Source organism: Haliotis rufescens, unplaced genomic scaffold (genome assembly GCF_023055435.1).
Source record: "Haliotis rufescens isolate VD_foot unplaced genomic scaffold, xgHalRufe1.0.p SCAF_20, whole genome shotgun sequence".
NCBI lineage: Eukaryota > Metazoa > Mollusca > Gastropoda > Lepetellida > Haliotidae > Haliotis > Haliotis rufescens.
Window position 1 is genome coordinate 12,225,164 of NW_025963891.1, and position 129,930 is coordinate 12,355,093.

The 129,930-nt window shown below is 42.1% G+C and overlaps 1 protein-coding gene across 1 annotated transcript; it reads right to left on the reverse strand.

Moving 5' to 3' along the window:
• Window positions 1-39,818: 39,818 nt before the first annotated feature.
• Window positions 39,819-67,335, reverse strand: LOC124131627 (heparan sulfate glucosamine 3-O-sulfotransferase 6-like). The gene is made up of 2 exons (XM_046495024.2): window positions 66,494-67,335; window positions 39,819-43,460 (listed from the first exon to the last, which is right to left on the reverse strand). Exons 1-2 carry the CDS (start codon window positions 67,075-67,077, stop codon window positions 42,839-42,841), a joined length of 1,206 nt encoding a protein of 401 aa, XP_046350980.1. The 5' UTR covers window positions 67,078-67,335; the 3' UTR covers window positions 39,819-42,838.
• Between the last annotated feature and the right edge of the window lie 62,595 nt (window positions 67,336-129,930).

The following is a 129,930-nucleotide window of genomic DNA, read 5'->3' on the forward strand; positions in this document are numbered from 1 at the left end:
AGAATATCAATATTCATAAACTAATCTACTTCCTCTTAGCTGACAGCTATAAGACGTATTCAGTGCAGCTGCAGCTCGGTTCTGGAAGCTGAGAATCGGATGAGGACAGATACTAAACCTGACGTTAAACAGCGTTTCTCTCCGATACAGATACACATCTAGTCATGTTTAATGCAAGCGAATAAATCACTTTGATCTGTCCTTTGTATTTGTAATACAAGATGGTGGACATAAAAGTTCTCTTATCGGTTTAAAAAAAATCGATGTGTAATGGATACGTGTCATCCTCGTCCGGTTATCCCGCAACCTTCACTTCCAATATCACCACGTCGTGACAGTCGTGATGTCGTGTTAGACTTGCTCAAATCTCTGAGGCAATAATTTATAAATAATGATTTAAACTAACAATTACTGCCTCAGAGACTTGTGCAAGTCTTAGGACACCAGTCTCCTACAGGGACAATTTGTTCTTATTATGTACATAATCTAGAAATTATGATTTAAACTAATAATTACGTAAATAATAAGAACAGATTGTCCCTATACGAGATTGGAGTCCTTAGACTACTGTTAACATATCTAGATTTGCCTATTAGGAGGATAGAATAACCACACATCCATGGACTTATCTTTCAGTACAGCCTTGGAGCAAGGCTATTTCTTGTATTAAGACAGGCACAGGTTTCATATATCACGTCACACTGACACGTGCATGTGTAGAGACAGATGGACAATGTATACATCACACAGACACGTGCATGTGTAGAAACACGCACATTTCCTACAGCACGTCACACAGACACGTGCATATGTAGAGACAGATGGACAATGTTTACATCACATTGACACGTGCATATGTAGAGACAGATGGACAATGTATACATCACAGAGACACGTGCATATATAGAGACAGATGGACAATGAATACATCACACTGACACGTGCATATATAGAGACAGATGGACAATGTATACATCACACTGACACGTGCATGAGTAGAGACAGATGGACAATGTATACATCACACAGACACGTGCATGTGTAGAAACACGCACATTTTCTACAGCACGTCAAACAGACACGTGCATATATAGAGACAGATGGACAATGTATACATCACACTGACACGTGCATTTATAGAGACAGATGGACAATGTATACATCACACAGACACGTGCATATATAGAGACAGATGGACAATGTATACATCACACTGACACGTGCATATATAGAGACAGATGGACAATGTATACATCACACTGGCACGTGCATGTGTAGAGACAGATGGACAATGTATACATCACACTGACACGTGCATGTGTAGAGACAGATGGACAATGTATACATCACACAGACACGTGCATATATAGAGACAGATGGACAATGTATACATCACACTGATACGTGCATGTGTAGAGACAGATGGACAATGTATGCATCACACTGACACGTGCATATATAGAGACAGATGGACAATGTATACATCACACAGACACGTGCATATATAGAGACAGATGGACAATGTATACATCACACTGACACGTGCATGTGTAGAAACACGCACATTTCCTACAGCACGTCACGCAGACACGTGCATATATAGAGACAGATGGACAATGTATACATCACATTGACACGTGCATATATAGAGACAGATGGACAATGTATACATCACACTGACACGTGCATATGTAGAGACAGATGGACAATGTATACATCACACAGACACGTGCATATATAGAGACAGATGGACAATGTATACATCACATTGACACGTGCATGTGTAGAAACACGCACATTTCCTACAGCACGTCACGCAGACACGTGCATATATAGGGACAGATGGACAATGTATACATCACATTGACACGTGCATGTGTAGAAACACGCACATTTCCTAGAGCACGTCAAACAGACACGTGCATATATAGAGACAGATGGACAATGTATACATCACATTGACACGTGCATGTGTAGAAACACGCACATTTCCTACAGCACGTCACGTGCATATATAGAGACAGATGGACAATGTATACATCACACTGACACGTGCATGTGTAGAAACACGCACATTTCCTACAGCACGTCAAACAGACACGTTCATATATAGAGACAGATGGACAATGTATACATCACAGAGACACGTGCATGTGTAGAAACACGCACATTTCCTACAGCACGTCAAACAGACACGTACATATCTAGAGACAGATGAACAATGTATACATCACAGAGACACGTGCATGTGTAGAAACACGCACATTTCCTTTAGCACGTCACACAGACACGTGCATTTATAGAGACAGATGAACAATGTATACATCACACAGACACGTGCATATATAGAGACAGAAGGACGATGTATACATCACACTGACACGTGCATGTGTAGAAACACGCACATTTCCTACAGCACGTCACACAGACACGTGCATGTATAGAGACAGATGGACAATTTATACATCACACAGACACGTCGACACATGGGTCAGAATACAATCAGAAAACTTCAAAGCATTTATCTATAGTCACATTTTACCGTTAATTCGTAAAACGGGAATCACTAAATACCTACAATTTTAGCACTTATATATGAAGCTTCTGGTCCCTGTACATTCACATACAGCCATAAATTCTATCCGTTTTAATAAGAAATAAATAACCTGTGATTAAGATAAGCCATATACATTACACGTGTTGGAGGTACATCGTAGTCCGTGCGATAGCGACACTGTGTGTCAGTGGTATGCGATTGGCCGACTGGTATCTACATGCAATAGACAACATACGACAGCAGTCGGGCAAGCTTTACGAGGGGGATTAGAAGGTGTTTAGCTGTTAAAGACAACACAATACACCGTGTGATATCGACACCTACATGTCTGCTAGCTCAGTCACACCAGCTAATTCAAGCGAGCAGAAATTACGAAATGTCAAACACTCGTAAGTAAGATCGTGAAGGCCGAATGGTCGTCGCTGCGTGAATAGTCGGGATTAAAGATGGCGTCGTTTCTGCACGTGCTTATAATTAAGTGTAATCGATTCTCAATGCGGTTGATAATGCACGATCTTATGTTTTCAGGTATCCTCGAATACGAGATTTGACGATTTCTATCCGAAGAAAGTGTTTGGGCTTCAGCTTTGGAGCAGGGATCGACAGCCTTGCTTGACAAGGGTTATAAAGAAGTTGCTATCCATAAATTGTGTCTACTTTAGCTTCAGCTTTATGTATTTATTCGAGAACACCTGGTGTCATTACTGATTTTCAGTGATCCATTCATAGAATGTTTACCTCTAGTTTACCTTCAATGTCTAATGGCAACAATTTCGGCAGATAATTGACACTAATTATTCTCTGGCGGTGACGTTTTATAATTATTCCTGAAATTCGTATCTATTGCAGTAGGTTTCACAGACGAATTATCTAAAAATTATAACATTTATATAATTTGAAATTATTACAACCGTCAGATAATGGATTCCATGATTTCAATGCTGAAGCAGCAGAGAGCGACGGAATACACACCACCTGAAGACGAAGCTACGATACATGATCATATATTAGTCAACGATGGAAGGTTCTCTGTGTCGAAGTACATTGACAGGTGATACTCTCCACCGAATAGTTGACAGCTGACGACTCTATACCTGACGTGTTGACGTCGTGACGGGGGTTCATGTAACATATTGACGTCGTGACGGGGTTTCATGTAACATATTGACGTCGTAATGGGGGTTCATGTAACATATTATTGACGTTGTGATGGGGGTTCATGTAACATGCTGACGTCGTGATGGGGGTTCATGTAACATGTTGACGTCGTGATGGGGGTTCATGTAACATGCTGACGTCGTGATAGGGGTTCATGTAACATGTTGCCGTCGTGACGGGGTTTCATGTAACATATTGACGTCGTGACGGAGTTTCATGTAACATATTGACGTCGTAATGGGGGTTCATGTAACATATTGACGTCATGATGGGGGTTCATGTAACATGCTGACGTCGTGATGGGGGCTCATGTAACATATTGACGTCGTGACGGGGTTTCATGTAACATATTGACGTCGTAATGGGGGTTCATGTAACATATTGACGTCATGATTGGGGTTCATGTAACATGCTGACGTCGTGATGGGGGTTCATGTAACATGCTGACGTCGTGATGGGGGTTCATGTAACATATTGACGTTGTGATAGGGGTTCATGTAACATGCTGACGTCGTAATGGGGGTTCATGTAACATATTGACGTCGTGATGGGGGTTCATGTAACATGCTGACGTCGTAATGGGGGTTCATGTAACATGCTGACGCCGTGATGGGGGTTCATGTAACATATTGACGTCGTGATGGGGGTTCATGTAACATGCTGTCGTCGTGATGGGGGTTCATGTATCATGTTGACGTCGTGATGGGGGTTCATGTAACATACTGACGTTGTGATAGGGGTTCATGTAACATATTGACGTCGTGATGGGGGTTCATGAACATATTGACGTTGCGATGAGGGCTCATGTAACATGCTGACGCCGTGATGGGGGTTCACGTTACACGTTGACGTCGTGATGAGGATTCTCCAAATGTAACACGTGATGGGGGTTCTTCTAATCGTTCAATCGTCTCTGCTTTATGCAGAGATTTCTATTGGATATGGAATGGGTTTTGCCGCTTTATCCAAGTAACATCGTCGTGGTGTTTTTTCCAAAGTGTAACCTGTTTACGTTGTTGAGGGAGGTCTTCTAAATGTAACATGCGCGTGTCGTGGTGTTGCCATGCCTTCTGACAAGTTCACGTCCGTTAATCGTGATATAGTACATAACATTTCCATCTTGGCGGTGATGACAGAAGAAGTCCATGACCTGTGTTAACTACATTTTCTGCGTTCCAGGCAACACATATTATGTTCACGCAAATCTCTGTTCCTTTGTTCTGTGCGTCTGAGCCTTGCAACAGCCCCAAACACGCTGAAACACGACCCCCCATGCGTCACGTTCTGACGAAACACATTAACAACGTCAGGCAACAACAAAAGCATAATCCAGTTTCATAAAGTCATTTATCAAAAGTGTACCACTCATATTACATATACTAATACACCGCCATCGAGTAGGCTTTCATCCACACCCGGAGTAAAGAAAGGTCGCGCCTACAAGTAGTGCCCCAAAATCCCCCATACTTACTTCTAGCTCCCCTCCCCTCCTTGCCCTCCCAAAATCTCCAAACGATCCTCAACCATCTTCATCTTAGCGTCCCCTACTCCTGATCGACTGCTCCCCCCTTCCCCAACCCACCCCACCCCTCCACCAGTGTGGATAGCATTGTTCAACTTAATCAATGTATTCAGTATTCCAGATGATCCGCTGATCCAATCATATGTTGAACCCACAATTTCTACTCGACGCGCTCTGCTTCTCTAGGGGTGAGGCCCTGATCGTGGCCCCTGTCGTTGTTGGCCTAGAACACAGAAACATCGAAAGAAGACCTTCCCCGACGTGACATATTACATTTGTCACTATATCAAGATAACTTGTGTAATCCATTCATCTGTTGCATGTCCGCAGTTTGCAGAGTTGTGTAAATGTTATACAATCTGCCTGCCCTCTGTGTTACGATAATCTTCCTGTTGTTTGCACCAGGTAGGTGTGACAGTGTCAATGGCGAGTGGACGTTAATGCGCCCTCTGGAATCCCGCAGTCTCCACAATCTGGTTCACCTTCATAAAGGAGGATAGTTTTTACTCATTCACGTTTAAATTTACAATCATTCCGTGTTTAAGAACTTGAAACATTCATTTGTCATCAAAAATAAAATTCAATCGACGATTTGCAACGTATAGCATTAAAATTTAATACGTGACGGTTTGACGCAATCCGCCATCGACATAATTACATGTTTAAATTTTATTTTATTTTATTTCTAAGAAATGTCGTTTTAACATTTTATTTTTTTTAAATATTTCAACATATTCATTATTTTCTCATTTAATTCAATCTTCTAACATATGATTCAGTATTCTAGCATATCAATCCTTTTTATGTGCATATTTTCAGTATTTATATTTATCATATCAACCACAGGTACGTGAATTGTAACTGGTATTACTAGAACAGCCATATGGAAATATTCACTTGGACAATGCATGTCATATTTGAATTAATTTTTAATATTTTTGGCCAGACTGGACGTGACATCCAATCTTAATTTTGACCGGAGGTGGACAGCCAATCAGAGCCGTCACGTGTCACGCGTGACATCGGAAACCACCACGTGCATCTTGTGTCCAGATGTCCGCGTGATGTCCACGACTGTCACTCACACGGACCACTGGCCGCTAGGGGTCAGTCTCATCTTGCAGCTTTAATCAACATACACGTGCACACCCTAGGTGTCTCATTCTACAACTGACAAGGGTAAATGAGATTAAAATGGACTAGTAATAATTAGTTTAACCGAGGGAAACTCAATATCCAGAAATTATCTTCTTCAGCAAATATATTGAGAATACTTGCAGTTTTCAGTTTGAAACTATGACATTACTGTAAAATGTAACACAATAATATTTCATGTACATATATTGTCGTCAAGGATATAACAATGGATCATGACTTCTATTATTATTGACTTGAGGGGCGGTCGGGTAGCCTGGTGGTTTAAGCGTTCGCTCGTCACGCCGAAGACCCGGGTTCGATTCCCGACATACAATGTGTGAAGCTCATTTCTGGTGTCCCCTGCCGTGATATTGCTGGAATATTGTTAAAAGCGGCGTAAAATCAAAACTCACTCACTCACTATTGACTTGATGTTGAATTTTCTTCAGATCAAATATTATTCTTCGACTTGTGTATAGTAAACGTACAATCATTATCACTGACCAGACAAAACTATCGACAAACTAGCCTAACATTTAGTTCCAGAAATATAGTTATGTTATTAAAAAATATGTATCTATAAACTTTAAAATAACTCTTATAGGAGCCAGAACAATGCTTCCTTGCGCTGAGGCCAAATCATTGCCAAATCATCCTAGACTTGAGATGGATTCATTTTTTAACTTGATCCGTGAAGACCCGGGGTTGAATAGGTCTTTGGCAACCCATGCTTGCCGTAAAAGGCGACTAGCGGGATCGGGTGGTCAGGGTCGCTGACTTGGTTGATGCAAACCATATATCCCAATTGCGTTGATCGATGCTCATGATGTCAATCACTGGATTGTCTGGTCCAGACTCGATTATTTACAGACCGCCGTCATATAGCTGGAATATTGCTGAGTGCGGCGTTAAACAACCAAAAAAGCAAACAAACACTTTTTAATTTATTCTCTAGGGACTGGAAGACAGAGTACACACAAACCAGAGATTAATGTTACGAGCAACGTCCTATGCGACCCGTCACGCGCAGTCAAACAAATTCCCGTCTGACCACCCGTCACTTGACCATTTAGTCGCCTCTTACGACAAGCATCGGTACTGGTAACATTTTATTCTGACACGGAATCCCAATAGTGTCTCCAACAGATCCAGATCCACCAATGCCAGGCACATGAAACATTGTGTCAGATTTCTCCACCAATGTCCTCTGGTCACTGGCAGGTAATAAAGGTTGGGGAAACATGTTTGACAAACTTAATTGAACTATATACAGCATAGATGAAATTTGAGCTGGTGTAATCAGTTATTGATATGTGGTTTCATAAGCTAACCTTGAGAACATACACCATCTTTAGACCACTGTAGGTATTTCAAAGATCGTGTTTCCGTTTAATAAGGCAACGTTGAGTGTCATGAACAGGTAGATTGTCATGCTTCCAACGCATGACATTTGATGTGGTGATATTCAATATATGTCACATCACCATGGTAATCTTTATTGCTGACGTACTGGCGTCTCGGGTGTACAATGGCTGCTAATTACGATGACTAAAATCAAATCCGTCTTTCATTTCTAGGAGCTTGCACCTGATGTCGCACTGAAACCAGATTCCTGTGGAACAAGTCTTAACAAATCCTGCATACTGCCGCGTCTAATTGGACACCCTATTGCGATCTGTCAGACAGCCATGTAGAGGTGTAGGGCCACCAGCTCTCACTTCCGGTACCAATGGACTCCTGGGAAGGAACGTTTTAGCCTCTTCCTGGATCAGTCTCTCCCGGATTGCAGAACTTCCGGTGAAAGTGGCGGCCACTGCAATGCGTCTGTCACGCGATGGTTTAGAAGGTGCAGCCCGGTGCACGCTAATATAAGCAGATTGGACCAAATGAAGTCACTTTGATCAGGAAGACGTTCTTTTTCTAATGACAAATTAAGAAAATTACTCTTTTGACTTTCAGGTTAATATGCTTTGATGAGATTGGGTGTGGAAGCTAAGACCATTAGGCACGCATTGCGTTTCTTTAATAAACGACGGCCAGCCAGCTCACGATATAGGTAACAGGTTTTAACTGTTTTACCAACATCGCCACCTCTCGATTGGTTAAGAAAAAGCTGTCTTTACGTATAATTGGCTTTTCTGGACATCAAAGCTTATTGTAACATCTTTATGGAACATAAGCCTATTACACCGAATTCCGACACGTATATCGCTGTGGCCAACGTTAAGAAGCGGTACAAAGGACCCTGCGTTTGAATGAAAAATAAATCATTTACATTTTAACATGGTTTCTCTATTTCATCCTGAAACGCCGTGTAGAAGTTTTATTTATCAGGTGGAAAACGAAGCGGTGTTTACGGTTTCACACCTTGTTCCACTACAATCAATAGCACCAGAACCTGTGTGATCAGTTATGTATTTTGTAAAGGCGGTTGTGTTCGCGCGCGCACGTGTGTGTGTGATGGAGCGGGTTGCTTTTCGTTATAAAAATAAAACGGTTTATTCCGTTTGTTCGTGTTACACTATTTGTCTTGGATGGATCCACGATGGCATTGAGCGTCAACTCCATCTTGTTACCGTGTCCGCCGGCAAGTCTAGCTGCTGTACATGATTGATCTAAATAGAAGTGCGATCGTCAAACGCATCATACCTTTTGGAAGATATAAATCAAATTACTGACAACTGAAAATAACCACTATTGCTAATGCCACCTTCAAACCCTATTGTTAACACGTCCCAGAGTAAACATTAGTAGAAGTATCATGTTTTGATAAAGATATTTGGAGTAATGGCTGACTAAGACTTTCTTTAGCCTGAAAGCGAGACCAGTAGTAATTGCTGCCTTTTATCACTTTCAGGTGAAACCTGGGGATCACTCTCGGCTTTATCTTGTCTCACCTTAATCTATCTCGCATTTTCTCTCAATTATCCGCCCCTGAAATAGCAGCGATCCGCTCAGATTGATGAAAATAGCAGGCTTAGTTCGTCTTTACGTCACTGGTGGGCCCGACAAATCTACCAGCCGCCATTTTGGATACCGGTGATGTATCGTCCACGATTTTTAGTTCTTGATTATGTCTTGTTAGATATCACGTGATGGATATATCATGATGGCGACGGACGCGGGTGGTATGTGGTATATCTTACACGAAACGTACCACCAGTGTATGTGCACCTATGGTGTCGCTTGTCCAACAATCACCTAGATCTTGAAGATGATAAGCGCAGTGATGATAGCAATTACAGTATAGACAGATCTTGTTGGAATCTCATCAACTTGGAAAGAAGAAAGCTAATCTCGACAAGTCTAAAACCCTTGAACGTAAATTCTTGCGGGGAGGAGGGGGCACAGAGGTTTAACGCGCGAAATTAACTGTGTGGAGTTGCGCCCCTTAGCTGCTGCGGGATCGGTTGTCATTGGTTCGAATCCTCGATTCGTCTGATTATCATCCTGTATCAGTACTGCTTGCGTCTATCTCAGCGCATTATAAAGGTATTTAGTTTTTTTGTACAAGTAATGTTGTTTCTTATAGTGCTAGTCAAGTTGGCATATCCGACTTCTATTAATAAAAGGAAATTTACGTTAATAAAGTGAGTGAGCTGGGTTTAACGCCGCCTCTTGGTTTCGAAACCTTAATTAACAGATCGTGCACGAATGGTGTCAAAAAAAAGTATTACACTTGTAATGGGATTTGACCAGATAATTACAAACGTTACTGGCCAGAAACAGTCGCCGAAACACTGCAAACTTAAGATTAAAACACGACAATGGTACCCCTATAAAGTAATTAGCCTTCCAGTAACTATTTCATGTTTGTTTCATTATTAGCCAACATCAAACATGCATGGGTTTATACTTTCTTTTAATCGGCAGTTAAGAAGGCAGTCCATCAGCACATACTTTAATACCTATTTTAAAAGAACGAATGTTCCCTTACTCTGCCAATAGATCGGTCGTTGTAAGTATATTTACAATGCTCATGTGTTGCAGCGGAAACTAAAAAAGCAAGGAAACTGGAGTTTTTAACGAACCAGAATACAAATATGCATCCATATGTACCTCAAAGGTTTTTTGGGGTAAAGTGTCTTGCACCAGTATATACGGGGCAGACCAACAGCCGAATACGTCAGCCTGCACACCCCTCCCAGCACACACACACACCCCCCCCCCTTTACATTCCAGGAATACAACTACTTCAACTTTTCCAAGGCAGTTTCACACAGTTGTTCAACACTCAGTCACAGACCCTCTAAATCCCAGTTCAGCGCGGCTGATTCTACTTGACTGAACGAGGCTTCTTCAACCATCCCTTTTATAAGAAAAACAGTCGAATCCATTTATCACAATCTAGGAAAAGGAAAATATTTTGTTAAGAACGGGAACTGGTGCTTGAGCATGGTCCAGTGGCCTTGGACCACGGTCAGCCCCGGGGTGGTACAATTGTGTAGACATCTCATGGTGTTAATATATTGTCATTGTCCGCAAATGCTGGACACATGTGAGCGCGATCGTTTGTTTGTGCATGCTAAGTACCTTCATTAACGCTACGTGTAGATGAGGTTAGCGCTCAGGGGTGTCGGTCTTTCCTGAATGGATCCCAGATCGCGACCCATGTTGCACAACAATACCAGATTCAGGAGCGAGACGTGATGATACTTTGTTACATAATTGACGCAGAACCCAATGATTGCGGCTGATTTGCACATGGCAGCGTGAAGTTCATCTCGAGCGTCAAACGTGACGTATAGGTGGCGCTGATTACGACAAAGATGACGTGAAGGGCCGTTGTAGCGACAGCTTAATTGCATGCAATTTTCATATTGTTTTAATGACTGTGCGGGGACACGGAGTCAGTAAACATCTCGAGAACTGTTTTGACAGGGGCATGCTATCACCCTATTTTCTTGCACTTGAAACGTTACTGTTCAGCGCCATGTTATACGAGTGAATAATGATTTGGCTAACACTCACAGACGCAGGGTAGAAACGTGGCTTTTATATATTCCCTGATCCACATTTGTTTCGATATTTTAAACATTCTGTATGCTTTGCAAATGTTCTTCCTGGTCCAGTGTAGTTTAAGAAGTAAACCTAAAGGGTTGAGAATCAAGAGAGGCATTTCAATGGCGTAATGGATATATCACTCATCATTCAGCCCCACAGTTCTTGGGGGGCACGGGTGGCCCCGTTGTCTAAGGCGCCGCGATTAGCTGTGCAGAGTTGCGTCCCTTGGGCACGCCAGAAACCTATGATTGTGGGTTCGAATCCCTGTTCGCCCCGATTATGTTTCTAGGTTTGTCAGCACCATACCCGTGCTCGTGGGTTTCACCGAAGTGGTAAACGTCTGAGACCTGCATCACTTCGGGCTTTCCTCCCACATTAAGCTGACACGCCGCGATATAACTGGAATACTGTTAAAAGCGGCGTTAAACCCAACTCACTCACTCACCACAGTTTTTGCGTTTAACCAGAGACTATAAATTTATGGCCTCTGAATTACTTCAACGGCTGCTGAGCACAACCGCTTCGTGAATTTCTTCATCCTCTTGAAAGCTTGAAACCTGCGCCTTTACAAGTCATCAGATAAATAATGTTCAGAACCAACAAAAACAACTTTGATAAAAACGCTTCAAATGCGGTTTTGTAAACGTGGATATGAAAGAATTTCATTCTTTAACCCAACACAATACTACCCCTTGAAGCGCTAACGCTGCACAATGGTCAGCACGGCAACCAGACCAGCATCCATGGCGGGATTCGTTCCCCAAACACCCCATCTGCTGTGTTTCGCAATGAGGCAGAACGCTCCCCCTCTGTGTTTCCCACTGACCCCAAGCAGACTACCCTCACTCCCCCCTGCCGACGTTGTTTCTCTGTTCCCAGTCGGACGATCAAAGCTGTTAACCGACATTGAGGCCAATTATGGGTTGAGCGCCATCATCATAAATGTCAGAATACACTATTTGTTTGCCAACCGTGTCGGATAAATACATTGTAGATTTTACTCCATTGAATTTGGATGTTTGGCTGTTTGTCTGATTAATGATTTGATGGTATAACACACGTAGTTTACTGACTATTTATGGCTTATCTAGGTTTGTACAGTAAATGGACAATGAATACATTAAAAAATAATAGTATAATTATGTCTAAGGATGGCCGACCCGGGCTATCATCATTGACGAACAAACCAGTAATCACGCAACGGATCACTGCATGAACGCTCGGTGCATTCTTAGATATTTACACAGAAAACCCCGAGAAAGAGATTTGTGAACAGACAATTGATGACTGCATGCGGGAACATACATGTTCTGTTACTTCTGAAATATATACACATTATCATATATAATTATAAGTAAAAAAATGAAATAACCCTAAAATAAAAAGTGATCACAAATTTGTTGAATATAGTGATTATGACCATGATCATACAATAATTGGACCAGATAACGTCGGTCCTTTAAAACGCGTGGTTGGTTGAAGGGTTTGGGGGGGGGGGGGGGGGGGGGGGGCGGTGCCATTACAACGTTATGGGGTTAACGTTTCTGCTATTCTTTTATAGTGATTCGAATTTGCCATTGCTAGACTCAACTTCAGTTTATTAGGCAGCCTTTGCCATTCAGTCAGTCGTAAATAACTCGAAGTTCTCTGTTAAGTCAAACGAATGCAAACAGACTCACAATAACATTAATTCATGTGGCATTTATGAACAGGGCACCTGAGATGAAACATAAATGTCTGGGATATTAGACGAAGACTCTGGCGCGGCGGAGATGTGCAGCTGCATTCCGTCGTGGAACCACGGAAAACGAAAACATTTGTATAGTAGTGGAACCACCGAAAACAACTTTACAGTAGTGGTGACAGCGAGAACAACTGTATAGTAGTGGAGACACCGAGAACAACTGTACAGTAGTTGAACCACCGAGAACAACTGTGTAGTAGTGGAACCACCGAGAACAACTGTACATTAGTGGAACCACCGAGAACAACTGTATAGTAGTTGAACCACCGAGAACAACTGTACATTAGTGGAACCACCGATAACAACTGTATAGTAGTGGAACCACCGAGAACAACTGTACAGTAGTGTAACCACCGAGAACAACTGTATAGTAGTGGAACCACCGAGAACAACTGTATAGTAGTTGAACCACCAAGAACAACTGTACATTAGTTGAACCACCGAGAACAACTGTATAGTAGTTGAACCACCGAGAACAACTGTACAATAGTGGAACCACCGAGAACAACTGTATAGTAGTGGAACCACCGAGAACAACTGTACATTAGTGGAACCACCGAGAACAACTGTATAGTAGTTGAACCACCGAGAACAACTGTACATTAGTGGAACCACCGGAACAACTGTATAGTAGTGGAACCACCGATAACAACTGTACAGTAGTGGAACCACCGAGAACAACTGTATAGTAGTGGAACCACCGAGAACAACTGAGTGTATAGTAGTGGAACCACCGAGAACAACTGTATAGTAGTGGAGACACCGAGAACAACTGTACAGTAGTGGAACCACCGAGAACAACTGTATAGTAGTGGAGACACCGAGAACAACTGTACAGTAGTGGAACCACCGAGAACAACTGTGTAGTAGTGGAACCACCGAGAACAACTGTATAGTAGTGGAGACACCGAGAACAACTGTACAGTAGTGGAACCACCGAGAACATCTGTACAGTAGTGGAACCACCGAGAACAACTGTATAGTAGTGGAACCACCGAGAACAACTGTATAGTAGTGGAACCACCGAGAACAACTGTATAGTAGGGGAACCACCGAGAACAACTGTATAGTAGTGGAGACACCGAGAACAACTGTACAGTAGTGGAGACACCGAGAACAACTTACAGTAGTGGAACCACCGAGAACAACTGTACAGTAGTGGAACCACCGAGAACAACTGTATAGTAGTGGAGACACCGAGAACAACTGTACAGTAGTGGAACCACCGAGAACAACTGTATAGTAGTGGAGACACCGAGAACAACTGTACAGTAGTGGAACCACCGAGAACAACTGTACAGTAGTGGAACCACCGAGAACAACTGTACAGTAGTGGAACCACCGAGAACAACTGTACAGTAGTGGAACCACCGAGAACAACTGTACATTAGTGGAACCACCGAGAACAACTGTACAGTAGTGGAACCACCGAGAACAACTGTACAGTAGTGGAACCACCGAGAACAACTGTATAGTAGTGGAACCACCGAGAACAACTGTATAGTAGTGGAACCACCGAGAACAACTGTATAGTAGTGGAGACACCGAGAACAACTGTATAGTAGTGAGACCACCGAGAACAACTGTACAGTAGTGGAACCACCGAGAACAACTGTATAGTAGTGGAACCACCGAGAACAACTGTACATTAGTGGAACCACCGAGAACAACTGTATAGTAGTGGAACCACCGAGAACAACTGTACAGTAGTGGAACCACCGAGAACAACTGTATAGTAGTGGAACCACCGAGAACAACTGTACAGTAGTGGAACCACCGAGAACAACTGTACAGTAGTGGAACCACCGAGAACAACTGTATAGTAGTGGAACCACCGAGAACAACTGTACAGTAGTGGAACCACCGAGAACAACTGTACAGTAGTGGAACCACCGAGAACAACTGTATAGTAGTGGAACCACCGAGAACAACTGTACATTACCTGTGTCATGAGGTGCAAAGCAACAATGGCAATAGTGTTGAAATGGCAAAGACTGGAAATGTGGGCTTGTCTACCGTTTTTTTCAAGACCTTTCCAAGTTGATTCATCTATTTCGTTTTTTACGTTTATGAATTCAAATACAAATTTCTATCATTTCTTAATTTTGGAAAAAACTGAAATCATATTGATAATATCAACCTTAACCATTTTGTGTAGACGTCATCACATATTGACTCATATTAAAACAACAAATACCTTTCTATAACATCCAAGTCTTGTTATTGCACGTAAGTAATTCTACTCGTTCAGACTTAGTGCGTTGCGCCGATGAACTCTTTTGTATAAAATTACCTTTTCGCGAGCACCTTGTAGCATCAGAACTTGATAGTGTTTCACAAACACATGCGTATGATATATTCAGAATTTAGGTTCCATGGCATAATGAACTCTGCCTATAGCAGAGATTTCTTATGATTTCTTTTCTGATTCTAATGATACCATAGCTTATATACATATCATCGTGTTAGATACTTTCTTGTCCCTTTTAGCATTCGTATTATAGCAGAACGTATATATATCAGTTCAGATGCCCGGGGAGTAATTACAAATACTGACACCGCTTCCTCTCTCTCCTCGTCACCTGCGGAGATAATTGCAGCTTTGTTTTATGTCAATTTCACCCTACTCAAGATGGCGCCCGGCCGCCAAACCGGAAGTCAGGTAACGACATGATGTTCTCCACAAAGATAAATAATAAAAGCTAATTATTGTGTATTGTTCTTGCCGGGGTCTTAATTCGCATGGGCCCATCCACGGCCGGGAAATTCTCTCATTAGAGACACCATCCCAGTGAATAATTAATAACACAATAACACACACATGATGGACTGTTCGATCCCTGATCGACTAGAGGTCACAGTGGAGGCAGTGGTCGATTGGAGGTCAGTCCCGTGTCATCAACAGCATTGTTATGTATATGAGTGTACAGGTGTAGGTGTCGTGTGAATGGCGGTGCTTCATGTACATGGCAGAACATGTTTGTCCTTTTCGCAACACCTGGAGTCATGACTAATTTTCATGGCTATTTTGTTCTTTACACCAAATGGAATCTGTTAAGGTGGATAATCTAGACTGGATGTTTTCTTGCATTGACAATATATAATATTTTACCTTATGAAAACGTTTAACACCTACGTGCCCATCTGAACTGGAATTAATGTCGTTTCATGACACAATCAGAATTTGTTCATGTAATATCAGACCGCCTCCGTGGTCTAGTGGTAGATACCCGGCCTACCAAAAGACGTTAAAAGATGGTACTTGTTGTTACCCTGTCTGGCGCTCGCCATTAAGGGCTATAACAAGGACTGGTCGGCTTGGAGTCAGTATGTTGTGTCGGAGTGGGGTATTCATGTTAAACTGCGGCATGGTTTCTCAGTGGGCTCGCTCTATAAATCGGCATCAGTCCGGACTAGTACAAGCAGCCACACACACACACACACGCACGCACGCACGCACCCGCGCGCGTGCATGCACGTCGCTATATAGGTGCAACGATCTTGGACGCGACATTAAACCTAATTTCACCTCACCTCATGTAATATAATATAAATAATACATTCTGAATCAGATAAACATGTGATTGCAAGTGAAGTATCCACTCTGATTCAAGCTGGTCCACCCTGGTCCACCCTCATCCACCCTGTCGGGACACAAGCATAATTATCTACAAATGGTCTGAAGAAACACGCTCAGCCAGTTCACACATTTTAACCACCCGATTCTCACTATATTCACATCTTACAGTAATTATTGTTTGGAACCCATTTTGACCGACAATCCCCACGGGGTTTCAACTGAGGGGGTGAGTACATTGTAAGCCATTAAGCCTACTCAGGGTAAAAACGTCACCCCTATAAACCTCTGCTCTTATGTATATCCCTAAATCCCCCTGGGGACTCCAGTTATTGTCCTGACAGGAGTAATGTCATGGGTTAATGTTGAAATCGGACTTAATATGACTAAAGACCCGGCTTTAATGGAGAAATTACTCCAAGCGATCAATTACTGTTTTACCACTTTTCACACAAACCTTACACTTGCACGTAGCATAAGTAATTCAAAGTTAACATATCGCTTATAGTTTTTTAAACAAATTGGTAAACGTGCTACCGTGTCACTGGATTGTCTGGCCCAGACTCTCTATCACTCGATTGCCGGGTCAAGACTCCCATCTTTGCAGTCCGTTGTGAGTGAGTGAGTGAGTTTGATTTTACGCCGCTTTTAGCCATATTCCAGCAAAATCACGGCGGGGGACACCAGAAATGGGCTTCACACATTGTACCCATGTCGGGAATCGAACCCGGGTCTTCGGCGTGACGAGCGAACGCTTTAACCACTAGGCTACCCGACCGCCCCGCAGACCGTTGTCATATGGCAGGAGTATTGCTGTGCTGGGCAAGGAATCACCTTGAACAACCACCTACCTCAATACATATCGTGTGAGTGGCGGGTGCTACCGTTAGAGCAGGATGTGCTTATTCTTTTCGGACGCACCTGATGCCATTACTGATTCTCAGTGAGCTTTTGGTTTTGGGCGATGTGTAGACAAGCGGTCAAAAAGGGATGACATGTTTGTCTATGCATCAGCACTGACTGTGGTTGAGTGAGTATAGCCTGTCTCCATGGCGGTACAAAGACAACCAGATGTTAAAGTGGACACGACTTTATTCCTAGTCTGTGTTACAGACCCTGATACAAACATATATCAAATACAGCCAATGCAAGTCTATAATGTTTGGCAAGTCTAGATTCTGAAAATGAAGAGAGTCACTGGGCTCCTTATATTTTTATTAAGATAACTGAACAACTGTTTTTTTCTGTACGATATGTTCATTTCAGAGACTAGACGTTAGTCTACTTTATTCCTAGAACTAGTTAATATAGTTGAATAGATAGTTGTTAACAAGATATATTAATATGACGGTAATACACAATGTAGGCAGATAAATAAATTGTACAGATAAATCTTAAAGGTGTAGCAGTTCTGACAGTTATGACCACCACGTACTTCTCTGAAAATAATTCGGATTTGTGCAGCTGAGGTTAATGAACAGTAAACGTACGCGTTAACTGATGCAATGTTTTATACACTGAGCCATGATTGCGTAAATTTACAACAACAAAAACAGCACAATAGATAATTTAGAGAAACAAAACGCTAAGAATTGACTACTGGCTATTAATTCAGTTTAGTTAGTATAAGCTATGAAGTAAAATTAAAAGACTTCAAAAAACAGATTTGAAAAATTTAGAAACGATGTCTGTATAGTGTAAGGGAAAGTTTAGGATTATCTAGTAAAATTAAAGTAAAGTAGTAAAGTAAAATTAAAAGACTTCAAAAAAACAGAATTGAAAAATTTAGAAACGATGTCTGTATAGTGTAAGGGAAAGTTTAGGATTATCTAGTAAAATTAAAGTAAAGAAGTAAAGTAAAATTAAAAGACTTCAAAAAACAGATTTGAAAAATTTAGAAACGATGTCTGTATAGTGTAAGGGAAGGTTAAGGATTATCTAGTAAAATTAAAGTAAAGTAGTAAAGTAGTAAAGTAAAATTAAAAGACTTCAAAAAACAGAATTCAAAAATTTAGAAACGAAGTCTGTATAGTGTAAGGGAAGGTTAAGGATTATCTACTGACATGGTTTAGTTAACTGACACAACGAAGGGATTAGAGACATCATGAGCTTCAAAATACACACACGCCTTAGGAACATCAGATGAGATGCCCGCCTTACCGTAGTGCACTGAGAAGAGCTGTGATGAACACAGTTAAGCATGGGTGATTCTGATCCGTCTACACTCCGGTCCCCCATGTGTTTCTTGTGGTTGTCTACGGTTCGGCGCAACTTAAAATCGGTTTGTCTACGTATCGGCCCGGCACCAATCCGTTCATACAATGTCACTTTGCCTTTTAAGCCAAATGGAATCTGTTTTCGCAAACTCTCTGGCATTGACGTTTCGTTTCCTACTGTCTGCATATGTAACTAAAAAACGTTAAGTGCACATTTAAAGGTGTTTTTTTCACAAACTACACGTACAACACTGTAGTTTACCATTTCTGCATTTCAGATTGAGAAGTATTAACGTCAACGTCAGTGACGACACATGTATTATATTTACTGTGTTAACGACGATATAATAATACAGAACACACGTTCCTTTTGATTTGGAAAAGTTTGTTTTACTTTTTGGATGTCTACATAATTATGAGAGTGTTAAATTACACGGGGAAATGCACAGCGGATTTGTCGGCAGATCACGGTATATCCGGCTGTCTGTGTGTACTTCCTGGCAATGTAACGGACGTGAAAATATGCGCTGCTACCGTAAACCGAAACTGTTAGCAGTTCAGCGATGTCGTAACATCAAACACGTTAAGGGATATGAAATATAATGAATGCAATACCATCCTTGATATGTTCCGACTCGGTGAGAATTATTACGTGTAAACTGCCGGTATAACTGTAAAATAAAACCAATTCCATCACTCGCTATATTTTTTATTCACTCCGTGATAATTACGGATAAATAACGCACGAAATAAACTCACCATTTACATGATTTATGACGTGTCAAGTGCTGCTAATTACATAAAAAATGTTAATTAGCAAAAAATATTGGCTGCGCGTGAAAATGAAGCGATAAACATCCGGTAGAAATTTCGGCTTTCTTTGCCCGAACGGAACAGGGTTGGACATTCACTCTAGCCATCACAGGAAATCATGGATTCCCACTGTACGCTATGGAGGGCTAGGTTCTCAGGCATGTATATTTCAAATGCGTTCTGTCAATCAACTATGAAATTGATGCCAACCGGCAAAGCTAAGACGAGCGAATTCAGCTTTGAAGTGAAACGCCCCATTACACGAGTGGTTGCTGGTGCCAGCTGATTGTACACATACGTCCCTGTAATGAAATAGACTTAATTACCGCTCTCTTGGTATCTAGACTGTGAGTGAAAATAGACGACTAAATATCGCTGTTTTCATTTCGTTACCGTGTGGTACACTGATGTTGGGATTATTAGTCTCGTAAGTGTTGGAGAACCACATCACTGTTGTGTTGTGCGGTAAGATGAGAATCATTTGCACCTGGTTTAATACTTTAGTGTCACACAAATGTTCTGTGAAAGCATTATCTGTGTAGTGATACTATTCTGTTCTTGAAATCGGACAAGTTCCTCATTTGCTTATCTAAAACAACTAACAGTTGACTCAGACGCCTAAAGCGGACCTCACAGGTATCCTGCCCGATAACCACACATACCGCTTACAGTCTATCTTCAGCAACCCATGCTTGTAAGAGGCGACTAACGGGATCGGGTGGTCAGGCTCGCTTACTTGGTTGATGCTTGTCAGTTGCGTAAATCGATGTTCATGATGTCAATCACTGGGTTGTCTGGTCCACATGCGATGATTTACAGACCGATGTCACATAGCTGGAATAATGTTGAGTGCGGCGTTAAACAATAAACAATACTGACAAACAACATGCTATGAAAAGAGCACACATTCTGTCTCACTGTTCCTGAAACATATCATTTTCCCTTCGGCCCGGTGGCGGTTGGGTAGCCTAGTGGTTAAAGCGTTCGCTCGTCACGCAGAAGGCCCGGGTTTGATTCCCCACATGTGTACAATGTGTGAAGCCCATTTCCAGACGGGCGTTGTAACAAAACTGAATTGATACCAAGGCTTGATTGGTTAATATGGGATGACGTTTCAAAGTTATGAGCTTCATTTAAAACCCGCACAGTTGTTGAAGAAATAAACACAAAAACGCAGATAAGAGTGGATGAAATATACATTGTTATATATTACTATTAAAATAATTACGTACGGGGAAATCGTGATGAAACACTGTTCAAAGCGGCGTTTAAAACCATCTGAATGGTTTGTTTGTTTGTTGTTTAACGCCGCCATTCTTACCATTATCTGGGAGTGCTATGGACAGAACACTTAAACTACAACATGATGGCGAAATCAGCTACAAAGTCGGCGAGCAGAGGTCTGGGATTGCTAATCGCTAAGTGTAAGGGATTTGGTGGACTGCCTTTTAATGTATACTCTAAACTCTATGACTCTATGGTCTGGCCAGTCATTAGCTATGGCTCAGCGATATGGGGAACGGCAATGCGCTCTTCCGTCAATGTTGTTAACCACAGAGCAATACGTTTTCATGATGGACTAAGAAAGTATATTCCTAATCTGGCGGTGAATGGAGAATCGGGTTGGATTCCACCTGTAGTTCGTCAGTGGTCAAGCGTTGCTGGACAATGGGCAAGAATGAAGAACACCTCTGAGAGGAGAATTAACAAACGAATAATAATGTTGGTGAAAACATCGACAAGAAAGAACTGGAACTTTAGAATCAGAGATTATCTACAGAATACTATCCCGGATATCACAAGTTCAGCTTTCCCTGTGGAAAAACCGACTTTTGGTTAAGACTGTACAAAAGGCTGCTTTTAATATAAGTATATAACAATATGGGAAACTAACGCCCAGGCGGAAACTGGAATGAGCGGGTGAAGCAGAAGCAATCATCGGACATACAAGTCTTTCACGTAAAGCTACACAACAGAGACTTATGTCAGCTGCCCCCTACCAAAAGCACATAGAAGCGCTATGGACAAGTTCAGATGTGGAGTGGCGCCCCTCAAACAGTCCTATAGAGAATAGATTGTGTTTTAACTGTATGAAGACCATTGAAGATGAGAACCAAGCCCTCTTAACGTGTCCCCTTTATACAGATCAGCGCAGGGATGACATCAAGGCCACGGGGAAATGTGGCCAAATTTTGACATTTTAACAAATAGAGTAACATTTAACCGTATTTTAGCCCGCCTTGATCTTGTCTTTCAAACTGCTAGAACCTGCCATGACATTTTAACTGAACCCAAAGTCACTTTTATACTGTTAAACTTTGCTGACTTTTATTTCTGACAATTAATGTCGCTCATAAATCGCTGATCGATTGGTTGTTCTATATGTTACAAAATGAGTATGCATACACTGTAGTATATGTCCATGTGAAACACGTGAGACAGAAATAAACTACTACTACAAAAACAGAGCTGCGTCTAGAGTGGAGTCGGGGACACGGGTGGCCCAGCCGTCTATGGCGCCGAGTTCGCTGTGCAGAGTGGCGTCACTTGGGCACGCCAGAAACCTATGATTGTGGGTGAATTTGGTTTAACGCTCCTTTTAACAGTATTCCAATTATATCACGGCGTGTCAGCTTAATGTAGGAGGAAAGCCCGAAGTGATGCAGGTCTCAGACGTTTACCACTTCGGTGAAACCCACGAGCACGGATATGGTGCTGACAAAGCTAAAAACATAATGGGACGAATCGGGATTCAAGGCCACAATCACAGGTTTCTGGCGTGCCAAAGGGACGCAACTCTGCACATCGAATCGCAGCGCCTTAGAAGACTCGGCCACCCGTGCCCCCAATTGTTTTACAAATAGTGCGACTGGGAATATAATCTCATCAGTTAATTTGCCAGGTTGTATTGAGGGCATTCCTAATGATTTGTTAAAACCAAAAAACGGGCAGATTTCCGACAGAAACAAATAAGTACATAGAACAACACATTGACATTGCGAAAACGTGTCTATAATGTCCCCTCTGGACCTCCGTATCATTGTCCCGTCTGCACCATACTTCCCCGAAATTGTAAACGTTTGTATATGAAAAGAATTAAAATTGTCAATGTGAAGTTGCCACCCCCAGAGAAAATTAACAAGCCCTTGTAAGTGTTTGTTCTAAACTGTACGCGTCTATTATGACGTCACACTACGTATAACGAACAATGTATGTTTTGAAGTTTTGTTTAACACGTAGCGGAAAATTTTATGTCACTCCGTAGCATTGTCAATGTCATTCCATCGGAAGTAGGTTTAGCAGCAGATTGCTTATCAGAGATGATACCTCTTGGAATATTTAAAAAGGCATTTACCTATGTTAATAGAAATGCAAAAAAAATATAAACGTTTGTTGTAAGAAAATATGTGCATGTGCATAGCATATAGTAGTCCATGTAAATGAACACTGGGCCATGTGGCCTTCATTCATGAATAAACTTCTTCTTCTTCTTCTTCCACCTCTTGGAAGTGTAATACATCTCAACGCAGATCTATCTTCCTGTTTTGATGTCCACTGTCATCCTGTCACTACCATTGTCCTGCGAGACGCCAGGAGAACGACAGACATTCACACAGACACATTTGTCACCCCTCGTCATACTTCCCTTCTTTATGTCAGTGTTTATTTCTGAAAGAGACGGATACTAGATCCTATCATCAAATTCTACATTTACATCATTTTTCAATAATTTCTAAGATTACCCAGATCATCCCGAGGATATCGGTAATATAATATGATAGTATCGTTATGATACTCAGTTTCAAAAGTCGTTTAAGCTGTAAAAACTCGAGTCACGTAATGGCACGGACATGTTACCTCGTAAGTTAGAGCTAACGATGTCAGATTCACTTGTGGGATGTATAGAATTCCGATTCTCTTCACACAACGGTGTATTGACTAAATATGTTCACGTGGGACGCTCGTGTAGGTATAAAATGTCTATGTAAAATTATAATTACTAACTATACTGAGTTCAGTTCTTTACAATGCATTGGACATGCATATATATTTTGTTCGGTAACACGTGGTGCTGTCTTCTCTTTGAAATTTTATTTTTGATATAAAAACATGCCGTTGCAGGTGTCCTCGATTAAATTCTAACATCCATGTGGACGTATTAACATATCCGTGTGTGTGTCTGTGTTTGTGTGTGCAATTGACATTTTTAAATTTTTCAAACATAACTTTTGAATTGGATCATTTGTATTTTTAAGCTTATATGAGTTGACAAACGTCTGTACGATAAATGGCAGAAACGTAAAGGATTATAAACTATCCCCAGTCTTGTGGACCTCAACAGTAAAGGAGGTATAAACTATCCCCAGTCTGATGGACCTGAACAGTAAAGGATGTATAAACTATCCCAGTCTGATGGACCTCAACAGTAAAGGATGTATAAACTACCCCCAGTCTGATGGACCTCAACAGTAAAGGATGTATAAACTACCCCCAGTCTGATGGACCTCAACAGTAAAGGAGGTATAAACTATCCCAGTCTGATGGACCTCAACAGTAAAGGAGGTATAAACTATCCCCAGTCTGATGGACCTCAACAGTAAAGGATGTATAAACTACCCCCAGTCTGATGGACCTCAACAGTAAAGGATGTATAAACTATCCCCAGTCTGATGGACCTCAACAGTAAAGGAGGTATAAATTATCCCTAGTCCGATGGACCTCAACAGTAAAGGATGTATAAACTATCCCCAGTCTGATGGACCTCAACAGTAAAGGAGGTATAAACTATCCCAGTCTGATAGACCTCAACAGTAAAGGGTGTATAAACTACCCCAGTCTGATGGACCTCAACAGTAAAGGATGTATAAACTACCCCCAGTCTGATGGACCTCAACAGTAAAGGATGTATAAACTATCCCCAGTCTGATGGACCTCAACAGTAAAGGAGGTATAAACTATCCCAGTCTGATGAACCTCAACAGTAAAGGATGTATAAACTATCCCCAGTCTGATGGACCTCAACAGTAAAGGAGGTATAAACTATCCCAGTCTGATGAACCTCAACAGTAAAGGATGTATAAACTATCCCAGTCTGATAGACCTCAACAGTAAAGGGTGTACAAACTATCCCAGTCTGATGGACCTCAACAGTAAAGGATGTATAAACTATCCCAGTCTGATGGACCTCAACAGTAAAGGATGTATAAACTATCCCAGTCTGATGGACCTCAACAGTAAAGGATGTATAAACTATCCCAGTCTGATAGACCTCAACAGTAAAGGATGTATAAACTATCCCCAGTCTGATGGACCTCAACAGTAAAGGAGGTATAAACTATCCCAGTCTGATGAACCTCAACAGTAAAGGATGTATAAACTATCCCCAGTCTGATGGACCTCAACAGTAAAGGAGGTATAAACTATCCCCAGTCTTATGGACCTCAACAGTAAAGGATGTATAAACTATCCCCAGTCTCATGGACCTCAACAGTAAAGGGTGTATAAACTATCCCTAGTCTGATGGACCTCAACAGTAAAGGAGGTATAAACTATCCCAGTCTGATGGACCTCAACAGTAAAGGATGTATAAACTCTCCCAAGTCTGATGGACCTCAACAGTAAAGGATGTATAAACTATCCCTAGTCTGATGGACCTCAACAGTAAAGGATGTATAAACTATCCCCAGTCTGATGGACCTCAACAGTAAAGGATGTATAAACTATCCCCAGTCTGATGGACCTCAACAGTAAAGGATGTATAAACTATCCCCAGTCTGATGGACCTCAACAGTAAAGGATGTATAAACTATCCCAGTCTGATGGACCTCAACAGTAAAGGATGTATAAACTATCCCCAGTCTGATGGACCTCAACAGTAAAGGGTGTATAAACTATCCCCAGTCTGATGGACCTCAACAGTAAAGGAGGTATAAACTATCCCCAGTCTGATGGACCTCAACAGTAAAGGAGGTATAAACTATCCCAGTCTGATGGACCTCAACAGTAAAGGAGGTATAAACTATCCCAGTCTGATGGACCTCAACAGTAAAGGATGTATAAACTCTCCCAAGTCTGATAGACCTCAACAGTAAAGGAGGTATAAACTATCCCCAGTCTCATGGACCTCAACAGTAAAGGGTGTATAAACTATCCCCAGTCTCATGGACCTCAACAGTAAAGGGTGTATAAACTATCCCCAGTCTGATGGACCTCAACAGTAAAGGATGTACAAACTATCCCCAGTCTTGTGGACCTCAACAGTAAAGGATGTATAAACTACCCCTGTCTAGTGGACCTCAACAGTAAAGGATGTATAAATTATCCCTAGTCCGATGGACCTCAACAGTAAAGGAGATATAAATTATCCCTAGTCTAGTGGACCTCAACTTTAAAGGGTGTATAAACTATCCCAGTCTGATGAACCTCAACAGTAAAGGAGGTATAAACTATCCCCAGTCTGATGGACCTCAACAGTAAGGGGTGTATAAACTATCCCCAGTCTCATGGACCTCAACAGTAAAGGATGTATAAACTATCCCCAGTCTGATGGACCTCAACAGTAAAGGATGTATAAACTATCCCCAGTCTGATGGACCTCAACAGTAAAGGATGTATAAACTATCCCCAGTCTGATGGACCTCAACAGTAAGGGGTGTATAAACTATCCTAGTCTGATGGACCTCAACAGTAAAGGAGGTATAAACTATCCCCAGTCTGATGGACCTCAACAGTAAAGGGTGTACAAACTATCCCAGTTTGATAGACCTCAACAGTAAAGGATGAATAAACTATCCCCATTCTGATGGACCTCAACAGTAAAGGAGGTATAAACTATCCCAGTCTGATGGACCTCAACAGTAAAGGAAGTATAAACTATCCCCAGTCTGATGGACCTGAACAGTAAAGGATGTATAAACTATCCCCAGTCTGATGGACCTCAACAGTAAAGGATGTATAAACTATCCCTAGTCTGATGGACCTCAACCGTAAAGGATGTATAAACTATCCCCAGTCTGATGGACCTCAACCGTAAAGGAGGTATAAACTATCCCCAGTCTGATGGACCTCAAAAGGAAAGGATGTATAAACTATCCCTAGTCTGATGGACCTCAACCGTAAAGGAGGTATAAACTATCCCCAGTCTGATGGACCTCAAAAGGAAAGGATGTATAAACTCTCCCCAGTCTGGTTGACCTCAACAGTACAGGGTGTATAAACTATCCCCAGTCTGATGGACCTCAACAGTAAAGGATGTATAAACTATCCCCAGTCTGATGGACCTCAACAGTAAAGGGTGTATAAACTACCCCAGTCTGATGGACCTCAACAGTAAAGGAGGTATAAACTATCCCAGTCTGATGGACCTCAACAGTAAAGGAGGTATAAACTACCCCAGTCTGATGGACCTCAACAGTAAAGGATGTATAAACTATCCCCAGTCTGATGGACCTCAACAGTAAAGGAGGTATAAACTACCCCAGTCTGATGGACCTCAACAGTAAAGGATGTATAAACTATCCCCAGTCTGATGGACCTCAACAGTAAAGGGTGTATAAACTACCCCAGTCTGATGGACCTCAACAGTAAAGGAGGTATAAACTACCCCAGTCTGATGGACCTCAACAGTAAAGGATGTATAAACTACCCCCAGTCTCATGGACCTCAACAGTAAAGGAGGTATAAACTACCCCAGTCTGATGGACCTCAAAAGGAAAGGATGTATAAACTCTCCCCAGTCTGGTTGACCTCAACAGTACAGGGTATATAAACTATCCCCAGTCTAGTGGGGTAAAGGAGTAAACGATATATAAACTGTTCCCAGCTGAGGTCTAGGTGCTCACGACTGTACAGGATATGTACACGACAGCTGCACGTGTACGGCCCCTCCTCACGCCGATGTCGTAGGTCGGTGTTGAGATGTTGTTCCGTCCCTGGAACCGCCCCTCCTTCAAGTCATCTACTGCACGCTGGTAAAGCAATCATACGACGCCATGCATATCGTGAACCGTGAAATCAGCAGCCTCCCTCTCCCCATACCCCCTCCCCCACCCCTTCCCGCCCCTCCCCCACACATGTGCAGCCAGTGCACTCCCCAACAGGATGTGGTAGTGAAATATTGCACTTTTTCACGTGTTCTACGCCATTTAGGCTTACACAGCGTCAACTCTCAGTGAAACATGCCATTTAAATTCGTTCTATTGCTTCTGCTGATGAATAACTTTTATTTACAGGCCTTTTTAGTTTTTTTCAGGTCCTACATATTATGGGGACTCCCCTCGCTCGGTACCCCGCCAGGACTGCACGAGGAATGTGTCATTCGAATACATTAAGTCACAGCTGCGGAACTAATTAGATCAGAATCAAAGACATCGTACTCCAACCTCATCTAAAACCTTGCTTATTTCTTATCAATAACCTAGCATGTTCTACTTAGCCCCATGCTGGTAGATGACTTGGAGACGATCGTCTTAACACCACAACACAACTCGCATCTCGCGTACAGAATACAACAAGAACTGGAAGCAATGCCGCCCCAGATCACACCGCATGGCTTCAGTAACGTGCACACGCCTGTTCATTTCATATTCTTCTTTTGCACAGAGCGGGGAGGACCCCTGTTGGTGTGTTCATTCGTTAAAGTGTATGAGTTGGGTTTTCTGCCAGTTGTAGCAGGATTCAAGCAATATGACAACGGGGGACAAGACACAGTTTGGGAATCAAACTTAGGTCAGTGCGCGTTGAGCGAACACTTCAACCACTAGGCTACGCAACAATCACCCGTCACACGAAAGTCCTAGGTTCGATTTCATAGACACATAAATCGCTGTTGTTATAACATCGGCGTTAAAGGTCCCGATCGAGGAGAATCTGGGTCAGGAGATCCCTGTAGTTTGTTTGTTTGTTTGTCAGACGGCGGTCTGTAAATAATCGAGTCTGGACCAGACAATAAAATGATTGAAATTGTGAGCATCGATCTACGCAATTGGGGTACGATGACATGCATCAACCATGTCGGCGAGCCTGACCACCCGATCCTGTTAGTGGCCTCTTACGACAAGCATAGGTTGCTGAAGACCAATTCTCTAGCCGGATCTTCACGAGTCAGGTCCCCATAGTACCCCATGACTGTCGCTAGAGCCGAATACAGAGGATGCGGAGGTCATCCTCGGAGACCTGGCTCATTGGGTGTCATTGGGTGTCATCGAACCCTGAACGTTGTTCATGCTTTCAATCACTGGTTTGGTTCAGATCATTATACGACAATGTGTTATAACTGGAATATATTGGTGAATGTAGTGCAAAATTGAAAACGTCACTTCTAGAGAATAGCCAACTAGTCTACCCTCCGGAACAGATTCTGTTGAATGCAAAAGGGGAAATAACGGTGAAAAATATTGTATATCTAAGGACCACTGTGATCAGTGATGACACCAGGTGTTCGCTAAAAGAGTAAGCATGCTACCAGTAGCACCCTCCTCTCCACAATTCGCATAAAAAGGTAAATGTTTGTTGCCTGGCGTCGCAAAGAAGTACTCCTTGTCCCTATACAAACCAGACAATCAAGTGATGGACAAGAAGCTTCAACTCTCTCACGAAGCATTACAGGTCTATTGCTCCAACCGAATGCATACATATTATACATAACACATATTATACATACAAGTACTTAGATCCTACCCCCATCCCTCGGACAACGGATGAAGGATGCCTGACGGATGGCAGACTAACCTATCGTTTAATCCCATCTTTCTCCGCCGTACACAGGGTCACATCTACTCGCACTCTCTATTGGGCGCGACGCTTGAAGAAGAAAGGACATATTTCGCAAGCATCACAGCAGAAGGTTTTAATCCCGTCTTTGTTCTTGAACAACAGAAATGTTAATGTCGATCCATGGCGGGAGTTGCTGGGGATTAGGCGATGTGGAGCCTGGGGCTGCAGATGCATTGTAACACAACAGGTTTCCTTTCATCACGCTGTCGGAGTAGATAACAGTATTCACATACTGGATGTAATAGTGCACGAGTTGTGAAGGTTGTTGAACGTCACATGGTCTGTTTGCAATCGGGTCAGGACCACATAAACCACGCAATCAGTCACGGCAGACCTGAAAGGACACGCGAGGATGCCGGGGATGGTTATTCTCTGGCACCCAACAGAACAGGCACGGGGGTGGGGGTTTGAGAGATAGGTGTCCAGCCATCATATTTTCTTTTCCGAAATAAGTAATTCTATCTTGGATAGACTGAATAATGTTTCTTCACCCTTGGATAAAATGATTACTTGGGAGATACAGAAATTCATAATCAATCAATATACTGATATGGATTCTGAATAGAAAAAATAACAACTAAAATATAGAAAGTGTACCCTTCTGACAAGTGTAAATTGGCACGGTACCCATGGCCGAAAGTTATGAAGACAATTGGTAGTCTAGATCACGTACCGTGTTTGTCGTGAGGGGATCACAAAGTACGTGATCTAGACTACCAGTTGTCGGACTTTCATTTTTATGGAAGCCTCGATGGCTGAGTGTGTTAGATCGCTGACTTTGTGTGCTGCGATTAGGTGCCTCACAAGAATCTGTACTTTACTAAGAAAGTGGTATCCAAAATATAACATTTATTACATTTGACCACTTTCTAAATGACATTGTGTGTTCAAAGTGTTTGTTTGTTTGTATGTTTGTTGCGTAACGCCGTAATGGCTCCTGCCATACGACGGCGGCCTGTAAACAACAGTCTGGACCAGACAATCCAGTGATCAGTATCATGAGCATTGACCCGCGTCGTCGAGGTACCACGCCACGCAATGAACCAAATCTCCAAACAGAGCAAACGTTGCTGATAACTGTCTTTATATGATGTCACTTGAATACATAAAGTTTCTAAAAGATTAAAGCATAGTATGAAATATATATAAGAATTTAATTCGAATTGGTCTTTTTTGCTAACAACTAACAAATGGTAAGGGAGTTCATCTACAGATGTCACGTGACCTGATTACATTACAGGCTGTAACGCACATCGCTGTTTCCATCAGTGTGAATCCCACCATCCCCCACCACCCTATCCCCCCTTGTAAAACATTTCATTGTTTCCGTGTAAAACATTTCATTGTTTCCTTGTAAAACATTTCCTTGTTTCCTTGTAAAACATTTCCTTGTTTCCGTGTAAAACTTGCATTGTTTCCTTGTAAAACATTTCATTGTTTCCTTGACAAATCAGGGGGCTCACGTATATAGACTACATGTATGTATTCGGTCATAAAAAAAAAACATTTTAAAATTTGACATTTAGCGAAGGTTCCGTGGTGTTATGCACTACTTTCATTGTTGGTTTGTTATTTAACGCTGCACATCAATATTCAATCAATAAAAGTCTGGGCAAGGCAAACCAGTGATTGATTTAATGAGCAACGTCAGTTCTCAGTGACTTGGCTGGGTGTGTATTGCCGTGTCCCGATGTCGTGAATCGGTGCTCATGCTTTCAACCACGGGTTTGTATGGTTCAGATTCGGCTACTTACACGCTGACGTGACAAACATAGAAAATTGCTGACTGGGCCGTAAAACAACATGCATTCACTTCCCTGGTTTTAGAGTAACGGTTTCCACAGAATTATACAACGCGAGGAGAAGGAAGCAAAACAGAAGTTCGCATCCTCCACACACAAGCATACAGACACACACAGACACGGACAGACACATACATACACACACAGACATACAGACACAGACACACATACACACACCCTCACAGACACATACTTGATTGTCTGGTCCAGATTATTTACAGACGCCGTCATATAGCTGGAATATTGCTGAGTGCGGCGTTAAACAAACAAACAAACAAAACACAGACACACACACGGAGACACACACCCTTACAGACAGACACACAGACACACACGCACACACCACTCTCACACACACCCTGACAGACACACACACAGACATAAAGACACACAGACACACACGCACACACCACTCTCTCACACACACACAAACACAGACAGACACGCACACACCACTCTCACACACACTGACAGACACACACACACACGCACACACACACACACACACACACGCACACACCTCCAGCATAATGTTACCTGTTACACTTATATTCCGCGTTCAGCTGAACCCTTCCATTCTACTCGCGTGTAACGACATGTGGGCGATGTTACATACATCGCGCTTCTAATCTTGCAATCAACCCTCGTTAGCAACACGCACCGTCTTTGTTTTACCCTAGTGAGTCAGTGAGGGTGATATATAAATGTGGAGATTTGTGGCGGCGATCAGCTGCATTTGCGTGGGAACAGGGAGTGTTAATACTAACTCACCAGGGCCCAAACCCAGAGATCGATTTGAACTGAATCCCTCCGCTGGAGTTTGGTTATGCACGTATATTGATATATTCCATATTTTGTATATTAACAAGGACTGTCTAGTATTGACATGGGCGGTAATTAGTAAGTCTGTACATGCACGGGGGTCATCGAGTGTAGTATGGGCATGGTCAATACGTAAATACAACAGTCAATACTTGCCTGTCCCTCTTTTATATTTATATATTCCTATATATGTAACAGTATATTTAGTGCGCTTTGCTTCGGGAGGTTAAACGGTTGAACTGACTGTGATTTGTGTTTATTTGACACTGACTTGTGTTCAATACGGTTTCTTCAACGACGAGTTGCGTCACATAATTATAAGTAAGATGTACTCGTTGACATAAACGTCCCAGACGGCCTCAGTGCTAACAAAAACGATTGAAGAAAATATTCTAGTTTTAGTTAGGACTGTTATTCCTTTCAAGTATTAAAATCATTATGATATAATTTAACTGGCAGTTGGAATATTTTTTTTCGAAATCAAATCGCTACGTAGTTTAAAATTCAAAATACAATTAAATCCAGTATCTGAAGTTATGCATAATTTTACTTTTAATACGTGTTAAACTTTGCTCAAAACTATTCAGTACTTTCAATCGTATTGTTCGTTTGTTGTTATATGACCGCGGTCTGTAAATAATCGAGTCTGGACCAGACAATCCAGTGATTGACGTCATGAACATCGATCCACGCAATTGGGATACGATGACATGCATCAACCAAATCAGCGAGCCTGGCCAACCGATCCCGTTAGTCGCCTCTTACGAAAAGCATAGTCATCTTTTACGGCAAGCCTGGGTTGCTGAAGACCTATTCTACCCCGGATCTTCAAGGGTCATGTGTGGAGGTCCCTGTGAACCGATTATTGTGGTACAAGGACGGGTGGTACAAGGACGGGTGGTACAAGGATCGGGTGGTACAAGGACAGGTGGTACAAGGACGGGTGGTTCAAGGCGAGGTGACTTGGTTTGTTGCATGTCATCGTACCCCGACAACATGGACCGTTGTTCATAATATCAATCACTTGCTTGTTTCGTTGAGACTCGATAATTCAAAGACGATCGTCATATATCTGGAATTTTGTCGACTATAGCTTTAAACAGAAAGCAAGCAAGTATAAGGGCACTATTTCCCCGTAATCCCAGGGGAAATATACAGCCCTGGATCACGGCAGCTAATTAACACTCTCGGAGACTTCATCTCAGTAGATTCGCAAGGCCAGCTGTATTATCACCGTGGCGCCACCTGCAACACCCCGGCTATATTGTACACGCACCTGTCTCCCTCATTGACAAAGTCCGTGTGTACATCAGCCTGTCTACTTATCTCATTATCGATCTCCCTGTGACAGGCAAGTCCCATATACACAATGATGTTAGTCCTCCCATCATACAATATTCATCCTCACATATACGGAATGACGGGTTTTACGCTTAGACATGTGTCAAAGTCAGGGTTCTGGTGCTAATCTCTGACAGAAGGTGGGAGGGATGCAACATGCAAAAGATCTGGTTTAGGATATTTCCCGACTTGGCGACTTGGCGTTGTGCAAAGCTGATGCATTCGTCACCACTCGCCCCTTTCCGTAACCTGCAAGAAGACTCGTCCCCCATCGATGAATGTTATGTGCGAAAATACGACAAAGCAATCAGAATGCGCGTATGACTTCAAGTACCTCGGTCAAATAATAAGTTTTGATTTTACAGATGACGTGCATTTCAAAATATACCCATGATGCAGTTAAATGTGTTCAATCATACTGTATAATGCTGTAAGTTTCGATGTGGTTTCAATATCATCTGGAATATGTATGATATATCAAGGAATATACGTGAATCATTACGCAACGAGTTGACAACTATTTAAGCCATGCCCGTTTGCGCTTAGACGGAACCCAGTCGCAAACATGGCTACGAGAGGGGCGCTGGTCGGCCTTCGGCTAGTCCCGGAATAACACGAGTTGGTCACGGATAAAGATGAAGCTGATCGACACACGGCATTGGTCATCAGAACTCCGAGCAGCGATACACGGAAACACAACGCAGGGTCTTCGGAAAGTTTTTTTCAACACCACAGTGCAACTGTTATTTGATTAAGTCGAATGAACTATATTTAAAGCCAGTTAATTCTGCTTCAGTTAATAACGAATTCAACGGATATACAGGAACAGAGGGAAAGGATGTTAATTGTCTCGACCCACAAACACGTGTCAACAAGTGGTACGCGTGTCAGCTGTACGCGAAGGAGCAGGCTGACGTAAATAAGATCGCTCCAACATTAGGTTTACCCCTTTATCCCCATCTATCAAATGTCCAGAGTGAAAACTTACACAGCAAGTGCTTGGTTCATCAGGGATACGTACAACGTAGCGGATCCGCAGGGACGCTATTCCACCAGTTAACTGGCCGCCTTCTTTCCTCCGTCGGCAGGCTGAATTCAATGAAAACTGTAAATTAAATTTCAATCCAATTTTAAAATAAGTGGAATTTCAATTGCTTCAATTCTGCAATATAATACGACTTTGATTGCTTGCCAGTTGATGAGTTGGTTAATAGCCGTGATCTCCAATTGAACCTAGCTTCTTCTACCTGTATAAATAACCGTGATCTCAATTGAACCTTGCTTGTCCTACCTGCATAAATGAATCAGAATTTCAGAATTTCGTTTAGAAATTGAGTTGGCTCCTGTTAGGCTGCGAAATATGTCTCACATACGCCCCCGAACTATCAACGTCTTAAACAAATGTAACTAATATGTGGTAAAAATGAAAATTTAATCTCAGCGATAGCTGTGTGATAAACGTACATCTCTGAAATAAAACTATTTGATAGAAAAAAAACAGTTGTTAAATTATCTTAAGTCTTAGAAAGGCATTGAGAAGTGATTATGTATGTCAACTTCTTTATTATGAGGAACACCACACAACACAACACAACACAACACTCAGAAACTTTTTGGGGTGTTCCTCATAATACAAAAGTTGAAATCCATAAATTCTCTTCGTTAAATTATCTTAATAAAAAATAATAAAAAGGAGCCCAGAGAATCTCTTCATTTTCAGCCTGAAACTGCAGTAATCTAGACTTACCAACTATATTATATTATAGACTTGCATGGGTTGTTTTGTTATAGGGTTTGTATGACAGACAAACTGTGTAACAGCGAAATGTCTTACACAAAAAAACGTTATGAAAAAACACGATGGTATGGTTGAAGAATGCTCCAAAGCAATGTAACTGACAGGCAAGTTACATTGTTATTGAAACCAGGATGGGTTTTATGCTCAATTCCCTCAAGACTATTAAGTTAGGTTTTCGTTTTGATACACGCAATTGAAAACAAATACAATTTGACAGTACAAAGCGACATCTCCATGTTACACACGATCAAGTCGTTTAGAAAAAGGTAATCGCTGTAATTGTCTTGAGTAAATATTAGCAATGTAAACTAACAGCGGGAGTATAACGCTTGCACGGGAACCACCTGGCCGGGGAGCGAGCGCCAGCGTCTAAATAGTTACATTGAATTATGTCGTAACAACTCTTAATTCAATATCGTTGAACATAGATAGGGACTTACTAAACAACAGCTTCACAGCTTATCATAACAATCTCCATCTGGTCGTTATTTAATCAAGGGTAGTAGGTTCTTGATTGCATCTGATTGGGCAACATTTCCTGAAGCCATATGTCGACACTTTGGAACAACCGTGACCCAAGGTCAAAGATGAGGTGTCATAACTAGGTGTAAAGGTATATTAGTTACGTTTACGTGAGACAAACTCTACCTGAGGCGGATGTTACTTGTTATCTTCATCATTGACGAGTTTATTTTGAGATCCTCCGAGCACAAGACTCTTGACCGCGCGGTTCTTTGAAGCTCGGTTGCAGTGCGTGTAACGCTTCCTCGCTGCAGGCGCTCTCGCCTTGAGTGATGTAATATGTAACTGATAGAGCTATTTTGGTCAGTTCTCGGGGCCCGAAGGTCCGGTGTGGACTTTGTTACGAGCATCGAGGTATTAGCGTTAATCAGGCTGCTGTAACTGTAGATGCGATGCAGCAGATGTGCATACTTTAGATGTAGTATCGCTCGTCTACCGCGGGTGCTGTAATACGATTGCTGAAAATGTGGAACACTGCATCTAAGCGTTTGATCCTTGGATTAAGTTTAGAGCTCCATACACAGACGTATCGCACTTCAAACGTCATCGCCGTACCTGCAAGCTAGACCAGCTTCCTGGTTTTACCATTATCTAATTAAGATGTAGCCTGATTGACGGTCGTAATTAGCACATGTTTGTATGCACGTGGGGAAATTCCCCTTTACATACATGTTATCTACCTTGATTTCGTTTCTTTGTGGGGGTTTTATAGGTTGGTAAATTGGTTCGTTAACGCCCACCTGTGTAATTAATGGTTGTTGTTTAACACCACACTCAGCAATATTGATTGATATGATGGTCATAAACCGCCAGGGTACAATAACATGCAATCACCAATGTCACTGGACCTTACCACCGATACATCGGGAAGTCGCATCGTACGACAAGCATTATTGTGGTTGCTTGTTTCCAGTTCTAACCCATGACCTGTACGACAAACATAGGATGCTTGTGACCATTCTAAGCCATGACCTGTACGACAAGCATAGGATCTAGTGACCATTCTAAGCCATGACCTGTACGACAAGCATAGGATCTAGTGACCATTCTAAGCCATGACCTGTGCGACAAGCATAGGATCTAGTGACCATTCTAAGCCATGACCTGTACGACAAGCATAGGATCTAGTGACCATTCTAGGCCATGACCTGTACAACAAGCATAGGATGCTAGTGACCATTCTAAGCCATGACTCCTACGATAAGCATTGGTTGCCAGTGACCAAATTCTAACCCATGACCCGTACGACAAGCATAAGTTGCTAGTGACCAATTCTAAGCCGTGACCCGTACGATAAGCATTGGTTGCAAGTGGCCAATTCTAACTCATGACCCGTGCGACAAGTATAAGTTGCTGGGGACCAATTCTAAGCCATGACCCGTTCGATAAGCATTGGTTGCCAATGACCAATTCTAAGCCATGACCCGTACGACAAGCATTGGTTGTAAGTGACCAAATCTAACCCACGATCTCCACGGTGTAATTAATCTACCAACACATCTCAACTGCGTGGCAAAAGAAGGTATGCAAGATAGGTAAACAATTAAAAAATTGGATTTGACCAAAATGTTACGAACGTTATCAAAATGTTACTTGAGTGAAAAATGTCACCGAAACAAACAGCAAGCCTAAGGTCCCAAACACAACTATGACACCCGTATCAAATACATCACCGTTGAATAATTATTTCTTGTTTGTTTCATCTTAGCAAGGGCGTATACTTTCTTTTGCCCGTTAGTTTAGCAATATTTCCAGAACCCGAAATGAGTGAGTTGGTTCTGTTTTACGCCGCTTTCAGCAATTTTGCAACCATGTCATCTTCGTGTGGAATCCGGGACAGAATACCTTCCCGGTTGCCCTTGCTTGTCGAAAGAGCCGACTAGAATCCCGGGTGGTTAGTACGGTGTCCTGGATGACTGTATCACCACCCCCTCGACATGGATCAGTACTCGTGTTGTCAACCACTGGTTGGTGTGTAGTCACAGCAAGCCGTGATGTTGCTGGGATGTTGTTGACAACAAACAACAGAAGAGCCATGTTGGCGGGGGACACGAGGAACAGAATTTAAACTTTAAAGCCATCAGGGGAATAAAACCCAGTCTTGAACACGAAGCGCCAACATTTTAACCACTACAGTACCCTACGCCCTAGTAAGCACCTGAAGGGTCACGAGACGCTCTATATGTGTACTCTCGTAATGATGTAGACAGTTTCCACTTAAATCAGACTTGACTTTTCCAGCGATCACGTCCCAAAACACCTCGTTGCCGTCTCGTCGGGGTTTTCTGTTTTGGGGATTACAGAAGTCCCTGTTTTCCCCCAATTAGACCGACTCCCGCCGCCAAGCACCATTCCCTGCACTTGGAAAGGTTTGTTTGGATCAGAAGAGGAAATACTCCCGTGGTTCAAACCCGACGCCGTCATTAAGAGAATTGTATCATATGAAGACTTTTGTGAGGGGACGCCAAGCAAAACACTCCAGCTCCTTGTATTTCCATTGCGCAATAATCCACAATTTGCAAGTGGGGAGATATCGACAGAGAGCCTCACAGTGAAGAGAGTTGGTACACTCGTGTCATCGTCGGCGTCGTTATTAATGAGATTTCGATGACCCTCGATGTCAGAGCTGGTTCCAGGAGCCTAACACTGATCAGCTATAGTGACAGCGTCATCACCTGGACAAACAGAGCCTAGCTATAATCTACATGCATGTCAGCAGAGATGGCTTATATAGAACAAAATAACCCTAGAAGCAATTTAGTTGATTCCAGTGGTATTTGCACAGAAATTATTTTGCGGAGTACAATGAATGCTAAAAGGTCAACTGCCGTAAACCGTCTGGGGTGATAGCCAGGCAATTTCTAACATGTCGTGAAAGTATTACCGTATTTTGTTGATGTTTTCAAGGGTCCCGACTTAGGAGTCCTGTCAGTGGGAACGACGTACAGACACTCTCCGTAATGATGCCAATCAGCTAATAGATGGAAGGATGTATATATTTCTCTGTTTCTTTCCGCCTATGCCCATACCGCTGGACATTTTGACGCGTTCCATTTGCGATGGTGTTTTTAAATCGGCATGAAACATCGTAACACGTTTTATCTGCTAGGCGGGTTATACGTCATGGCAAATAACGTTGTGGAAGTATAATAATTCTGAAACTTTCAATTTACAAATCATATTGGACCTTTCTTTTAGGGGTCGGGGTGCAAAGAGGGATCACGTGAGACACGTTGCTGTTGGTTACAGTCTGTTGTTCAATAATCCTCATTTATCATTTTGATTTTTAACCTTTAAAGTGATCGATATCCAGTTGGGTCCTTGCGTCGCCTGCAGGTAGTGGAAGGCTGCCGTTCACGTCATCGTTCGTGCACAGCCGCTGAAGCTCCGTTCCGCTTGTCAACAATTACATGACGTCACAAAAGCTATTCGAAGGAGTCCAGGTGTTGTTCTGATTGGCTGTTTCGAGGAAACCAAGGTAACCACGTCTACACGCCACGAGGCTCCGTCTATATATAATCATTGCACAAGCCTTCTCACGTCAGAATGACTAGGGCCGTGTTGGAAATGGACACCGTCACTTTTTAAATGTGCCACTTAAAATGCATATGTCGGTGTATAACCAGAAACCTAATCACCCAGAGTCCCTCTGTGAGTCAGTATCTAATGTGCATTGGTATTTCCTGCCTCTCATATTGTCTTGTGGAATAAGTGACGTAAATTATACCAGCGGTGAACATGAACTCTGCATTTCTGATAATACTAATTTGGATTTGTTGTAATCGAGACGTACCATGTATCAAGCTCAATATATCATATGACTCTAATCAGAGGTATCTGAATGTCAACTGTCATACACTATCTTCCTACTACGTCATACGTTTTGTTGCTCTACACCCTACTCTGTTGGAAAACACCAATTTGAATGTCAAGTAAATGTTTCAGGTAATTTAAGCAATTAACCAAGAGGACTTCCCGCTGAGGGTTTTCCATGGGCAGACTGATAGAATGTGGAAAATACACAGACAACGTTTATCTTAAAATATGTTTATTTGCACTGTTTCAACAACAACATCTCCATGCAAATGGTCCAAGGATCCATAAAGGATCATACATCATTCATACATACAGAAGTCGAGGTGAGACGTCACTCGGATCGGGGCACTGGCAACTCCGGGTATATCGAACTTCGGGATAACCACAACCGGATCTTTAACAATGGTTCGTTACTTCATATATTCGAAATTAACTTGACCATTAAGGTCAGTTAACCCAGCTCAGCTCAAAGGTTAGTAAGGTTCGCTATAACCGATGTTCGATATACCCGATTTCGTAATAGCCGGAGTTGACTGTTTCAATAAAACTTTTGTCATCCTGGTTCTAAAATTATAAATTATTTTAGACAACAGTTTGAATTATTATCACACACTAATCTCATCAAACTTCTTGCCCCTTCTCCAAGCGAATCTGCCATCGACTTCCGGTTCTACAGTGATCTCGCGAGAGATTGTGATATGTACAGGATGATAACAGTACTATAAGTGGACTTTCCTGCGGTTAAAAAATCTAATATTCACAATTTTACATGGATTTCATATGCTACATGCGTATCAGATCGGTGAATTCATATTTGGCAAAACAACGTAACCTCACTGACAACAATGCCTGGAGATAATGAATCGCATTAGTTACTGATGTGAATAGACGTGAATAGCGCATGAATAGAATATTGACCCTGTTTTAATGGACATACGAGGAAATGGATGCCATAAGTACTTGAACATAATTAGGAACACGGGGCATATTTGTGCAACCGATGATGATCTGGTTGACAATCAGTGCCCATAGAATACCTGGGGACAGATTGATATATGCTGTCGAAGCAGTCTCAAGATAGTATAATTGATAATTAGTGGTATTATGCTATATATCAGAAGGTAATCAGTCGTTGTAGCCAACATAAAAGTAGAAATGAAATCGACGTAATTACAAAATATAATAACAGAATTCTTATAACGTATCACATTACAAACGCAAATTTCTTCCAGATGCATTGTGGAATTGAGTTCGGAGTAGTCAAGAATATACACATACCTGAAACTGACCCCGATACTGTTTTAAACAGGAATAATTTAGGATATACAGTGTCTGAAGACACAGTAGCACTTAATGCATTGTAAGAAATATACAACAAATATGCGAATTGCTCAAAGCGTTCACATAACCAACAACAATCCTCGTTGCATTGAACATAACAATAGCTCCGAACAATCTCACGACTAAAATCCATTATTGTTTCGCAACGACAAACAGCAATATTTTAAACGGTACTTTCATTGAACAATATTTTGATTTTCAATAATACTTTGTTTTAATATCATTGAGATTTAAAGCAATTCAAATATGGATTCATTTCATATTTTGGAAAGAAAAAGGAAATGCCCAATGTATAAACGTGTATACTGATTTCTTATGATAATAGTTATGTAACATTACATAGTAATGTCAATATATAGAATACAATGTCGATATCTACACACACTCTCATTCATACAAGGCAATATCACACGCGTGTCAGTGTATATATCTATGTGCAGTTGTCAATATCATCTTGCCTTTACATATGTCCGGACTGGTGGCAGCCGTTCACATTTATTGCAGTTGCCCACGCCCTGAATAAGGTTGAAATTTTGATTAGGCCCGTATTTAACAATAAAAAGACGAGGTCAGAGAAACGACGCCTTACTACCCACGTAACTAAGACCAGGGAGGATGGGGGTAGTCTCATGTCTGTCCCCAACCGCATTCACACCTCAGATCTGAGTTCTTAGTCCGATGGCTAAGCGTTCCACATCCTGAGAGTCCTTTCATCCCAGCGTATGGATCCTATACCCACATGGCTATTGCCCAAGTAAAGGTTAAACTTAACTCCATCCGGGACATGCAACAGGCTGATAGTAACATTAACGCCTGCGCAATGGCAGCTGGTGACATCATCCCATTCCGTTCTGGAGGAAGCATGACAAGGAGGGTTTGTGTGCAACTCATTCAAATCCTATCACATGAACGTGTCCCCACAAACAAATACACAATCTTGGAAGGTGGGTAGAGCTGCAGCATGGGCGTACAGACTCGTGTACAAAAATAAGTACTTTCTGTTACTGGCAATTGAAAAATCTTTTAGGCTTGAAAATAATACATGACGAGGTTTATAAAAATAAGACTTCTCGTCTGATATCTGGCAAGAAAAACATGGCAGAAATGTGCTTGCAGACATTGTGTGACCAACGACAGCAAGAGGACATCACAATGAATATACGAAACTCTACACAGAGAACATATACAACATACTGCAATATCTCTGTCTTTTACAGTTTTGCTGAACTTGCAAAACATAGTTTCCTTAGTTTCCAAAATTGCCTTAAGTAGGTTTATAACAGCGCTTGAAATTACCACGTGCTATGAAGCCACGTTAATCAAGCCAGAACCGTTCCCCATACAATCGTCCAGATTAACAAATGTCCGGATAATTGAATCATTTGAATAGTGTAATGTTCCTTTGTAGCTATGTAAACGTACCAACAGTAATTGCCAGGAATTGTCCGGAGTAACAAGTTTTCCGGACTAACGAGGTCTTAATTTGACGGACACCAGTGACCATTTGTGACAATACTAAGGGTTGAAATAAACTTTACCAACGAAATTAATGTTAAGGTCCAGATGCCCAGATGCCCGGATGTCCAGCCCGAAGGCCGGCCCTTCCGGAACCTCCTTGAGCCATGCTTACATGGTTAGGAATACCATCGACACTATACTTGTTCTTAAAGAGATCTGGTCAAAAGGCATCTGCTTCTTGAACGTCTGTTTCTGTGCAACGATGACATACCATCGCCGGTGTTGGTTCTTCTTCCATCCCAGGGTCGGGTCAGCGGTCAATCAGCGCCATGAGGTAGTACAGTGGGACCAAGAAGAAAGGCAAGAATCTTGTAACACACATATAATAAATTATTTCAATCTCATTTTTATCAAAACGTGACTTTGAGCACCGATATCATGTAGGCCACCTAAAGTTCTGACCAACCATTTGGTAAAACTTCAAGTTGAAAGGTTTATAGAAGTCCCGTAGTCTTTGTAACACGTGGGGGTCAACAGAAGGGTGCTGGCGACCTTTCGTTTTCCCCAAGCAATGAGGCTTGCCACTCCCACCTGGTTTCTTCAGACATGGAAATCCACGAGTCTGATTCAGGTAAAAGTGTTTGTCCGTTATAACCCGTTCTAGACCAAGAAAATCCTGAACTTTGGCCATTTCGCCCGCCGGGTCCACTATAAGTCTCTCCCCGCTCACAAAGTGGAACTGGCGGAGTGGGAAATGTTTGAGCCACCGGTCAAGGTGTTTGGGGTATACTCCAATTCTCACTGCACCCCAAGACGAGTTCACAAGGCCGGTTCTGTTGTCCAGAAGGGCCATTTGTTCAAAGGGTTTCATTCCTGGTCTTTTACTGGCTGCCTGGGTGTAGTCCGAGATGGCTCTGACCACAGGGTCCCTGACCACAACGATCAGCTTCACGTTCCTGGACATGTTGAAGACCTTCTTTGGGACATCGCGAGTGACGAAGTAGCTTGGGGTCTTCTCGACGGTGAGCTGGCCCGGTGTCGTCAACGGCATCTGCTCTCTACAAAAACGAATAACATACGTCAGCTGTGTTGTTACGATCTTAATTACAGAATTCACATCACAATAGCTATCATTGAATGAAGCAATTAATCTTTTGATTGAATAATCCGATACGATATTTACAATTGACTTCCCTGATATGTAGATTCGTAGGTTTGTTCCTGTGCCGGTTTTGTGTATTCATACAAATTGAATTAATATATTGTACATCCCGAAATTTAGTTAACCTTCGTACTGCCATTGGTAACATATGGTAATTCAAATGTTAATTCAATGGCACAACGCTCTTACCTAGCGTTGAAGGTATGCAAATACAAATATGTCATGCATGTCGGTTATATTGTGTCCGTGAATATTTTACATGTTCTTGTGGTACATGTTGTTGGTGTTGTTGGTGTAAAATGGTCCTTGCAATATAAATATTATTGATCGAAATGACCTGTATCTGAACACAAACAAAGCTGGTTACAACGCCGAGAATGAACGTGTTGTGACAGGCTGGCCCGGCCCGGGGTTGATATTAGCTCAATTACTTAACGGATCAGTGATTTGTCCATCTGGTATCCACAGCCCCATTAAACGGCCGGACATGTCATTTACTCCATTCTACTGTAGACATTAATATCCGTTTATTATAGACACTGTTTAGATTAATATTCAGATTTACAATATACTCTTCTCCCGATGAGCAACCGCATATTAATGTACCCATAATAATTCTGATAATTGTTATAATATTCATAACCACGATTGATATTTGGAACTCGCACAGTGGTCATTTAGCAAAATGAATGAAATGGTCCAGTGAAGAGAGCAATTTAGACAAATATATTGTCGGTAATGAGGACGGCAGAAAAACAGCTCGCAGTCGGACACCAGACTAGTAAACATCGAGTAAACAGCACCTTTTATCAGTATCTACCACTGACCGTCATATTAGTTCTGTTTGACTGATAGCGCGGGGTATGGATATACATCAAATCAATTTACGATCACTTTGTCGCCTGAACCAGAAACCCCCTCCCTCAAGTGCAATGACTGATCCTCGAAACACATGCCAACTCGACAAGTGACATACGAACACTGAAGTAGAAAAGATCAGAATCGATCAAAACAATGGAAGCCTTGATCTCCAACACAAATATATCCCGCCCCCCACTTACGCTGGTAAAACCGGGCGGTTGAAGTCAATTTCCAGACATCTTGACGTCGGTTATACGTGGAAGAGTTGCTTGGGAACTTGATAATTTTGACACTACTGGCTCCCCAATACAATACAAAGCCATCACGTTGATCCAGATGAAACGCGTGTCATATTGTATTGTATCATTTCCACGTCCATGTACACATTGTATTTGACAAAATATGAAGTGGAAATGAAAATAATGAGATTGAAATGCATCGACAAATTGTTGGAATGAAGCTTTTACAGAACTCCAACCCGTCAGAACAATCCAATACAAATAATTGCACAACTCTGGTTCAAACACTCTATTGTCTTTGTTACAATGATGTCAAGTTCAAGAGCAACGCGGTATCTGTAATGACTATTATTTTTAATCCAAACTAAATAGAGTTCTAATTGCTTCTATTCTTTAAGGGAAGACTATAAAACATTCCCCTTTATCAATCTCTTTGTGCATACTTTCAATGCTTAACGTTTTCAAGTTTTCAATTTCATCCGTGACTGGTCCAGAGAGATTGAGTGTTGCTTTGTGCTGTGAAGCTTCTGAGCGTCCACGAAGATGTTGTCGGTGTCGCTCGAGAGCCAACCCTCTTTCGTTATCCCATCCCCAGTTCAAGTCACACGGGAGACACGGGGCTAAATTCTTCATGAGTTTAGACATACATATTTGATGAGAGAGTATTAAACTGGTCTCTCGGCTCACAGTCAGGACAACGCTTCAATCAATACCTCCAGTACTGCCCCGTTCTACCACGCCGGGACATTAGCAGGTTACAACTGCCGTTCTTAAACATACGTTACGCGTAATAGACGTAATGATGTTGGTTTAGGATCATTTCGTTACGTAATACACGCGATGCGTAGCGTGCACGTTGGAAAACTGGGAATACAGAAACAGACTTGAAATTCAATAACGTAACGATCTCCGGCAATGTTACTCGAAGTGTATTTTGAGACAAAAAACCGACGAGAAGACATAACAGTCAAGAAAAAAAACTAAGTTATGTAAATTTTGACAGATGTGAAAATTTGATATTCGACAAATCAAATGTGCGTAACAAGTTGAAGGAAACTTTCCGAGGTTACACGCTGATGTCAAAACAGATAAAGAATGTTGTGTATTTCTTGTAGATTCCGGCGATCACATTTTTCAGAACGAAACCTCTTCCTACTTCAAACTGGCGCTGTTTCAGAACCCCGAATGTAAAGAACAACCAATATGTTTTACCTAAACAATTCAAAGACACAGTGAGGCAAAGGGCTCTTCAACTGCGTGTTTTCTAGTTCACTTCAACTTCTGAATTGCGGAAGTTCTCGATGGTGTTACAAGGCTTGCACGACGCTTCTTCAAAGACAGCTGGAGCCGACATTGTGATTTTTTCATTACGTTTTGTTCCAAAGTAGCGTGTTTCTCTCATTGCTAGGGCTTCAAGTCTTTGAAGGTGTTTTACCCTGCCTTCACGGGAAACCTGAGAGCAACAATGAGCTCAATAGATTTCATGAAGAGCTCCAGCTAAATCGCGGCCTTTTTCTCATAATAACCGCAGAATCGTAGGTTTATATTCCCTCCCATTCGGAACGCACTCCTGTCGGCAGGAAGCATCTCGGGTTTATACAAAACACATCCACTAATCAGTACACAGATGTAGGAACAGTACATATTGCCTTTACGAAGCGATTCCAGATGCTTCCGCATCATCGTGTCTCTATCGAAACTCTTCGGAGAGCACAGTGTGGAAGTACGCCTCGGATAAAACCAGACGCATTGCCGGAACACTGTGGGACTTAATGATGCTGTAACTCATTGTCTGATATCCTGCTCTGTCGTATAATTTACTTTTCGATTAAGTAGCAGCTTGTTGATAGAGGGACATGTCTCAGATCAAGAAAAGGCTTAGTTTTAGAAAGCCAAGAGTAGGATTTCAGTCGGATCCATACTACCTTATGGGATACAAAGAATGGGCTTCAGAAATAGAAATGCATACATGTAAGAAATTAAACCCGTGTCTTCCGAGTAGCGAACGGATGCTCTAACCAGTACCCTTAATACCAACCATCCTACGCCCAAGCCGATATCGTGAGCGACGTCCGAATTCAACGACAGGTGCCCTGTTCATCACTCTCATGCATACGAACTTTCACGGGAAATCCCGAGGTCGCCCGACTGTTCCTGAATGCGATGGCTTGGTAAAACTGAAGACCAACATCCATCAACTTTGACAAAACCAACCCTGGTTTCTGTGAAAGTCATCAATATTGTTACATACGATTGTTATAAGTCACCGCGAACATCAGAATCTCATTAAGGCTTGCTTCAGCGCAAGGGACAATATGGTTTAGCTTGGGTTTCATTACCCCCTTAGAACGTTACTGTCCCGAACGTGAAATATTGCCCCGAATAATGCCAGGGTGCTGTGGGAATGTGAAGACAGTTCGTTGTTTTAGCTGCCAATCAATACAGGCTGTGAAACCATCCATTTCATTCACGTCATCTTGTGATCATATAAATTACCCTCTCTGTAATAGGTTGTGGGTGATCCCTGATTGCTCCCGAAACAGATATAATTAACAAGGAGGAACATGTGTAGGTTTTGACACTGTAATTGTATAACGCTGTCTCAGATAGGTGTCGGTCGATGACGGATATGTGGTGAAAGGATGCTTTTCTTTCCAACACGCCAGTCTGGCTTCATAAAAGTTAATTACCTAAATCGTACTCCGATAATGCACCTATATAATGTCTCGACCATCACCGTGTAGACTGCATGCAGTGCTGATAAATATGTAATGCAGATATAGTGTCGGGGGATAATCGCAGTTTGGTAAATCTAGCATGATTCCATCGACTCGGTTTACTGACAAAGTGTCAGATTGCACCTAAACTCTTCCAATTATGGACCGTCATAAACGCTGCTATTACAGTAAAAACTCATTAATTCAACGGCCTTGGGATCTTCAAAAATACGTCGAGTTATCTGCTTGTCGAGCTAAGCGTGGTGTCGATATAAAGCCATATAGTGACAACTATTATGTTGAGACGATATAATATGTGTTCTTATGTAGCTAGTTAATGTATTTCACGCCACTCTTCCTCGACTGATGATAAAGCAATAGCAATGTATGTCGAGAAGTGTGTCGAAACAAGACCAGGGTCCGTTCAACAAAGGGATCTTAGCGAAAGGCTGTCCTCCGTCTATGTTAAAGTATGGGAGAAACGATCGTCTAAGCGCTGATGTAGTTTTAAGGAACGGGGATCAGGGCCTACTTGCACAAAGCCATATTAGTGCTTTTCAGTTACTGTTAAAGTGTAGCAGTAGTCTTAGAGTTAAGATCATTTTGTGCAGATGGACCAGGATAAGGTCAAAATCATGTCACATCGTCGTAAACGACATATACTTCTCAGAAACACCCAACTCTTTGATATTACTAAGGTTAATCTGTCAACGCATTTTGAGCGGTTGCGTGGATCGATGCTTATGGTGTCAATCACTGGAATGTCTGGTCCAGACTCGAATATATACAGACCGCCGTCATATAGCTGGAATATTGCTGAGTACAGCGTTAAACAACAAACAAAACATTTTGAGTGGTACATATGAGAGAGGGAGAGAGAGAGAGAGAGAGAGAGAGAGAGAGAGAGAGAGAGAGAGAGAGAGAGAGAGAGAGAGAGATTCCACTTTATGGGGCTTGATTTCATAATTATTTACGTTTTCAAAAGTTGTAATATATGAAATTGGATATCCGTGTAGACTTATACGCAGGAGTATGAGACGAGGTTACAGATGCGCGCCAGAAGCACGAGTGTTAACGTGTTGCCTTTCTGTTCCTCGCACACAACAGGAAACAACACTCGAGTAGCTCTTAACGTTATGTTGGTATCCGAGCCTCTGCAACCACACCAACCTAACCAGCAGCTGTTGTTTACAAAACAGCAACAACAAAGCGGTTGTTTGGACACAAAAACAACTCCATCTACACAACATCTCCCTGCACCTTCTTATAGCTTAACGGGAAAACAACCAGTCGAGTTTCAAAGAATTGTATACTTTTCTTCTCTTAATGACCTTCTTCACAGAGTGTTCCCCGAAGTCAAGCAACCACATCAAGAGGCTTTCATAGAGTTTGACAGAGTCGCCCTGGGTAGCAGCTCACACCATTATTGAATCATTCAGCTGGTAATGTTTCTCGTAACATTAAACCAACGCCCTGGAAGTAAACATGGCCACTCCGTTCCTGAACACAGCCAGAAGAATTGGTTGAAGACCGCAAGGTTCCATAGAGACTCCTACAAAGAGGTTCATAACAAGGTGGGGGGTGTTGACTTTGGCATCAAAGGTCTAAGAACAACTCTGGACTTATTGGCTGGCACCGCGGTGGTAATGAACGTGGGACAGCCACTCTGGTATCACGAGCTCACGATGCGTGTAACGTTAGGCCAGTCAGAAATACTTACACCCGGGGCGATGTGGTGTAGCCACGTACTAATTACAAGTCTAGGAATAAGTATAATTATTGTGCTTGTTATTTAAAGAAAGTTTTAACGTTGAAGACATGGACTCTCATTTTGTAGGTTTCATGAGGTTATGCATAATCTGAGTTCTCTGTTAATATTAAATTTGTGAAATCGTAAGAGACAAAGATAGTGAGAGAAATAACGATATACGCGGGAGATAGCCTTGCTCCAAGTCTGTACCGAATGGTCAGTCCATGGATGTATAGTGTATACAGTAAACTACGTTTATAACGAACACGATTATAACGAACTGACCGATATTACGAACTTAATTTTTAGTTCCGGCCATTTGTTGCATATATACTGCAAATATGCTTTTAACGAACTATGGTCATTACGAACTTAAATTAGCGGTCCCTTTGAGTTCGTTATAACCGTAGTTTACTGTATAGTAATTCCACCCGTATAATAGGCAAGTCTAGATAAGAATATAGTCCTCTAAAGAGACCAATCTTTTACGGGGACAACTTGTTCTTTTTATTTTATATCATCCAGGAATTGTGATTTAAACTAATAATCATTGCCTTAGAGACTTGTGCAAGCCAAACGGAGAGACAGACACATTGAGAAAGAGAAAGGAAGTGAGACAGATAGACAAAGACAGACAGACAAATAAGGAGACAAAGATAGAAGCATTTAAACATGAACCAGACCCCTGCATTACTGCATGTCAACATTCTATTTCATTACTCTCATCAAGAGATCAATTACTACCCCAAAGATCAAACGGTACTTGAAGCCTAACCAAGCATACAGACGACACGAGCTCAATGCAGCGCCCCACTTCAAGCTCGTAACAGTGTGTCATTGCGGGTCCTATATGTGTGTACCTGGCCACTCCGCCAGCACAAGAACCACTATACATACAGTGTTCGTGCTGGAGAGGCTGTTTTGGGGAGGCTAAGGGGCTATCATGGTGTCAAGAGCCTCCTTGGGTCCCTTGTAACACTAATTTGGCGTTCTTTGTCATTTTACTTGAGGGGACTATTAATTACGAAATGATCCGGAGACGCCCGAGGTGTTGTGTTAGGAGATCAGGTCGATGCAGGTAGGAGAGAAATAGGTTGACAAATGGCGGTCTTTGCACTTTCTTTGAAAGTTTTTGTCAGTCTTTGGCCCAACTACAGTGCTTTCTGTCTAGCCGACGAAGCAAACAATCTACTCTTGTTTTCATGCTTCATTACGGCTTTTCAACCAATCCTGACACTAAAAGCCTGTCATTTCAGAATTCAGAAATTCTGAAGCGCCCATCCGGAAAAGATAACCCGACACCAGACCGGAGTTAACACATTTCGCCCCAGGGTAGTGCGACGACTGTGTTCAAAAGAGATAGGGTGGGGAGATGACAACTTGCAAATGGGGAGATGCTGGTGGTGTTGGGTGGGGGAGGGGTGACAGCGTTCAAACTATGTGTGGGTAGGGAGGAGCGGGACAGGTACATGACGCACTAAAGGACTCGGTTGTTGGATGGGGGGGTTTCGTAGCTACGACTCAATATTTAAATGTCTACATGATCTTGTCTGTCAAATCTTACCACGCCATATTTAGATAAACACATTTTCCGATAGAAAAAAATCTGCCACTGAGGCATTGTTATCCATAGAGAATCTTCACAAAGAAGAGGTCGGCCATTAATGAAGATGAGTCGTTGGGTGCACAGAAACAGACACACAGATTTACATTGCCTAGTTTCATAGTTAAAAACTTGATAGTTTTTATCACATTGTAAGTAAGATGATAAAGACAAGAAAGAAAAATTGTTAACAGCTTCCTAGAAATATACCGTACAAAGCTCTCCCTTTAAATAGTGAATTCACGTTCAACGCAGTTCCAACACTGCGGATTCCTGGTTAGACGTGGCCTCCAGCAACCTATGCTAAGGGGCGATCTAGTTCTGCACCATGACCGTGGAATATATCTATTTTATGAGAATAAAAAAAATCTAGAAATGCATACAAAAGCAAGTCTAGCCAGCTCAAGCTAGCTCTATTCCACATTCTGAAATCAGCATAGGGAGTTTTTTTATTACTTTAGAGTCAAGAAGGATATTGTGTAATATAAGATTTCAGAGACTAATGTTAGTCTAGGGGCAATCCAATGAATCAGGTGGTCAGGCTCAGTGACTTGGTTCAAAGCTGTCACCGTACCCTGACGGCATGGATCGTTGCTTACAATTTCAATCACCGGATTGTCTAGTTCAGACTCGATAATTTAAAGCCGACGTCGTATAACTGGAATATTGTTAGCGCAACGTTACAAAACTTCCAACGTTATTTTGCTTAAGTTTGTGGATAAAAAAATGAACTATAGAAATATCATATCCTTATAGGGCATGTTAAGGTGAAGGTCGGTAATGGCGGCTCCTACAGATAATCTACACTGCTAGAAATTAACACTGTCCAAGACAACAAAAGGACAAGGGTATTGACAGCAGCGAGACAAGCAAGGTGATGATGGCCCTGATCCTCATCAGTGTTATGTCCGGTCGGACGCTTGACAGCGATGATAGATCACACCAGCGACTTGCTATTGACTGACGGAACGCGCAGAGACCTGAACCTGTTCCCCTCCTCATAAGGTCTACGTCAAGGCCAGCGTTGACCGATGATGGATCGTGTATTGCTTTCACCCCTGGACATACCACTTCCGCTGCAAAGAAAAGCCTTTTACTCCGGGCGTTTTGAAAATAATCCAGTTATTTCCTGATAAAATCTTTTTGGCAATTTCTCTCAATCATACGCCCCGAAGATAGAAATTAACTTTAACATTCCTTCAGGGAAAGTTTTATTATCTCCCCTTGGACTGACTTTCTCGTCTCTAAGACAAAAAATGTTTTGAGTTCAAACCAAGCTGATCATTTGTTCCCTTTGTTTCGCTATTCATTGGACTTTAACGTAATAGAACCCGTAGACTTCGCACTCAGATGGCGCCCGAGTCGACTTCAGTGTCATAAATGTGTCATATCAAAGGGAACAAATACTGTACGATATCGTGATTACATCACATCACTATACAAAATCGTAGCTGAATGTATTGGCCATGGCCATGGCCAGGGAAAATCGACAAAGATTATTTTTATACCATTTTGATTCAAACACAAATTTATCTCAAAACGAATATTTACACAAACATGCTTTTTCACAGTAAAAACAAAATAATCAATATTTGAAATCCTTGTAAATATGTTTTAAAGAATATACTGCACACGGAAAGAAATGGTCTCGTCTCTCAACCTTTTTCATCATTAAAATCTGTAATGAAGATAATATGGCGAGTCCATCGTTCACAAATATATCTGTGAAAAAAATGCATAAGAATAATAATACGGAGACCAGTGTATTCTGGCTGAATGACCGGATTGAAAAAATCCCTGCGTGATTCAAGTATAACCGTTAATGGACTGATGTCGAAATCAATAGCTGTGCACGTTGTATGTTACACTGAAATATGAGACGTGTGATATCTTGGATTACGAGGTCAGTTCCAGATTTAGAATATTTCTGATTTACTGAACTCAGAACACTGGCCATAAAACCGTTACTATCACTGAGGTATTGAATGACAAGTGATTTCCATTTATTTCAAATGTTCGGATTTCAGAGATATTGACAATAAATATCAAATTATGGGGATTCCAAAATGTTTGATGTCATCGCGCACAAACCATTGTAGAATATCAAAATGTGTTTCCAGCAAGTTGTCTGGTGTTATTCAAGAAGGTAAAAGACGTTATGGTGTCAGGCGGAATATGATCTCGAGAGAGGGTAGGGGATATAGAAAATGGTACGAGGGTTGGAGAGTAGAGAATGGGTGAGAGAGTATGTGTACCATCTTGTGTTTAACAAATTAAATTTAAAACCATGAAATATTGACCAGTGTAGCATCTGCGTAACCCGTTTGGTAACAATTTGGTCTTTTAACATTCCATGAACCAAATTATTTCCCCTTCAGTCCCGTAGCCAGCGGGTGGGGTGGGGGGTGGGGGGTGGGGGGTGGGGGTGGGGGGGGGGTTATTTTTATAGAAAACAGTTTTATTTGAATCAAGTTGGGGACAAGTGATACTTGTACAAATATTTGCCCCTCCCCCTGTCAAAAAAGTTAACTACGGCCTTGCCCTGACTGTAATGCTATAACCGTTGAAGCAAGTCTAGATTTTCCACCGGTTCAGGTTTCCATCTCACTGAGGCTCCTTTTCAATATAAATGGATTATTTTTTTTCTTTCAAAATGACATATTTTCTGAGACTAAGCATTAGTCTAAGATTTGGCGAGCAGTCCTTGATCATCACATAGCACAATGTATGACCAATATTTATGTCAACTGATTCTCATTATTAAAAAAAGTGGGTTGCAAATTATTAATATCATCACAAGACTGAAAAAGAAATTAACAGAATTACTGACAACAGGTTTGTGGAGCGAGTCTTCTCCAAAGGTCCGCCATATTGTCGCCCTCGTGCCCAAATGGGAAGACGCCGCCAGATGTGTGCTCGGGCCTTTCCCCCTAACAATCACCCCCCCCCCCCCCTCCCAAGACATGCGACATCTCACGCCAAAGAGATGATCCCAATTACTCCCAAATTCCACATATTTAATGGAGCAAGCGATTCACAAATGAGCATCTGCAAGACTGGCCTGTGTGTAAAGCCAGTAGCCCGCATGTGTTCCATACAGCTCCTTACGACTCGTGCCGAGTGTTTGCTCCCTACCCACAACAGCCACACTGCAAACACTTCAATTTGTAAGACGGGGGAAGGGACCAGAAAACACAGTGCAGCGACGCTAAGCGATTATTACCCCATGTTTGTCAGTTCTCAATGCGGACAAGGAGGGAAAACATTCCTCCATCACAAGGTTTTTTCAGCTAGCCACAACTGGCAAATCGTCAATGTTTGGTATACTGAGAGAGTAAATATAGCCCGTGTGTTAAACATGCTATTATTTGGTTGGCACAAATGCAATCATAATGAGGTTTGTGCTTCACTCTGTTGGTATTGCTTAATGTGAGAAAGGATGTGTGTGTAGCTATTGTAAGCGAGATGGACTTATGAATGCGCGCACCCCGAATGGACATGGGAGATAAGAAGTGTCACTTAATTTTGACATTTATGACATGTAAAACGTCCCCAGCATATGTGACTGAGTCAACAGTGGAATACCTAGCCAAATATACCCACACCATGTGACGCTGGACACTCTGCTGCACGCCGATTTGTCATACAGTAAATACGGTTAAAACGAACACGCACGAACTGACGGATATAACGAACTTACTTTTTGGTCCCGACTATTTGCTGTAGTTATGCTGAATATATGCTTATAACGAACTACGGTTATAACGAACTAAAATTAGTAGTCCCTTTGAGTTCGTTATAACCGTAGTTTACTGTATTTGTTTTTAGTTAATTCTACAAGAGGTTATAATGGCGCAGGACATGACAAGTTGGATTCATTGCTTATTACCCCAGCTTGGACTCCGGGTAGAATCGATCCCCAGAACCTAATGACTAACGGTAACGGGTGGTCAGATTCGCTGACTTGGTTCATCATAGGCGGATCCAGAGGGGTGGGGGCCAGGGGTCCGGACTCCCCACCCCTTTTTGAAAACCATATGTAGTATGTTGTAGGCAGCAATATTATCTGAGAGAAAATTTTGATATTTTGGACCCCTCCCTCCCTTTTAAAAATACTGGATCTGCCCTTGTTGATACATGGCACGTCAAACACTGGATTGTCTGGTTCAGACGCGAATATTTACAGACTCCCGTCACATAGCTGGAATATTTCTGTACTGGTGTTAAACAAACACAAACCTATTTGCTCAAAGTGGTAACTACTCATGTGTCGCCGTATCACGCCCTCACTAAAAACACCTCACTTCCCATCAAACTACCCCACAGATAACAAACTGCAGGGCAAAAAAAAGTATACAATTGGAAATAAAAATAAAATTGACCCACAAATCATACAATTTCCTACGATGCACATAGACGCCGAAACACTGCACACTTTAGGTCCAAAACACAACTTTCATACCCGTAACAAATACATCAAAAAAACATTTCTTGTTTGTTCCATTTTTAGCCACCATCAAACTTAATGTATACTTTCTTTTCCCCCGCATTGTATTAAGCTGGTTACTTTGGAAGACAGTTGAGAACCAGTTCAGTTTCTTGACTACTCGTATCATTCCGGAAGTAGTTTCTTACACGGTACGGAAAGGGGCGAGTTGTGACGAATGGCATTGGCTTGGTTGAATCTTGTACAGCACCTATTAGCACGGTGTTCGGAATTCGTTCATGCGAAAACACGACCATGTTCTCGAAGCAGGATATCGAGATACAGATTACAAACGAACTTGATCCCTTATACCATGTAAACGCCAGGGCAACAGGTACATATTTATGCTATTACAAAAATATATTAATGAACAAAGGCTTATATCCACTGTCTTTGTAATGACGCGAGGTGAATAGCAGAACTCTCTATGTCACCAACATAACGTCGATAATGAAACGATTAACCTGCCTGTTTTACTACGCAAATCAAATTAAGGACCAAAATAAAACTGCTGACATGTACATTGCAATTATAGCATTGAAAAAACAACTTCATGCTATTAACCTTTTTCCTTCGAATAATGTAATTTCCTAGTGCGAAAAGCCTTAATGACATAACACTCCCAAGAATTACATGCTAACGTGAATCCTGTAAAAGCTAATAGGTCCCCTAGGAAGGGAATGGTTGTATTGACAGCAAGCTATAGAAACAGTGTTTATTTTGCATGAAAATTCTATGCCCTGTTTCAATAGGGAGTGATTATTTTACGGGAGAAAATTCCGCTCGCAATGACGAGAGAAAATACATACACAGCCAAGCGTCAATGCTTTGCTCAGAAATCATGTAATCATAGTGGACAGGTAATCACTTTATAACAAAGCCCAATCTCCGTCCACAAACAGATTCGATAAATGATCAAATTATCGGCACTATGGAAGAGAACAACTCCAACAAGCTTGCTCTAAAGGATTGGATGCAAGTCATTAACTTGATCAGGTTCTCAAAAGGCCTCGACCAACACAAGTTACGGCAGGGAATCAATGGAACGTTTATACATCCGATAAATGGAACTTCTTATTCAGGGAAATAACAAACAGGAAAAATCAATCCAGTTAACTGATTTATCCGTAAATTACCTTGACAATTCATCCATTTAATAGCCCTGACTCAAATCAGTGTGCCAATTTTCTGAACGAGCACCGTTGGTTGTCTGCTGTGCGTCGTCTGCGCTCGTCTGGTGTCGACACATCCATATTGTTCCGACCAGAATATGTTTTATCAATTACCACATTCCGTGTAACCGAGAGGACACGTAACATAGTCGGCTGAGATTTAAATCTCAACCTAAATGGAATGCTAGACTGTGTTTTGCAACATGTAACGCCGTATTGGCTATCGATAGAGAAGCCTTTCAACGACTATAGCAACAGTGTCGAGAGGGTGACAGCGTGTTGCAGCAGCCGAGGGGACGGGCACTGATTACACAGATGTGTCTAAAGAGTCTGGGAGCCGGTTCCTTTTCCATGGAACAGAATCTGCACACGCACGCACGTAGGCACACACACACACGCACGCACACGCACACACACGCACGCACGCACGCACACACACACGCGCACGCGCATACACACACACGCACACACGCACACACACACACAGCCGACATGCATTGAAACCATAACTTACTCATTTCTACAGGACTGGACACGGCAACTAGAGCGCTAGTCCCGGGACTAGTGAAAATATGAAATAAAAGCGACAAGACCTTTCCAAAGCCACAAGAAACCTCTGCTTTAAAGCGATTGTACGATTGTGACTGTATCATGAGCATGCGTGTATGAACCACCATCAAATAGTGATGATACCAGGTGATCGCGGTATCGGTAGGGGTATTCTGCTCCACCGTGGCGCCCGTCACAAACACATGCAAAGGCAAGTCAATTGTTCACCTGAAAACAACATATGGTACATGGCAAAAAAGGGAACTGCATCGAGCATCGTTTTGGTCACTGATGCGTTAAATTTGGAAATGTCCTCTACATGTCAACCATAACAAGTTTTGAAAGGAATATAAATCTAGTCACACAATTCACTGATTTGAAATGATCAATAGACTAGTCGAAGATAGCTCGCCGCACTACTCAAATGTAATATTTAATTATTCAAGCCGTTCTAACCAAAATAATCTGTTTTGGTATCGCTAGGGAAAAAATCGGGGAATCGTATACTACTTGTATTTCAAAACAATTCCTACAGCTTGCTGCACAAACAAATCCAGTTTTTACTGCATCAAAAATAAGGTAAAAAGCAATTTCCTACTGGATGACCTCTGAGCTTTATCAGTTCAAGAAGCTACCCCGACATGCCATCAGCACTATCAATACATCAGCATCTGTCGTCAGTGCTGAGTATGCCAAAGATAAACTTCCCAGGTGACCAAGATGAGCTCAATCCGCACACAAGCCCCCGGTTCTCCGTGCACCACTTTCACGTAAGCTGGTGACGCGCGCTACGTAATCCTTCTTGATTGCATTGCGTTTGATTATCAAGTTCCTTCTCACGGAACACTCGAGTTATCTCCCATTCCTTTCAGTTATCCCCTCCAAGTCTATCTTCTAGTATCCCGCTGGCTTTGACATTCGTTACAGCGTTGCCGTCATCACTTTGATGTCGTCAAAGTTGCAAAGCTCTCGACACCACTCTCAACGCGAGAGATAACCCCAACCCATGCTAGTAGACTTGCTCAGCGGCTCTTCAGCGCCAGTGGGAAGCTGCTGACACGGGTTTGTTGTGATATGACGACGCCGTATGGGTTAGCATATTATACTCATAATACTCGTACCATACTCAAAATAATAAAGCATATCACTGGCTGCCGTGTTGAATTAAGAGAGAGTGAGTGAGTTAGTTTTACGCGATTTTTAGAAAAATTCCAGGAATGTCACGGCAGGGGACACCAGAAATGGGCTTCACATATTGTACCCATGTGGGGAATCGAACCCGGGACTTCGCGCGACAAGCAAACGCTTTAACACTAAGCTACCCTACCGCCATTAATGAGGCTGTGTTACGTCCCCTTTTATGAAATTTTCGCATTCTTACACCGTTCACAAGAAGATAAACAGTCCAGAAAATGGCAGCGACGACGTTATGGAGACTTTGACACATCGTATAGCGATGACGCCTGATGTCGCGGTGAGCCTATGCTGCCCTCTTCTGAGCCACGGCTGTATGGAGACTGGATGAAGTCTAGCCTGGATCTCAAGGAGCTTTATCAATGACCAGTAAATTATGTTGGTTATTGACACACGCACTCGATGACAGGCCACGAGGAGCCGACGCAAACACGACTCTTGACGATCTCCGTAGTCATGTAACATCCATAGTTGAGAATCTCTCAAATACCTCAAGGATACGCAAATCGTTGTGACAACATCGTTAGAAAATCTGATCCTAATATTCACTAGTCCTGACGTAATACGCTCCAGGGTCACAAGGTTTAATGTCAATCTCATTTTTGTATGACATTTGCTCTTTGCAATCCCGCGACATGGCGTTGGTACCCTTTCAACCCAAGGACAAACGGCCATGTTATCAAACGTGATAAAAATCAAGAAAACGCTAATAATCGAGAAAGGATCAGAAGATGCGTTCAGTTCCTGGAATTGGCAATAAATATACCATTGTTTGTCAGTCTAACGAGGTTTACTGCAAAAGGAATTAATGGAGATTGACAATGATTTTCATAAGCCAAGTGATTATATTGATTATGATAATATAACAAACTCGGAAACCCTAAACAACGTTGATGCGAAACATATACAACAGTAGGCTCAGTAACCTTTAACATATCAGATAAACGCCAGTCGGAGAGATAGTGTAGTGTGCTGCAGTCGCTGAGAGACGCCGTTGTGTGTTGAAGCCGCCGAGAGACAATTTCAGCCAGTTGCAGTTGTCGCTCAAGCTCCTCACACCACCTGACTCACGTCAAATGGAGTCGAGTGCGGAGCTGCTATGTGTGGACAGGCGCGAATTCCTCATTCGGCGCCCGAAGCGTGCGATACCGTCGCCGATCAGATACCTATGTCAATAACCGAGTGTAATGTAGAATTAAACATTTCAACAAAATAACACGTGCATGAAGAGATTTTCGTTTGATAGCACTATGGGCACACAGAGCAGTGTTTCAAAATAAACGTGAGTTTCTCTACACGCGCGCAAACAATACCTCTCGCTAGAAAATAGCCTTCAACACACCTGTCCGCGATAAAAAAATGTTTTCCCTGGAAAACTTATCCATCTAATACTTGACGGAGGCATCTCCCGCCACGGTGGTGGCGTTACCCCGACACTGCCCGAGATGAGGGGGAGATAACCCCGTTCATGACCCACGTGTGTTGAGTTGTATTTATCTTGCTGTGGCGATGGGTGGGGGTGGGGCGCGGAATGCTACATCGAACGTGGGGTCGGGCCAAGAGAGGGTATTAGCCTTCTGTTTGTTATGAAAAGAGGTTACCGAATTGAGAAAACTACGCGGTCGGGTTCAAAATGAATACATCCTTTTTTTGCAGTGGGATTTGATACCTCTGATCCCAGGTGCTCAAATTAGTTTGTTAACCGAAACATTTATTCCGCAAATCGAGATCAACAGCGCCACAACTCAGTCAACAATAGCGACCCACAGAAGCTAATAGTCCTGGGTCTGTAATCTACATGTCATCGTGATGTTCACGGTGGGTCAAATTGCTTGGAACTAAACTGCCGCAAGCTTGCCACCTCACAATCATCACGTCATATACAAGGTCGATGTAAGGAGCTTGGCCCAGTATCACGCTGAACAGATTCCTGATTACCTAGTAACCTTAGAGTCGAGATGCTGTCCACTTGTCATTATCATGTCCTTCTGTCAATCAAATGTCCACCGGTCATCAAAAACAACCCGGGAACACGTGTATTTCATCTCCGCGCGCCTACCCCTCCCAGGTCCGCTGCGGGGTCATTGATGAGACTCTCGAGGTGCGTTGACGTTTGCCATTACTCGACAATAGAGCCACTGTGCTGGGAAATTGTAGACAAGACTTAATAGGCATCGCTGGGATAATGACTAATCTTAGCACAGTCTTCATATTACAGATATCTGGATGCTGGTACACTGTGACAAGATGGCTTCATATCCGGAGACATTGCTCCTGACAACCGATAGTTAACTCTTACACGATACTTCAAGTCTTGCCTTCATTTAAGCTTTACACGTCAACAAATGACACATAAATATCGGGAATGGCGATTTTAATTTAAAATTTATTACTAACCGTTTCCTCTCAAATCCGTTCAACTTCCTGACATTTGTTACCGTTGACAAAAAGTAATTTGAACATTGAAACTGGATTATTCACGAATATGGTCCAAGAATGAGGTATGTTGCGTGATATCACGCCGAGCATAGTGTCGTGTCATCAAGTAATCCTTCCCTGAGACCTTTACAAGGATCATTCATTTTGTGAGACCCGTGGAGATCTGGGGTAGAATAGTTCTTCAGCAACTCATGCTTGCCTTAAAAGGCGACTATGCTTGTAGGAAGAGGCGACTAACGGGATCGGGTGGTCAGGCTCGCTGACTTGGCTGATGCATGTCATCGTATCCCAATTGCGTGGATCGATGCTCATGATGTCAATCACAGGATTGTCTGGTCCAGACTCGATTATTTACAGACCGCGGTCATATAGCTGGAATATTGCTGAGTGCGGCGTTAAACAACAAACAAAATCATTCATTTTGTGATTTAAGAAATTCGGTTCAAGTCAAACTGCAACTTGACCCTAACTTGCCCCGGTCAGAACGACCTGTAGCAGATGCTGATCTATTCATCGCCATCTCCTAGCTTAGACTCTCAAATTCCTGGCTAAAAGATTAGCAATTGATTCATAGAGGCAAATAAAAACATTCCATTGACGTATCTGTAACGTGTCCAATGTGGCCGAGCTATTTGTGTTCTTGGAACTTCGAAATTTACAACCCCGAGCAAAAGAAATATACACCAATGTTTGATGGTGGCTAAAATGAAATGGTTATTCGGTGATGATGTTTTTGATACGGGTATCATAGTTGTGTTTTGGACCTTAAGAGTAATAACGTTTTGGTAACGTTTGTAATGTTTGGTTAATTCCAATTTTCAAGTGTATATACTTTTTGTTTTTGCCCAGCGGGTTATTTTTGTCTGTTTCTCTTTGAGGGTGTTTACACTGTGCTCATGCAGACTTCAGTCCTCGAAACGAGGATTGTACACGTGACCATGCATTTATCATTGACTGTATCTTCACGCAACCACATACACTGCAGTATGAACGTTATGCATGCGCATTCCCTGTACAGATAGTGGTATTGGACTTTGACAAACATAATTTCTTAAAAAAACTGATTGATTGAGTATGGTTTTACGCCGCTTTAAGCAATGTTCCAGTAATATCTCGGCGGGGGACACCAGAAATTGGCTTAGCACATTGTACCCATGCTGGGAATCGAACCCGGGCCTTCTGCGTGACGAGCGAACGCTTTAATCACTAGGCTACCCCACCGCCCCTTCTATAAAACAACGATCCTTGATAGACAATAGACGATAACCTCATATTTAGTTTAGGGTAGTCGTATTCGTAATGCATGTAATTTTTTTAAAAACATTGATGATCCAAATCGTTTGTAATAAGCGTAATATATCTCATTGACTTAATCACATCCTTGCCATGTATATCCATGATATATGTAATATGATTATCGTATATCCGAATATACTATGAAAACGCAATGCCGATTACAAAAGATCTAAAAGAAATTAGTGTTTGTTTATCTTATTTTCTAACTATAATATATTTATATAATCAAGTGACTGATTTCATTACCGAATTCGGTTGATATTTGTCTCGTGATCCTTGTAGACACATCCTCTAACTTTTCCACAAACTGCCTTTAGAAAGTGAAAACGTGTTAACCACATTTCGTCACGATTGCTTGCTTCTACACATATACACCATAGCCATGAATACGTCACATGGATAAAAAAACGTCAACGCCAGAGAATAACTGCTTAAGATTATCCACTGAAACAGATTGCATTGGGCTTTAAAGGAAAACTAGTGGTTACAATTATATGAATGGATACCTGAAAATCAAAGTATTTTCAGTATATGGTGATTACACCTGCTTAACCGCTATGTACAGTTATAAGAATCTGTATGATTCAACAAAGATTCAGATCTTAATTTAGCAGGAATACAAACACAGTTCTATCTAGGAATGCCGCATCATCGTTCTTGCCACTGTCGACTACATCAATTTGTTTCTCTGAAACTGTTTTTAACACAACGGGTTTCGCTAGTGTTTTGTACCTATCTCTGAATATCAGTTAACGAGCTTTAACCTTTTTCACCCCCATCACGTGTATCTTGTTACTGCGCAGGAACGCTGCAGTTCCCTCCCTAAACCTCCTCCCTCATCTACTGCGCCCCCCCCCCCCCCCCCCCCCCCCCCCCCCCCCTACCTACCACCCCCTCTGAATCAACAACCATACACGTCTATATATGTGCAGTGACCGGAATTAAATCACTGGTGATGAACAGCTGAATAATTCAGAATTCCTTCGCCATACAAAGCCAGGTGATAGTACAATCCACGTTGCCTGGCCTCAGTGTAAACATATTCAATAGAAACATGTATATTGTATATGTTTGATAGGTTCTTGTGCAGGGTATTAATACATGGTTTCCTTGGGTCGGCACTCGCTGTTTAGTCATGCTTGGGCGCCAATGTTGGTTATGATTAAATTTCATTTTTCTCGGAGTTCTCGCCGGAATTAGATTGTACCGCGTGGCCTAAAACTGCGTTATAAAGAGACAAGAAAAGAAGGGTTATGGCGTCATAAACACACTGATATGATCGTTCTTGTTAAGCCCGTGGATACAGGCCGCCTAACAAGGAATATTTTGTAAGCGTAGACATAATCAGAGCATAGACGGTGCAATTACAGCCTATGGATAGCTGATCACAATATAAAGAGGGTGTGTGTCTTCATAGCATATACTCTCCCTCACATGAGCAATTCTGCATCCTGAAACGTTACATGTATGGATAAACTGTATTATTACCCGTCTTGTCCAATACAATACACGCGACATTCATTTTTTTTCAAATGCATCAACGCACTTAATGCCATCGAACTGATGCGGCGAGGTAATTTGTAAATATGCTTAATTCTATTCGATAAGAAAAGAACAAAACATAGGTCGATCAATCTCAACTTATTTAACAATTTTATCTGGAGAGTTATGGGCCGTGGTTGACGAGATATAGCCATGCTACTCTGATATGGCCATTAGACAAGGCGTGCTGGTCGGACAACCGTAGCATATGTGCTGGTCAAATCATACTATTATCCTGTATCCAATATAACTATTGTCAAAGGACCGTATTTAATTTACCTCTAAATGACCGCTGTCCACTCGTCCAGTGATGGTTGAAGTTATCAGCTTGATCAACTAAGTGACCGCTAATGGCGGTATCACTTCCAATGACGGCCCCCATTTTCAGCCACGAACACACTCATTGTATTTAGAATTTCTGGTAGCTACGTTGCTATTTCAATGAATACGTCGACAATGACATTAACATGGAAACAGAAAATACGGTATTACTTCTGGATTTGGATCGATCAAGGACCTTAAAATCAAACAAAAACTCCCTTAACGTTACAAGAGTCGTGTAGTACATCACTTCAACAGCATGGACGTCATATTTCCATCTATGTATGTTTATCAAAATATAAATTCCTTAATTATCGTATCATCCAATCATTTTTTTTATTGATATCTGAACTTTTCCAGGACATGAAAGCGTTGAAGCCTTAGGGTACACGATCGTATTGGAGTTTTCATAAACGCTGTGATGTTTCATCGTCGGGCGCAATCACAGTGCCTGTTACGCTCAATGACTGGTTTACCTGGGAAACGCGTTAAAACTGTGCAGCTGATGAAAGCATGTTGTGTAGTTAATGGTGTCGTTAGTAGACCATATTAATCAAGCCAGGTTACACTAGACAGGCAACCAGTCAATACTGACTCAACCGTCCATTCGGCTCATACACAGACATGACACATCACTCAAACTTCAGTCACATTGCTCTTTCGACATTTTTTTCCTTTTTCTCGCCCATTAAAGACATTAGTCTCTTCTGTGTCTCGTGTCGCAGGTGTTCCCGGCTATTATCTTACCTGTAATTTGTGCGTGTCAACACCATCGCACAACCCACATCTATTTCCTAACAATTTCAACAGACGCCTATTGTTAACTCAATTACAAAAGAAGGTTTCTTAACCTCATCTATCCCAAATTACGTTTAAAGAAGATGCGCGCGAGTGTCGTCTCGCGTGTAACACTAGTGTCACTTCGGGTGTAACATTATCCAAGTTTAAAGCAACTCAACGCAGTGCAAATTCACACCTGTTCTCTAAAAGGAATAAATGAACACAGGTAACATGCAGTCTCTTCAACCAGGTCGTCCCTTATCTCATAGTTCCTATTGTAATCCGTTACCGTCCTCTAACGCTCACTGCAATGTATAATACACGCGAACGATTTCATCAACAGGCCTTTTCAAATTTCTGAAAAATGTTGATCTAAAAAAATCTATGTTCCAAAGATACACAAACTAAAGTAATATAATACCTACTTACAATTAGTGCGTTATTCCATGGATAAATAATTTACATAACCTATGGTAACATCTCTCAAAAGACCAACGTGTTGTTTCTATGACAAGTGGCATATAGCTTCTATCGTCTTGGGGAAGACTATTCAATTGCTATTATCGGCTTCAATTGAGTTAGAGATAAAATTAAAATGCTCCGAGGACCATTAGCTGATAAACGATTGAACGTACTTGAGATCGTTTTGCAATGGTCCAAATTGTCATGAAAACGACACGGTCGTTGCTACGTCAAGAAAGACAGATCCAATATGATATTATATTCAAAGCTCGTGCTACTGGTGTGTGCTGTGGTGTTGGGCCTCTGGGTATCACATACACCTGTACATGACAATCAGCCGTTCAAATTGCCTTTTCCAGTTCCCAGAGGCAAATATCAACGAGGACACAAGGGATCTGCATGTACGTTGAACGAAGGTGTGAATAGATATTTCGAAGGAGCAAGCCAGAAGACGTTCGAACACACGAATGTTTTAGTCGCTATCAAAATGGCTTTGCTAGTTTCAGTATTTAAACTCGTTTGACATTTGATAATATTTTATAGTTCATTTTATAGACAATGATATAACATTGTATGTATTTACCAGAATAAATACATGATCAATTGTCTGGTCCAGACTCGATTATTTACAGACCGCCGTCATATAGCTGGAATATTGCTGAGTGCGGCGTAAAACAACAAACCAAACCAAATCAAACCAAACATGATCAAAATCGACGATAAGAGACTGGACACGAAGGTTTAAAAAATGATTGCAAATATTTTTGTTCTTACAAATATGTAATATAAGTGATGAGAAACATGTGACGTCGTACACATTGCGGGAAATTATAAAGTCCAACTTGTAGGGTATAGTCACGAGATAAACCAGCAACAACTTTGAGAAGATGCAGAATAAACATGATGTCATCGAAGACTCCCCGAGCTCTCATTCTAAACTATTCTCGCAAGGTATGCAACTATCTGCGGCCTGTCATGACTATCCTGTTGTTAGCTATCGTGTTAGTCACGGAAGTTATTTGGTGAAGATTAAACTTCAAACTTTATCCAACGTGTACTTGACTCGACGTACCTGTCATAACCATCTGTCACACCCACCCACCTGAGTTATCAGCAACATGCAATCATGAAGATACGACACGGGCACATTCCTACTTTCAAAGAATCATTATCTCGATGAAGTATAATTTTAATATAAAAAGATATAGCCGAGTACACGTGGAAAAGACACCAGGTGCAAATGTATCTGTAGCCATGTAGGTTGTGTCTAAATATATGTTTGTGTTTGTTCCCGTGCCAATGTCTGTATAAATGAACTGCCTGTGTTGAATATGTCAAAGTATATGTATGTATATCAGATATGTCTTCCCTAAGGTTCTATATCTAGCGTTTTTAAACATGCACAACCCCAGCCAACTTGGCCTGAAGACATAAATACATGGACGTAACACAGAACCCTACCCCATCCCTGCCCCGGAGATGGCGATGTCCCCCTGTGGGCGGATCTGTTCGACTCACCTGTACCATGACAAGCCCTCATGGTAGTTCCTGTCAAAGAAGTGGGGTTCGGGCCCAGTTGCCCGAATTCGGGGGTGAATCCTGAGGAACTCCAACAACGCCCTTGTACCGCCTTTCTTTACTCCAATAATAATCGCATCAGGGAGTTTCTTTGTAGCGTTTGATACCAGGGAGGGGTTAGTCCTGTAGCCCTCCTTGAAGCCAGAACTCAGGGGGTTAACTCCGGGGGGGACAACACCCCCAACCGTCCCGTCACCATCATCATCCACGTAAATGTTGCTGTCACTTAATTCGCCCGGGGGGTGATTGGTATTATCCAGTGGACCCCCGCCAAAATGTCCTGAGTCTGGCGACACACTAAAATCTTTATAATTTGCATCTTGAAGCATTCTATTATGACGAATGACTTTTTCTGGTGCTTGGACATTGGGCAGCGTATTCCTGACCGCTATGACGTAATCATTGCCGCTTACAGGCACGGCTCCTATCACTGCCAGATTGTACGCACTTAACATCAATAAAACACACAGCATTATGCCTGCCAAAATCACTCGAGGCTTACATCGGAGACAATATTTTAGCATATCCAAAGGCACCAAGTGAATAGGCGACTGTCGTAGGGCTGAACATAACCCATGATCCCGTCCCGCCTGTGTCTTGCGTTGCTGTCATTCCATATCTCATTACAAGTGGGCACTCAGGGTGTCTACAAGTTGTATCACGGTGGCTTGTCACTGTTTGAACACTTGTAGTCCGTAATCTCACATTTTAACATAACTACAAACTCCCCACCTCTCGCAAGGCCAGTCCGTTCCCTATACTGTCAAATGTTATCGTCGCGCGAGTAAGCTGAAGTCATGTGACTTGGCGCTGCGTATTGATTGGTCGAAATTCTCCGGAGGCAGTCCCGAGCGGAGATGTGAATGGGAGCCGTTGAGCCACACTGCATGAGAACCTCAGTGATTTGAACGATATGCTTCGACTACCACCTATCCTGAAGCTACAAACTTTCTTTAAATGAGGCCCTCGCTAAATGATGTCTTACAACGAACAAGGAAAACGCCCGGAGATTCGGAAAAAGCGTGACACCAGAGAACGCCAGTTAGTGCTTTATGTTATAAAACATCACTGAGCGTGTGTACGTTCGGTGAGAGTCTAAGTGTGGGTGTTTGAACAAATTTTACACTAATCGAGCTGAATTTTCTGTATAAACGTGCCATTGACAATCTATACATTTTCGTTTGATTAAAAACAAGTAATTTATAAGTTGAATGTTTTGACTATCATTTATCCTATATAAATTCTTCAAACTGAGATTGTATCGATTGTCAGACGTTTAATTTAAATGTTTTAAAGGGTCTACAGTGTTTCCATTTAAGCACACAATTTAAGATTACCGATGACATTTACAAACAGAAAACTCATTTCCTAGGTTTAGTACCCAAGTGCCGGTAAAACCTGGAAATATTAAGTTGCCATGACAACAATAAAAGACGACAGTAAGAGTATAGGGATTTCGTGATCATATAAAGTTAATAATGTTTCATGGTCGTCCCAAATGCAATTAGGCTATGTACGCAACCCAATGATTACCTGAATATCGCTCGCGAGATTGGCACGATCAATTCTATGAGGAAATCTCCAGGCCATCTCAGAGTCTATTACGCTATTAGACAATGCGCGAGAGTGTCTCTCTGCACTGGCAGTCAAAGGGAGATAATTCCGTCATTACGGTGCTTTGTCTTCAAGCAATGCACGCTAAACAAGGACAAGTGTGTGCTGCGGTAGGGCGCCCGTCGGTAGTTGGTTGCCTATCGCGATGAGCAGCGTACAAGATCGTTACGGTAGACAGGCATACGATCAGAAGGTACTTGAAATGTTTCTCCAACTGTGGATGTTTTTTATCAAACGCCAGAAGATTCATACTTATATAATTACGAGAACTTGACGTACATGATTGTGACTGATGAGACAAAAATTCGACAAACGCAAAAGTTTGCCAGAAATTTCCGTTCAATTAACACATGAATTATCCCAGAATGTGGCGAGACAGATGGGGGCGAGGGTCTGGCTCAGATACGTGGTTGTCTCACTGTGGGACCGGAGCAGTGCATGCTGGGACCATTTCAAAACTCCTATGCTATTTGCATCTACAAAGGCCGCAAGTAATTAGCATTGAAAATGTAGAACCCTATGTGCACACTCCACCAACTTGCTAATGAACAGATGACAAGGCCATGGACAATATGCATATACAGATATTAGGTATTTAAAACAACATAAACATTCTCTAGATGACAGCCTCGAAGCTACCGTTAACACGAGACTCCATGGTAAATAGCATTAACGTCTCTTGACCGCCTAGACGTGACTGTTACCATGAATGTTACCGGCACCATGGATCCTGGACTAATAGTTAACATCTCCTGGTTCCCTGTACGTGACAGTCAACATCCCCTGGTTCCCTATACGTCACTGTTAACATCCCTGGTTCCCTATACGTCACTGTTAACATCCCTGGTTCCCTATACGTGACTGTTGACATCCCTGGTTCCCTATACGTCACTGTTAACATCCCTGGTTCCCTATACGTCACTGTTAACATCCCTGGTTCCCTATACGTGACTGTTGACATCCCTGGTTCCCTATACGTGACTGTTAACATCCCTGGTTCCCTATACGTGACAGTCAACATTCCCTGGTTCCCTATACGTGACTGTTAACATCCCTGGTTCCCTATACGTGACTGTTAACATCCCTGGTTCCCTATACGTGACTGTTAACATCCCTGGTTCCCTATACGTGACTGTTAACATCCCTGGTTCCCTATACGTGACTGTTAACATCCCTGGTTCCCTATACGTGACTGTTAACATCCCTGGTTCCCTATACGTGACTGCTAACATCCCTGGTTCCCTATACGTGACTGTTAACATCCCTGGTTCCCTGTATGTGACTGTTAAAATCCCTGGTTCCCTATACGTCACTGTTAACATCCCTGGTTCCCTATACGTGACTGTTAACATCCCTGGTTCCCTATACGTCACTGTTAACACCCCTGGTTCCCTATACGTCACTGTTAACATCCCCTTGTTCCCCATACGTCACTGTTAACATCCCCTGGTTCCCTATACGTCACTGTTAACATTTCCTGGTTTCCTATACGTCATTGTTAAAACCTCCTGGTTCCTTAGACGCGACTGTTAACATCTCCTGGTTCCCTAGATGTGACTGTTAACACCCCCTGCTTCTCAAGGCGTCACTGTTAACATCCCCTGTTTCTCTAGACGTCACCGTTAACACCTCTTGATTCCCTAGTGGTGATGGTTAACATCTCCTGGTTCCCTTGACGTGACGGTTAACAACCTCTCCTGATTCCTCTAAACTTGACAGTTAACGTCTCCTGATTCCTTGGACGTAATTGTTCAACTCTCCTGATTCCTTGGACGTAATGATCAACATCTCTTCTGATTCCCCAGTGGGGATTTTTAACACCTCCTGATTCCTTAGACGTGGCGGTTAACATCTTCTGATTCCGTGGACGTGATAATTAACATCTCCTGATTCCTTAATTAGATGTGACTGCTAACACCTCCTGATTCCTTAGACGTGGCAGTTAACATCTCCTAATTCCGTGGACGTGACTGTTAACATCTCCTGATTCCGTGGACGTGACTGTTAACATCTCCTGATTCCTTAATTAGATGCGACTGTTAACATATCCTGATTCCTTAATCAGATGTGACTGTTAACACCTCCTGATTCCTTAGACGTGGCAGTTAACATCTCCTGATTCCGTGGACGTGACAGTTAACATCTCCTGATTCCGTGGACGTGATAGTTAACATATCCTGATTACTTAATTAGATGTGACTGTTAACACCTCCTGATTCCTTAGACGTGGCAGTTAACATATCCTGATTCCGTAATTAGATGTGACTGTTAACACCTCCTGATTCCTTAGACGTGGCAGTTAACATCTCCTGATTCCCCAGACGTAATTGTTCAACTCTCCTGATGTCCTGGACGCGACGGTTAACATTAACCTTCCTGATACTTCATATATTTGGTTGCTACGAAGTGGCAGTGCAAGGATATGCTTGGATAGACTGATTATGACCATTGATCCGTTAGTACCATTCTTCGTTGATTTCGAATGTATGACACATGGACAATCTGCGTCTTCTATGTGACGAATAATGGTGGTTAAAGCGGCGTTAAAGTCCAAATTCATTCAGATACATATTTCAGACGTCAAAAACATGACCTCAGTGTACCGTTAACTCGCCAAAGATCGCCCCGATCGGAAGCAGCAAAACATTTCCTACTTTCAATTATCATTCATCCAAACTCTCAGAGTTTCAAACCCAACGGGGCACGGGTGGCCCAGTCGTCTAAGGCGCCGCGATTCGCTGTGCAGAGTTGCGCCATTTTGTGCCCGGTTCGCCCCGATTATGCTCTAGGTTTCTAGGTGTCAGCACCATATCCGTGCTCGTGGTAAACGTCTGAGACCTGCATCACTTCGGGCTTTCCTCCCACATTAAGCTGACACGCTGCGATATAACTGGCATACTGTTAAAAGTGGCTTTAAACCCAACTCACTCACTCACTCAAAGCCTACTACTTATGAGATACTTATCACACAATTTCAAATCCACAATTTCGAGTCATTAAACATAGCCAATGTTTTCCCACTGTTAGGTCCCTATTATAAAATGCGTTAACCTACACCATAACCCGTGATAGACCGCCTCCGTGGTCTAGTGGTAGAGCGTCCGCCCGGAGAGCGGAAGGTCCAGGGTTCGATCCCCGACCGCGTCATACCAAAAGACGTTCAAAGATGGTACTTGTTGTTACCCTGTCTGGCGCTCGGCATTAAGGGGCTAAAACAAGGACTGGTCGGCTCGGAGTCAGTATACTGTGTCTGAGTGGGGTATTCATGTTAAACTGCGGCGTGGTATCTCAGTGGGCTAGCACTATACATCGGCATCAGTCCGGACTAGTACAAGCAGCCACACAAACACACACACGTACATGCACGTCGCTATATAAGTGCAATAATCTTGGACGCGACGTTAAACCCCATTTCACCTCACCTCATAACCCGTGATCATTAACGTAATCTCTGACCATGTGGACATGACCTTGATTCAAATCCTTCAGGCCAAACGTGACATAGATTCAATATCGTGTGAACCTGACCCAGATCTGATTCCATTGATGTGAAGTGGGAGACAAGGTCTGGTCTATAAAAGCCTACGGCACGCCCAGTTTAACCGGCTCCCGACGGTGTTTTCAGGCTGTAGGTCTGACGGTTGTGCTTATCTGCCAATGGATTGACTTCCTGAGACAGTAGTTCCAAACTCATGTACTAGTCTCGTATACCTGCTTTCTATTGTTGATGACGTCACAGGTCATGTCGTTGTAACGTTAAGCCTTTATATTACTTTGTTGTATAGTGTGTTTGTTTGTTGTTTAACGCCGCACTCAGCAAAAGTCCAGCTATATGACCGCGGTCTGTAAATAATCGAGTCTGGACCAGACAATTGACATCATGAGCATAAATCCACGCAATTGGGATACGTTGACATGCATCAACCAAGTCAGCGAGCCTGACCACCCGATTCCGTTAGTCGCCTTTTACGACAATCATTGTTGCCTTTTACGACAAGCATGGGTTGCTGAAGACCTATTCTACCCCGGATCTTCACGGGTCTTGTTGTATAGTAGCGACATATAATAGTTGTATAGTTGACAAAATACATCAGGATACAGTTTGCTGATAAGCATAATCTTATCCCTGTTGTTTCCCCCACCCCCGCAGGTGGCGTCCATGGTCACACAAATGGCATTGCCCCATTCCGTCCGGCACGTCCACCAACCCCCCCCCCCCCCCCCCCCCCCCCACCCCCTTATCAATCTGCACCACCCCATCTCCGTGACTGTCAAAACAGTCGTCCCAACCCAACTACCCCCCCCCCCCCCCCCACCCACCCACCCACCCCACCCCGATATCTGTTTGAAAACGCAACCTCACCCTAACTTTCACTCCCTAGCGTCACCCCGACCACGAGAACCGCCATCCCAAGGGCCAGAGCTGTGATTGTCAAAACATCACCGTCGTTGTCGTGCACCCCACCCCGTCATGCCCACGTCAGCCTGAACAACACCAAACTGATTGTCACAATAGCACCGTCACCCACTATCCCCAAAGATCCTAATTTTCACCGCCCGACTCCCTGAACTACTCCACCTCATTCAAACTGTCACACCCCACCGCCAACCCGACCCCATTCATGACGAGACACCCATCCCAAGGGTCACAGCACGGGCCTGATCGCGTTATTCCGTACCCCCGAGTAGACACCCCCGCCATCTGGGTTCATCGGACAAAGACCTCTATAAAAAACAGGTCCATATGTTTGTCAATGTCCCCAATCAGACAAAAAAGACTACATATACTTCTTCGACTACCGCGAAGTCGAAACGACCTTGTTACGTATCAAATTCCGCCATTCTGTCCCTGGAGACCCCCTGCGGCAAAACAGAATTTGATGCCCCCTGATTGGCCAATTCAACGTTCAGAGAAGCTTGCTAAATGTGTCGGTAGTCGTACCCTCTGCACGTGCAGACGGGCGCGCGCAGTCGAGCCGGACTCATTACCCACAGATTTCATTATTTCATTATCAGTAAAGCTAATGAATGTGTTTCCACTCGCAGAGAGAAAGATGTATTTCTTTTTTTGGACATTAATTACTGGCACGATTTAGTGTGGCCTTTGATACCAGATGCCAACTGCCGCCCTTTCTAATGACCTCTTTATAGCAACAATATTGATTTCTGTCTGGGGCCAGTACGGATGGGGTAGGGTGGGTGGGATGAGATAGTGACTGAGTATGGTTTTACGCCGCATTTAGCAATATTCCAGCAATTTCACGGCGGGGGACACCGGACATGTGGGGAATCCAATCCGCGTTTTCGACGTGACGAGCGAACGCTTTAACCACCAAGTTACCCCACTGCCCCAGGATGAGATGAGGTGAGGTGAGGTGAAATTGGGTTTAACGTCGCGTCCAAGATTATTGCACTTATATAGCGACGTGCATGCACGTGTATGTGTGTGTGTGGTTGCTTGTACTAGTCCGGACTGATGCCGATTTATAGTGCTAGGTCACTGAGATACCATGCCGCAGTTTAACATGAATACCCCACTCAGACACAGTATACTGACTCCGAGCCGACCAGTCCTTGTTTTAGCCCCTTAATGCCGAGCGCCAGACAGGGTAACAACAAGTACAATCTTTTAACGTCTTTTTGTATGACGCGGCCCGGGATCGAACCCTGGACCTTCCGCTCTCCGGGCGGACGCTCTACCACAAGACCACGGAGGCGGTCAGGATGAGATGAAGAGGGGTGGGATAGGGTGATGTTGGATGGGGTAGTATAGGAATGAGAAGGATGGGGTGGGATAGGATGGAATCGGGACGGTGGAGTTCGGTGTGCGTCAGGGCAAAGCAGCTTGTGAATGTTGGATACATGGGTGGGGGAAAGCATCTTTGAAAAAACATGTACTCTCTGAAGGTCTCTGGGCGTTCTGTCACAATCAGGCAGTTTGGGTGTTCTATCACACTCAGGCAGTAAATGTGACCTTGGTCAGTCTGGCAGGGCTGAGTTCTGGTACAGTCTGTTACAGTATGAGTTATCTTCGACAGTTTCGCCAGTGTGGGTGATCTGTAACTGACACGGCAATATAACAGCGTCTAGCAGATGATCGAGTCGGTACCAGGCAGCACGGTGAAACCACGACAGAGAATAGTGCTGTCTGGCATTTAGGACAGTTTGGAAAATAATCTGGTGCTCAGTGATGGCACATGGCCAGTCCACAGATCATAACGATGTAAGGAGAATTCTGAGTGTGGTCCGACCCGTGAAGATTCGGGGTAGAATAGGTCTTCAGCAACCCATGCTTGCCGTACATGGCGACTGTGTCTGTCGTAAGAGGCGACTGTCGGGATCGGGTGGTCAGGCTCGCTGATTTGGTTGATGCGGGTCATCATATCCCAATCGTATCGATGCTTATGATGTCAGTCACTGGATTGTCTGGTCCAGAGTCGATTATTTACAGACCGCGATCATATAGCTGGAATATTGCGGAGTGCGGCGTTAAACAAACAAACAAAACATCTAAGTGTAGTCCAGATGCCCTCAGGAAAGAGTTGCGTCCCTTGGGCACGCCAGAAACCTATGATTGTGGGTTCGAATCCCGGTTCGCCCCGATTATGTTTCTAGGTTTGTCAGCACCATACCCGTGCTCGTCGGTTTCACCGAAGTGGTAAACGTCTGAGACCTGCATCACTTCGGGCTTTCCTCCCACATTAAGCTGACATGTCGTGATATAACTGGAATACTGTTAAAAGCGGCGTTAAACCCAACGCACTCACTTACTCTTGGGTCTGGGAGACAGACTACCTCTCGCCAAATGCGACTGTCTACAGGCCGCAGTGATACAACAGGAGTGTGGCTGACTGCTACCAATAATATTTACTTTCTCATTGTGCGGGAATCCTACACAACCGCATCTATACATGTCAATCAGATTTACCATGACAGATTTCATTGTTGACGTCACCAGGTTAAGGTGACCTGCTGTAAATGCCTTGCCACTCGTCACACACGTGCAAATTATCTTAGATGACTTTGAACGTCACTTAAATGGTTTGTGATCTATTTATTTTTCAGCCAGTCACGCTTACCTCTCTTTACTCGCGATCGTGACTAGTATTGTTTTTCAATTTTTCAATCTGTGATGTGAGTGTTCATTCTCTTGAATGGTATGCGGCTGTCAACCAGGACACACGTACCTTGCAAGCCTTGCTGTATAACGGTACAAGGATCAATACCGAAACGTCGTTAATACAGCATAAAAGTAATTGTTATCCATAAATTGTGTCTACTTTGACAAGATCTTCGTTATGCAGTAGAGGTGAAAGAAAAGATTTTCTGCAATAAAATTTATTTTGTTTGATAATTCAGCGAGTTTGTGAATCAAATCTTTCATTGGTACACATATTTAAGTACATTAACATCATTAAAATTTAATATGCATTTTATATGTAAAACAGGATAAATATACTGGGGAACGTTTGGATTCCAATATCTGGGGAATCTCAAGCTGGAATCTGCTATCACTCCATGCTACCAGCATGCCGATTCAGGCACAAACAACCGACAAGATGGCACTTTTACTGCTGTATGTTTACGTTGATATCGACGCTTATTGTAAATGTTCGGAGACGGAACTTAGCATCGGAGATTACAATGCCCTCCACACGGGTCTCAAGATGGCCGTGGATACGAACATCTCGTCAGGCTTATGGAGAGATCCCACAGATGAAATCATTCCTGTGGCGGAGATCGACATTGACATGTTTACAATCAGCCCATGCATTGCTAGTGGGTTTATTCTATTTAAAATATAAATTGTGATTTTATCTGCGCTCCTCGCCCATCACGTTTAAGATCTCGTGATCCGCCTCGGTCCTGGCGAGATGTAAATAAACAAAGAATTGGCGCCAAACCGGATCCCACTGTCGGCACGCGCATGTGGAATAGGTTCCCGTGGCGCTCGTGCGGCACGCGCGGACCATGACACTGCGCAAACACACATTGGTATTGCAAGATGGCGGAAGAAGGAATGTTGTAGTTTGGCCGGGCATGATACGGTTGACCATAACAGCTTGAAGTCGACGTTTGGTGTGGTTTTCGGAACGTGACACATTCTATCCACCGCGAGATTTGAACAGTGTCATGTGACCTCCCACTGCACGTGCAGTATCACCCTCCCACGTGACAGCCACCTCTGCCTCAGCACTAGACATCTGTCAAAGTCCGTGACAACGAAAATACCCCCGCAAAAACAATAGAGATATGCGGCCCATGCTTCGAATTAATGCAATACAGTTTGAAATGAGTTCATTATTTCACAGGCTAATGACTCAGCAGCGGGTGAGACGGGCGTATTTCCATTAATTTCTCCCTCTGTGATCTGGAACTGGTGTTTAGGGTTCGCATGGTCAATTGTGTTGTCTAAGGCCGTGCGAAATCGTGCACGTCCAGTCGGTGTGACATTAATCTCCTTAGTGACCAAGACGCTGTCCTCAAGGCACGACAATCCGCGCTGGCTTAAGTCACAAAGGGCATATGAATCAAACCCAATTTATGATTGAAACACTGGCCGGAGGAAATATGTTGTGTTATTCTAAAATAGTGTCCTTTTAAAATGACAACAGAAACATGTCAAATACGTTGTCAGAAACATTCCACATAAAGACTATTGGCATTGTATGGACTGAAAGGCAATTAGCATTGCTTCTTCAACAAACCTTTTAAAAAATCCTTTGTTTGCTTTCAGCTGAAACTGTCATTAGTCTTGGGGAACTATCTCTTGATAATTTGTTCATATTAAGCCCACACTGGACTCGTTCCCTTTGCATTCGAAGGGTGGGGGTAATTCTTAACGCTGCCGACACGAAACGTATGATGGACTTGAGTGGTAAGATACCGCTGTAAATACCTCGGCTATCAATAGACTTATATACCCATCAAAAGTAGTCAAGGACTATCCGATCCTTACATATTACTATGATTAATCTGTCATGACATGACAGCTTAAAGAATCGGGTGAAACCATGACATGACACATTAACAAATAGTTATATAAAAGAATCGGTGGTCCGATGTTTTAGTAGCTTTATAGTAGTATATTTATCTATCAAAAACACGTCAGCTACATTTCAATATCTTCAAGTAGCATTTAGAAGTATAAGTGTACCTTGGATTGTCTTCATGGATTTAGCATCTTGTTCATTCTTAGAATGCAACGTTTCGTTGAGAAAACAACAGTTCTACACCATGACTGGAAAGGCTGCATAAAATAGAAACAAAACCAATCTGGATTATAAAAATAGGCGAGATTAGCTAGTTGTATTCCAAATGCATTTATAAAAGCATTGAGAAAAGCATTGAGTATTTGGAATTAAGTAATAAAAGATTTCACAGTCCATAAAGTTGATAAAGATGTTAGTATGAGTACCGAAATGTTTTCAGATGTTTTCATCTGTTTTATTACTTATAGAAAGGTTTAGATTGTACCAATTAAGGAAGTTGTTCCTGTGGAATTGTACTCAAGCATCGGACCCGTGAAGACCCGGGGTAGAATAGGTCTTCAGCAACCCATGCTTGCCGTAAAAGGTGACCATGCTTGTACGAGGCGACTAACGGGATCGGGTGGTCAGGCTCGCTGACTTGGTCGATGCATGTCATCGATCCCAATTGCGTGGATCGATGCTCATGATATTAATCACTGGATTGTCTGGTCCAGACTATATTAATTACCGACCGCCATCATATAGCTGGAATATTGGTGAGTGCGTCGTTAAACAACAAAACAACCAACCAACCAACTACTCAAGCATTCCGAGTAACAAAGGATTTGATTTTCAAGAGACGTTGATAAAATGAACCTGGCTCATTTCTGTTACATAGGAAAGGAAAATGTATGTCAAATATATTTACAGACTGCTGTTTTTACGAGTGTATTAGGGGAGTAAGCCCACATGCTTCACACCAGCGCGAGTACAATGTCCCACGAGCCTGTTGGATGTATACTCCGAACGGAGAGAGTGATTAACGTCAGGGACCGATTCATATAGCCTCTGTGACGTCACTGCATAGCCACACTTACCACAAACACGGCCCTAAACCCGCATAACGAGGGAGGCACTATCAACTCAGACGGCAATCAGGCATTAATTTCTATTTTGTTGCGTTTTAAACTCAAAACGCCATTGGTTGTCTCTTATTAGCTTTGCAGAGACGCATATATGAGGATATTTTTAGATTTATATCCAATTTGGTTGTCCGTTGAGATAGAGTCGCTGGTGCAATTAACGTGCACGTGGTACAACATATTTCTGATTAGTTCAACGGTATCCGATATACAAGTATGTAGGTGTTTTACTCTAAAGGGTAGGTGAGAAATGTGAAAATGGGTAAACAAGAATATTTCAAATACACGTTAAATGTGTTTGTTTGTTTGTAGTTTAAAGCCGCACTCAGCAATATTCCAGCCATGTGACGGCTGTCTGTAAATAATGGAATCTGGACCAGACAATCCAGTTATTTTGATATTGTGAATAACGATCCACGCCATGAGGGTACGGTGACGAACCATCAACCAAGTCACTGAGCCTGACTACCCGATCCATTTGGTCGCCTCTCACGACAGAAACCTATGATTGAATCCCGGTTCGCCCCGATTATGTTTCTAGGTTTGTCAGCACCATACCCGTGCTCGTGGGTTTCACCGAAGTGGTAAACGTCTGAGACCTACATCACTTCGGGCTTTCCTCCCACATTAAGCTGACACGCCGTGATATAACTGTTATACTGTTAAAATCGGCGTTAAACCCAACTCACTCACTCACTCGCCACTTTCTAATCACGGGGTTATGAATAAGAGAAAAACTAATTAATAATTACAACTACGCATAAAGTCTTTATTGCTACTGTTAACAGGATAATTATTTTTAAATTACTTTTCTTATACATGTTTTCATAGTTTGGTCAGGTTACGTGCGAATGTCTCTACAAATCTATGATTATATATTAATAAGGTGTTTGTTAGTTTAAGTGTATGTTTACATTATCAGTTAAAACTGTTTCACCAGCTGAATCTTTTCTCCACTAGGAGCAATATATTGTTTTGATCCGATAGCCTTGGGTTCGTTCAAATTCCGCCCGGATTGTGATCCTTGAAATGTAGCATCATTCACACAAAAAAACGGTAAACGTCTGAGACATTATCGCCTACTCACTCTTTTGTTAGACCCATTTGTCGGATTTAACCCGTAACACACCATAAAACAACATCGACTTAACTCTTATTTACAATTGTATTATCTCCTAATCATAATAAAATGAGCGTGGTGTATATCAATGTGATTTTCTTCATGCATCACTTGTGAATGGCCCCGCGGCTGAGGAAACCATTTTCCTATTCCTTAGCGATATAACATCACTTCGGTACGGTACGGGGCGTCGCGATAGAGTTGTCGTGTTTGCTGTTACAAGGCAATTATTGATAGTATATGAATCAAAGGGGTGGGGAAAGTATATGGATTTACAATATCCGCTTCCTAACAATAATGTTCTTTACAACTTCAGAAAAGCGAAATCTCTGAAGAAATATTGCAGAACACGTCGATCAATATTGATTTCAAATGGCACAATTTAATGCAAATGCCAATATAGAACAATGTCTTTAATTAATAATAAATAAATTATAAAATATCAGTTTCTGTTCAGTTTCACATCTGGTGAATCAGAACACATGACTTGTGCATTAATCATGACTTCAATTTAAATTGAATACTCCCTAGGCCTGTAATGAATTTTGTTGACATATTTTTCAGGCATTCAAAATATTACCGAGTGAACTCTCAATTGGGTAGCCACATTTATAAGAGATTTAATTCAGTCCCCATTGACTCGATGATCGAAGCATATCGCCTTCTTAACTGACCTCGCCTTCCCAGTCCCTGTCGCCATCACTGTTTTTCTCTGTTCACATGAGGCATGTGCCGTGTGATGTTCTCGTCAAGCACGTTGGAAGATTTTCCCAAATCACCTGTATTAAGGATTTTCCGCCGTAGCTGACTATATCTAGTGACTTCTGTTGGTTACATGGCGTAGACTAACATCATTATCGTTACTTAGCAATGTTCGGTACAAACCAAAGAAACACGTTTTTCAAAACGTTTTGAGACAACCAGATTAGACCTTTAACGAGTGAGTTTGGTTTTACGCCACTTTTAGCAATAAACCAGCAATATCACGGCGGGGGACACCAGATATGGGCTTCACACATTGTACCTATGTGGGGAATCGTCTTCGGCGTGACGAGGGAACGTTTCAACCACTAGGCTACCCACCGCCCCCTTGACAAGTGTTTGTTTGTTTGTAAGTTGTTTAACGCCGCATTCAACAATATTACAGCTATATGACGGTGGTCTGTATATAATCGAGTCTGGACCAGATAGTCCAGTGATTGACATCATGAGCATCGATCCATGCAGTTGGGATACGATGACATGCATCAACCAAATCAGCGAGTCTGACCACCCCATCCCGTTAGTCGCCTCTTACGACAAGCATAGTCGCCTTTTAACTCAAGCATGGGTTGCTGAAGACCTATTCTACCCCGAACCTCACGGGTCCCTTGACAAGTGAGTGAGTGGTTGAGTGAGTTAGGTTTGACGGCGAAGTATTTCAGTTATATCACTGCGTATTAGCTTGAGGAAAGCTCGAAGTGATGCAGGTCTTAGATGGTTACCATTGTGAAACTCCGGTGTGATGCTGATAAGAGAAAGATGATCAGCGCTGAATCTGAGAGTCGAACACCCAAAGACAGACAGAGACATTAGTGGAAACTAACCCCTCGTGGCCATTTGACCTTATAATGTCTTAAAGAAAACCTTTCAACTATCAAGGCACTTCAACTATTGGACTCCTTGCCCACATTGGTCTACAGATATCGATCTAGTTTCTGATGCTGACAAAGTCAATTTACGGTATCCCGCAGTTATTTGAAACATTTCTAAAAGTGACAAATCGACTCACTCACACAATACTACCGACAACCTATCTAGGATGTGTCATCAAATTAATAAAGTTACAAAGTGATGATTCTCTTCCAATATATGTGGTTAAATAGAACCTCAGTGCTGATACTGAACCAAAGACGAGGGAAACTAGACTGGGCGAAAATCAATTAAACCGTTCCCGTTATAAGACAGGCAATTCTGATCAGTTGATTGTGACGTTATCGCTCTTACACCCAAATCTCTCAAATGCATAGTTCGACCCAACATGTAAGTAGAAAATAGATGTATGTACTGGTCTTCCTGGAGCCAGAGATCTCTTTTGATGAGCGTTATATGACTTCTAGTCAATGTGGAGGTCAATGGCTAAACGACCATTAAGTCATCTTATCTGAGAGAAATTGGTTTTCATTTTCTGCAGGGTACAACCAGGACGGCGGTTGTATTACCTTTCTGTCACTGTGGCGTAACGCGCAATACCGCATCTCTATGGTAACAGTTAAACATGTAATTGGTTTGATTCAGACCGATTTGATTTCGGTATTGCAATTCTAGTCTGGGAAATTGGCCTCGTAATGAAGCAAAAAGACAAAGGAATCATTTAGGGTCACGCGAGCGTGTTAGGTGAATGAGTTTAACGAGATTTGAGAGTCTTAAATTTGAAAACGACAGCTGACTCGGTTCGTTTCAAAGACATTAAAAGGTATTTTAACGTTTCTCAAAAGTAACTAAAATTTTGATGAATATGAAAAACAATAACATATACACGTGTTTTCATTCTGATATTTAAATTCAATTAACGAATTTGATTTTTGTTTTGTTTTTGTACGGTTTTATAATTATATAAAATCGACAATAAACGTGTCTATGGGGTGGTCTGTCTCGACACGAGACAATTCTCGTGGTCCAATCTCAGTTCTTAAAAAAAATACTCGTTCGTTGAAATTAGGAGTCAAGGGGTCAAAACTGGTCAATGTAAAACAATTGACATTAATTACTAGACTGTCATTCACTTCCTGGCTGATTGCAGATATGCAAATTAATATGCATGAAAGGAAATAATTTAAATAATATCGTCCCGTAAATGATATGGCAAACAATCCGGTCGCACTTTTCTATTTGATGTTGCGCCAATTCGTCATAAACATCTTGTTAACCTAAAGTACTAGAGACGTTGATTGATATTTAGTTCTATTCCGCTTTATACCACCCCTCGTTACTTCATTAAACGTTTGTCATTTACACGTGCATAACGTGCTCAACACACGAAAAAGCTCGTAAATCAATTTAGTTGTCGATCACTGCTTTTGTGACAATGTCCCACGTTTTATCGCTTTCCGTGTCTATGGTTACTGTGCACGTGCACTGGCCCGGATAGCGATAATCTGATCACGTGATCACAGTCAAAATGGCTTCGTCACCACCTGGGCCTGACAAATCCGTTTACCATTTTGATATATAGCTGATATTGGTCCGGATAAGTCTCCCCAGGAGATTAATGCTAGTGTTAAAATATCGTTCGAGATCATTTTGGTGGGACTTGCAGATAAAGTTGTTTGAATGCTCTTGGTCACTGAAACAATTAAGTTGTGGGGCGTTGAGATCGACACGTAATTACACCAGAAAAAGGAAAAAAATCTCGGTGACATTCATTTCAGAAAATCTTAACAAAAACGGATTATACTTACGTATAGATGTAGGCGTATAACTATTGTATAAATACTTGATTTGACTTTTGTTAGGTGATGGGAAAATATGTTAAAAAAGGTCTTTGATGCTATTTCCTTGAAGATGTCATTATAAAAATATTGATTTTTATTAATGTTAAAATAATCGCTTTAAACGGAAACGAGAATATCTGAAAGCATGTGTCAACTAAACCACGCACGAAGCTTGTGACAGTTGTACCTTTTTTTAACCCAAAGCAATCTTGATTTTTAATCTAAATTAAATAATGTGGAATGCGGTATCACTTTATTAAACAATGTAAATTTGAAATATTGATAATGTAAAACAGCTCATTATAAAAGGCGCTAGTTTCGGGACAGTGATTGAATTTGGAGACAGTTGCATCTCTTTGTCCTGTCTAAATGTGTTAATCGCCGTCCCATCTGTTTGCGCACAATGAGATGCATAATAACGCGGGTGCAAAACACACAGGGAGGACTCATGGTCTTCAACAATGCTGTGGTTCTGACGGAATGGAGGAGTCTGATCATACTTCAAAGAAACGCAGAAGAATTAGTTTCTGCAATGGAAAACTCCCCCTTATCATGCGTTCCTTTGCGTGAATGTCCGCGGAGATTGTAATTTTTTATTTGAATAAAAAAACACTGACTTGCATGAGAAGGTAATGTAATTTACCCAACCTTTACCTCGCCCAGAGGAATTATCCAAAAGACAATCCATCTTGAATAAATAGCGTAAAATTACATGGATGTTGGATCTGATAGATGAGCACATGCTTTATTTTGCATCGTGTGCCGCTTGCCATGTGATCTCGGCAAGATCATTAGCTGCTGAGGACCGTGTCGATGGAATCCAAGATGGCGATCGTTCATCTTTGACCCTGAGTGATCCCTTGGAGGAAAGACTAGCGCGAATTAAGCCCGAAAATCACTCGTTTTGGCAACTTGTAATTCATTATCAAGATCTAAAAGTTGCTGCATCGAAGTTTCAGTAATACTGGTCTTGACCTTTGATTTGGGGGAAGAGTTATCCCCCTTTTGAGACTAATGCCGGACATTGTCACAAGCCCCATCCGTCTTCATCAAGACGAGGCTACTGACAATGTATGATTTCAAGATAAAGATGTCCAACGTTGCGATCAATGTTGGAATCCCTTTGGATTAATTAGGTGGCGTTTTAGCCCGACAGTTAGATAGGCTAGGTGATAATGAAAAAGGCTTTATAAAATCAACCTAAACAGATAAAATCAACACTCGACAGGATCATGTATTAGTGCGTCAGTATTAGTGGTGAAAACAACATTGAATGTGTCTAAGCCAATGTAATGCATTGCATTGCCAGAAATAGGTTTGGGGAAGACGGGTTTTGTCCCCGAGTGATTAACGAGATTATAGTTGTTCGGATAGTCCTCGTTAATTAGCCGAAGCCCGATTATATTGATAAATACAGAACTTTTGATGAACGAGTGCACTCAGTATTATTTGATTCTTAATGAAATTAGATCTACAATAATGATGTACATTTCCTGGTTTGTCGGAGTAGAAATGTTGATGCTCTATCCTAATTAGAACCTGTCCTGTTCGCAGTCTAGCGTTACATTCTGATAAATGTAATTTTCGCAGTGCTCTAGGTTCTACCGCGTGAGGGTTTTGCATTAGTTAAATTCTGAATGGAAAATACATCAGTACTCTTAGAACAATTTGAACCTTACGAACAAAAACAAAATTGATTAAACTTTTTTCAATTAAACTTTTTCAAGAAGATACATGTATACACACTGTGAGAATAAAACTGAAAGCAACCGGGGGAATAGTCCTGCACCATGACCGTGGAATATATTTATTTTATGAAAAAATAATAATCTAGAAATGCATACAAAAGCAAGTCTAGCCAGCTCAAATCAGCATAGGTAATTTTTTTTTATTTTAAGAGTCAAGAAGGATATTGTGTAATATAAGATTTCAGAGACTAAATGTTAGTCTACCGGGGGAAATGCGAATTTCTTTAATTCCACATTGCAAAGTAAATTAAAATATTATAATTACGTATTTCGTCGGGAAGTGCTTTGTTCAAGTCGAGGTAAAATGCAAAGCCATGTTGCCCCCCTTGGTGATACAGGACAGAATCAGTCCCCAACACGTTTTTGTCGGAAGAACCGAAACCGGTGAGAATCTGGTGGTTTTAATTGTGTGTCACGGCTGATAGTGTGACATCGTTCCCCGATGGCGGTGCAGCCACTGATCATGACCCGTGAAGATCCGGGGTAGAATAGGTCTCCAGCAACCCATGCTTGCCGTAAAAGGCGACTATGCTTGTCGAAAGAAGCGACTAACGGGAACGGGTTGTCAGGCTCGCCGACTTGATTGATGCAAGTCATCGTATCCCAATTGCGTAGATCGATGCTCATGATGTCAATCTCTGGATTGTCAGGTCCAGGCTCGATTACTTACAGACCGCCGTCATATAGCTGAAATATTGCTGAGTGCGACGTTAAACAAAACAAAACAAAACATGTTTGTCGGAAGAACCGAATACGATGAGAATCTGAAGGTTTTAAATGTGTTCGTGTTTCTCCGATGTCGTGAAACGTTGATATACTATTAACCACTTGTTTATCTGGCCGGGGCTTCATTATATACCGCCATACTATAGGTGGGATATTGCTGACATTTACTTCCCATCAACGCACAGGACACGGGTATATGTGAGAGAAGGTGTTTACTGATACACTGCAAGCGTTCAAAAATAACGTGAGTGATTTCAACTCTAACGGTACTTCAGCCCCATCACGACGGTCAGTGATAAAGAAGAAACCCAATTTGATGTAGATCGCTGACATTAACTACTTTGTTTGAGGTTTAACGTCGCGTTCAAGATGATTGCAATTCTATAGCGACGCACGTGTGTGTGTGTGTGTGCGTGCGTGCGTGCGTGCGTGCGTGTGTACAGTCTGTTATGCAGACCCTGAAACAAATATATTCAATAAATCCCATACGAGTCTATATTAATGGGCAACTCTAGATTACTGCAATGTTAGAAAATGAAGAGTGTCTCTGGGCTCCTTTTATTATATTTTTATTAAGATAATTTAACAACTGTTTTTTTTCTGTAAGATATGTTCATTTCAGAGACCACATGTAGATGTTAGTCCAAACTATAAGGACGTGTGATTGTTATATGGTGCTAGCCCATTGAGATACCACGCCGCAGTCCAACTCCGAACCGACCAGTCCTTGTTTTATCCACTGAATGCCAAGCACCAGGCAGGGTAACAACAAGTACACTATTTAAATGTCTTTGGTATCCATGGATACAGCGGTGTAGAATGCATTAGTTGTTCCAATGCTGTAATGATACATGAAATATCATCATTGTCATAAAGAAGTGTACATCCATGGAACTATCTCCATTCTTGAATACAATTCTTTTATATTCTGGGTTCAGTGAATAATGCAAATCAGAAGTATGTCCCCATGTTTGATGATTGCTAAAATGAAACAAACAAGAAATAGTTGTTCGATGGTGATGTAATTGATACGGGTATCATAGGTGTGTTTTTAACCTAGAGTTTGCAGTTTTTCGGTGACTGTTTTCAGCCTAATAACGTTTTGATTAAGTTTGTAAGTTTTTGGTCAAATCTAATTTTCCAGTGTATTCTTTCTTTTGCCCAACATTTTACATCAGAATGTACAGTACTAGACTAATATCTAGTCTCTGTTTTACACACACAAAAAACAGTTGTTAAATTATCTTAATAAAAAATATAATAAAATCGAACATAGAGACTCTCTTCAATTTCGGGTTCAGCAGTAATCTAGACTTGCCAAACATTAAAGACTTGCATGGGCTGTATTGGATATATTAACCAGGGTCTGTATGACAGACAAGTGTAGTACTATCATAAAACATTTTTTTTTATATATATATAATAAAGATAACACAAAAAGATAGTTGAAATCACAGTTAATTTATGCTGTGTTATCAAACCTTTCCAATGTGAAGTGAAGCCTGTCTGAAAGTGTGTGAAGGAGCGTGTGTTCGGTGGGGGCAGGATTGCGATTACTGCCTCCCTACCATTCCCCCACTGCCTAGAGGAATGGCAGATGGATTCCACTGAAGGCTAATTTCAACCGATTGCGCATTTTTGTCTGAGTTCTAAACCACACCGGGCCGCGTGCACTAACCTTATTATTAAGATTACCCCCAAAGTCTGGCTTTCCTATCCGCCCGACCCCACGGGCTGGTGCATTATGGGTCCCTTTGTTTCCTGCCCTATTGGATGACTCACGTGCAAACCGCTGCTACTTTCCTAATTACTACTAATTACGAGGGAATACCGACAGTCAGGCAGGAAGGCTTTTCCTCTGACTTGATCCAAAGCCTTTGCCTAAATCTCATTTTCAGTAATCTGGTCGACTTAGGTGGAAATTACTCTCAAACTGTCCACTCAAGATCAATTTCGTAGCGGACTGGACACACCTTGTATCGAAACCGGGCCTGGCGTCTGGCGAGCTAATTGGCCGATCATGAAGATATTTAATTGAAGTGTGAATATTCCTATGCAAGAGCTCTCAAGTGATGAAAAACAGGGGCAAGGCTTGTAGCCCTAGGGGTCGTGACTCAGTGGAGCGGGGTGGCCCTCCCCCTAGGATTAATCCTCAGTCCCTCCCCACCCCCCTCACCCAATTTGACATCCATGCCCGATGACAGATGCTTTACAATTGTCACCTATTAAAGCGGATCCTAGTTCACGGCAGACTTGGAGTCCAAAGCATGCAGTAATTGATGCTCTCTTTAACGTATGAGTCTTGCAACATTCAGTTAATGAGCCTGAATACCGCACCGGTACTCTTTAATGAAGCTCCGTACACCTCTCTGAGTTGAAGTTTGCTCTCTATCCCCTCCTCTGAAAAAAGAGAATTGTGGTAAATCCTTACTGTAAAATAAAGATGCATTTATTTTTTTTTAAATTAGAAAATACAAATAAATTTAATCATGCGGATCAAAGATTATTAACATCAAAGATATAAACATTTGATATAATAAAATGAAATGGAAATCGATTTTGTAGCCTAGAAAATCAGCAATGTAGGTCATCATTGAATGTTGTATTCATGACAGGGATGACGTCACGCGGTGATAACACATGTGAAAAAAAAAACAAATCCTCATTTCGCAGAGGTTTTCACTTAAGACAGAACTAACGAGCACCGATGAGGTGCTGACAAACCCACGGTCATAACCGGGACGAAATTGACACTCGAACCCGGGTTCTGACGCAGGTAAGGGACGTATCGAACCTTCTGTGAACCTATACTGACGTCTGTATAGAATTACACGTCAGAATGTTTGAACCAATCGCCGGTTTAATCTCATATGACTATGAAGCAGTACTTATTATACTCGCAAGTTCTGAATGAGTGTGGTGTTACGCCGCTTTTAGCAACATTCCAGGAATATCATGACAGTGGACACACAAAATGGGCTTCACACATTGTACCCATGTGAGGAATCGAACCCGGGCCTTCGATGTGACGATCGAACCAGGCTACCCCACCACGCCTGCAAGTTTTGAATCAGTGACATGTTGGTTGGTTGGTTGGTTTGTTGTTTAACGCCGCACTCAGCAATATTCCAGCTATATGACGGCGGTCTGTAAATAATCGAGCCTGGACCAGACAATCCAGTGATTGGTATCATGAGCATCGATCCACGCAATTGGGAACGATGACATGTATCAACCAAATCAGCGAGACTGACCACCCGATCCCGTTAGTCGCCTTTTACGACAAGCATAGTCGCCCTTTACGGCAAGCATGGGTTGCTGAAGACCTATTCTACCCCGGAATCTTCACGGGTCCAGTGACATGTACTACAATATATTGACAGGGATAATTAGATGTGTCAGTCTATTTATAAATATACCCTTGACATATAATGAGAATCAGTTTTGTGTATAATGGAAAGATACAACATACCCCTATCAAAAGTAGAATAGTATAGTTAAGGGTCAACAATGAAATTTTCAGGAAACCTTGTGAATTGAGTTGGTGACGTTCAACAATCACTCATATGAATGACAATGTGACGGTCAGTACAATGTGGAGGCAAAGTCAGAGAAGTTGCCATATTTCAGGCTAAGTGAGTGAGAGAGGTGTTCAACAGTATTTTGAACAGTATTTAGTTTGAAAGGAAAATACAAAGTGATGCCGGTCTTTGGCATCTTTGGCATCTTTGGCGCATCTTAATCCGGCGAATCCCGGATTCTGGCCCACCAAAGGGACGCAACTCTATACAGCGAGTTGCTGTGCTTCATGCGACCAGACCACTCGAGTCCCAAACGCATTTAAGACATCAGTATCACCTACCTGGAATCTTGCATTTGTTTCCCAAAACATAATCCTGGTAAACCAGCCACAGCACCCGAAAACTTTTTGGTCGCTATATTACGCCATGCCACCATATTTGTTAGAGCGAGTTATATACTGAACCGCAAAAGAAACGTCACCATGGACAGATATATGAGAAACCTTATTTGTCCAAACACTATAAACATACTTTGTGACATATTTAAAAGATGAGACTTGGCAAAACTGACCATCAAGGTTGAAATTAAAGTGTCAAATGTTCTTTAAGTGAGACACACAACACTAGTCTCTGAGAAAATGGCATCACAGGTCAGTATCTCGTGTGTCCGTCATGTGCATTGATGACTGCCGTGCAACGTCGATACATGGAATGGGTGAGGCGGTTGATCAAGGCCATTGGCACTTGAGCACACACCCTGAGGAACGCCTGACGCAGTTCAGCTGCAGTTGTCGGCCTTGGTCGGACGTCATTCAGCCGTCTTTGAATCTCGTCCCACAGGTACTCAATGGGATTTGAATCGGGACTGGGGGCAGGCCACTGCATGGTTCTGATGCCATTCTGCTGGGGGAAGTCTCTTGTTGCTCTCGCAGTGTGGGCACGGGCGTTATCATGCTGAAACTCGTGGTTGTGGCGACGTGCCAAATGAGGTATGGCGTGTGGTCTCAAGACTTGATCAATGCACCGAGCTGCTGTGACACCATTGCCTCTCCCTGGACCGATGTTCTGGAAGACCACAGGACCAACCCTCTGTGCAAGACCAATTCCACCCCACACCATGAATCTCGGACCATCCGAACAACGTTCCCCACGGCGTCGCTAGACTCTCCCACTGCCAGCTGCTGTTGAGATCCAGTAACGGCTCTCGTCTGAGAAGAGGGCTCTTCTCCACTGCTGGTGGCGCCAATGCTTGTGCCGTGTTGCCCACTTAAGACGGCCCTGGCGATGACGTGGTGTCAGAATGGGTCGCGGTGCGGCCTTGACAGTGGAGGTGTCTGCTCTTCAATCGTTGACGCACGATGTCCGCACAAATGTGTCGCTGGTGTGTCCTCATGGTCTGTCGAGCAGTTTCCGCAGCAGTTACAAAGTGATCTTGAAGATGCTGTCGCACAATCTGACGATCCTGACGTCGGGTGGTGACCCTTGGTCTTCCACTACGTGGTCAGTCATCTATAGTGTTGGTGGTCTGGTACCATTGCTGGAGCCTGTCTATGGTCCTTACGTGGACTTGAAATGCATTGGCTCCTTGCCGGGCGGTTTATCCAGCTTGCAATCGTCCAAGGGCTTGGTGTCGCTCAATTCTTGTCAATCTTGGCATGTTGTAGCAATTCAATAATGAATGTTATCCGATCTGGGTGGATTTTTAAAGGGCAAGAAATAGGGGAACGCATGTGCATTTCAATTTTCACGGAACTCACGTGCATCGGGTTGCCATGGCCGTTGCCGTGATGCGTTTGGGCGATCGGTTTTATTGACATCTACTCAGGGTTTTTTATCCTCAAAATTTCATTTTTCAGGACAAGGTAATGTTAACTTGTAGAAACTTTGACAAAAATTACTCAGATATTTGAATGACAACTTTCCATGCAATGTTACTTGAGGTGACGTTTCTTTTGCGGTTCAGTATATATTTGTCCAAGCAAAGGGCCTATTGTGCAGCCATTATTGCCTCAAGGTTTAAAAAGCAGAGAAAAGAACAGTATAAAAACATATCATAATACTCAGCTAAACACGCACCGCATACTTGTGTTGCCCAACTCCTCGTGTTTAACAATATGCACTTAATGATTGTTTTAAAATAAGAGATTGTGTGCTATTACTAACATATGGGCGAGACATTTACGGTGACACAATATTATTATTTCAGCGATTATAAATTTCTTAAATTAACATACCTTTTCAAAAAACATATGCCAGCGCTGATATATGTCTAATTTGCTGTAATACAAAACACCTTTTGTTTCCAATGTTTTATTTGTGAAACTAAAAGCATTCTAATGTAAAGGAAATGCTATCATTCCTCAACACCGCACGCGGTGCAACAAAAAAGCGTGCAAACCACGTGAGGCACGGACCAGCTGTCATTCTGACACGCACCTGCGACTGTCTGCGCAGTGTGATTAATACCACCTCTTACATCACGGACAGTTATCCATATTTCCTGACAACAGACTACAGGCAACACACTGTAAAGGGATGCGTCAGCCTTTGATAGTGGAATTCTTACATATTTTGTTAAGGCTGAAGAAGGCAGTTTCACAGGGAATTGAAAACGTAGTATTATCAAGGAGTAGCATTTTTTCAAGTAGTTTAGCAAGTTTCCTGATACGTCTGAATAAAATAAAACAAACGAGAACGTTTTATCTCCACTGGGAAAAGTGTTTGTTGATGGCGTTCAGTCGTGTTTTATGGTGTTGCCATCTGTTAGGATCTGAATAAATTGTACATTCCGAAAACGAGTGGGGTCAGCTCAATTTATGCCACACAGACAGTCGTGTATGTAGATGTATTTGTGGACATGCAGGCCTCCTCCCATGATGCATCACGGCCACATGATAAATGGTCGCTTGTGAAGCCAGTGTGATAGGAAACTATTTCATTACATGGATCGAATTCTTGGTCAAGGTTCATCATTTTAAATTCTCTAAAAACCAAGCTATCATGAATTGACGTGCTTTTTCCGGTTATAATTACGGGAAGTCTCTTCCGCAACAACAGTTGTTTTTTTCTTGCCGCATTATTGAGCACGTGTTATTTCCTCAAATGCCATCATCCATAAGGCTGTATTGTATTTCTACAACTTATGCAAGAGTACAAATCGGTCACAATAAGTCCGAACGCCCCAGCTATTAAAATAGTCGATTAAAATGAGGATCCGGTGGTCAAGCACTTGGCTAATTAAATCTCATCGCATCCAGGCCCGAAATGGTTGGACGTTGCTCAGGATATCGGCCACTGGTTGGCCCAGACTCGACTCTTGCAGGCTGCGGCTTAAAACAACATGCTCTCACTCACTCTGCAATTGTCAGATGTAAGAGAGACAGGTGCACGGATTCAGAAATAAACGTATGTAAATTGAGTGACCTGTTCATAACCGCAAGCAGATATGATGTATACATTCGCTCCATATTGATTTGCTGTTTGTACAATCATGTTATATATGGTATCACTAACATGGTATCTTAGCACAACTTGTATTGTCATCCGGGAATTGTATATATCTCAAACATCGCTTCAGGTAAGATTTTAAGTGAAATCAAAATATGCCTCCATTCTCCCATACTCCCATTCTCCCACTGTAGTGATGAGATATTGACCCCCTAGCTCCTCAGAAGGCAGCTTGGGTTATATACTTCCCAGGGAGATGAGAATGGAATTCGAATGCACTCTGATGCATTGACCCGGGTAGGGATGTAGTGCTTTGACCATGCTTCTACCGACCATTATGAATATACGCATTATATAACCTTGTACCCAACAGACAGATGTCCATTAGAGTCAAATAATCTGGCATCCAATAGACACGTGACTATCAAAGATTAAAGGGCAAGGTAAAATGGCACCCAATAGACGCGTGACAATCAGAGTTGAAAGGGCCAAATAATCTGACATCCAACAGACACGTGACTATCAAAGTTAGGGTCAAATAGTATGGCATCCATTAGACATGTGTCTATCAGAGTTGAAAAGGACCAAATAATATGGCATCCAACAGACCCGTTTCTATCAGAGTTGAAAAGGACCAAATAATATGGCATCCAACGGACATGTGTCTATCAGAGTTGAAAAGGGCCAAACAATCTGGCATCCAAAAGACATGTGTCTATCAGAGCTGAGAAGGACCAAATGATATGGCAGGCATCCAATAGACACGTTCACATGTTAGTGTTGAGAAGATGATATCATCTAATAGTTATTAATAACAGAAACAGAAACAGAAAAATGTCGATATCAATCAATATCAAGATTTTGCACAGTCTATCATTACAATTAGCCAAAATATGAACAACTCACATTCCATGCATATGATCCTACTGTGTTTCATTCTGGATATCGTATCATAGGAAACCAACCCAGACGCAGTAATGAACATGGTCAATGGAAGTATAGGCCTACTGGAAGTGACTGGACGATGATTCAACATATTTGACGTCATTTGAGTCGGGGCTGAAAGGTCGGGCAAAATAGACAGTTGATTCGTGTGAGAGCTGATCAAAACCATTATGCGGAGACAAGCAAATAAGAGCTGTTATGAATATGGTTTAGTTAAATGTTTAAAGAATCGATAACTTACAGTCTCTCTTTGGTCACGTGGTAACAACTACTTCTGTCCCTACAAGACCCTGTATACTTCTCACCTGGCAAGTATAGACACATCTTCCCGAGGCAAGAGAGTTAACTGGCTTTAAAAGTCCAGTTTCCACCCTTGCCGAACTAGGCTGGAATTACTCGGCTCGATCGTAGCGCCACCAGTGGCTATTACCAGTTATGTCCCTTCTAAGCCTCTACTATGGACCAATCAGATTCCCACTCGCGTATCACTTGCGTTTGCTTCACACAAAATGGTGGCGCCCAGTCAGGACGATCTGATCGATAATCAAGATCTATATTGTGTTAAAACGGGTCTTACATTGCGAAATGCATCAAATCACGTGAGCACCTTGATAAAAAACATGAAAAGGTTTGGAATAATATCTGTTGGCGGTGCACATGCTTTGCAAACACTGCGGTCGATCGAAATCTGCACGACAGTTTACGAACCGGATTTCGATTTCGGTGCGCTTATGATTGGACTATGCATAGACTCGTTAGTCCAGCCAAAATGTAACTCCATAATACCAGCCTAGTTCGGCAAGGGTGGAAACTGGTCTTATATAGTCAGTTAACTCCTTTGCCTCGGGAAGATGGTATAGACAAGGTCCTGTACACATCTCACCTGTCAAATATAGGCAAGGCCTTGTATACATCTCACCTGCCAATTATAGTCAAGGCCTTGTATACATCTTACCTGGCAAGTATAGACAAGACCCTGTATACATCTTACCTGGCAAGTATAGACAAGACCCTGTTTACATCTCGGGGCGGTCGGGTAGCCTAGTGGTTGAAGCGTTCGCTCGTCACGCCGAAGACCCGGATTCGATTCCCGACATGGGTACAATGTGTGAAGCCCCTTTCTGGTGTCCCCCGCCGTGATATTGCTGGAATATTGCTAAAAGCGGCATAAAACCATACTCACTCACTCACTGTATACGTCTCACCTGTCAAGTATAGACAAGGCCCTGTATACACATCTTCTGTCAAGTATAGACAAGGCCCTGTATACGTCTCACCTGGCAAGTATAGACAAGGCCCTGTATACATCTCACCTGCCAAGTATAGACAAGGCCCTGTATACACATCATCTGTCAAGTATAGACAAGGCCCTGTATACATCTCGCCTCCCAAGTATAGACAAGGCCCTGTATACGTCTCACCTGGCAAGTATAGACAAGGCCCTGTATACACATCATCTGTCAAGTATAGACAAGGCCCTGTATACATCTCGCCTGTCAAGTATAGACAAGGCCCTGTATACGTCTCACCTGGCAAGTATAGACAAGGCCCTGTATACACATCATCTGTCAAGTATAGACAAGGCCCTGTATACATCTCGCCTGTCAAGTATAGACAAGGCCCTGTTTACGTCTCACCTGGCAAGTATAGACAAGGCCCTGTATACACATCATCTGTCAAGTATAGACAAGGCCCTGTATACACCTCACCTGTCTAGTATAGACAAGGCCCTGAAAACACCTCACCTGCCAAGTATAGACAAGGCCCTGTATACATCTCACCTGCCAAGTATAGACAAGGCCCTGTATACACATCATCTGTCAAGTGTAGACAAGGCCCTGTATACATCTCACCTGTCAAATATAGACAAGGCCCTGTATACACCCCGCCTGTCAAGTATAGACAAGGCCCTGGAAACACCTCACCTGTCAAGTGTAGACAAGGCCCTGTATACATCTCACCTGTCAAGTATAGACAAGGCCCTGTATACGTTGTCTCAAGCACGTAGCTCGCTCAAAACACACACCATGATGGGAATTGTGTCAGAGACGGCTTCGCAATATTTAAAAGTATCTTTCAATTTTCAAGCATGTGTCTTTGTGGGAGTAGGAGTCTTTGAGACGTGGTTATAAACGCTATCAGCAGTGCACCACAGTACTGCAAGTAGGTCAGATACAGGTCAGACACAGGTCCGACCTCGTCCGTCTTGATGGTCGACTCTCGGGGGTTAGTAGTCGTGATGAGGGTTTAAAGCCAGGCGTATCTTCCCGTGTAGTGCTGGTCGTCAGTTCACAATGCACTTCACACATCTTAGCATTCGTGATCAATTCGTGCCATTCTGGGACAAACCTTCTTGTAGGTTACGAAATGCGAGTGATTACGAATGACGGCTTACGTTTTAATGGATTTGCTTTGGAAGTGGAAACATCCGGGTACCCTTTAGCCAGCTAAATGTCCTGACCTCAATGCAATTTCATTACAATCAGATCTTTCACTCCGATACGATTTAAGGACACGTCCATAGAAGGTCGCGCCAGATGAACTTCGGAACAATCAGCCATAGTCTCGGTACGAGTGAGAAAAGCATTCAAGATATGCATCGTTCATTTCTGTACTCGAAAACGAATATAATCGATGAGTTCCGATTGCATATTATGAAGCCGCGCTATCATCGTGTCGAAACTAGTTTATGCATCCTACGGATTTTAAGCGCTGTAGGATCTTTACCCAAAAAGGGATACTGTGGATGGTATGTTTGTATTCTGTGTGTTTTCTTTTGCAAAGATCTGACAAAAGCTGACATTTGATTGGCTCAAGAACACACGCATCCATTATTTAGATTGGGAGGTGAAAGTTCGGTCGGGGTATATTGGACGCGACTCTTCACGGAGGTGTCGTAACATCTTCATGCAGTGAGGTGTCGTATCGGAGTAAAACATTTGACTTTAATTAAAATGGACGTAACCACATCTGACATCTGTTCGAAGAACTTTGACATGTGCGCCTGATAATCTGGACCAACGCTTTGCTATTCTGCAAGAGACCGCCTCCGTGGTCTAGTGGTAGAGCGTCCGCCCGGAGAGCGGAAGGTCTGGGGTTCAGTCCCCGGCCGGGTCATACCAAAAGACGTTTAAAGATGGTACTTGTTGTTACCCTGCCTGTCGCTCGGCATTAAGGAGCTTAAACAAGGACTGGTCGGCTCGGAGTCTGTATACTGTGTCTGGGTGGGGTATTCAAGTTAAACAATGGGCTAGCACTATAAATCGGCATCAGTCCGGACAAGTACAAGCAGGCACACACGTGCATGTCCGTCGCTATATACGTGCAATAATCTTGGACGCGACGTTAACCCCGATATAACCTCACTGTTCTGCCGGGGACACGGGTGGCCCAGTCGTCTAAGGCGCCGCGATTCGCTGTGCAGAGTTGCGTCCATTGGGCACGCCAGAAACCTATGATTGTGGGTTCGAATCCCGGTTCGCCCCGATTATGTTTCTAGGTTTGTCAGCACCATACCCGTGCTCGTGGGTTTCACCGAAGTGGTAAACGTCTGAGACCTGCATCACTTCGGGCTTTCCTCCCACATTAAGCTGACACGCCGTGATATAACTGGAATACTGTTAAAAGAGGCGTTAAACCCAACTCACTCACCCAATCACTGTTCTGCCAGATGATTGACTATGGATCCCGATGACTACGAGGATCGTCCAACCTAAGCATGTCCAAATGATGTCCGGTTCTAGAAGGGGCACAATCTTTATCAACATCCCTCAAAATATCACATCCCTGATGCCATTAAACTTACAAGGCCAGGACAATTGATGTCACATTCGGTTCACTCGAATAGAAAATAAACTAGAACCCTATAATATAATCTTTAAACAGAATCATTAATTCGAACCATGTAACAGAATCCTTTAACAAAATTCTAAAAAAGAACCCTGTATCAGAATCCTTTAATAGAATCCCAAACTAGAACAATGTAAAAAATCCTCAAACAGAATCCTAAACTGGAACCCTGTTACGTAATCATAAAATAGAATAATAAAATAGAACCATGTAATAAAATCCTTACACAGAATCCTAAACTAGAACTTTGTAACATAATCCTAATTCAGAACTCTTGAATACAAACTCTAAACAGAATCCTGAAATAGAACCCTAGTGACATAATCATTAATAGAAACCCTGAAGCATATCTTTAAATAGAATCCTAACATAGAACTATGGAATAAAATCCTTAAACAGAATCCTAAACTAGAACCCCGGAACACAACCCTTAAACATAATCCTACACTAGAACCCTGTAACATAATCCTAAACTGGAACTATGTAACAGAATCCTAAACTGGAACTTTGTAACAGAATCCTAAACTGGAACTATGTAACAGAATCCTAAACTGGAACTATGTAACAGAATCGTTAAACAGAATCCCAAAATAGAACCATGGAACATAATCCTAAAAAACGCCGTAACAGAATCCTAAAACAGAATCCTAAAATAGAACCCTGTATCAGAATCCTTTAATAGAACCCAAAACTAGAACCATGTAAAAAGTCCTCAAACAGAATCCTAAAATAGGACCATGTAACATAATCCTAAACTAGAATTATGTAACAAAATCCTCGAACAGAATCCTAAACAAGAACCCTGTAGTATAATCCTAACCTGGAACTATGTAACAGAATCCTTACACAGAATCCTAAAATAGAACCCTAAAACACAACCCTTAAACAGAATCCTACACTAGAACCCTGTAACATAATCCTAAACTGGAACTATGTTACAGAATCCTTACACAGAATCCCAAAATAGAACCATGGAACATAATCCTAAAACGCCGTAACTTAATCCTAAAACAGAATCCTAAAATAAAACCCTGTAACACAATCTTAAAACAGAATCCTAAAATAGAAACCCTGTAACAGAATCCTAACATGTGAATAACAGGTAGAAATAGACAATTAAATGTCGGTGTGTTAATCTTGACACTTGTGGTTGGATGGTTACTTGTGTCTGAACATAGTGAGTGAGTATGGTTTTAATCCGCTTTTAGCAAAGTTCCCGCAATATCACGACAGAGGGCACCATAAATGGGCTTCGTACATTGTACCCCTCGGGGAATCGAACCCGGACCTTCGCAGTATTTGCTTCCATAAGTATACACACATGGCAACGGCTATACATCGTTTTGTTCTGACACAATACCCCGCACAGCAAAAAAAATGCAGTTTCCGGTATCCGGATACCTGCCGGATACCACCGGACACTTACCCAAAACGCGTCCGGGTATCCGGTGGCAGATACCTTGCCGGATACCAGATCTGTGGTATCCGGCATGGACACCTCACCGGAAAGTATGTCACCTGGAATCCGGGTATCCGGCACCGGATACCTCACCGGATACCTCAATCTGGGTGTCCAGGGATCCGGCACCGGATACCTCATTCTGAGTTTCCAAAAACATGTCACAATTTGGGGGGTGCATTTTGTTCAATTAAGTGTGAAACACCTAAAAATATATTGGAAACTAACCATGAAAATTGAACATTGCTGAAGGTATCCGGCAGGTATCCGGCAGGTATCCGGAAGCAATTTTTCGAGATGTCTTTCTCCTAGTAAATAATGTTAGCCTGGGCATAGCAGATAGCTGTAGTAATATTCTGTGCTATTTTAGTTGTAAATATCCCCTTGAAGTTGAGATCTATGGGCATGTACTTTTGGTGAAAACATTTTTCAAGTTCATATATATTTCAATTTAGATGTTCAGCGTATTAAATGAAAAGCATTCAGTCCTGGTATGATGGTATCCTTACATATCATCTTCATATTCCCAGTTTGTTTTAGCCTAGTGGTTGAAGCATTCGATTCACCACATCGGTACATTGCTTGGTGTCACCCATCATAATATTGTTTGAATTTTGCTCATAAAGTGGCATAACACCATACTCACTCTGACAAAAAAATGAAAGTCATTGGCTATGTGCTCACTTGGGCCTTTGTTCCTGGTGAGATTAAAAGTTTATTTTGGAACTGTATCAATACTTGTTACATCTTGACAGACGAGTTTCATTGAAGTTCGAAACAGAATATCATTAACCCAAATGGGTGCATAAGACTAATGGCATCCACAGAAAACACCCAATAAAGTACTGGTACATAAAAATATCAATGTAACTTTTCTACTGACATGGAACTAAAAACTTCGTTCAGTGAACTGTATTAATTGTAGGAAAACATTCAGGGCATTAGTATATTTGATATATGTTAGCACCTATGTTATGAATGATCAATATCATATTTCTTTAAAGAAGCAAAACAAAAAAATTGTTAAGATAAAAAATCATATTTATTGATTTTATGACATTTCATTGGTTCAGTAACCAGAGGTGTTTGCAAGAACATTCAAAAACAGAAACAGATGCTTCAATGCCATTTTCTAAATAAACAAATTAGTCAAATCTCAGAAGAATTTCAAGGTAGAAGAATATCTAAAGTCAATTATGTTTGTGCAGTAAACCACAAAAGTCATTCAGATTTGTATAGTCAGCGTCAGTGTACACCACATAAACAGTCTCACTGCTGTGGTATTGATTCCTTTAGACTTGATTAATGTCGTAATAAAACAACCTACAGAATCACACTGATGTGGCATTATTCATTCAGAATCATCACTTTCTGAGGTGAACCTGTTAGTTGTTCTGGGGAGGATTATTCATCATCCGGAGAGTCCTTTGTATGACTTGTCTGATCTGGTGTCATTGTGAAATCCAGGTGCCTGAAACAATATATAACATCTTTAAAAGCTTGTTATTAAAAATATAAGAAACACACATATATTGACAAAGGGTAAAAATTTGGTTTCTCAATGAGTAAGGTAATGACAATTTATCAAGCAACTGTTAACCAAACCATGTTAACCAATGTAAAAAAGCCATAGCAAACAGTAAATTGTACAGAAAATACAAAATTGTAATTGATCTTCTGAAAACAATTCCTGTAGTGCCATAAGGCAGGCTCACCTGAACTTTTCTCAAATGTTTGCATTACATCAAAACATAAGGAAAGGTAAACAAGGCAATGCAAATTGCATAAAATAGGTTCTTATACATAAAAACAGAACTAAAGTATTTGACGTAATAAGCGCCTCGCTCTAATAAGCGCCCATGGGAATATTTGCTAATATATTGGCTAGTGAACAATCCCAATTAGGACCCTTTCCAATTAATCAATGTATACAAGACTTATTTACTTGCGTATAATACACACTTGTGTGTGATATGCATTATCATATTTTTATCATTTATCCTATCTTTAATTCAGATTAACAATAACGGCAAAAACTGCCAAATATATTGGTCAAGTGTAATCATAATTTAAGTAGTTCTATTTGGTTTTGGAACTTTTCAAGGGTAATTGTAAATCATTTGATTGTTATAAAGTTACACAGTATTGCATCTATCGTCTGTTTCTAAATACAGTGGAACCTATCTTTGACTTGTGTGACATAATTGAATCATACCCCAAGTTCATTATGCATTGTTATGCATCTGCACAGAGTGGTCAAAGTCCTTGTCACACACATAGTTTGCTACAAGGCAGAATCCAATAAGTACAGTTGAGACATCAGGCTGTATCCAGACAAACTGTCTGATAACCTCAAGTATGGTCTTGGTCGCATCAAGGGATGTAGCTAATCCTAAATAAACATTAAACAAGTGACATAATCTCTTCTACAGAACACTTGATCAAAGCCTGCCCCACCATTGATGTTTATCATCTCGTTACGCTCACAACAGCTCATTAGCAAGATGAGCTCTATGTCAACTCATGGTGGATTAGGGATTAACAGGGCAATTAGTGTCAGGTGGGTATTATCACTTGCAATTGTCTGTTAATTACTTAATTGAGTAGTGACGGCTTAATTAGTTTCCAACCACACTGACTGTTATGTTACTTATCAAGTCAGTTTACTGGTAACATGTGTCTGTGGACCAAGGAAATGTATCATGCCAGATACTTAAAAAGTTCTACTCATAAGTAATAAAATAATGACAGTTTTGATATGCAATTCTCCCTACAAAGACATTTAACATTTGATATACATAAACTGTCTGTTGAAGCTATGATGATGCTAATATACAAGTCGCACTAAACAACCTATTCATATACTGGTACCTAGCCAAACAAACATAATTTTTTTTATGTGTATGCACATGCTTGTACACATATACCTCTACTGGCATATCACACATACAAACAATCATTAGATGGATGTAATCGTTCAAAAATATTTTACATACAAAAACAAGTGAACAGATTCTGTAATTGCATGGTTAATATTGGGAGATGTTTTAGCATTTCCATTTTCACAGAATCGAAGGCATATCCTTTCATGACTCAGATCAGCTTGTAGTGATTTAAATTCACATAAAACTGATTCATGTCAAATGACCTATCCCGCATGTGTGGGACCTGTTATAAAAATACCATTCATTACTTATTTGTGTGTCCAAATTATGCTATTATTAGAAATAATAGGTATTATTATACAGCATGGATATGATATAAGAAAGCTTTATATGGAATTGTTGAAAATTATGTACAGGAAAACATTGAAATAAATCAATCAATACGTGCATTTATCTCAGAATCTGGTAGATTTAATCAATATGGACTTCTCCTTCATTATCTACTTATAATCAGATGATTACATTATTGCTCAACTGATAGTTTGCAATAGTATAGAATTAGTATTTTATTAATACTTATTTTGTATTTCAGCATCATTTAGATAAGCCATCGGCTTGTTTGCAAATCCAGTTCACTATAAAAAAAATATATGTTTAAAACACATGTAGTAGAACATATTGCAATAGTTAAGACCCGAAAAGAAGTTATGTGTAGGATCTTCAAAATGGTATCCACAAGAGCAGGTTGTAGAATCATGTTGGTGTTTGTTGTTTAACTCTGCACTCAGCCATATTCCAGCTATATGACGGCGGTCTGTAAATAATCAAGTCTGGACCAGTCTATCCAGTGATTGACATCATGAGCATCGATCCACACAATTGGGATACAATGACATGGATCAACCAAGTCAGGGAGCCTGATCACCCGATCCATTAAGTTATCTCTCACAACTAGCATAGGTTGATCATGTTGATGGGGACTAACTTCAACCTGGAATCCCCACGTGAGTAAGTATGCGGCTGTTAGCTTTGTTTGATGTTTAACGCCACACTCAGCAATATCGCAGCTATGTGGCAGGAATCAAACCTGGGTCTTCAGCACGAAGAGTGAACGCTTCAACCGCTAGGCTACCCCACCACCAAAAATTCCCCCATGATAAAGTTGTCATCATGGTTATTGTTCAACTTGTTCAAGTGAAAATGTTCATACCCTTAAAATGTCTTTTCTTCCACTTCACGATGATCTCTGATGCAAAACTTCCCTGTTATTAAAGCTGTTCTTGATTCTTCACATCTGGAAAAATATGTTGAGGCTATTAATCATTCTCACAGAGTACAGGGAGTATATGAAATAAGACAGTGAGTCACATTAGCAAACAAATTATCCAGTTAAAGTAAACATATTTCTACATTATATACATAAGCAAATACTAACATATGATAGACAGGCTACTTGTCATATAAAAATATAATTATACATTTACTTACATGTTGGCTATAAAAGTTAATGTGTCACATGTGACAGGCTTACATGTGGTAAATTACTTTAATACGTGATCATTGTAATATTCACATATTCCTTACCTTAATGTGTCACTTCAGCTGCCAGCATGACCTCAGCTGCAATCTCAATATTTGGCCAGTTTTGACGAAATGACCGATCGTGTTCAGTGTATAAGCTGGGCCTCGTCTCTAATATAACTTGGCGCAAGTTGACGACGCGCATAGAGAGCCGGGAACCAGCTTATGTCGGGTTAACCTGGTTCCCGGCTCCCTATGCGCGTCGTCAACTTGCGCCAAACAATAATGTGATATTAGAGACGGGGCCCAGCTTAGTGTTAACCCGGAACAAGCCATTTTACCCATATTCCCCTACGGTCCAGGGCGCCATTTTAGAACATGGATGTAAACAAACCTCGTGTATCGATATACACTGTGATTCTTGATTACGATAAGCTTACCTCGTGTATCGATACATTGTTCTCATTCACCTCCACCACGGAAATGCCGGCCGAAGTTCCTCTCAGCCATCCACAACGCGAAAGTCAACAGTATTTGGAAAGGCGATTGGCATTGCCAGGTACGTAGCAGGGCTTCGAGGCCTTATGATTTCTGTGCAGAGATCTTATGGAACGGATTGATGTAGATATTTTCCTGCTCTACATACTTTACCGTAAACGCCAAGGGTCCTTTTTTTAGTATTATGGTCAACTTTTTTTGGTAGCATAAGAGGCGTAATGGATTTGTGGTCAAAACAAGATGATTCAAATTAGATCCGCTTTTTTATAGATAATGAAGAAAAGTACCAAGATCTAGGAACGATTATTAACTCTTAACTTTCGTGGGATGCTAATACAGATTATAATTTACAATAATGGCCACCAAAGACTTTATTTTTTTTACGCTTAGGATATTGTTATAATTACACTGTTATGTCCTTGTTTTGTATAAGCTTCATAACTTAATCATTCAATATTTCATGGAATGACTCTGACCTTGGCGAGGATCTTTTTTGCAACAAGTGATTCCTTATGTAAAGTGTATGTTGAATGACCCTGGCTTTGTTGTCAAATAATTGTTTGACAGTTGTTAAATATGGGGTTATGTTTTATCTCTGAATGTTTGGGATGAAATATTTTAATAAGGACAGTTCTAAGTTGGAAACTCAACTTGGGCCTTTTCAATTGAATTCAATGTACAGCATGTACAGTTTGGACATTTCTCTAATGTGAATGCTACTTATGTTTGCAGAATGTCTGGATGAATGAATGAGTCAGTCATCTGCACAGCATCAATGGAAAAAGGGAAGCAATGAGGAACAAGAGAAGAGTAGCAGTGAGTGGTAAATATTTGAAATTATTCTGTTTGGTTCATCATGTTCATGTAGCTATTCTGCAAATATTTCTTCAGTTTGCTTGTTCTTTATCACCTGTTGGCATGGATGGCCTAATTATCAAAGGCACTACAACTTGCTGTGCATAGTTGCATCTCTTGGGCTTGACAGAAACCGATGGTTGTGGGTTTGAATCGAGGGTAGCATCATACACTTGCTTGTGGGTTTCATCAAAGTGGTAAACATGTAAGACCTGCATCACTTCGGGCTTTCTTCCCACATCAAGCTTACATGCCGTGATATAACTGGAATACTGTTCAAAGAGGCGTTAAACCCAATTCACTCATTTAACACCACATCCAGCAATAGTTCGGCCAAATGACAAGGATTATAAATTAATCAAATCTCAAATCTCAACTAGACAAACCAGAGATTAATGTTATGAGCTCGATCCAGACGCACCGATGATGACTGTTATGGACAACATCCCACGTTATTGGGTATGATTACGAGCTTTCAATGAGCCCACTTGCTACCTCATCTATTACTTTGGCTTGTATGGCAAGCATAGGTTGCTAGGAACATTTTTAAGAGATGTCAGTTAATGATTGTTTCAACTCATCAGCATGGAACAATATATATCTCAAATGTTTGGTATATAACAAAACTCAAAGATGATAAATTAAGTGAATTTGCTGCCTTTTATCTGTAAGTACATGTTGCAACAATTCTTTTCTTTTGCTACAATCTTTATACATAATTTTGCAGAAACTGAAGTCCAGCTTGAGATACCCGGATGACAGGTTGACAGTCTGGAAGGACCCTTCCAGATATCCGAAGTGATTGGCAGACAGCGATGAGGAGAGTCCTGTTATTTCAATGGGAGCCTACCGAGAAGTTATATGCCAATTGACACTGGGACACACTCACAAAGGGTGGTCAGGCAAATGTGAGAAGACCAACCAATGCCAAGTCGGAGTGGGATCCTTCAAGGACGTTGAAGAAATTATTGTCTTTGGCCATGTGGTAATCACTTGAAAGGAATGATGTTTGCGACTACTTGTCTATAAATGTGGACCCAAACACCAAATAGAATGTTCACAATTCTACTAACACAATGCAACAGGGATAGAGCCCATCTGGCCTCCCCTCATCCTGGTTCCTGTTTTTCCATGGCAATATAGAAGGAAAAGGATGTTTGAGGGCAAGTAACTCTGAACTGGTGAGCATGGTCTGCTGATGCTTTCAAGCGAACAGTTATCCCGCTCTGTTATGAGTATTGAAGAATAGGAGGAAAGTGCATACTGCATCAGGAACCATTATATGAACACTGTTCAATGTGTGATATATGCATATAAATAAAAGAAATTGATAATTTGTTTGTTGTTTGTTTCTTTAGCCAGCTGTGTAAATGGGGATTTTCCAATATTTTGCCTCAGTTTGATAGCCACAGTTATCGTATAAAACCATGCATTGCTTGGACATCTTTGGAATAACACATTGATCTGCTATGTCAAAGGTCAATGTCACAGCCAGACAAAAAAATTGTTAATGGCCAAACTCTTCCTTAGGGCAGGGATAGAAGTTGGCAACAGGTCATACACTTACTTTTTATCCCCCGGCATATAATACGGGGGATATAGTGATCAGCCTGTCTGTCCGTCTGTCCGTCCGTAATCATTTCCTTTTCCGGGGCAGGATTCCCAAACCATTCAGTGTATTTGATCGAAACTTGGCAACTCTTATCAGGCACATACTGAAGTGGTGCCTTTTGATATTTTGGGATTTTTCTAATTTTTATTTTTTAAAATTTTTATGGAATGAAGTTGGACATAGACTCAATTGGGGATGGGGTTCGTTTCCGGGGCAGAATTCGAAAACCATTCAGTGTATTTGATCGAAACTTGGCAACTCTTATCAGGCACATACTGAAGTGGTGCCTTTTGATATTTTGGGATTTTTCTAATTTTTATTTTTTTAAATTTTTATGGAATGAAGTTGGACATAGACTCAATTGGGGATGGGGTTCGTTTCCGGGGCAGAATTCGAAAACCATTCAGTGTATTTGATCGAAACTTGGCAAAGCTATCATGCACATACTGAAGTGGTGCCTTTCAAATTTTGGGATTTTTCTAATTTTTATTTTTTATTTTTTTTTAATGGAATCAAGTTGGACATAGACTCAATTGGGGATGAGGTTCATTTCTGGGGCAGAATTCGAAAAACATTCAATGTATTTGATCGAAACTTGGCATTCATATGGATGCGACCATGGTGGATCTTTTGTGGGTAAACAATGTATGCTTCTTAAAGAACATTCAACTGTTGACTCATTACATACAGAAATGGACTAGTGGTTACTTTACAGACAGCTGCCGGGGGGATATGTCATCTTTCTGATGACTCTTGTTCTCTAATGTGCCTTTTCCCGCAGAAGTCTAAATAACTCTTATACACATAGTTGTATATCATTGTCATATGTTTGTCAATATTACACTGAATGAAGCACTTTACAATTGTTTTTGAAATAGTCGCAACTGATATTGAAGGTCAAATTAGCTTTCAATGTCTTCAGTAAAAATGTTCACAGTAACTGAGGAACAGCTCTCTGTAGTGTGATGAAATCTGGTACATGTCACCCTCAGAGTGAGGCATATTGTGTTTCAAACTTAAATGAAGCTGGTATGCTCATAACAAGTACTTGTACCTTTACAAATAATCATATTATCATCTCACTAGGACCAAAGGCCCAAGTGAGCACACAGTCGATGAGTTTATACTTTCACTCAGAATAATCTGGAAGTCTGAACATGAAATTTAAGGATATCATCATACATGTATTAGAACTGATGTTTGTTCATGAAACAGCTTAACATCTAAAAAGAATTAATAATGAAATTGAAAAAAATTGTCTTCTCCAAAAGTACATGCCCATAGATCTCAACTTTAAGGGGATATTTACAACTAAAATGACACAGAATATTACTACAGCTATCTGATATGCCCAGGCTAACATTATTTACCAGAAATAAGACATCTCGAAAAATTGCATCCGGATACCTGCCGGATACCTGCCGGATACCTTCAGCAATGTTCAATTTTCATGGTTAGTTTCCAATATATATTTAGGTGTTTCACACTTAATTGAACAAAATGCACCCCCAAATTGTGACATGTTTTTGGAAACTCAGAATGAGGTATCCGGTGCCGGATTCTTGGTATCCGGTGCGGATCCTTGGACACCCAGATGGAGGTATCCGGTGAGGTATCCGGTGCCGGATACCCGGATTCCAGGTGGCATACTTTCAGGTGAGGTGTCCATGCCGGATACCACGGATCTGGTATCCGGCAAGGTATCTGCCACCGGATACCCGGACGCGTTTTGGGTAAGTGTCCGGTGGTATCCGGCAGGTATCCGGATACCGGAAACTGCATTTTTTTTGCTGTGCCGGTATGCGATGCCGGCAATGGCAACTCGTATGTCACCCGACTCGTATGTCACCCGACTGCCCATTGTGCATACCACGTAGTATTTTTCAAAAACTTCAAAAAGTAATTACACAAATTATATGGAAACGCAATGCCAATAACAATCGATATCAAAGAAACTTTTTTTTAAGTCAGCTAGTTTTCGTGATAAACCTGACTTCAGTCGATATACCGGAAAATCTGGCTGTCATTGGTCACGTGACGCGGTATTAACGGTATTAACCTCTGCGAAGAAATGGCTACATTTTATGGCGTATCGAAACTGTACAAATCTGGATAAAGTTCCTCAAAGCTATCATAGCCCTACGGCGATCGTCAAAGCTTGGGAGGTACGATGCTCGTAGCGCTAAGATCGCTTTGTGGAACGGGGCCCTGAAATAACGTTCAAACTGATTCATAGCCGAAACATGTACCGAGAAACCAAAGTAGTGCGTTTTAAACGGTTTAAGTATATTTTATTTAAAAGAAGTTAAAGAGCACCCTATACTTTCATTTTACTACAGTTAATCTTGGTATGTTCTTTAACTACCTTTGAGTAGTATATAAAGCCGTACTGTGATAGTATGCTCGTCGTAAGAGGCGACTAAAGGGATCGTGTCATACAGACCCTGATACAAATACAGCCAAAACAGCCCATGGAAGTCTATAATGTTTGGCAAGTCTAGATTACTGCAGTATCTGAAAATGAAAGCGTCTCCGGGCTCCTTTTTATTATATTTTCATTAAGGTAATTAACAACTGTTTTTTTCGGTAAGATATGTTCATTTCAGAGACCAGATGTTAGTCTAGATCGGGTGATCAGGCTGGCTGAGTTGGTTGATGCATGTCATCGTATTCCAATTGCGTGGATCGATGCTCATGATGTCAATCACTGGATTGTCTGGTCCAGACTCGATTATTTACAAACCGCCATCATATAGCTTAAATATTGGTGAGTGCGGCGTTAAACAACAAACGAACAAACAAATAAAACTCACAATATCAGGGAAGGCTTTGTGAAATGGATTTACTTGTAATTGGAGCAGTTTGATTTATAGCGAGGAAAAACAGAACCGCTGATACTTGTGCCCCCGGCCATCATTTATCTGCAAATTGCTGGAAACATCGTAAACTATTTCTCACTCACTGTCCCCTTGGTAGCCCGGGGCTCTCAGTGAAATGATGGTCGGAACATTAAGTTTCCCAAACGAGATCTGACAGGTACACAAACAGCAGGACATGTTTGTTGGTGACTAAATGATTTCTGCTTGCTGTTCAGGATACGGCTTCCCAGGGGTCTTTGCGCACCGGATGTTGTCCCATTTGCAGAAAAAGGAATACCGGGACTTCAGGAAATTTGGACGATTATCCAAACGTACGGCAGACAAAGAGAGGGGCCCGTCATAGCGTTATTGTCTTGTCATTCTTGTTGTTGGAGTCTTGTGATGACTAAAGTCATTAGTCCACGACCTGACACACTCAGGCATCAGTTGTCAGCTCGTCCAGAGAACGTCTTCACTACAGAACCACAACTCTCAACTAGCCGCAGTCCCAAATAATCATCATCATCATCATCATCATCATCATCATCATCATCATCACCATAATAATAAGAAGAAGAAGAAGAAGAAGTTAGTTAGGTTTTACGCTGCTTTGAACAGTTATCCATATTTTTTTAGATGACCGCGGAACGATTCATCTGTTTGGGCGCATTTGAGATTTCCAGGAATGGAGTTCCAACTGCGACCCCCTTATTCTGCGACTGATTATACAGTTACAGTAAACACTACCCATTGTAAAACACGTGTAAGTGAGTGAGTGAAAAGTTAACAATTCCACTGGCTGATTTCTTAAATTTTAGAATGCGTTGTGAATGAGTTACATTTTTACGTCACATCAACTTTTCTCCAGCGATAAAGCTACGGTAATATCGTGAGTACTTTTCACGGCGTCAATAAAGTACTATCGAAGTATCAAAGTCATTATGTATCACTGTGACTAATCTTTGACACTAGGACGCCATGTTTACCTGTCAGTTCTCAGTACTTTTTATAAAGACAATGCCACCACACTTAGTGTATATATTTGCGGGTGGTGTCCAGTATTCCCACATTGAGCATTGATGACATTAACGATATATCTAAAACACAAAATGTTAATATCATACTTGGGACAACAAAGTTTCGACGAGTTTTGCGGAGAATAATACTTTTATTGTATGGGCTAACTCACAGCCATTATTCATTTGATATAATTATGGATGATAGTAGTGTGGCGAATAACATGAGAGTAAATACCCATAGGGCTAAGGGCACTGGTGCCGTTGTTGTTCCTGGATCTCGATGGACCTCAGACATCTTGAGCATGCATATTAGTTGATTCACGCCAATTGATCTGACTTTTTTAATTTTTGCACAGCGGCCATACTTGTAAACGTGACGTCATGTTTTTAATAACTGAGAGAGTATGGTTTTACGCAGCTTTTAGCAATATTCCAGTAATATCACGGCGGTGGACACCAGAAATGGGCTTCACACATTGTACCCATGTCGGGAATCGAACCCGGGTCTTCGGCGTGACGAGCGAACCCTTTAACCACTAGGCTACCCGACCGCACCTTTTTAATAACTGAAGATGTTATCCAATGAACACGGCGCCACAGTCGGCGTTTCGTGACGTCGTTCCGACAAAATAGACTGACTGAGCTTTCTTTAACATTTTTCAAATACAAATACTGTGGATTATCTCTCCCTCGTGAAAACAATGCTGAAAATAATTCGCTAAAGTTCGGGGACGCACAAAATGATTTGCCTCAGGACAGATAATTCGTAGCTCGTAGGCGATACCCTAAATCTGACGTAATCTATTCTTCATGAAGTCACAGCATTTTATGCGACGTCGTTGCAACAATAGTCTGCACTGCTACGTGACCATTTGGCCAACATTGATCTACATTCGCAACCCGTAATCATGTGATTATCTTTCCCGCGTGAATGGGTTAGAAATAATCTCAAATAAGTGTCTCTCTGGACAGTGTCCATTTTTCCTCGTATCTGTTATTATATTTTAGATTAAGGTTGTAGTGTATTAGGGTTTTAAATATGAACTGGATTTGGCAGTGTCAGTTAGCTAGATTCGACTCTCCCAATCTCCATTTCTTTGACTGCTAAGTAAAATTATGATTAAATTTTGACATAGTTAAAGAGTGTCCTAATTATCTAATTATCTAACACACGCCACTAATTACAGCGTGTATACCTAGACTGCCATTGGCGCCGAAGACCCGGGTTCGATTCCCCACATGGGTCGAATGTGTGAAGCCCATTTCTGGTGTCCCCCGCCTTGATATTGCTGGAATATTGCTAAAAGCACCAAACACTCACTTACTCTAGGGAAATCAATCTAGAGGTCGGGCTAGGCCTGCTTGAAATACAAACTACTTCAATCAGTAGTTTTCCATTTCAATCCATATTATTAATTCAAATCTTTAAAGCTGATGATGGCGTATAGTGTACGAATGTTCGGGTACAGATAAGGATACCGGTGATCGATCTTAATACTCCTATGAATCTCGGAGAAAGTATGAGAAAACGTAGTAAGGTAACGCTCCTGCCTCAGTTCGTCCATCGCCTGTTCTGTTTACAGCAGGTGCCCGTCACAGTCCATTAGACCACAGGTCAGTCTTGTCCGGTCGTAGATTTGTCAAGGGAATACAATATGTATTGCTGGGAGGAACTCTGGCCATTCTGTTGAACCCACGTTTTAGACCTGCTGACAGTTAGCTCTATTACAAAACAACATCCCTCTGAGCGGTATGCAGCTGACATCGGAATAAAGCAACACCTTTATTCCCGAGGGTGTCGCTCAACTGACTTGTATAATGTCTTGACGTAATGACGTTTCAATTATTCATTTCAGTGATAGTTGAAGAGGTTCATTTTACACGCTGTATTCATTGATGCGAATGTGTGACCTGCCAATGGCTGCCTCCTGTGACCAATATGACTCGTATCACCACAGTCTTTGAAACGCAATAAACGCAATAAACGCAATCTCCAAATGTATTCGTGATACCATGCCCTACCTTGAATATAAACATCAACTTGGCTATCACAATCACCAGCTCGCCCGTGGTTATAGGCTTATAGTCCACAATAAGCAGGTCGCCTGCGGTTACATACTTACAGTCCACCATAAGCAGGTCGCCTGTGGCTACAGGTTTACCGTCCACAATAAGCAGGTCGCCTGCGGTTACATGCTTACAGTCCACAATAAACAGGTCGCCTGTGGCTACAGGCTTACAGTCCACAATAAGCAGGTCGCCTGTGGCTACAGGCTTACAGTCCACAATAAGCAGGTCGCCTGCGGTTACATGCTTACAGTCCACAATAAGCAGGCCGCCTGTGGCTACAACATGCTTACAGTCCACAATAAGCAGGCCGCCTGTGGCTACAACATCATTACAGTCCACAATAAGCAGGTCTCCTGTGGCTACAGGCTTACAGTCCACACTAAGCAGGTCTCCTGCGGTTACATGCTTACAGTCCACACTAAGCAGGCCGCCTGTGGCTACAACATGCTTACAGTCCACAATAAGCAGGCCGCCTGTGGCTACAACATGCTTACAGTCCACACTAAGCAGGTCTCCTGCGGTTACATGCTTACAGTCCACACTAAGCAGGTCTCCTGCGGTTACATGCTTACAGTCCACACTAAGCAGGCCGCCTGTGGCTACAACATGCTTACAGTCCACAATAAGCAGGCCGCCTGTGGCTACAACATGCTTACAGTCCACAATGAGCAGGCCGCCTGTGGCTACAACATCCTTACAGTCCACAATGAGCAGGCCGCCTGTGGCTACAACATGCTTACAGTCCATACTAAGCAGGCCACCTGTGGCTACAACCTGACAGTCCACACTAAGCAGGCCGCCTGTGGCTACAACATGCTTACAGTCCATACTAAGCAGGCCGCCTGTGGCTACAACATGCTTACAGTCCACACTAAGCAGGCCACCTGTGGCTACAACATGCTTACAGTCCACAATAAGCAGGCCGCCTGTGGCTACAACATCCTTACAGTCCACACTAAGCAGGCCACCTGTGGCTACAACATGCTTACAGTCCACAATGAGCAGGCCGCCTGTGGCTACAACATCCTTACAGTCCACAATGAGCAGGCCGCCTGTGGCTACAACATGCTTACAGTCCATACTAAGCAGGCCACCTGTGGCTACAACCTGACAGTCCACACTAAGCAGGCCGCCTGTGGCTACAACATGCTTACAGTCCACACTAAGCAGGCCGCCTGTGGCTACAACATGCTTACAGTCCACACTAAGCAGGCCACCTGTGGCTACAACAGGCTTACAGTCCTCAATAAGCAGGCCGCCTGTGGCTACAACATGCTTACAGTCCACAATAAGCAGGCCGCCTGTGGCTACAACATGCTTACAGTCCATACTAAGCAGGCCACCTGTGGCTACAACCTGACAGTCCACACTAAGCAGATCGCCCGTGGCTACAACATGCTTACAGTCCACACTAAGCAGGCCGCCTGTGGCTACAACATGCTTACATTCCACACTAAGCAGGCCGCCTGTGGCTACAACATGCTTACAGTCCATACTAAGCAGGCCGCCTGTGGCCACAACATGCTTACAGTCCACACTAAGCAGGCCGCCTGTGGCTACAACATCCTTACAGTCCACACTAAGCAGGCCGCCTGTGGCTACAACATCCTTACAGTCCACACTAAGCAGGCCACCTGTGGCTACAACATGCTTACAGTCCATACTAAGCAGGCCACCTGTGGCTTCAACCTGACAGTCCACACTAAGCAGATCGCCTGTGGCTACAACATGCTTACAGTCCACACTAAGCAGGCCGCCTGTGGCTACAACATGCTTACAGTCCATACTAAGCAGGCCGCCTGTGGCCACAACATGCTTACAGTCCACACTAAGCAGGCCGCCTGTGGCTATAACATGCTTACAGTCCACACTAAGCAGGCCACCTGTGGCTACAACATGCTTACAGTCCATACTAAGCAGGCCACCTGTGGCTACAACCTGACAGTCCACACTAAGCAGGCCGCCTGTGGCTACAACATGCTTACAGTCCACACTAAGCAGGCCGCCTGTGGACACAACATCCTTACAGTCCACACTAAGCAGATCGCCTGTGGCTACAACATCCTTACAGTCCACACTAAGCAGGCCGCCTGTGGCCACAACAGGCTTACAGTCCTCAATAACCAGAACGCCTTTTGATCAAACATGTTATATACCCGCAATAACCAGGTCATCTGTACCTCAAATATGATTTATACCCGCAAAACAAAGGTCATCTGCAGCTAAAAGATGATTTCTAAAGACAATAACCACATTGCCTATAGATCAAACATAATTTCTACCTACAGTAACCAGATCGCCTATAGATCAAACATGATATCTACCCACAATTACTAGATCGCCTATAGATCATGCATGATTTCTACCCGCAATAACCACATTGCCTATAGATCATGCATGATTTCTACCCGCAATAACCACATTGCCTATAGATCAAACATGATTTCTACCCGCAAGAGCTAGGTCGCCTATAGATCAAACATGATTTCTACCCGCAATAACTAGATCGCCTATAGATCAAACATGATTTCTACCCACAATAGCTAGATCGCCTATAGATCAAACATGATTTCTACCCGCAATAACTAGATCGCCTATAGATCAAACATGATTTCTACCCGAAATAACTAGATGGCCTATAGATCAAACATAGGACCGCCTCCGTGGTCTAGTGGTAGTGCGTCCGCCCGGAGAGCGGAAGGTCCGGGGTTCGATCCCAGACCGCGTCATACCAAAAGACGTTAAAAGATGGTACTTGTTGTTACCCTGCCTGTTGCTCGGCATTAAGGTGCTAAAACAAGGACTGGTCGGCTCGGAGTCAGTATACTGTGTCTGAGTGGGGTATTCATGTTCATCTGCGGCATGGTATCTCAGTGAGCTAGCACTATAAATCGGCATCAGTCCGGACTAGTACAAGCAGCCACACAAACACACACATGTACATGCACGTCGCTATATGAGTGCAATAATCTTGGACGCGACGTTAAACCCCATGTCACCTCACCTCAAACATAATTTCTACCCGCCATAACCATGTAACCAGGTTGCATCTACAAGTAGCTCCAGTGTTCCTTTTACCATGAAACAGGTCAAAGTTTTTTTCTCTACCCTCAATAAGCAGGCCGCCTGCAACAACAATATTTCAGCCCTATCATAATCGCCTGTTGATGAAGCAACGAGAGCTGGTTTGCAATAATTTATCCTCCCCGGGGTCGCATTGAACAGAAATCTGGCGCCCATCACACAGGACATAAATCAAGCCGGCTAATTAGTACAGAGTTAAAAATAAATGCAATGATTAGAAAACGCATGACATGCATCTGACATTTTCTGTAATGTCATACTAATGATCAAACCCAATTAAAATTATGTTTTTTTATATAAAAGAACAGACTAATTTACAAAAAAAAACTCATTTCGCACACTGCGAAACCGTTCACAATGAGAGGGTACCACATAACAACCAATCCTGATACCACCCGAGAACTAGGGAATACAGTTCGCTACCCCATATACCACCCGAGAACTAGGGAATACAGTTCGCTACCCCATATACCACCCGAGAACTAGGAAATACAGTTTGCTTCCCCATATACCACCCGAGAACTAGGGAATACATTTCGCTACCCCATATACCGCCCGAGAACTAGGGAATACAGTTCGCTACCCCATATAGCACCCGAGAGCTAGGGAATACAGTTCGCTTCTCCATATACCACCCGAGAACTAGGGAATACAGTTCGCTACCCCATAAACCACCCGAGAACTAGGGAATACAGTTCGCTACCCCATATACCACCCGAGAACTAGGGGCACAGTTCCCTTCCCAATATACCACCCGAGAACTAGGGAATACAGTTCGCTCCCCTATATACCACCCGAGAACTAGGTACACAGTTCGCTACCCCATATACCATCCGAGAACTAGGGGCACAGTTCCCTCCCCCATACACCATCCGAGAAATAGGGACATAGTTCGCTATCCCATATACCACCCGAGAACCAGGGACACAGTTCACCACCCCATATACCACCCGAGAACCAGGGACACAGTTCGCCACCCTTTATACCACGCGAGAACTAGGGACATAGTTTGCTATCCCATTATATATACCACCCGAGAACCAGGGACACAGTTCGCCACCCCATATACCACCCGAGAACCAGGGACACAGTTCGCCACCCCATATACCACCCGAGAACTAGGGACACAGTTCACCAACCTATATACCACCCGAGAACTAGGGACACAGTTCGCCACCCCATATACCACCCGAGAACTAGGGACACAGTTCACCAACCTATATACCACCCGAGAACCAGGGACACAGTTCGCCACCCCATATACCACCCGAGAACTAGGGACACAGTTCACCAACTTATATACCACCCGAGAACCAGGGAATACAGTTTGCTCCCCCATATACCACCCGAGAACTGGGGACATAGTTTGCTACCCTATATGCCAACCGAGAACCAGGGAATACAGTTTGCTACCCCATATACCACCCGAGAACTAGGGAAGACAGTTCGCTACCCCATATACCACCCGAGAATTAGGGACACAGTTCGCCACCCCATATACCACCCGAGAACTAGCGACACAGTTCGACACCCTATATACCATCCGAGAACTAGAGACAATCTCGCCACCCCATATACCACCCGAGAACTAGGGACACAGTTCACCAACCTATATACCACCCGAGAACCAGGGAATACAGTTTGCTCCCCCATATACCACCCGAGAACTGGGGACATAGTTCGCTACCCCATATACCAGCCGAGAACCAGGGAATACAGTTTGCTACCCCATATACCACCCGAGAACTAGGGAATACAGTTCGCTTCCCCATATACCACCCGAAAACTACGTACACAGTTCGCCACCCCATATACACCCGAAAACTAGGGACACAGTTCGCCACCCCATACCAACCGAGATCTCCAGTGCACGCGCCTCTCATGGATTCGTCTCAGTCATAACATGCTGTCATCTCGACTCTAATCTAAAATCCCACAGTTCAATTAAATCGGAAGAAAATCCTGGTTTGTCATATGGCCTAAGTGGTAATCTCGTATCCATGACCTCTGACCCCAAGACTGGGAGCTGTCATATCCCTGGTGTCACGTTGCCGGTTTGGATCAGAATGTCAGCGCGATGAAGCAACTGCAGCGTCTTTAACTGTCTCCAACAATACGTGACACATTCTATCCGAAATATTAATTTTCATATCATATCCCTCCTTCGTCCATTCCCCCCACAAGACCGGAGTCAGGGAGGAAATTATGGGGGGATGCAATCGGGCAACATGACAGCAGCACGGGGGATGTGGAGCTTGGACGCGGCGAACAGACGGGACGAAGGATCATTGCTTCAATAATTAATGATGTGGAAATTGCTACGTCAAAACTAATTGTGTAGATGCATTGCTCTGTGTTCCGGTAAAGACAGTATACAACCTCCTCCGGGACGACAGATGACGTCAGGTCATCTTGGCGACATCGAGGACGACGGGCGGAGACGCGGAAGCTCCTTGCAGTGAAGTTTTGTAAGACCCTGTATCCGCCCTTCTAATCAAATAGTCTCTTGCCTCATATTGCTGATCAAAGGCGGGTTGTCGACGACGTAGCGCTGACACATTCACACCAGAGCAGATGTAGACGAGATGGCCACAACAATACGACACCCTACTCCCGATGACTTGCTGATTAATACATGTCAAACCATTTTTATCAACTTTAATTCATTTTCATAGAAACTGAGACTGTTATCAGGAGGCAGGGTGATTCGGTGTTTAGGTTGAAACAACTGAACATCTGAAAACAATATCTCACGCGTTTGTTTTTTAGGAATCCATTTTTTCATTGTCGTATACAGGATATGTTTGAACTAGAAATAAAACAGTGATGATAGTTTTCATTTAGGGTTAAGAAATGTTTTAGGATGATGGACATCCCTTTGAGTCAAGGTCACGTAATCTTGAAACTCATATATTTAATCGTGGTCCCTGCATATGTGTACAAGGTCAAAAACTTAAATACATTATACAGTATTTTATTTAAAAAGAGGCGACATGGGGTTTATATAGCGACGTGCATGTGTGCGTGCGTGTGTGTGTGTGTGTGTGTGTGTGTGTGTGTGTGTGGCTGCTGTGTGTTGATAGCGCTAGCCCACTGGGATACCATGCCGCAGTTTAACATGAATACCCCACTCAGACACAGCATACTGACTCCGAGCAGTCCAGTCCTTCTTCTAGCCACTTGATGCCGAGCGCCAGACTGGGTAACAACAACTGCCATCTTTCAACGTCTTTTGGTATGACTCAAGCGGGAATCGAACCCCGGACCTTCCGCTCTCCGGGCGGACTCGCTACCAGTAGACCACGGAGGCGGTCATTTGTGTTATTGTTCTATAGACAGGGAAAGTGGGATCAAAGTTAATTTGAAAAATAAATATTAAAAATGAATGTGTATCTTTTCAAAACATTACTAGCATAGGCGCTGCAATAGCAACCAGAGATTTAATTGTGGCAACGCCATTACTGTCGGCGGTCGGGTAGCCTAGTGGTTAAAGCGTTCGCTCCCCACGCCGAAAACCCATGTTCGATTCCTGACATGGGTACAATGTGTGAAGACCATTTATGGTGTCCCCCGCCGTGATATTGCTGGAATATTGTTAAAAGCGGCGTAAAACCATACTCACTCACTCACTTCATTGTGCATGGATTAGTCAAAGTTTCGGGGCGTATTCTCTCTCGTGACACGGATAGAATATAGTCCTAAACGATGTGTTCTAATCACAACGCAAAATATTGTGTCGCTCTAAGCCCTTGTCAAGCTTTTATGGGGTCTGTAGGGTAGACTAGTGGACAAGCCGTTGGTCCGTCACGCCGAATGTTGTGTTTGATTCTCCATATGGGTCTGATGTGTGAAGCCCATGCTAAATGTAACCCGTTGTTAACCGACCGGACTATTGCTAAAGTGACATGACGAAAATATCAACACTCAGACCATGTTTTCTATTACACGAGTTCCCATGCCGAATGTGAATGATTCGATATTAGCCAAGGTCGTGTATGACTAATTGTTGTTTTTTTACAGGAACTGATACATTTTTACTGTAATGGTAGGCCATGTTAAAATAAATTTATTGTTTCGTTACCCCCGCCCCTAATTGCCAATCCCTGGTGTTGTTGTTTTTTAACCACTGTTTATAAACGACTTTTTTTTCAAACACTAATTTCGTTTTTGCGCCGGATTGCGACTTTTTGCACACGCCATGCAATTCATTGTCTGTCAGATTCCCGGAGGAGCCTCGCTGTGATCACCTTGGCTTCGGGCCTATCGATTCCTACTTCGACAGCAGCGGGTGTGACCAAAAGAGGTCACGTGGTGCTACTGTAACCTACTTAAAAGTAAAAGTCAGTGTGGGCAAAAAAATGAAAATATTTTGAAAAATCTCTTGGAACTTGGTACTCAGCAGCAGATTCTGCATAGTTGACTTAATACTAAATAAGTATTATTATTAGTATTAATACTTAATAAGTTGCGTCCAGTATTAATGTTGGGATGGACAAGCTGTGATGTCGCTACACGCGTTACAGTCATAACCAAATGACACGAAGATCCTATTGAATAATTAAATTTTATATGTAAGTTATACATGAATAAGATACTATTTACATGACATTGTATTTAACTATAGTTATTGCTGATATTGGTTGCCTGGAATGATAAAACTGGCGTTTAAAGAACTTTTTCAACTTGAATTAATAATGTTTTAAAATAATTTTAAATATAGGCTAATCGGGTTCTAAAAGAGCATACTATACGACCTGTCCGTATATCGAATGTGGTTCTATGGGCCAAGTACATGTGAAGTGTACATGTGAACTATGTGTCATACAGCACCCACCAGCCGGACTCGACTCCTAACCTCTACCCCACCCTCCGGCACCCTTCCACAAAGGCATATATCACATCTCAATTCCCGCGTGTAACACCCACACCTACTCCCACCTTTTCTACTCTTCATGGAGTGAGTGAGTGAGTGAGTTGGGTTTAACGCCGCTTTTAACATTATTCCAGTTATATCACGGCGTGTCAGCTTAATGTGGGAGGAAAGCCCGAAGTGATGCAGGTCTTAGACGTTTACCACTTCGGTGAAACCCACGAGCACGGGTATGGTGCTGACAAACCTAGAAACATAATCGGGGCGAACCGGGATTCGAACCCACAATCATAGGTTTCTGGCGTGTCCAGGGGACGCAACTCTGCACAGCGAATCGCGGCGCCTTAGACGACTGGGCCACCCGTGCCCCCCTACTCTTCATGGAAAAAAACTCACAACAGAATCATATATGTGAATAACATATACATGTACAATTACCAAGTGCTTTTGGGGAGCGGTGCATCTGCAGTTCCATCATTATCTAACGTCTAAAACCGTGAACCGTCCGTCATTTAGAATCTTAACGCATGCTTGTTCTGTTAAAAGCCCATTTGTACCCCACTGACTTCCTATTAAATATCAAAGATCATAAAGAAATATCAAACACGAACTACAAACGCATGGCAAATTACTCTCTGCAGTACAGAATGAACAAAGCCTCCCTGTCACAATAGCGGAGTCATCCTATTGAAGGCTCACGTGTTCTTTTGGGCGTGTTCTCAACTTCAATAACGCACCTTGCTTCTTCTGATCCGAGTCGCAGCCCGTGTTGTAATCTTGACAGTGCTCGCATGCCTTCATTGTTTCGCGAGAGCGTCTTGAAAGATGCGGACTTGTATCATAGCGTATTACTTGATGCAACAAGGCACTGTAGAGAGGATTCTTTGATGGGCTGTCAAAGCGAATTCTACCTGAAACGAAGCGTTCAAGGCAGTTCTGAATCTCCGCATCCTACAGCCTACAGCGCCGTGCAGGTGAATTACAAAACTCCTTTTAATTACGGAGCCATAACAATCCGAGGTGAACTACGAATTCTTAGGGCACATAATTGAAAATATCTGCTTCTTTTAATGTTTCATTCCCCTTAAGCCAGATTACAAGGAGTCGGTTAACCCTTTAAAAGCTAATAACTGGGAATGAAAAAGAAGTGGCTTTATCATCTCTTTGGCAAATTCTCACTGAACAGAGATGATGTGTTTAAATGGCTAAAGAAGTCGTCATTTATACTTTAGTTATTTTGTTGGCTTTCCTTACTAGGATTCACAGCATTTATTTGAAGCAAACATTCACAAGGGTGTAAATTTCTTTTTAACCAGACATTCGCCATAAAGTGTTTGTTTGCTTGCGTGTAATTTAACGTCGCACTCAGCAATAATCCAGCTATATGACGGCGGTCTGTAAATAATCGAATCTGGACCAAACAATCCAGTGATTGACACCAAGAGCATCCATCTACGCAATTGGAATACGATGACATGCATCAGCAAAGCCAGCGAGCCTGACCGCCCGCTCCGGTTAGTCGTACCTTATGACAAGCATAGTAGCCTTTCTACGGTTGATTGAGACCTATTCTGACCCGGGTTTTCACGGGTCGCCATAAAGTGAGTGGGCGTTGTTTTACGCCGCGGTGAATAACATAGTCAAGACAAGACAAACCAGCGGCTGAAGCCCGAATGTATTAATACTGCTGTACACTTCGGTGACAGGTTACTTAACAGTCACCAATATTCAAACTATACGATACGACATCATGTAACTAATCCGAGTCTCGCACAAACTAGTGGTTGATAATATGAGCAATTGCACAGTCATCACATTGTAACCACCAAATCCTCATTAGTGATCAAGGGGCGGTCGGGTAGCCTAGTGGTTAAAGCGTTCGCTCGCCACGCCGAAGACCCGGGTTCGATTCCTGACATGGGTACAATGTGTGAAGCCCATTTCTGGTGTCCCCCGCCGTGATATTGCTGGAATATTGCTCAAATCGGCGTAAAACCGTACTCACTCACTCACTCATTAGTGGGCTCTTACCACACGCATGGTCTAATGCTGAACAATTATGCTCCAGAATCTCAACGGGAGCACGTAGATCGTGCAGCGAATCTTCGAGACATGTTGAATTAAATTCGGTTCATAAGACGTCGTTAATACATACGTACGGTGTGCATCCGGGGTTCTGGTTTGAGATTTCAGTAATAGATCATTCTCACACAGAATGTTATTATCACAGGACGTGGTATCTGCACATAATTCACTGTACACTGTGGTGGGAGACACTGGAAACAGAATATATACAACATGGGTAAGTATGGAATATCCTTCCAACTTTTTAATTTCTCGTCAGCGACATCAAAAGCAGGGTTATATAAACAATTGATGGGAATTAAACGCCACCTTAAGGATGATGGGTATGTGACGCCATCCCACAGATGGCGGCATGTAAAAAACAAAACAAACGATAAGCATGTAACATCGCCCCACAACCGATTGGCATGTAGCGGCATCCCACAGGTGACAGTATGTAACATCGCCCCACAAACGATGGGCTTGTAGCGGCATCCTACAGGTGACGGTATGTAACACCGACCCAGAAACGATGGGCATGTAATGAGCAATATTCCAGCAATATGACGGCGGTATGTAAATAATCGATTGAAGGACCACATACAAAACAGTGATTGACTGTTCAATCTACACAATTGGGATACGATGACCACCTGATCCCCTTAGTCGCCTCTTACAGCATGAGTTGCTGAAGACCAATCGAAGTAGGTGTCAGGACGACATAGGTGAGTAAACCAAGATATATGTCGAACAATCTATGTGTGATTTTAAAAAGGAATGTCCACCATCGATGTCATATTGGGCATCCATCAGTTCACTCCCAACTACCACCTACAGTGTGGGTACTCTGTCGCCCAGACCCGAGACAATAATGAAAAAAGGATTCCTCCTCAATTCCAGAATGATTTGTCAATGCTATACTGCCTCAGTTCTAAAGTTAGGCATCGATCCAGGCCCCATTTGGATTGTTTACATATACATGTATTGTAGATATACATTTTGAAATACAGTTAACTACGGTTATAACGAACTCAAAGGGACTACTAATTTTAGTTCGTTATAACCGTAGTTCGTTATAAGTACATATACAGCATGACTACAGCAAGTAGTCGGGACCAAAAAGTAAGTTCGTTATATCCGTGAGTTCGTTATAAGCGTGTTCGTTATAACCGTAGTTTACTGTAAGATTATTTCTGGGACTTAATGTTTGTCCACAGTGCGTGTAGCAAGGATGCATGTAGTGCAAGTCTTTAACCATCTCAACAATTTCCAAAATACAAATATCTGAAGTAATATAATAAATGGCATATTTTTTTAGTGTAAACTTCAACAACAGTCCGAACCGTTTTGAAAGGAACCATTGATATGAAAAGTGAAAATGTTTAATTTGGATTTCAAGGCAAACATAACAACCCATTGAATATTGTACTTTTAATAACAAAAAACATGTAATATACAGACAATGTAGGAAAAAAGATATTCCACATTTTGAGCAAATACAGCATGAGATAATTAGTAATTACAATGGTACAAAGGTAATTTACAAAATGTTGCTATGCAAACGTTTTTAGTTTCTTGTCTTCCTTCCACACTTTGTTTAAAAACCAATCTGCAATACAGACTGATATAGCACGTTGACTTTATAGGCAAGAATTATATGTATGAATAGCTGTACCCTTCTAGAACACCATGTACCACAATTTGTTGACATGACGTATATATATATATATATATATATATATATATATATATATATATATGCTGTACCTGCTGAGATGAATAAAGAAGAGGGGAAATATCAATATCTGAAGTAATATCATAAATGTCATTTTTTTAAATGTAATCTTTAACAACAGTTGGAATTGAAAAAAATGGAAGGACAGGAGAGAATTATGGGGTTTTGTTTAATTCGAGCGTCTCGCAAACAGCATCTCGACTATCATGCAGACATGAGACATGCAGAGCTGGTCAGTCTCGAAACGTTGTTGAGCACGTTTCAAGCCAAAAGACATTCTTTCAAACATTAGTCATCTTCATCATGATGTGGTAATGCTTTTAAAATGACACTTCAGGTTTAAATTTTGATTGACATATCACAGTGGTGATCAGTTCAATTTTCACACTGATTGCGTGCAAAGCAAATTGTTGAAATTGAAAACATTCCTTAAAATTCGAATCTTCAGGCCAGATTTTGGCAACTTGTGACATGCAATTTGTCCAGGGTGATTCCAAAGAATTATTGTCCTTTCGTTTTAGAAGCAAAAGGGTCAAGGTCGCCGATGACACAACTACCCATCCATACATCGTTCTGTTGAAATTTCCGGACGAAAATGAATAATACATCGCATCTCGCTCTAGCCATTACCAACCCCTACAGGCAGCCCGAGCAGACAATGTCTTTCATCTTCAGCCCAACCCAGTCTGATTCACGTGACCAAATTATTCTTTTTCCTAATTAACACTAATTATCCCTAAACACTGGAGTTACTGGTGGACGCGTTTCCGCCTCACTTCTTCTCGAGTTTTTGCTCAAGTCTCGCTTTGTATCGGTCACGTGCTCCCAGAACGATACTTGGACTCCCGCTGCGAGGTGTTACACAATTATATCTCCACCAGCCTTGTTTCTGACTTCTAATTGTCGTTTGTCTGCTTTAAGCCAAATTAGCTTTATTTCTTCAAATTTGATTAAACTGTAAAATAGGGACGGAATACGATAGAAGATTTAAAAATCTGTCTGAAGCTCGCCCCGAGGCTTGAGCTCCCGGCTTGCCCTAACTCCAAGAGACTTTCTAAGTCTGCTTCAAAGCTGTTTCTGTTATTAAAATTCAACAATTAGTTTGTAAATCATAAGGCTGGTCGGTTGCAGGCTTCGAGCCAGGCTTTATAGCCTTACGTTGCTTCATCTTTAGTTTGTGCCGTCGCAACGGCAATTCCACCCATCGGCCAACAGCCAATCAGTTTCTAATACAGGGTAGTGAAGTGAACAACGCTGAATATCGCTTCAACTATAACATTTTCATTAAATGGGACTGCTTGGTGTTAATGACAAAATATCATTACCGGTCCCCGTGAATGAAACGTTGTCTGCACTGATAACAAAAAGGTCACATGGTGCTTGTGTGGACATACAAGGAAACCAAACAACACCGTTTGAAATATTATGAACGGCGGGACACGAGTAGCCCAGTGGTCAAGGACCTTAGCGGCGCCAGGATCACCTGGTTGTGGGTTCGAGTCTAAAATGTGAGCCGATTATCATTACAAACCATGGCCCTTCTCACACTACCAGTTAGACTAACGCTCAGTCTCTGAAGGTATTATTTTTTTGTAGAAACAAATAACATTTAAATTGAAGAGGAGCCCCAGTGAGAAGGGAGATTGACCTGCGGAAAATCTAAACTTACTTCATTTGGGGATTTTGCATTACAGAAAGGGCTGGATGGAAGGGTAAATGATTTGGTTCAGGGACTCTGGCAGTTCCTGAGAGGGGTACAAGGGGTGCTTATTCACCCCTTCTTTTTCAGACACCTAATCTGCTAAATTCTACTTCGTGACTTGGGTATAGAGTGGGTGTACGACTATAATAACTATACTGCATATCGCTGCATGCCGAACCGTGAATATCCGGGTTGGAATTAGTCTTCAACAACCTATGCTTGTCGTAAGAGGCGACTGAGGAGATCGGATGGTCAGATTTGCTGACTTTGTTGATGCATGTCATCGTATCCCAATTGCGTGGATCGATGCTCATGATGTCAATCACTGGATTGTCTGGTCCAGACTTGATTATTTACAGTCCGTTATCATACAGCTGGAATACTGCTGAGTGCGGCGTTAAACAACAAACAAACATGTGTGACACACATTTGCATTCACAATAATTATTAGGACGATGCAGGTTCAAGTGGGTTGTGGTCGTGTCTACGCAAGCGACATGGGGACATAAGTGATTTATACCGGCGCTCGTAACACAATGTGTGCTGTGTACTTTATGGAGGTTGGGTTGGGGAATTTTGCCATAAGGCGAAGTGACAAATATGCGTCTTAGATGAAATACTACAGTATTGTGATAGGCCGAGTGTCTATTTGTCATGTTGGTTGTTTGGTTTGTTGTTTAACGCCGCACTCAGCAATATTCCAGCTATATGACGGCGGTCTGTAAATAATCGAGTCTGGACCAGACAATCCAGTGATTGACATCATGAGCATCGATCCACGCAATTGGGATACTATGACATGCATCAACCAAGTCAGCGAGCCTGACCACCCGATCCCGTTAGTCGGCTCTTACGACAAGCATAGTCGCCTTTTTACGGCAAGCATGGGTTGCTAAAGACCTATTCTACCCCGGATCTTCACGGGTCCTATTTGTCATGTACGATAGGGGGAATGCATTTCGGCATTACATGTCGCATTTCCATTTCCAGTTTCGAGGTGACCATAAGAGAGATTTTTGAAATATTTTTATATAGCCCTCTGGTTTATAAAATGGACGGTCTTTCAAAAATATATAAACGGAACAATATTATTTACAAAATATTCCTGTGTTTGTTATTTTTCCGCTGTGTGTTGTTGTTGTTGTTGTTGTTGTTGTTGTTGTTGTTGTTGTTGTTGTTGTTGTTTAACGCAGCACTTAGCAATAGTCTAGCTTTATGAGGGCGACCATTTAATAATTGAGTCTTAGTCAGACAACCCAGTGATCGATGTTATTAGCAACTATCCACGCCGTGCGGGTTCGATAACACGGAATTAACAAAGGCTCCAGGCCTGACGATCCGATCCATTTGCTCGCTTTTTACCGCCGGCATAGGTTGCGGGGGACCGATTCTAACCCGGAATCGCCGCGGGCTTTGTTCTACACATTCATAGTGGTAACACGTAACACGCTTTTAGCAATATTCCAGCAATATCACGGCGGGGGACACCAGAAATGGGCTTCACACATTGTACCCATGTCGGGAATCGAACCCGAGTCTTCGGCGTGACGAGCGAACGCTTTAACCACCAGGCTACCCGACCACCCCAGTAGTATTCGGAATTTAGGGGTGGGCAAATGAGACTGAAAAAGTACATAGTATTCAGGGTTCAGGGTGGGGATAGGGGGGAATGGCACCCTCAATTAAACCCACATCTCAACTTACGTACGTCAGGAGCCGATCCACGTTCGATAGCCTTACGTAAAGACATTAGATAGTAACTCAGGCGTATTTGTCGTATAGCAATCTTGCGGAATATACAAATCGTGAAACGTTTCGATATCAAGACCCCACACATCCTGACAGAAAGGATGTCAAATGCTGAGAGTAGCTGCACCAATGTTAAAACTGAATGATGGCGAGATTTGTTAAAACAACGGAAAAGGTTTGGCGCCCTTGCTGCCAGTACTCCGCCATTAATGCACAATCAAGAGTTGAACAGTGTGATCCCCCATCCCGGTGTATGCACTGGCAGCGAAAAGCCACACACGTGTGCAAATACACATAACCTTTCACAGGCATCAGTCATAAACAGGTTTTTTCCCCAAACCTCGCGTATGCCACGTATTGGGGTGCATCCAATATTAGAAAATTGAAAAAAGTTGAGATATTGTCGGCCAAATTCATCATGTTTAATTATTTTGTTTAGTCACCCGATACAACCTACTTTTAAGCACTATATCCAACGTGCTTTCTTTTTCATGACGAATAATATTATTAATTATGAACTTAACTCATTAAATATTCCCCATGTTAATATGCAAGTTCGCATAACGCGAATGTCGTGCGCAGTCAAACATCATATCATATTTTACTCTCTTTTTTTGTACAGAAGGCGGCGGGGTAGCGTGGTTGTTAAGGCGTTCGCTCGTCATGCCGAAGACCCAGGTTCGATTCCCACATTGGTACAATGTGTGAAGCCTATTTCTGGTGTGTGTGTGTGTGTGTGTGCGTGCGTGCGTGTGTGTGCGTGTGCGTGTGCGTGCGTGCGTGCGTGCGTGCGTGCCCAAGAATTTACATCATGAAGAACTGGATGATTTAGGAGAGATGCATCCTTTCTAAGGAGACGTTACCGTTATATTTTGTTTGTGAAAATCATTCATACGTTAGACCACATTGAAAGACAAGAGACCATAGCATTGTGGTGAAAGGGAAGCAACCCTGTAAACAACTTCTGCTTTCGTCATGGATGGTTTGTGTTTCTAGACTACAAAACTTACTAGAAGGGTTTTATTTCGTAATTCTTTTACTACTATACATCATACATCGTCGTTGCCACTGGTTCGATACGGTTGGGGGTCTTGGAATGTACATGTTTAAGATAAACTGACTGATAACATTCACTGATAATGAAAGAAGCAGTTGTAAAATATTGTAATATTTTGTTTCTTTGTTTGTTGTTAAACGCCGCACTCAACAATAATCCAGCTATATGACGGCGGTCTGTAAATAACCGAGTCTGGACCAGACAATCCAGTGATCGACATCATGAGCATTAATCCACGTAATAGGAATACTAGGATGAAATGCATCAACCAAGTCAGCGAGCCTGCCCACCCGATCCCGCTAGTCGCCTCTTACGGCAAGCATGGGTTACTGAAGACCTATCCTACCCCGGATCTTCACGGGTCTGCCTGTGAATATGATTTGTATTATGTATGACCTCATTCAGTTTGGGTGAATTTGGGTGTTGGACACAACAGTATATTGTTGAGATTTGCGTCGTACTTTGTTCTACAAATTCATAAATACAATTGATAATTGTTATCATTATGTTTCAAAATGATCGAGATTATAAAGTTTAAAATAAAACTCAAATGATACATGAGTTCATGCACCTCGATGCTCATGATGTCAATCACTGGATAGTGATCCAGACTCGATTATTTACAGACCGACGTCATATAGCGGGAATATTGCCGACTGATGCGTTAAACAACAAACAAACAAACCTACTGCATCGAAACAATGCATACGTCACTGTTGACGTAATGATCATTGTGTGGTGTAATGACGTCACAGCAGATGATGACATCACAGCCTATCATGATTGTTGACGTACATTGCCTCTCGTTGAAGTTTTCGACCTTTGTCTAAGCGAGAACAACAGATATGTGCTTTCAATTTGAAGTCATTTCTTCTGTCTAAAATTGTGAAAGTAAACACGGTAAAAGAAATGAAAAAAAACCCACTCATTTAATAATTAGGGTGCCAATTCCCGTTTTGTGCGTCGGGTGCCATGAAATGTTTATCTGGTACGCGGATGACAATATTTCAATGTTAAAAAATATTTCTTCTTCTTTTGTTTAATTATGAACTTATGAAGCATTGTTATGCATTCTATGGGAAAATCCGAGTCTAACTGATATCACAATTTGAAGCTTTCCTGGCTTCGTTGCTCTCTAGGACTTGACAAGGTTCTCGTCTATCAACCAATTCATCATCGTTTAGCCTCAACCGTTTAAAAAAATACTTAGCTAGTTTTAATTCTATGCTTAATGTTTTCCCGTTGTGAATCCTCCAGTTGGCCTACATCTAGTGCATCATATCTCACTTCTGATATGATCGTAAGATGGCTACTGTATATATATATATCCACGGTTTATAGCGAAAACAGCACCTCGACTCAAGCGAAAACGGCACCTCGACTCAAGCGAAAACGGCGCCTTATTTTTTTTTTTACCTTGGTCAAATAAATGATATTAAACTTACATTGTAACTTGCAAACGCCAATAACTGTGAGATGTTAAAACATGTTTACATTAGAAATTAGCCTCTACGCCAACTATAATCCAACTTAGCTTATACGCAACTCAACTTATTGTGAAAACATAACATGCTTTGAAGAAAAAATAATAGAAATTAAACTCACATCGTCTCTTACAAACACAAATAATTTTGAATTAAAACAAGTAAGAAATTAGCCCCCTACTCCAATTTACTCACCGACTCTGATTGGGAGGCGCAGTTAACTTATTGTGATCTGATCAACTACTTTCAAGCTCATTTGATCGCTCATCCCACCTTCTCTCCCAGATCCTGGTCTGTG

Coding starts and splice junctions, on each gene's coding strand:
- LOC124131627 (XM_046495024.2), bottom strand. CDS start 67,077: ATGCTAAAATATTGTCTCCGATGTAAGCCTCGAGTGATTTTGGCAGGC. Junction 43,461..66,493: donor GAGGGCTTGTCATGGTACAG/GTGAGTCGAACA, acceptor TCGTTTTTGTAG/AGAGCAGATGCCGTTGACGA.